The following is a 144,179-nucleotide window of genomic DNA, read 5'->3' as shown; positions in this document are numbered from 1 at the left end:
CAATAGGGGTAATGCAGGAGTACGTTTAATAATGAATAAAAATTAGGAGTGCGTGTAAGCTACTACAAACAGCATAGTGAACGCATTATTGTGGCCAAGATAGACACGGAGCCCACGCCTACCACAGTAGTACAAGTTTATATGCCAACTAGATCTGCAGATGACGAAGGAATTGAAGAAATGTATGATGAAATCAAAGAAATTATTCAGATAGTGAAGGGAGACGAAAATTTAATAGTCATGCGTGACTGGAATTCGGTAGTAGGAAAGGGGAGAGAAGGCAACGTAGTAGGTGAATATGGATTGGGGCTAAGAAATGAAAGAGGAAGCCGCCTGGTAGAATTTTGCACAGAACACAACTTAATCATAGCTAACACTTGGTTCAAGAATCATCAAAGAAGGCTGTATAAGTGGAAGAAGCATGGAGATACTGACAGGTTTCAGATAATTGTATAATGGTAAGACAGAGATTTAGGAACCAGGTTTTAAATTGTAAGACATTTCCAGGGGCAGATGTGGACTCTGACCACAATCTATTGGTTATGAAATGTTGATTAAAACTGAAGAAATTGCAAAAAGTTGGTAATGTAAGGAGATGGGACCAGGATAAACTGACTAAACCAGACGTTGTACAGAGTTTCAGGGAGAGCATAAGGGAACAATTAACAGGAATGGGGGAATGAAATACAGTAGATGAAGAATGGGTATCTTTGTGGGATGAAGTAGTGAAGGCAGCAGACGATCATGTCGGTAAAAAGATGAGGGCTAGTAGAACTCCATGGCTAACATAAGAAATATTGATTTTAATTGATGAAAGGCGAAAATATAAAAATGCAGTAAATGAAGCAGGCAAAAAGGAATACAAACGTCTCGAAAATGAGTTCGACAGGAAGTGCAAAATGCCTAAGCAGGGATTGCTAGAGGACAAATGTAAGGATGTAGCGGCTTATCTCACGAGGGATAAGATAGATACAGCCTACAGGAAAATTGAAGAGTCCTTTGGAGAAAAGAGATCCACTTGTATGAATATCAAGAGCTCAGATGGAAACCCAGTTCTAAGCAAAGAAGGGAAAGCAGAAAGGTGGAAGGAGTATATAGAGGGTCTATACAAGGGCGATGTACTTGAGGACAATATTATGGAAATGGAAGAGGATGTAGATGAAGATGAAATGGGAGATATGATACTGCGTGAAGAGTCTGACAGAGCACTGAAAGACCTGAGTCGAAACAAGGACCCAGGAGTAGACAACATTCCATTAGAACTACTGACAGCCTTAGGAGAGCCAGTCCTGACGAAATTCTACCATCTGGTGAGTAAGATGTATGAGACAGGCGAAATACCCTCATACTTCAAGAGGAATGCAATGATTCTAATCCCAAAGAAAGCAGGTGTTGGCAGATTGTAAAGCCGGAAATGCTTATCCTCCTCTTTCCATCTATTGTACTATAATTTTTTTCCTTGTTTTGTTACCTCAAGATATGACATTTCTGTCTCTTTATATATTGTAATTGTTTTACTGTTTGTATATATATATATATATATATATATATATATATATATATATATTTATGCATTTATGTCGATGTATAATTGGTTGTTTTGTAATTATTATTTGTATTTTTACGTTGGGTCTTGCCTAGAGAAAACTATGCTATCGAACGAATACGTCGATAGGTCGTGTGGAGAGCCAGAGTGTTTGGGATCTTTAGTAGTTTTAACTCTGTCGCCTGGAGCGCGGGGAGAGAGGGAGTCTAGCTGGGGTAGTGCAGTGGAGCAGGTGTGTTGTGTGGTGCTCCCGCGAGTTGCCGCGCTCTCGGGGTTGGGCAGCATGTAATTGCGCTCGACTTGCTATGATAGCTTCTGACACGGTGTCGCGGACGGGAAGCGTTACCTGGCGCACATCAAGAGCCCGTTTCGTCTGGTGACCGTGTCGAGAAGAAGGCGCGCCAACATCCAGCTTATGCAACAGCGACAGCCGACAATGAGTGACTGTCGCCACCTCCTCGATCGACGGCTTCAAACCTTCAATCAACCGACAAGGAAGACTGGAAGCACCTAAAGTTTTAGAACTGTATGGCAGACCTCAGCTTTTCAAACTTTTAAAATTGTTGCATCGCATAATTACAGCAACTTAGCATGAACATTTGTTGCTCATTGTCCCAATTGCATTACGAAGCAGGGTCCCTTCCTTTTCCGGAATGAACCGGAGTGTCGTTGAAATTTAAACACCAGCATTAAAGTAATATTATAGCATTTCACTACTTTAATTTCAAAGTACAGTTAAAGTATTCATAGCTGGCTACAATATTTAGATTACACAAGCACGAATTAAGAGTGCGACTTTTGTTACCGTATTTTAGCTTACCTGTGACTGCAGCTCAGCTTGGCACGTACTAAATTTTACTATTGTTAATTGTTCAGAATCATTTAATTCAAGTTCAAAGTTAAATCTCTTATTTCAAAATTGCGTACATTCAAGTAGCTTTTGAAATGATTGTTGAGGTAGTCCAAGACTAACCGTATTTTACTGAATTTCGATGTGCTTCAGAAAGAAAGCTCACTATTAACTTCAGTCACTAAATTAACTTTCGATTTTCCGGTTTTATTAATTCTTTTGTTGAATTAAGTCAGAGTGTAGCGAAATTTATTACTTCTGACAAACTTTCAGTTTTCACACTACACGTGTCAACCTTCAGTTGCCACGCTTCTAGTGCTAATTATATGTGTAATAACCTTTCTTTTTCTGTTAATATAGTAATTGTCCTTCGGACTGGCGACCGTAATTTCCCCCAAATCTCAAATATCTAATTACCGCTAGTTAATTGTTAACGTAACGGCCGCACATTTACTTTCTTTATTATCTTTACCCCTTTTCGAAATTAATTTCCACCAGTTTCATTAGCATTTTTCCTTTCATTTAGATGTAACCCTTTCCTCCCTCTTTACCGACAAATTAACTTCGGTGACGATTGCGTTTCCCAAATTTCCATTAGGTACACGCGGTTTAATTTTTCACTGTCATTAAGGTCGATAAGTGAGGTGGAGGTTACAAGATGAGAAAATTACCGAACAATCAGTTTAATAAACCACTACTGCAAAATACTAACGCGAATGCTTTACAGACGAATGGAAAAACTGGTAGAAGCCGACCTCGGGGAAGATCAGTTTGGATTCCGTAGAAATGTTGGAATACTTGGGGCAATACTGGCAATACGACTTATCCTAGAAAATAGATTAAGGAAAGGCAAACCTACGTTTCTAGCATTTGTAGACTTGGAGAAAGCTTTGACAATGTTGACTGGAATACTCTCTTTCAAATTATGAAGATGGCAGGGGTAAAATACAGGGAGCGACAGGCTATTTACAATTTGTACAGAAACGAGATGGCAGGTGTAAGAGTCGAGGCACATGAAAGGGAAGCAGTGGTTGGGAAGGAAATGAAACAGGGTTGTAGCCTACCTCCGATGTTATTCAATGTGTATATTGAGCAAGCAGTGAAGGAAACAAAAGAAAAATTCGGAGTAGGTATTAAAATCCATGGAGAAGATATACAAACTTTGAGGTTTGCAGATGACATTGTAATTCTGTCAGAGACAGACTGGGAAGAGCAGTTGAAAGGAATGGATAGTGTCTTGCAAGGAGGATATAAGATGAACATCAACTAAAGCAAAACGAGGAATTAGATTAGGAAAAGAGACACTTAAAGTAGTAAAGGAGTTTTGCTATTTGGGGAGCAAAATAACTGATGATGGTCGAAGTGGAGAGGGTATAAAATGTAGACTGACATTGGCAAAGAAAGCGTTTCTGAAGAAGAGAAATTTGTTAACATCAAGTATAGATTTAAGTGTCAGGAAGTCGTTTCTGAAAGTATTTGTATAGAGTGTAGCCATGTATGGAAGTGAAACATGGACGATAAATACTTTGGACAAGAAGAGAGTAGAAGCTTTCGAAATGTGGTGTTACAGAAGAATGCTGAAGATCAGATGGGTAGATCATATAACTAATGAGGAGGTATTGAATAGTATTGGGGAGAAGAGAAGTTTGTGGCACAACTTGACTAGAAGAAGAGATCGGTTGGTAGGACATATTTTGAGGCATCAAGGGATGACCAATTTAGTATTGGAGGGCAGCGTGGAGGGTAAAAATCGTAGAGGGAGACCAAGAGATGAATACACCTAGCAGATTCAAAAGGATGTAGGTTGCAGTAGGTACTGGGAGATGAAGAAGCTTGCACAGGATAGAGTAGCATGGATAGCTGCATCAATCCAGTCTCAGGACCGAAGACCACAACAACAACATAGTCCTCAATTGAGTACCCCAGGTGAGCACTGAATTCTGACGACACATACCATCATACTACCAGATACGAGTTTGCACGGCCATATTTATGACGGCCAGCCAGGAATGTTTTCCGGATGGTCAATTATTATCCGAGTGCTTAGAGCTTTTTGTCACACTACTTTCACCGCAGAATGTGTTTCCTCTACCGACGCCTGTGACTTACGCCGCGGCGCTCACGATGTGTCAGCCTGTCCAAACTCCTGTCCACTCCGATGTTGACGTACCAGAATAACACTCCGCAGACAGAGCCTGGCTGGCCAGACGTCCTGTCCTGTGGCAGCAATCAAAGGTTTTGTGGCAGCGAGGTGTGGGTCAGTTTCATCATCCGGCACAGAAGGCTACGCACGAAAACGGCATTCACAGAATCGCCGAAAGCGACACAGCAGGACCGTCCTGGAAAATGGCAGCTCCCTCTAGCCGATAAAAGAAGCATTGATCCCAAAGATGTCGAGCACGAGGCTGACACCGTTGCTACCGACTCTACCACTGCAAAACGGACGGCGGGGCCGTCCATGTGAGTCCGCCTGTCTTCTAAGGTGAATAGTCAACAGCAGGAAGCGTTCAGTGCAGGATACGAAGTCATTCGTTCCCCTACTATCAATCAAGACGACTGCTGCACACATGTCAAGGGCCAAGGACGACGAGACCAGGCAAGACCCTCACCTCGAGCCCGCGGAGGTACCTCTGGGCCATCTAGTCTGAACAACACTGAGAGGGCCGCAGTGACTATGAATAACCCTGCCCCTCCACCACTCCAATAGGTTTACAACTTCGTGGCCATGATTATCGTCATGGATAATTCTTCTGCGAGGCTCCAGTTCCTGAGAGGAACAGTAAAAGCAGCAGTTGTCCACTTGTCTTCGTTCAAGAAGTGTGAAAGATACCACTCCCGGGCTTTTATGGTTAAACAACAAAATGCCCGGTGGCCCTGAAAGCACCAGCGTCGTGATTTGGTGCATAACTGTATGAACACCTGCGACATCACATATCTCCCCTCTGCTCAAGTTTTAGCAGTAATGGCACTCGATATTCAATTCATTAATGTCTGTGCTTCGTCGGGCACCACCAAACGCTATGACTGGCCTAGTTTCTACTCAATGGACGTCGCCTACCTCATCCTAGGATACTATGAATACAGGTTCTTTGCTGGAAATTTTAACTGTGCCTTTCATCCCGCAATACACGCCTTGTCTGGAACTGGGTATGATGATTCACGATCATCACTTGTGTGACACTTGGTAGAAGGTACATGGCGACAGCTCTGGACACACGCATATCACCAATACTTTTGACACACAATGTGTCACAAGATCTTAGTCAGGGAGTGGTGGCTGCCTAACCATTGTCTCTGTCCTTCTCTCACATGAGCGCTTATGTCTGTTCTACGCATCTGCGTCCCAAACAACTCTGTCATTGTACCGGCTTTTGGAAGGTGAATGTAACTCACCTCCTGGACCTGGACTGCCCTTGGCAAGTTGCCAACTGCGAAGAATGTCGCTCCGGATACCAATCGACTTTAGCGTTGTGGCCACTCAGTGCCAAACTGGAGCTCTGCGACACACTTACTCCGTTTGGCAAGGACACGGCACTGTGTTCCTGGTAGGCCCTGCATTTTGTCTAAACAGCACTTAGCGTTCTCCACACATTACCCTCATCACCAGCCAGACAGTGAGAACGACACACATTGAGAGAGCGCTGCTTACTAGACCCTGTCATCTTCCCTTAACTACACGACCGAATGCCCACAGAGGGACCCGCCATGCACCACATTGTGGCCAACAGGACCCAACATCACCGATGGTTACTAACGCGCCTTACAATGCGATATGGTTGTTCATGAATGACTCAAGCAACCATAGGGATTACTGTTGATGATGCGGCCACTGTGTAAACATTACAGCAGGTGATGTGCACTATCGGGCCGACAACAACATTGGCATTAACGGAGGAAGTTTTGTCTTTAGAGGTGGGAACACCTTCAAGATGTATGCATATGTTTAAAACAGGGAAATCATTCAAGTTGGAAAGAAAAGCATAGATACAGGGAAGGTAACCGCGAAAGAACTTCTGTTGATAGACGAAAGAAGGAAGTAAGTCATGTTCAGGGAAATTTAAGAATACAGATATATAGGTCATTAACAATGTGAACACACCGTAAGGGAAATGACTGTCAAAAAGACTCACTCAGCATAATAAAAGTCAAAGCATCCTGATGCGAAACTGTAAGCAAGGCTGACATCATTAAAGTGCTCAATGGCAGATGCGCTGTTAAAAGCACACAAGAGGGCGCATAGGTGGAAAGAGTGCTCAGGTGGCTCCTTCCAGGGGGAACACTTCTATGATGGGGTGATAGAAGCAGAAACAGAAGTCGATAGGGACGAGAAGCTTTACAAGAGATAAGATGGAATAAACAGAAGTAACAGACCATAATACTTCGGAATTTCTACAATAATTGGAGAAATTGGCAACAAAACGACTATTCACGATGTGTAGAATGTTTGAGACTGGCGAGATAGGTCGCATGAGGTAGCCGCGCGATCTGGGGCGCCTTGTCAAAAAAAGTTTTTGATCGTCATAATAAGAAACAGTTTAACACATCCGAAGCAAATTAAAAGGAAACAGGACCGATAAGCTAAAGGGTCTTAACTAAATAGAAGGCTTTGTTATTCAGCCACAATTGTGCAAGAATTCCTATTTTAAAAGAAACATAAGGAAAAAACTCCGTCCGAATAGGCTTCGGAAGACCCAATGGTACCGACCGCACGTCGTGTCATCCTCAGGTGACAGGCGTCACTGGAGGCTCATGTGGTTAGCAAAGCACTCTGCCGGGTGTTGTCAATTTTCGTGACCAGAGCCGCTACTCGTCAATCAAGTAGCTCGTTAATTGCCTCACAAGGGCTGAGTGCATCCCACTTGTCGATAGCGCTCGGCACACTCGGACGGTGACCCAACCAAGTGCTAGTCAAGTTCGACAGGGCTTAACATTACTGATCTGACGCGAACCGGTATTACCACTGCGGCAAAGCCATTGGCTTGAAAAGAAATATACATACAGGCAATTCCGCTGAAATCTAAAATTAGTCGAATTGTACAGAAGCCAACACATAGCATTAAGAAAGTATAACATATTCATAAGGAATAAAACAGAAATACGAAGGCTGGAGAAAGCGCAGAGATTGTTACATGTTCTACTCAAAATTAATTTAGTTTCAACTGCAAGGGCGTTGAAAATGCAGTCACCAATGATTATTTATGCTTACTGGTGCCACTTAAAATATTCAGTGAACTACATGGCCGCCAGCCAGCTGTCTTTAACTCCTTGTCCAATCCAGTAACATCAGTTTAACTTTTGCTGAATAAGCAGACGAGTATAACCCTGAAAACTGTAGCTACAGGCCAGACAACAGCGACCATTATATGGAGTCTTCTGTCGCTGACAACCCGTCCACCTTCCCTACACAAGCTGACCAACATTTGTAAGTCCAGGCTGACTTCTTCTCAGAGAAACAATCCGTATAAATGGCGTCACTAGAAAATCAGCAGCATTGTAGATTCAAGTCAACCAGGAAGCCTGACTCCTGGTATTGTGAACATCCAGCACGAGGGACTGTCTATCTTCACTACAGTTGGCAACTACCTTCTCCTCGTCGCGGGATCAGCTTAAATCGCCTTCGTCGGCAATGGTCTCTCTCGGCTGGCCAGGGATGTCACAGAATTCTCAGAGCCAAAATAGGCGAGCGTAATAGCTAGCGGTATCTGTGTAACTGATATAGCTACAAAAATAAATCACGCGTAATTTCGTGATTACTTTCTCGCAATTTATTTGGGTGAAAATTTAATTACGGTACCTTCTACGGTTCAGAAATATCTAAGGTGAGTGAGGAAGCTGTATCACCAAATGTGGCAGAAGTGTGGACCAATTTAAGTGTAACACAGTGTAGCGAATTAGGGTTTTGAGACACTAGATATTGAGCGTAAGTGCCCGTGGGGGGGGGGGGGGGCGGGGGAACAAAGGTCATTATTTTGTCTGGGATGACGGGAGGGGGGAAAGCGACACTGTGGGTCCTTTCCTGGGTTCAGTTGGTGAAGTGTGAGTGGTGGTTCCACAATCAGTCATTTATTTACACAAAAGACCCTTTAAATAAACAAAGTAATGTACTGTGTATTAACTCGAAGTTGTAGCGTGCAGATTCCCGTGACCGCCGATGCGGCGACGACTCGTGTTGCAGTGGTGCGCCAGGCGGCGTATTCTTAATTTCAGTACCTTACCTCTGACCCACCTCAGCCGCGGCACGGTCTTCTTCTTGCGAATTCACTCGTTGCGCTATTACCAAGCGGCTATGGCGTGGCATTGATTGCCCTGTCCCGGAATCGAAGCAACGACCCTCAGTGTCGGCATCTTCTGGCGGAGTTCGGTACTTTCTAGGTTCACAGGTGACTCATTTGGTGAGGCCGCAGTCCCTTCGTCCTCACCAGCAACCTTGGTAAGTACCACACGAACTTATTTCTGGTAACATCTGGGCTGGCATCTTCTGCGTTGCCGGCCGCGGTGGTCTAGCGGTTCTAGGCGCTCAGTCCGGAACCGCGAGACTACGGTCGCAGGTTCGAATCCTGCCTCGGGCATGGATGTGTGTGATGTCCTTAGGTTAGTTAGGTTTAACTAGTTCTAAGTTCTAGGTGACTAATGACCTCAGAAGTGGAGTCCCATAGTGCTCAGAGCCATTTGAACCATTTTTTCTTCTGCGTTGACCTATTGGCGCAGTACCGACATCTGCTTCAGTCGAGGTGCGTATAGCGGTTAAGTCGTTGCAGCGAAGTACGACATACGCTGACTAACCGTCGGTCCCTCCATCCAGGCGACATTTCTTGTCTCTTCTTTCTCTCCTCAAAGGACCCTCTCACGCTCGTTCGTTGGAGGTTTTTATTCGGTGTTTTCACCAACGTCGCGAAGTTTCTAGGGCGGCGACTGACTCTTCGGTCGTTGATCTATATTTCTTACGTTGGGCAGAAACGCGACCAACGTCGACACACTTTCCAGCTTTCCTTGTTTCACCTCTATGGTGGCGTGTTCAGCCATTGCCGTGTCGTCCTCATCCGAATCGCTAGATACGTCGCGCTCGTGAGTTCAGTATACTGACAGTTCCTGGAGCATTGACCGCTGGTGTCCGAACTGCGCTGGTCTTTGTTCACCTTGGCAGCATTGCGCATCCGCTCAGTCGCTTGTAACACTCCAACTCTGTTAATGATCATACATTTTCTACGTGTATTGCAAAGTTCGTTTTATTGAGTGTTCTGAATATTGTTCTTGTAAATGTTCTTGCAAATGCTATTTGTTATTTTAGAAAGAGAATACGCATGAAATGTTGACATTTTGTAAGCAGACACGCTGGCCTAGTCATAGAGAAAACATTGTCGAAGAGTGTAATAAATAGTAAATGCATTATCGCTGGGCGTGCGAGGGCGCCCAAAAAGCAGTAGCAGTTCCGAGCCGCGGGGAGGCGACGGATCTCGCTGGTTGTGTGTACTCACCGGTGTGGCTATGCAAAAGTGCACAGACAAAAAGTCTGTTCCAGAAGCGTGGAGCAGCGAAAACCGAAATGGTTGGTTTGGCGGATGAAGCTATGGCATTCATTGGAAACAGTACAAGAGTAATTCACATGACATCAAGAGTACTGTGGGCCCTTGCTATTGGCTATGGTACGGCAAGATCACCCTGCGCCCTATTTTACCGCTAAATGAAGCCACTCGACAAACCAACGGCATCAGGGAGTGATGTAATATCTAGAGCTTTTATAGCTAGAAGTGTAATAGACTGACCAGCGTAGTTGGAATGTTATTGCTTAAATAACATTGTTTTCGTGCATATTGTCACGTAAATAATTTTTCTAAGTCATCATCCGAGTAGTATCCATCCTATCCCTTTGTACGATCCGAGATAATCAAATAATGAACTGAAAATGAAGTGAACATTAATTTATTAGATTAACTAAACATACTTTTCGACAATTACGTAATAATGAAATCTTTGGCTGTAGTATGTTTTGTGTTAGCAGAAGAGCCAACACCGTGTTACGAGTGGAGGCCGAAATGCACGCGTTTTAGCTCACGCAGGCTGGCGTGAGAAGGGAAGAACCATACTGACGTGAGGTCTGGACCATGACAAGGAATGAGAATTCAGAAAGCGGACGTAATTAGTTTCATACTTAACTTTAATCCATTAATGATGAACGTCGCTCTTGACGGTACATGATTCACAATATTACCTGTTTAGAATTCATTCTTGAAGTAATTATAGTAACTGATTATTGCGCCTTGCTAGGTCGTAGCAAATGACGTAGCTGAAGGCTACGCTAAACTGTCGTCACTGCAAATGAGAGACTATGTAGACAGTGAACCATCGCTAGCAAAGTCGACTGTACAACTGGGGCGAATGCTAGGGAGTCTCTCTAGACTAGACCTGCCGTGTGGCGGTGCTCGGTCTGCAATCACTGATAGTGGCGACACGCGGGTCCGACGTATACTACCGGACCGCGGCCGATTTAAAGGCTACCACCTAGCAACTGTGGTGTCTGGCAATGACACCACAGTATGAATAATGTCAGAAATAGACTGATGCAGAAGCCAGTATTAATTCATTTGATAAAAGCAGAGTAGCTTTCATAATAAAAAATTGATAGTAAAACTATACGTAACTTGGACACTGCATTTCTTTGTCAATTCATAGCTTGTGGCATAATTCATAACTTTATTACAAAGAAATATTATATAAACTGCTACGTAGGTCACAGTTCTTACCAATGAGTAAATTCAAACAATCTTTCTGCTTGCTACAATTACGACATCCGTATTACGCTGAGTAACGTATAAAAAACTTTCTGCCCACAGCCAGTAAACCATATTACTTTATTTGATCGCTGAAAATTAATACAATATGTTGTACGTGTTTGCTATTTGATTATTGTTTGACTACTGTAACATGTCTGGTATGAAGTACTTGAAAGTGAGCGTTAGGTACTGTTCCAACGCTATCACGCCAATAGATATTCTTACGTAAGACTCTACCAGTATAAAGTTCAGTAGCAATTTAATTATTCTTGTTCCGGTGAGAAACTGGCGATCGTTGGTTGGTTCCATTAATGACATACTTTGAAACACTTTTTCCAAATTTTCCGCCAACTACCGTTAGTTAAAAACTAATTTACGTATAAAAATGTGTAAAGTTTGTTTCTGATCGTCATAGCTAAAGTACTGAGCAGTGGCGATTCAGTTATAACATCATCTACTTCTCTCGGTTTTGCATTATTCTTCTGAGTAGATGCCTTTTCTCCACAGTTTATGGACTTCAGGTACACAGACATGTAGAGAAGCCTAAATTAGCCGGAAGGTTAATAGGGCTATTAGCTGACTTCTGCTGCGCAAACTCCGCAGGTCGTCGGCGTTCTTGTTCGACTGCTGCCGCTCCCGAATATTGCGGCTTAACGTGTCAAAACCTCTAAAGTGTTCACTTAACGTGTAATACGTATTTTTCTGCCGGATCTCCGCTTTGAACAACCGTAAATAAATTTAATTACTATAAATAATTTTTACAGAGCCTACAACTGTGCCTTGCGTGTGTTTCGATTGAAATAAATGTGAAAAATGATATTGAAGCGATCCTTCTATTGAGCCATCGCCCTGTCAAGTCCTCTCTGGGCCTCAGATGTTAGACTTTTAGCCCCCTACCCCCACATATCATCATTCGTTCGCTCGTTCTAAGCGTGACTCCGCTGCTTTCACTTCCCCGGAAAATAATAGCTCACCTGGCAGCCTCATAACGCCATGAGTGCGTTAAACATTCGTTACGGTTCGCAGCGCGCGTTCTCCGTCGGCCGCCGAGAGGGCCGCAGGTGAATCTTAATCAGCGGCAGGCGGCAGGAGACGCCCCCCTGCTGCTGGGCTGGCAGCCCGGGCTGGCGCGCGCCGGGGCCGCGCCCGCACGCTGCCGCCTTTGCCGACCACGCCGCCTCGCAGCCTCGGCGCGTACCACCTCGTGTCGCCGGTTAATTAGCCGTTCTTTGCTCCCAGGGACGACTCGCACAATAAAACGTAATTAGTTTTATACAATTAGCACGGCATCGTATCACAAGCCTCTTTCTTTCCACCCCATTTTTTTTGTTTTGTTTTAGAAAAAAAAGAGAAAGTACAAAGGACATTCTTTGACGTAAAACGGCTCTTTTGCACAAAGCCAGTTCCCGCAGTACCAATTGTGCTGCTGGCGTTGCGTGGGGTGAGCGTTACGAATGCTCTCTCTGCTCTTTTAGCAGCTATAAGGGACGGTAAAAAAGTTTCCCTTTCTGGGTGTTGCTGCAACGTATCTGCAACGTAGCTTGACTTCGATGTGGGTTTGTAAGTACCGACATGTGGTCGAGGGTTTAGTGTGGCATTCAAGCGGAAACGTGCTCTGTGGCGACGTTATTACCAAATGCGTCCAAACAGGAGCAACGAGCTGTTATTCCTTTCTTGACTGACGGAGGAACAACACCGATAAGCAGATAGACATCCACCAGAGAGAGAGGATTTGTATGAGACAGCTGGAGAAACTATGGCACCAATGAAGGAGAAACTTCGAGGAAAACTGCGCCGGGGTGAGCTACATGTCTGTGATAGAGCGCCACTCTTACGCCTAAACAGAAACGTAACGCAAAAGTTACGTCATCTCAGATCGGAAATCCCCCGAGCACGCGCCTTATTCTCTTGACCTCTCCCTATGTGTCTCTCTTAAGAGAGGCCGTGAAAGGTAGACGTTCCCTGTCGGGCGAGGATAATGTGCAGGCAGTTACAGACTTCCTCACGAAGCAGGAAGCGCTGTTTAACTGAAGTGGTATCTTCAACCAGGTACGTTGATGGGCTGATTGCCTCAGCGCTCATAGCGATTTTGCCTGATTTACATATCGATTCTGTACTTTACGGACACATTCAAATCACTCCTTATAAAATATGATATCAGCTCTCCTATAATAACCACAACGGAAAAATTTGCCGTTTAAGTTATGTCCCGAGGTAGCAATGTTTTACCTGTGTTACATTACCTCCTTGTAGGTTGTATTCCTTAATATAAGGATCAGTATTAATACGAAAGATGAATGTCTGTATATCCATACCAACAACTTAAAGTATGAGATTATAACATCGCCAACATGTAAATGTAGATTAACACGGCAGCCCACCGCCCACATATGATAGTACTATCGTGATCAATGAGTGTTAAGACCGGACGTGTTAGTGTCTGACGCATCATTAACAATAAGGTTGGTCCCAAACGCTCACAAGCAAAGTAAAAATTGTTCAAATGGCTCTGAGCACTATGGGACTTAACTGCTGAGTTCATCAGTCCCCTAGAACTTAGAACTACTTAAACCTAACTAACCTACGGACATCACACACATCCAATCCCGAGGCAGGATTCGAACCTGCGACCGTAGCGATCGCGCGGCTCCAGACTGTAGCGCCTAGAACCGTCGGCCACACCGTAAAATCTGTCTTCTTCTTCAGCCCATCTTTAATAACTTTCAGTATGATGCACTTTTATTCAGGATAAGGCTTTTTAATTTTTTAACTTGGTGTCGAAACGCCCTTTCCGAGGCCCCAGTTGTCAACGTAACTAAAGGAGAGAAGTCGTGTACGCCCGAAGTGTGCGTGTAATCTTTCTTCTGTACGTTATTGTATTTTAACTCTTAATTTATCTCATTTGGTTCTGTGGAATTTGCGGACAAGCCCAGCATTCCCATAAACGAGCGTGAGAAACCGCTGAAGAACCCCTCTCAGGCTGGCCCATGAATCAGCTCACAGTGGTCCATCAGTGTTGCTTATCGTTTCTCAGTGTTACTCACATCCATGTATCGCAAGATAAGTTAATGAGTGTTCGCTGTATGAACAAGTCAATCTAGCTAAATGACGTAACATTCAAATATCAGTTGCGGGGGGGGGGGGGGGGAAGTGCGTCGTACATAACATATCGACAAAAATGGCTCTGAGTACTATGCGACTTAACTTCTGAGGTCATCAGTCGCCCAGAACTTAGAACTAATTAAACCTAACTAATCTAAGGACATCACACACATCAATGCCCGAGGCAGGATTCGAACCTGCTACCGTAGCGGTCACGCGGCTCCAGACTGAAGCGCCTTTAACCGCACGGCCACACCGGCCGACAGCATATCTACATTGAAAGAAAGAGACTAATAATAATTCTTAAAGGAAGGATAAAAAACACACACACACACACACTTCAAAATTCTCTTTGGCCGTGTAGTGCACAGATATCTGTTCATCCGAATTCATAAGTCACTTGCTAATGTTCTACTGTACTATACTGCATTGTTAGATCAAAATTTTTTTTAAATTTGTAATTCAAGGCCGCTACTATACAATGCTACAGTACAAAGAACTATATTACATAGCACTACACTACATTATGCTACTGTACGAACTTGATGTCTGAACAAAGTTAGATTTCTCACTTATCTAGGTAATTATCCCCCAGCACGCTGAGCACAACTCAGGATTCACAGGGGCAGTGCTGCGGTGTCATTCAAGGTATAGAGCCTGTTAGATGGCTGGAAGGTCTCAGGAAATCCTTCTTGGTCTTCCGCAATAATCGCTTCCTCGCTGTTCGCGTTATGGATGTAAAGGGGTGTTTGAGTTTACATAACTGAACCTTTAACTGTCATTGTGGTGGTGATTTGCCGGACAATTACACTGTTCCTATCAAGCACGCAGCACGTGTGCGCAACTGCTGATTATGGTGAAACACTACTTGGGTACGGGTTATGTCATGGGATATTTGCTGCTACTTGTCGACAGCTTTGTATGCGAGTACCTGGATAACTGTTTTCACCTCAGCTGTGGAAGATCCATGCAATGCCCAGTAATCACATGTCATCTTACTGAATAGACTGTAGATGAAGTAGAAGATATTATTTTATTGGTAGAATGTACTTCTTCAACAAAAGCAAGCAGAATTTTTGTAAGTAGAGGTGTTCAAGGAACAAGCATATTTTGGACACCATTTATGCACCACCTATATCCCCATCATTTACAACGGATTCAGTACCTCCGAGGAAGGGATACATTTACACGACTGGAGCTTCATTGTTGTATAGTTACTAATAACAATTTAACACCGTTATCGCTCTTTCCCTTGTGAGAACAGCATTGAAATTCGTAAGAAACGTCGCTGCTCTTACAGAAATTCACAAGCCGTTGAGGAGACATACTTTCCAGGAAGCTGCTCTGCAAATGTATGGTGTGCTATGACCGACTTTGAGTTAACAGGGCCTGGTGCGTTTACGGAGAACAGCACTGAAATTCGTAAGAAACGTCGCTGCTCTTATAGAAATTCACACGCCGTTGAGGAGACACAATTTCCAGGAAGCCGCTCTGCAAATGTATGGTGTGCTATGACCGACTTTGAGTTAACAGGGCCTGGTGCGTTTACGTAGCTTCCTATAGGACCTGAAAAAGATCTTGAACCGTTATTCGAAAAGGTTCTTTTGGCGACAACAATGACTATCTTCACTTAAAACTTCCGGGCTGATAGGCCGTGGTCTAAGTATAAAACACTCTCCTGACGTTTCGTCTCCGACTGCGGGAGACATCCTCGGAGGTAAAGCGGCAGTTCGCCGCTTTACCTCCGAGGATGTCTCCCGCAGTCGGAGACGAAACGTCAGGAGAGTGTTTCATACTTCGACCACGGACTATCAGCCCGGAAGTTTTAAGTGAAAACAATACCGGCCGTGAAAGCTTACATTGTATGAACAATGACTATGTTTTTAAAGTTTGGCGGAGCACCAGCGAATTGTAGCCGTCCGGTGACATACTACTTAAACCTAGTATTTCCCAAAATATGGATTGGCAAAAGTCGCATTTCTTAGCTACTGTAGTTTGTGGATTATTCTCTTTTATATTGTAAGAAAATGAAATGCCTACAGCCGTCCTAATGATTTTGTTCATTTTGTAGCTAACAGCTTCGGCTCTTCAATGTGCCGTCTTCAGGCCGTAGATGATGCTGAAGGGGTTGACACGATCCCTACATATACCTAATCAGCGGCCAACAAAACTGGATACGTGACTGTCTGTAAAGTTTGGTGTCAGCACTCCAACTATCATCTGGTAACTGGTAACTACAAAATAAACAAAATCATAAGGACATCTGTAGGCATTTTTATTTTACTATAGCGAATGGTCGTGGCCCCAAAAACCTCCTGACAAAAGAATGGACATACAAAAACTGTCCACTTTTAGTTTTTCACCTTCGCCTGTGTAGTGGCTGAAAGGAGAAGTCTACGAAGCAAAAGTAAACACAAGACATGAAATGGTCGGAAACTTAAAAGTTCTGCCCCCATTTAACGACGCCAAGGCGGCCGCAGAAGAGCTACACGTCGTTTCATGAAGAACATCTGAAAGCGAACTCAAGAGGGAATTGCTGTTTATGAAAATCAAATTTCAACTTACACACGTTTACTAGGCACAACACAGGGATGCACAGTTGTCGACAGTAGCGTTGCTGAGGCAGTATCTATGCCAGGCGTCTGGTACACCGCAGGTGCGTATGTAGAACAGCTGTCGGCTCCTACTTGGAAGGATTAGTATGCCACGTGCAGTCGCACGAGCCACGAACCCACGACCGCTTGTGGACACCCAGACGCCAGATTAAATATCCCTAGAAGTCACCTCCTCTCGACGGCTCTAGCTGGAAGTCTGGAAGCTCCATGTCTAGCAGTGGTTCGTATACCATGAGTAAGCAGATTCGGTTTGTTGTGACAGATGCCACATTCGGGCACTTAGGCGACCAACGAAGTGAGCGCTGGGTTTTGGCGTGAGATAATTCTGGTCACCACAGCGATGGACTGCGCACTTCCTCTACTTTGCCAACAATATTCCAGCGCTGGCGGCAGGAGTCCTTAGTCGCAGTGTCTCGTGTATTGAAGTCGGTACGGAGGGGTGTTGGTGCAGGGAATGGAATATTTTATTCGAATTATTCTCTACTACCACCTCCTAAAATACACTCCTGGAAATTGAAATAAGAACACCGTGAATTCATTGTCCCAGGAAGGGGAAACTTTATTGACACATTCCTGGGGTCAGATACATCACATTATCACACTGACAGAACCACAGGCACATAGATACAGGCAACAGAGCATGCACAATGTCGGCACTAGTACAGTGTATATCCACCTTTCGCAGCAATGCCGGCTGCTATTCTCCCATGGAGACGATCGTAGAGATGCTGGATGTAGTCCTGTGGAACGGCTTGCCATGCCATTTCCACCTGGCGCCTCAGTTGGACCAGCGTTCGTGCTGAACGTGCAGACCGCGTGAGACGACGCTTCATCCAGTCCCAAACATGCTCAATGGGGGACAGATCCGGAGATCTTGCTGGCCAGGGTAGTTGACTTACACCTTCTAGAGCACGTTGGGTGGCACGGGATACATGCGGACGTACATTGTCCTGTTGGAACAGCAAGTTCCCTTGCCGGTCTAGGAATGGTAGAACGATGGGTTCGATGACGGTTTGGATGTACCGTGCACTATTCAGTGTCCCCTCGACGATCACCAGTGGTGTACGGCCAGTGTAGGAGATCGCTCCCCACACCATGATGCCGGGCGTTGGCCCTGTGTGCCTCGGTCGTATGCAGTCCTGATTGTGGCGCTCACCTGCACGGCGCCAAACACGCATACGACCATCATTGGCACCAAGGCAGAAGCGACTCTCATCGCTGAAGACGACACGTCTCCATTCGTCCCTCCATTCACGCCTGTCGCGACACCACTGGAGGCGGGCTGCACGATGTTGGGGCGTGAGCGGAAGACGGCCTAACGGTGTGCGGGACCGTAGCCCAGCTTCATGGAGACGGTTGCGAATGGTCCTCGCCGATACCCCAGGAGCAACAGTGTCCCTAATTTGCTGGGAAGTGGCGGTGCGGTCCCCTACGGCACTGCGTGGGATCCTACGGTCTTGGCGTGCATCCGTGCGTCGCTGCGGTCCGGTCCCAGGTCGACGGGCACGTGCACCTTCCGCCGACCACTGGCGACAACATCGATGTACTGTGGATACCTCACGCCCCACGTGTTGAGCAATTCGGCGGTACGTCCACCCGGCCTCCCGCATGCCCACTATACGCCCTCGCTCAAAGTCCGTCAACTGCACATACGGTTCACGTCCACGCTGTCGCGGCATGCTACCAGTGTTAAAGACTGCGATGGAGCACCGTATGCCACGGCAAACTGGCTGACACTGACGGCGGCGGTGCACAAATGCTGCGCAGCTAGCGCCATTCGACGGCCAACACCGCGGTTCCTGGTGTGTCCGCTGTGCCGTGCGTGTGATCATTGCTTGTACAGCCCTCTCGCAGTGTCCGGAGCAAGGGTCTGACACACCGGTGTCAATGTGTTCTTTTTTCCATTTCCAGGAGTGAATTTGCTATTGCTCCTAAAATGCCCTGTTTAAATACTGTTGATTTTCAAATGTGCATGTCATTTTGTGTAAGATTTACAATCAACCATGTTCGGACGGTTTCAAGAGACATGAGGACGCACACGCTTCAATGTCTGCATTATTCATCGACACATACAGGTAGGATACAAGGAACCGGATGTGGAAAGCTGAATGAAATAACTCTCAACCACTTTATTCAGTAACAACAATTCCATATACAAGACACATTCATCACATTCGTACTTGGAGCACACAAGCAAATAATGTCAACTGTTACTGTATGATTAAAATATTAAAGGCAGCGATGGCCACTGGCCTTCAAACTTCGCGGTAATGTGATAGTTTTTCTCCATCTAACGTGAATGAATATCAACTTTTTGTTTCAGAGGTTACCGGTGTCGCGAGGACATGCCTATTCTCAAACCATAAACCAAAAAATTACAAAGTACATGCATTTAGCAGTGTTTACATGCAGTATGCATGTTCATATTACAAGTGCTTCTAATACGGACCCGCATGTTGCATCTACATCTACATCTACATCTACATCTACATCCATACTCCGCAAGCCACCTGACGGTGTGTGGCGGAGGGTACCTTGATTACCTCTATCGGTTCTCCCTTCTATTCCAGTCTCGTATTGTTCGTGGAAAGAAGGATTGTCGGTATGCCTCTGTGTGGGCTCTAATCTCTCTGATTTTATCCTCATGGTCTCTTCGCGAGATATACGTAGGAGGGAGCAATATACTGCTTGACTCTTCGGTGAAGGTATGTTCTCGAAACTTTGACAAAAGCCCGTACCGAGCTACTGAGCGTCTCTCCTGCAGAGTCTTCCACTGGAGTTTATCTATCATCTCCGATTACTAAATGATCCTGTAACGAAGCGCGCTGCTCTCCGTTGGATCTTCTCTATATCTTCTATCAACCCTATCTGGTACGGATCCCACACTGCTGGGCAGTATTCAAGCAGTGGGCGAACAAGCGTACTGTAACCTTCTTCCTTTGTTTTCGGATTGCATTTCCTTAGGATTCTTCCAATGAATCTCAGTCTGGCATCTGCTTTACCGACGATCAACTTTATATGATCATTCCATTTTAAATCACTCCTAATGCGTACTCCCAGATAATTTATGGTATTAACTGCTTCCAGTTGTTGACCTGCTATTTTGTAGCTAAATGATAAAGGATCTATCTTTCTGTGTAATTCGCAGCACATTACACTTGTCTACATTGAGATTCTATTGCCATTCCCAGCACCATGCGTCAATTCGCTGCAGATCCTCCTGCATTTTGGTAAAATTTTCCATTGTCACAACCTCTCGATACACCACAGCATCATCTGCAAAAAGCCTCAGTGAACTTCCGATGTCATCCACAAGGTCATTTATGTATATTGTGCATAGCAACGGTCATATGACACTCCCCTGCGGCACACCTGAAATCACTCTTACTTCGGAAGACTCCTCTCGATTGAGAATGACATGCTGCGTCCTGTTATCTAGGAACTCCTCAATCCAATCACACAATTGGTCTGATAGTCCATATGATCTTACTTTGTTCATTAAACGACTATGGGGAACTGTATCGAACGCCTCGCGGAAGTCAAGAAACACGGCATCTACCTGTGAACCCGTGTCTATGGCCCTCTGAGTCTCGTAGACGAATAGCGCGAGCTGGGTTTCACATGACCGTCTTTTTCGAAACCCATGCTGATTCCTACAGAATAGATTTCTAGTCTCGAGAAAAGTCATTATACTCGAACACAATACGTGTTCCAAAATTCTACAACCGATCGACGTTAGAGATACAGGTCTATAGTTCTGCACATCTGTTCGACGTCCCTTCTTGAAAACAGGGATGACCTGTGCCTTTTTCCAATCCTTTGGAACGCTACGCTCTTCTAGAGACCTACGGTACACCGCTGCAAGAAGGGGGGCAAGTTCCTTCGCGTGCTCTGTGTAAAATTGAACTGGTATCCCATCAGGTCCAGAGGCCTTTCCTCTTTTGAGCGATTTTAATTGTTTCTCTATCCCTCTGTCGTCTATTTCGATATCTACCATTTTGTCATCTGTGCGACAATCTAGAGAAGGAACTACAGTGCAATCTTCCTCTGTGAAACAACTTTGGAAAAAGACATTTAGTATTTCGGCCTTTAGTCTGTCATCCTCTGTTTCAGTACCATTTTGGTCACAGAGTGTCTGGACATTTTGTTTTGATCCACCTACCGCTTTGACATAAGACCAAAATATCTTAGGATTTTCTGCCAAGTCAGTACATAGAACTTTACTTTAGAATTCATTGAACGCCTCTCTCATAGCCCTCCTCACACTACATTTCGCTTCGCGTAATATTTGTTTGTCTGCAAGGCTTTGACTATGTTTATGTTTGCTGTGAAGTTCCGTTTGCTTCCGCAGCAGTTTTCTAACTCGGTTGTTGTACCACGGTGGCTCTTTTCCATCTCTTACGAACTTGCTTGGCACATACTCATCTAACGCATTATATACGACGGTTTTGAACTTTGTCCACTGATCCTCAACACTATCTGTACTTGAGACAATACTTTTGTGTTGAGCCAACAGGTACTCTGAAATCTGCTTTTTGTCACTTTTTCTAAACAGAAAAATCTTCCTAGCCTTTTTAATATTCCTATTTACGGCTGAAATCATCGATGCCGTAATCGCTTTATGATCGCTGATTCCCTGTTCTGCGTTAACTTTTTCAAATTGTTCGGGTCTGTTTGTCACCAGAAGGGCTAATATGTTATCGCCACGAGTCGGTTCTCTGTTTAACTGCTCAAGGTGGTTTTCAGATAAAGCACTTAAAAAAATTTCACTGGATTCTTTGTCCCTGCCACGCATTATGAACGTTTGAGTCTCCCAGTCTATATCCGGCAAATTAAAATCTCCACCCAGAACTATAACATGGTGGGGAAATCTACTCGAAATATTTTCCAAATTATCCTTCAGGTGCTCAGCCACAACAGCTGCTGAGCCAGGGGGCCTATAGAGACATCCAATTACCATGTCTGAGGCTGCTTTGACCGTGAACTTCACCCAAATCATTTCACATTTCGGATCTCCGTCAATTTCCTTCGATACTATAGCACTTCTTATCGCTATAAACACGCCTCCCCCTTCACTGTCCAGCCTGTCTCTGCGGTATACATTCCAATCTGAGTTTAGGATTTCATTACTGTTTACGTCTGGTTTCAGCCAACTATTTGTCCCTAGTACCATATGGGCGTTGTGACCGTTTATTAATGAGAGCAGTTCTGGGACCTTTCTGTAGACGCTCCTGCAGTTTACCTTTAGCACACTAATACTGTTATTCCCTGTTGCATTTTGCCTACTCCTACCTTGCCGCGTCTCAGGAGGCGTCTTGTCGGGCCTAGGGAGGGGATTCTCAAACCTACAAAAACCCCATGTGCACTCCACACGTACTCCGCTACCCTTGTAGCCGCTTCCGGCGTGTAGTGCACGCCTGACCTATTCAGGGGGACCCTACAATTCTCCACCCGATAGCGGAGGTCGAGAAATTTGCACCCCAGATCTCCGCACAATCGTCTGAGCCTCTGGTTTAAGCCTTCCACTCGGCTCCAAACCAGAGGACCGCGATCGGTTCTGGGAACGATACTACAAATAGTACTGATTCCACCCCGCGAGCGAGGCTTTCCGCCTTCACCAATTCCGCCAACCGCCTGTACGGACTGAGGATGACCTCTGAACCCAGACAGCAGGAGTCATTGGTGCCGACATGAGCAACAATTTGCAGTCGGGTGCACCCAGTGCTCTCCATCGCCGCCGGTAGGGCCTCCTCCACATCTCGGATTAGACCCCCCGGCAAGCAGACAGAGTGAACACTGGCCTTCTTCCCCGACCTTCCCGCTATTTCCCTAAGGGGCTCCATCACCCCCCTAACGTTGCATGTAGACATTGTTGAACGATATATGGTTTGAGAATCGGCGTGTCAGCCCGACAACGGTAACCATTGCCGCAAGAAATGTATAATGGAACGCAGATGGACCAAATTAAAAAAAAATTATCATATTTCCTAATTACTATACAGTTTCAAACCTACAATCCCGAAGCAGCATGCCTCGAGTCAGCAAGCTTTAAAATTTCACCACAAATATAAGCCCCATGATAAAGGGTCAATTTAAACTACGACTGATGGCTTTTACACATTCACTAATTTACAAAACAAAGCGTTTCGATCAACAGCCAAAGACTCTTATGTTCATATATATACATAAGGAACAAAAATAGTAGTCACTTGAGTAATCTGAATCGGGGTGGCACCCAAAGCTATTTGCAAGGAGAGATAGTTCATGTAATTAAACACGGGAAGTCGCAGTAAACAAAAGATATCGTCAATGAATTATCTGAATTTACTTGAGCAACGGTTAACGTGCCACCGTACACAATATTGAAGAACAGTATCGCACGTCCTGTGGACAATGTCCTACGTTATTTCAGTTAAAAGCGACCAGGTTTCACTGAACTCTACAACACTTGACCTTTTAAGTACGGCAGTAAGGCAGAAAAAAAAGAGGAAAATTCACCGGAGTGTGTTATTGGAACATCACAATCAGAACATGTCCTGAACATAAAAATTACGTTTAATATCATGTATTATACTAGAAAACTTTAGCAAACTTTTACCAATTGTCAAAGGGAAATGGTTCATCGCCGAGTCGTTTACAATATCAGCGCCTAACAGTGGAGCATGAGGGATACAACACATTCAGCAACAGCAGATGGTTCAGAATCCACTGGTCTACAGAGGTCCCTTGCCGGCTTAAGTTAGTACACACAAATAACAGCTCAGCACTCTACAAGAAAGAAATATAAATACACATGCCATCTCATGGCAAAGGAATCATGAAGGTGTCAAAAACTGAGTCCTTATGACAATTTACTGCACACGAACTTGGGAGTAACTGACTCATTAATATACTACACACAAATGACTGCGGAACGATGAGCTGTTAACAGAAAACAAAGCCGTATTCGCCTGCTCACACGGAAGCCCGAACGTGGCTGGTCTTATGCCTGCAGTTCAGTATTCACAGTACCTGTATATAAACCTACACACTGGAACATTAGCGGGGCACACATTAACATGTAATTCCACAAGGGAATACCAAGGCTCAAACAGTGCAATTCGGTACATCAGTTAAAGTATAGGTTTCAGCGAACAGCCGTTGTTGAGCTGCGGCAGGATCAACGAGACCACTTTGAACTCAGTGTGGCATATCTACGTTTAATAGAGCTAGATACGGAAGCTCGCCATGTGTCCGAACAGACTGAGAGGGTTGCGGTCTAGGGGTCTTGTCGGCACGGTAGCTCAGCGTATCGTTCAGAGGGCTGGATGCTCTTTGTTATAAAAATCTGAGTGAAAGGATCTACGATTAACTTCAGCGGGTGTCATGTGACGTCCGACACGACCAAATGCTACGAGAAATAGTCAACAACATGAACGAAAAAAAGAGGGGATAACATCTTACATTAGTAACCAAGACGTTCTCGGTCCCAGGTTCGAACCCTAAAGCCGATTAAATGGCTCAAATGGCTCTGAGCACTATGGGACTCAACATCTTAGGTCATAAGTCCCCTAGAACTTAGAACTACTTAAACCTAACTAACCTAAGGACATCACACACACCCATGCCCGAGGCAGGATTCGAACCTGCGACCGTAGCAGTCCCGCGGTTCCGGACTGCAGCGCCAGAACCGCTAGATCACCGCGGCCGGCTGCCGATTAAATTTTCAGTAATCATCAGCATTGTCGACTGAAGACTTCCGGCATTAGTCACCCTCATGCTGCCAACGTCCTTGTCAAACAGGGCCCTTAGGGTGGGAAACGGTCCCTAAATGCGGAAGAATCAGTAATGATCAACGGCCTGCGGAAGGAAACAGGAAACCGCTGCATTAAACAGACATAATTTGTATCCACAGGACATGTGTCCGGTAAATGAAAATGCGTCATGACATTATCTCCATTGGCAAGATATTCCGGAATAGTCCCCCCCCTTCCCCGCCGCACATCACTCCCCGCCTTGCGCCCCCCCCCCCCCTCCGCCTCCCACCACCCGCCCCTCACGGATCTCCGGGAGTGGACTGGAAAGGGGCAGGTGACCATGAGAAAAAGACTGAATAACCAATGAAAAGATAACGCTCTATGAATCGGGTTGCTGAATATCAGAAGCTTGAACGTGGTAGGGAAGCTATAAAAATGAAAATGTTAGGTTAATATCAACTGTAACAGAAAATGATGTAACAGGAGTAGAATTCCCTGTGTTTAGGAAGATAGGTTAAAGAGTGTGTTACAGTTAACAGTACTGTGGTCGGGTTGTTCACATCAGAACCAGCAAGAAAGCAACAAAGACAACAATAGACCATGTACACATGACAACTAGCAAGGTGAAGATGAAGGAAAAGAGAATGTATATGAGGATATTGGACGGTTAACGCAGTACGTAAAAGGAGATTAAAATCTAATATTCACGGAGGCCTGGGATGCTGTTGTAGGGAGGAGTAAAGGAAAGGACTACGTGAGAGTATGGGATTGGTATAGGAATTAAATTTCAACTAGTATTAGTGAATACTCTGTTCAAGAATCACAAGAGGAGGAGGTTTTCTTGGAAAAAGCCGGGAGATACCGGAAGGTTTCAGTTAGATTACGTCATGGTCAGACAGAGATTACAGAACCAGATACTGGATTGTAAGGCTAAATGGGAGCAGATATAGACTCAGATCACAATGTATTAGTGATGAAGAGTAGGCTGAAATTTAAGAGGTTAGTCAGGAAGAATCAATATTCAAAGAAGTGGGACACTTAAGTACTAAGGAGTGAAGAGACATGTTTGATATTCTCTAAGGCTATAGATACTGCAATAAGAAGTAGTTCAGTAGGCAGAAGACTTCAGTTGGTCTGTGAAAGAAGGAAGAACACAAATGTTCAGAGAATTTCAGGAATACAGACATACAAGTTGCTGAGAAATGAAAAAAATAGGAAGCGCAGGAGAGTTAAGACGAAATGGCTGCATGAAAAATATGAAGAAATCTAAAAGGAGGTGACTGTCGGAAAGAATGACTCGACATAAGAAAAGTCAAAGCAAGAGAGATAATACTAAGAGTGCAACGCGTGTTCCATTGCTAAGTGTCGAAGAGAGCGCATATAGGGGAAACAGTACGTAGAAGGCTTCCATGAGGGGGAAGATTTGTTTGATACGATAAAACAAGAAACAGGAGTCGATTTAGAAGAGACAGAGTATCGAGTATTACAATCAGAATTTATAAGAGCCTTGGAAGACTTAAGATCAAACAAGGCAGCAGGGATAGATAAGATCAGAATTTCTAAATTTATTGGGGGAGGTGGCAACAAAGCGAGTATTCACGTTGGTGGGCAGAATGTGTGGGTCTGGCAGTATACCATCTGACTTTCGGAGAAATATCATCCACACAATTAGGAAGACTAAAAGAACCGACAAATGCTACAATCAGCTTAAAAGTTCATGCATCCAAGTTGCTGGCAAGCATAATATACAGAAGAATAGAAAAGAAAATTGAGGATGTGTTAGATGACAATCAGTTCCTGTTCAGGCAAGATAATTGCACCAGAGAGACAATTCTGACGGTACTGTTGATAATGAAAGCAATACTAAAGAAAAATCAAGATATTTTGATTAGTTTTATCGCCCTACAAAAGCGTTCGAGAACATAAAGTGGCGCTACAGGGAACGACGGATGGTATACAGTGTGTACAACAACCAAAGGAGAAAGCTTTGAGTGGAAGAACAATAGCGAATAGCTTGGATTAAAAGGGGGCTAGTCAGGGACGTACTATTTCGCAGGTGATGACTGAAGTGATCACTGCCTCAAAAATCTATGGATACCAGTAACTGAATGCTGGCCCCTCTTTTGACTGGACCAGAGTTGGGAATCTTCCTACACATTGGTTCGGGTCCCTGAAGAAGGCGTAGTATATTGCTGAAACCGGTTCCTCAATAAAATACAACGCGCCGGATAGCCGCCTGGTCTGGGCGCCTTGCCACCGTTCGCGCGGCTCCCCCGTTGGAGTTTCGAGTCCTCCCTCGGGCATAATTGTGTGTGCTTTCCTTAGTGTAAGTTAGTTTAAGTTAGATTAACTGGTGCGTAAGTCTAGCGACCGATGATCTCAGCAGTTTGGTCCCATTGGAACTTACACAGATTTTCAAAATTTGAAATAAAATAACAAGTTGGAAATTTAGACAGCTGAAAGTTGTTTTAATTTGACATTCTATACTAAACAGCCGAGGTCCCGCAGCTGTCCCGTAAAGGTAGACGTACAGAGTGTTGGGATCGGTTGATTCTGCTGATCACATGGGAGTCGACAATGCACCCTCGTGTTCACAAAATCAGCCCTCGACAATGCGACCAGTTAGTAAAGTACCCTGCGTCCTAGGAACAAAGCGTAGCTATTACGGAGAAACGTTTTACGAAGGGATAGACCTAGTCAACTAAAATGGCGACTTAATCCTCGTCAGTAATCTGATAGTGCGGAGTAACTATGGGACCCATGTAATACGACGATGTGGCTACCCAAATCACCCCGAACCCCCATCATATTTAACTCCTAGAATGATAACTCGGCTAAAAGCTGCAAACAGTGTGCAACAAGACTCATCCGACCATACAACTTTCTATATTTTATCCACAGCCTACATTTTACGGCTTCGGCACCAAGTTTGTTACAGGCATTTGCATCACTGTTGAGTAGTTCTCGAATACGAAATCTCAGTGCAATTTCCTGCTTATAGTACTCCCTTCGTGTTGTTTCGGTGCTGACAAGGTTTACGAGTGCGACATTCATTTCTGCAATGACTTTTGCAGTTGTCGCTCTTCGTGACAGTCATCTTCGTTGACCGTCCGTCACGATCACTCTAAAAATATTTTCGTCCGTGTTGTAACTTAGCGGAGATGGATTTCCACTATCCCTGTATCACAACGGCTGGCTTAGCTACGGAAGTTCCCACCATACGAGCACTAACCATTTTCCCACATTCGAATTCATTTAGCTCCTAGATAATTCCTGTATCACAACGGCTGGCTTAGCTACGGAAGTTCCCACCATACGAGCACTAACCATTTTCCCACATTCGAATTCATTTAGCTCCTAGATAATGGAGTTACATCTACACTAACAAGTTCATGCCCACGACCGACACCTGCACAGGTGCCATTAGTGATCAGATACAACAGCACAACCTCGTTATCATCTTAGTTTACGTTCTACCAGCATTTCTGGCGATGTTTCCGTATTTGTCCAACCCCTGTGAGCTCCCCACTTCAGGCAGGTAGTATCAGTGTGCCCCACCAGCCAACTATGAGGGGACGCCAACACCTGTTTACTATTAGAAATGGTGTACGAGCAGGCTGCTGTCCACAAAAAGTCGGAATGGTGTCCCAACCAGCAGGCCATCATCCATACACTGCTGGCCGCCTACGCTGGGGTTCCATAGTTTGTGACTTGTCCACATGACTGCCCCACAGTCATCGTCTGTATGGGTTTTCCCACAATGAAAACTGTGATGCTGTTCGCTATCATCTGTGCAGGCACCTTTCACCGATGTGACGCGCCGCCTCTGTGCTGGGATCCACAGACAGATTTTGCGCCCCATGCACAGAGATGTGAAGCGGCATCAGTCATCGCGGCTGGCAACTGCAACTGCCGCATACTGCCTCTTTTGGCCCTGAGTCAGCATCGCCTACCCAGCAGCTACCGGCTGTCCATGACAAAAGACGCTCGCTGAACCCAACACGCGTCAGTGACTGACTCCTGCCTGTGACTTGGGGGCCTATACGCTGTCTAGCTCTTTCTTCGATATATTTCAGCATGGATTAAATGCTTGTATATAAAAGCTGTTTTCATGGCATCTATACACCTCATCGCTGAAACTACATCTAGAGTAGCGACCACCAGCTGCCCATCTCCACCAACCACCGTGGAGGTTATTCAACGTCAACCACTTCTCATTAATGTCTCACAATTAATAGCGCAAATCTGACACAGGTAGAGTACCTATCTACGAAAAAAAAAATGTTCCAGTGAAAACAGGTCTACAGATGAGTTATAAAGTGGGGTTGTGAGCCGCTATTGACTTCATATGAAATACTGATCTAGTTACTGTAGGTTTATGGTAAATGTAAACTTATTCATTAATTTCACACGGAACTGGGCACGAAATACACTCTTGACCTACTTCGACGTTTCTTCTTCACCCAAGCCAATATACAACCAGGTAAAAAAAAGTCATGGAATGTTGAAGATGCAGGATTTTGTGCACCAACTGACGTCTCAATTATATGTGATAATTATTCGCTGGGTGGTCAAATCGTTCGCTCGAATTGTCCGTAATGTTCTTTAAACTAACCAGGAACAATTATGGCTTGGTGACATGACACGTTATCATCCATATAAATTCCGTCGTCGTTAGGCTACGTAAAGTCCATGAAAGACCGCAAACCGTCTCCAAGTAGCCGAAAGTAACCATTCCCAGGTGATTATTGGTTCAGTCGGACCAGAGGACCAAGCCGATTTCATGTAAAGAAAGTCCACACCATTATAGAGCCATCAACAGCTTCCACAGTGCCCTGACAACTGCTTAGCTTCGTGAGTTCCGCGCCATACCTAAACGCTACCACCAACAACTTTTTTTTTTGGGGTGGGGGGGGACGTGTCATCAGTCTTTTGACAGGTTTGATGGGGCCCGCCACGAATTCCTTTTCTGTGCCGACTTCTTAGTAGTAGTAGTAGTAGTAGTAGTAATAGCTTTATTTATCCGCAGATCTCTTTTTACAAGGATATAGAACACTTCGAAGTATTTACAAGTTTAGACCAATTTAAAATAAACTAATTCGTTCAAAAATGGTTCAAATGGCTCTGAGCACTATGGGACTTAACATCAATCACCTAAAACTTAGAACTAGTTAAACCTAAGTAACCCAAGGACATCACACACATCCATGCCCGAGGCAGGATTCGAACCTGCGACTGTAGCGGTCGCGTGGTTCCAGACTGAAGTTCCTAGAACCGCTCGGTCACACAGGTCGGCAGCTAATTCGTATACACATACATTTACAGACTTCTAGTTAGAGACAATCATTAGATTTACTCCTGGTATACAATAATTTTTTCACAAATAACTTATTGAATAATGTAATGCCACATTGTTCACCCATATCCCACTATTGTCACTGCACATACTACACACACATTGTTTCATAACACTTCACTCACTACACACACAAACACACACAGACACACGGGTGATCTCTGGGACATTTTCTGTACCGCAACTTCCAATTTTCAGTCCTACAAATCTGAGTCAGCATCGCTCTATAGTGACTGAAATGTTGAGCAAATGTTGAGCTCAGAGAGAGGAAGAGGTGTTAGTATTCGGCTATGTATAGCTTGGGTGTAGGTATTTCTAGGTAAGGAAAAGGGAAGGAAAGAAACATAGTGTGAAGTTTATGTAGAATGTAGGATGTTTTATAATCATTATTATTATTTATTTGTATAAAATTTTTTTACCAGGCTCCTACTCTGTTTTATCTAAGCAATCCTTCAATGTATAAAATGTATTACATAACAGGTTCTATTTGGCTACGTTTTTAAATAAGTATATTTATGCAATTTCTTTAATCTCTTTTCGTAATTTATTGTAGAGTTTTATTCCTTGGTAGAAAATGTTGTTTTAAGTTCTATGTTTATTTTTTCTTCGTAAATATAAGTTGAGTCTAGCTCTTGTTCCATGGTCTTGGACAGAGCTGTTTGTGCAGTAAGCATCAACGTTATTTTTGATGTGTAAAACTGACTAGTAAATGTATTCATATGAATAAGTTAAAATCCCCAGTGATTTGAACAGATCTTTACAATGACCTCGACTACTTCATCTCACAGTAGCAATTGCAACCTACGAACTCAGTTATATGCTGGATACATTCAAATCTCTGTCTAACTCTACAGTTTTTTCCCTCTACTGCTCCCTTTAGTCCTATGGAAGTCATTTCCTGATGTCTCAACAGATTTCCTATCATCGTGTCCCTTCTCCTTGTAAGTGTTTTCCACATATTCCTTTCCTCTCCGATTTTACACATAATTTTCTCATTCCTCACCTTATTTCAATGTCAACATTCGGCTGTAGCGTCACATATCAAATGCTTCAATTCTTATCTGTTCCGGTTTTCCCACAGTCCGTGCTTCACTACCATACAACGCTGTGCTCCAGATGTCCGTTCTTAGATATTTCTTCCTCACGTAAAGACCTGTTTCTAATAGTCGTACATTTGAATCTACACCTACATCTACACGAATACACTGCAAATCACATTTAAGTGCCTGTCAGAGGGTTCATCGAACTACCTCCGCAATTGTCTATTTTTCCAATCTCGTATAGCGAGCGGAAAGAAGAAACACCTATACCTTTCTTACGAGTTATGATTTCCCTTATTTTACCATGGGGATTGTATCTCCCTATGTAGGTCGGTGTCAACAAAATAATTTCTCATCCGGGGTAGAAAGCTGGTGACTGGAATTCCGTGAGAAGATTCCGCCACAACATAAAACGCCTTTCTTGTAATGATGTCGCCCCCAAATCCTGTATCATTTCAGTGACACTCTCACCTATTTTACGATAACACAAAACGTGCTTTCCTTCTTTGAACTTTTTCGATGTACTCTGTCAAACGTATCTGGTAATGATCCCACACTGAGTAGCTGTATTCTAAAAGAGGACGGACAAGCGTAGTGTAGGCAGTCTTGTAGGCAGTCTCCTTAGTAGTACTGTAAGATTTTCTAAGTGTCCTGCCAATAAAACTCAGTCTTTGCTTAGCCTTCCCCAAAAAATTTTCTGCGTTTTCATTGCAATTTAAGTTGTTCGTAATTGTATTTCCTAGGTATTTGGATGAATTTATGGCCTTCACATTTGACTGATTTGTCGTGTAACCGAAGTTTAACGGATTCCTTTTAGCACTCATGTGGGTGACCTCACTCTAAACGTTATTTAGGGTCTACTGCCAATTATCGCACCATATAGATATCTTTTCTAAATCGTTTTGAAATCTTTTTTGACCTTCTGATGACTTTATTAGTCGATACACGACAGCATCATCTGCAAAAACCCTAAGACGGCTGCTCAGATTGGCTCCCAAATCGATTATATAGATAAGGAACAGAAAAGGGCCTATAACACTACCTTAGGGAACGCCAGAAATCACTTCTGTTTTACTCAGCGACTTTTCCACAAGCACGCAATTTCACTACAAGCCGCTTGTGTGGTACAGTGTCAAAATCCTTCTGGTAATCCAGAAATACGGAATCAATCTGAAACTTCTCTTAGCCAGGAAAGCCCTTTTTGCCACCACTAATCTACTTTTGATGTCCTACTTGCTCCGTCCGTCATTGGTTATTTTGCTGCTTAGATCGAACAGGAAGGAAATGAACATCGAGATTGATGGTCACGAAGTATACCATCAGTTCTGATGTTAATTAACTAGACCATCAATCCTGATGGTAATACTCTCCCTGTTCTCATTTGTGCTACTTCTGACTACTTTCCTCTTTCTTCGATTTACTATCAATGCATATTCTACACTCATTAGACTTTCCTCTCCACGTAGCATATCATGTAATTCGTATTCACTTTCACTCAGGATAGCGATGTCATCAGCGAATCATATCATTGATATTCTTTCACAATGAATTTGAATTCCACTCCCGAACTGTTTTTTTTTACACCCATCATTGCTTCTCAGATGTACAGATTGAACAGTAGAAGCGAAAGACTACATCCATGTCTTAAACCCTTTTTAATTCGAGCGCTTCGTTCTTGGTCGTCCACTTTTGTTATTCCCTCTTGGCTCTTATACATATTGTATTTTACCAATCACTCGTTACAGCTTACGTCTATTTTTCTCTCTTTAGTCTTGCTACCATTATCAATCGCAACATCAGAATTGCTTCTCCATTACCTTTACCTTTTCTAAAACCAAACTGATCGTCATCTATCACATCCTTAATTTTCATTTCCATTCTTCCATTCTCGTAAGAGCTGAAACCCGGACTCATCTGGTCAGACACGCTTTCCCAGTTGACTAGGGTCCAACCAATATGGTCAGCAGCACAAGACAGGCGCTGTAGGCGATATCGTAAAGGCCCTGCTGTCAGTCGTCTGCTACCATATCCAATTAATACCAAATTTCGTCGCATTGTTCTAAAGGATAAGTTCCTATTAAATCCTACATTTATTTCTGTGCTAATTCATGCAGTATTGTTTATCTGTGAGCACTGGCAACTCTATGTAAACTTCGTTGGTCTCGGTCGTTAAGTGAAGGTCGTCATCCACTCCATTGTCCATTGTCAGAGGCAATCTCTTAACACCGTATATATCAAAGTATTGAATTCCCTAATGATTTCCTAACGAGATGTCCTATGCGTCTAGCTCGAAGTACCATTCTTCGTTCAAAATCTCTTAATTGCCGTCGTGTGGCCACAGTCACGTCGAAAATCTTTTCATATGAATCACCTAACTACAAACGACAGTTCCGTTAAGGTACTGCCGATACTTCGTGTACGCGATGCTACTCCCATCTGCGTATGTGCATGTTGCTATCCCATGACTTTTGTCACCTGAGTATACAATTGATTTGCCTACTTTTTAATGTGGATACTGCACTCGTGTCTGCAATTAGTTGCAAATTCAATCAAACATCCCCATGTATAATCAATTTGAATGATAGATACTTATTTTGTGAGCTGAATCCAACTACGAAAATGTAGAAGTCTGACAATATGCCTGTTCGTCCTATCCATCTTGAACCACACTGACGCGTTAGATGTCGTCTTAGATCAGCAGTAAATTGTACCAATGTCCCACCATGCATGCTCCACGTTTCCTAACCAAGGGCCGTGTCTTAAATTTCAATCAACTTGGATGGTGTCTAAACTCAAAACTTAACATTACAAAACCACTTGAACTAAACACACACTTGGAACAACCTTACGGACGGCTGCGTATCATAACCACATTTACTGGACAGGGTTTTCTTCGAATAGCACGTATTTTTATTTGTTTCAAGCTTCACTGTTAATTATGATACAAATTGTATACTATAATTATCTGCTCTATTGAAGTTTTTGCTAGTCTTCTAACTTCTTTCGCTGATTCACCTGGCGACTGGTATTTTCAGTCCTTGAAAACGACCTGACGAGAATGAATTAGGGATTGACTGTGTTCTAATTTCAGTTTATTCGAAATACAAATGTATCTCAATTACGACCTTACTACTAACTGTATATACATCCCTTTTGTCGCTACTTTACCCATTTATAGTCTGATCTCCTCCCAAATCTGTTCTCGTCGCATTACAGTGCGAGTACTTACAGATAAGATAGTTAAGTTTTTCACGAAAATTGTCTTGGGTTTCTAGTACATATGAGATCTTAATTGGCGATTACATCTTCTAACAGGACTGTGCGGAGAGAGAAACGTGCATTGCACACGCCTGTCAAATTGTTCTTTCTTAGTCCTATTTTGACTGTGAAAAGAATCTTGTATGATAGGTGAGTACAGTCCTTTAGGTTTCATAAGCAGTGATAGTCAAAATATTAAATATTACCTCCGGTTTAAAGACAGCACTTACTTCACATGAAGTTTCCGCAGGTTTGATGTCCCCTCGTCTCAGTAAGCTCAACCAATCACTGGAAAGAGCGTTGTATCATATTGTCAAGTACAATGGATGGTGCAATACACACTACACTGGCGCACTTTCGGGAAAAGCCGTGTTCGGGTTCTCGTCCAGCCGTTCAAATGAAGGTCTTCCGTGACTTCCCAAGAGCATTATGTCCAATAAGAAAACAAGCAGCATATATGTGGTGTCTTTTCTTTCGGACATGTCGGAAAAAACAGAACACACATATAATTACGGTTATGGAGTCCCGTAAAGTACAGTGACGCACAGGGATCTCTAACTCTTACGGGAATCGGCGAGATCTGCGAGCAGTGAGGCTTATGAGCAGGGACATTATGTGAAAGTGTGTGGTATAAATTCAGATTTTGGGTGTGACGGGAGATGTGTTAGAGTAGTCTCTGCAGTTGTGTTAACAACTGTGGTGACGCAGTGGTCATCGCATTTCACGAATAAGCAGGTGACCCCGGTTCGTAACCACTGTGTGGCCAAAGTTTTCAAGTTGCCCCATTGATACAGATCGTTGCTCACTACCAGACAATGTCATTAATTACTTTGTGTGTTAACAACAAGAAATACCCCTCGAAAACTCCACGATCCTAGTTTGGTCTGTCTCAAATGCACAACATCGCCAATATCTCCCTTGGCGAATAATTTTACAATCACGTACCCTTCCGTTCATTTTAATCCACTAGCCGTATACAGATTACGTTTAACGTTATTGATCTTTCCGAACTCATTCAAAGAGTACTCAGCGCACATATACTATATGAACCGTGAATTTACTTTCAAAACTTTTTCTTAAGAATTTACTTTATTTACTAGCGATTCATCAAGAACATTAACACATTTAACCACACTATGTGAGCGTGGAAGTAGTTGCCAGGGAGTAACTGAAGAAATCAAAATCAAATTGATTTTAACAAATGGGAATTTTATTTCTAAATTTATAAGCAGAAAGAACCCTCTAAATATCAAGTTAAAATTTATTTAGAAGCATAAATAAACAAATTTTTGAGTGTATGAGCTTTCAGGCTGAGACCCCTGCCGCTCCCTTTTGACACTGCCGTAGTCACGACCGCTCACAACAACCTCTGAAAGACTACACTGGTGCAAATCTGCAACACACCAGATTACCTTAAAGTAAAAGTTTTAACAATTCACACAAGCACACAAACTATGCACCCCGTAGCAGGGATGCAAATGGTACAAAACGCTAAAATTAAAAAAAAAAATAACTACGCCACCGAAAGTGCAACATCAGTTTAACTTCTAAGAAATTTCTCACTGAACTCTGACAACGCAAGCTATTAAACATAAATAAATTGCTGTACACGGAAAATTTACACTAGGAAGCCGCCCTACACAACGATATTCACAAGACTTACGCAAAAACAAAAAGCAGTGATTAATTTTCTAACACTAGTCTACACAGTAAAATACAGCACGTGAACAAAACACAAAGACTAAATTAACCTACAGTTGATCACCCAAGCGCTGCTGCTGCTGCTCTGCTGCGAGTCCTCGCGGCTAAGCGGCTGCCGCTACACATTTCGTCTTAGCTTCACTGCGCTTCCTGTTTATTTCACTCCTCAGCCACTTGTATTTCTGTGTTAATGAATTTTCCTGAACATTTTTGTACTACCTTCTTTCATACATCAACTGAAGTATTCCTTCTATTACCCATGGGTTTTTCACTGTTACTTTCTTTGTATCTATGTTCTCCTTTCCAACATCTGTGATGGCCCTTTTTACAGATGTCCATTTCTCTTCAACTGTACTGCCTAATGAGCTATTTTTATCGCAGCAGCCTCATAGAACTTCAAGTGTATTTCTTCATTCCACACTGCTTTCGTTTCACATTTCTTTGCTCTTTGACTCTCCATGACTAATCTCTTAAAATCCAGCTTACTTTCCATCGCTACTATTTGCTGTCTGAGTCCTGGGTACGCCTTCCTATCTAGAGTCTGATTTCGGAAACTCTGTCTCAACGTATTGTAATCTCACTGGAATCTTCCTATATCTGCCGAACTTTTCCAAGTATACCTCTTCTTCTTGTGATTCTTGAACAGAGTTCTCCTTATTCTTAGCTGATATTTATTGCAGAACTCAGTTAGTCTTTCTTCTCTCTTACATATCCTACTGTAACCCTTTCTTCTATTCCTTCCCCTACAGCCACATTCGAGTCACCCCTGTCAAACAGATTTTCGTTTCCATTTACGTACGGGATTACCCGTTCAATACCCACATATACTTTCTCTACCTCTTCCTCTTCAGCTTGCGTCTTTGGCATGCAAACCTGAGGTATCATTGTTGATGGTTTGCTGCCCGCTCTGACATCAAAAACGCCATCACTGTACTGTTCACGGTAACACGCCCCCTGCCTTTCCTTCCTGTTCATAACGAATTTCACTCCCGTTGTACATTTTCTGTTGCTGTTGATATTGCCCTTTACTCATCTGACCCGAAGCCATTGTCTTCATTCCACTTCACTTCACTGACCGCCAATATATGTAGATTGAATCTTTGCATTTCCCTTTTCATATTTTCTTGCTTCCCTACCACGCTCAAACTTCTGGCATTCTACGCCACGATGCGTATAACGTTATCCGTTCGTTGTTTATTCACTCTTTTTCTCTGCTCTCTGGCTGACGCTCCCCCCCCCCCCCCCCCGACCGAAGTTCCACAACACTAATCCGGATTCTTTTGGCAAAGGTTATCACTATACTCCTTCAATTATAGGCCACATGCTCTGTGGATATACGTGTCTTTAATGCAGTGGTTTCCATTGTCTTCTGCATCCTCATGCCGTTGATCATTGCTGATTCTTCCGGTAGTTAGAGCAGTTTTTTCCCACCCATAGGGTAAAAGAGTGCCCTGAAATTGTATACGCTCCTCCACCCTCTTTGACAATGCCGTCGGCCGATTGGGGGTTATTTGTTATGTCGGAAGTGTCCGGCCGGAAATGCTGTTTAGGCGGTGGCGGGATTCGAACCACGGTCCGAGGACATCTTCATTAAGAATCAAAGACACTACCCATTGATCAATCATTACAGCACTCTATTTCCAAATGTGTATTCCATTTTCGGTTCGTAGTTAAAAATGCAAATGTCTGGAGAGCTCTATGGAGTTTGCATCGTTGGACGAAGTACTTCTATCAGCAGCTGCGGAAGGATTCGAGATACAGACGATCGTACTCATCCCAAATTCTGTCCCCAATTACGAAATTAATACCGATAAAACCAGCTACCAGAAAGAATCGTTGTACAACAGATTCCTTGTAGAACATGGAGCGAAAACCGTCCCTGTGCACAAAACAATTTGGACAATATTAGTTCTACCTTCACACCGCAGTGTTGTATAACGGCGTCATGAAGGATATTACCTTACATTTTATTATTTATGCAAGAACCATACATGACGTTTGATACTGTTGTTCAAAAACGAGCTGAAGATTTGAGTCTTTAGTTATAAAATGTGTGACTTGGACGAAACACAGGTAGTTTAAGAAAGTGCTATGCGAAGAGCTCTTAAAATCTATCATTCTTCCATAACTGTCACGACACAAATTTCTTTACGTTGTCGATTCATGGAGAAGGCAGACCAATTGGATACCTAACGATTAAATAATTGTAAATGAAATAAAAGCATGCATCTACACCGTAGAAGTTATGTCACGCAAATACACTTTTTACCAACACGGTAGTGTTTATTTTTACTGATAGGCTAAAATTATCACGAAAAACATTCAAAATGCTCCCAACTAGGTAAGGACTAGTAGAGAAATCGCTTCGAGTGAAGATAATAATACGTTCTTTACTTCTTCATCCAATTAATTCGCCTGCTTTCTTAGGAAAGTTCAGAAACGTGGTTCGCTTCGAAGTTGATCAAGGAAAGAAATCTTTTTGAATTCGAACGAATCGTGTTTCCGGGTATCGCTTTTGAAATATTCGTGTCACTGTAAGACAAGTTTTGATTACATGTGCGTGGTGCTCTCCAAATTTGTGTCTTGGTTGCTGCGAGAACGAATTTCATCCGTACAGCTAGTGATGCAAACGGTAGCGCTTAAAACGATCGTCTAGCAAACAAAATTCACATTTGAAGGTAGTTTCCTATAATTGATTTATTAACGAAACGACTACTTTTGTATAATTCTGAATGACATATACTAAGCAGTGATAATCTGTACGACGAAACAACTTTAGCCGCAGCATTACGCTCAGTTGATCGATACAGTAATAAAATTAAAGTATAGAAAGTAAGCACGGAACTTCAACCTCGATTTCCTCGGAAACTGGGAATCGTCGTATGAAAAGCCGCTTGCCGGGTACTCTGGAGAAGTCCCTCTACAACGTGCCTAAGACTTTTCAAAATCCATGATTAACAGTTGTGATGGTCGCCTTGTTAGCTCCACTCATCGATTTAAAAACTGCAATCAGCGCAAAACTGCTGACAACATGTAACTACGCTACAATATAAATCAACTCAGAAAAACAAACAATCCTTCACTAAACTAAATGCATAACACACAGTTGATTAAAAAAAATCACAACACGTAAAAGTAATTAATAAAGAGTTATAAAATGTCGGGAGTGCATTTATCTGAGTAACATACTTCAGATCACAGGTTGACTTAAGCCCGAAATAATAATCCGTTGCAAGCTTGAACTGCTGGTACATTAATAACAGGCCAAACAGCCAAAATATTGCGCGGAAGCATACAAACTAGCGTGTATTGTGTTGTACAGTGCCCGGATGCCAGTGGTCGGACTAGGTCGGTCAATACAGGGATATACAGGGATGGTGAGTATTGCTTGTCGATGTGTAACATACCTGCAACAAATAAAGACTGAGGTCGTCTGTGAGAGTGGACTCGATAAGCAACATGATCTGTCGGTAAACGCAATCTAAGCTGCATAACACTGTGTGCGTGTTGTATGAAGGTCAGTTCCACTGTCATTTAAGCCCTCAACAGATCGTTACATGGAAAACTTAAAGTTAACATTTGGATAAGCTATCTGACTGCGTATTTGAATATGAAAAACTACAGGAATAACTGAATCTGTAACAATGAATACCTAAGCTATCTGACTGCGAATTTGAATAAGAATTTATAAGTGATACAATCTGTCTTGTGCAATGGAATTTACTGGATTAAAGCACATAACATGTGGTGTGTCAGTGTCTCTGTTTTGGCCCTACGTTTTGCACTCACCTCCTTAGATGACTGCCTTTTCCCAAGTGGTTCAGCAACTCACTGCAGCATGCAGCAGCAGCAGCTAAAGCTTATTGTTACTAAGTATCAAGGGTGCTGTTAAATACTAAATAACTTGTAAGATGGGATTTCCTAGATTAAGTCTATTTGTAAACTTCAGAGATCATCATGAACAATAACAGTTTGACAAGTATTAATAATGGCGAAATGTCTCACAATGACCTTATATGTATCAATAATGGCTAAATGCCAGATTAACAAATTATTTCAATTTCAAAGTTAAATGAACATTTAATAACCGCAGCAAGTTTATGAATTAGATGTGGAGAAAAATTATAATTGTTTGGAGGATAAGGAGGCTTCTTTAATTGACAAGCTAAACATAGGATTATTGCCAACTCGGATTAACAATCACGAGCCTAATCTAGCAATTGCGCTTTACGCTATGCTTGCGAATTTCAGCTTGAATTCCATCTTCAAGCTTAGTTAAGCCATCTAAATTTCTCCTGGCCATATAAAGGAAATTAGGCCTTGAGTGTGGTAAGATCTGCCATCGCTGACGAGAGGACAGCATAAGTCTTCCGTCTGCGAGCTCTCGACCTACGCGATTCCTATTTTACTGCCGCAGGCAGACCTCATCTCACAACAATAGTTATAATCACGCTCCCATGTGTCCCTCTCACATTCTTCCTATCCTTATCTGCGTGGTTATTTATTTCCATAGAGAACTACAGAATCTTACACATTGCAAAGAATAGCATTAGGTTGTCTATACGGTTTTCGATATTCAGTGTAATATTGAATCAATGTAATGGAGAGTTCTTTAACCCCTTACAGGCGATGCTGGAGTTGTCATCCGATGATGTCCTATATGTCCTCGACTGGACACAGATCTGGTGATAGAGCAGGCCAGTGCAACTTGTCGACACTTTGTGGAGCGTGTTGGGTTACGACAGGAGTATGTGGTCGAGCGCTATCCTGTTGGAAAACACTAGTGGAATGACGATCATGAATGACAGCACAACAGATCGAATCACTAGATAGACGTACAAATTTGCTGTCAGGGGTGCGTGGGAAAACCACATGAGTGTTCCTACTGTCATACGAAATCACACTCCAGACCATAACTCCAGGTATAGATTCAGCGTCTCTAGTACGCCTACAGGCTGGCTGCGGACCCTCAACTGGCCAAATTCCAACCAACACACAGCCATTATTGGCACCGAGGCAGAACCAGCTTTCATCAGAATACACAATAGATCTCCATTCTGTCGTCCAATGAGCTCTCGCCTACCACCACTAAAGCCGCAATTGGTGTGTAGTTTGGGGACGCTACAGGGCGTCCGGCTCGGAGTTGTCCTTGAAGCAACCGACTCGTAACAGTTCGTTGTGTCACTGTTGTGTCAAGTGCTGCTGAAATTTCCGAACACGACGGTCTTCCAACTCGATAGCGCCACGTTTCTGTCCGGAGCCGGCCTCCTTGCGACTACATTTTCGTGACTACGGCTGCCAGAAATCATGTACAGATGATTCATTCCTGCCAAACCTTTCTGCAGTATCGCAGAAGTAACATCCAACTTCTCGTAGTCCTATTACGCGACCTCGTTCAAATTCAGCGAGATTCCGACAATCTGACAATGGCGTCTTTGTCGCCCTAAAGGCAGTCTTGACTAACATCGACTTTTCACGTCCAATCTGAAACTAATGCTCACCGCCGTTACAGCATGTATATCAAGGAAACCTGACTCGCAGCATCCTCGCCCAAGACTGGAAACCGTCTAACATTAACTCACAACTACACACTGCACTCAGAGCGGCAGAGCCTTGGTCGGTGAAATGGCGTGTTAGAGTAAACGTCGACAAGTGCGAAGCCGTTCTGTTCACTAGAAGACGGAAACTACTGCGCAAACATCAACACTGCAACCCAGTAAGACTACAAGCACGCTCAATACGTTTCCGTGAGAACGTCAGATACCTCGGTGTCTGGCTGGACCGGAAACTACTCTGGGGTGACCATATTCAACATGTGACCAACAAAGCAAACGCGAGGCTCAAACAAAAAAAATGGTTCAAATGGCTCTAAGTGCTATGGGACTTAACATCTGAGGTCATCAGTCCCCTAGACTAAGAACTAATTAAATCTAACTGACCTAAAGACATCACATACATCCATGCCCGAGGCAGGTTTCGAACATGCGACCGTAGCAGCAGCGCGGTTCTGGATTGAAGCGCCTAGAACCGCTCGGCCTCAAGGCTGGCAGGCTCAAACAACTCTATGCTTAACAGGCGTAGCACGTAGGAGAGTGTCCAGGTCCATGTACACCACAGTTATTAGACCTCTGATGACGTATACTGCTACCGTCTGGGGACATGCGCCCACACGCCTGCACCGTCTGCAGCTCATACAGAACAAAGTGTTCAGAATCATAAGCAACGCTCTGCATTACACACGCACCTCGGATCTTCACAGGGAATATCGGCTAGATACCCTCTTGCAGGTATTCTTAAAACTCTCCACATGACTGCACAGAAACACAAGACACTCGCATAACCCATTTATTCTTTCTCTGGGGAACTACGACCACAACCATAGATGGAAACATAATAGACCAAAGACACTAATAGCAAGGAACTAAACATTCATGGTCCATAGCAGGCTAACACAACAGTACTGGCGAGCCCCTACAACACAGCTACTGCTGGCCACCCCAGGTGCTCGACCCGCCGAAAAACGGGCAATCCCAGGGGAACCGTACTGTACACAACACGCAGACCAGCCACACACACACCCACTGTGAGCTGATCTATATCCGATCGCCCACTAATGTATGATGACCTTGGACTGTTACAGGGACGCAGGCGCTGCAGGCCTAGGAGAATTCACAAGAGCCCAGCTGCAGCGCCTGGACTGACCCATCTACAACGAGCACCTGCAGCGACAAAGGTAAAGATGCACGATATCTTGCTCTAACGTTACCTCACATTGCATGCATTGTCGCAGCTAGTAAGCCGCCAGCACCCTTACTACCCGTTCTACTGTCGCCGAGGTTTTTTTTTCCCTTTGCGCTTGACTTGGCAATTTTTTCCCTCTGCCGTTACAAACCGCTACCCTTCCATCGCTTTCGTCCACTTTCTGTCTTCTGATGGACCATGTCAATGAGTAATCCTACCCAGACGCATGGACTACATCACCGCCCGCACCCTGTGACTCCTGATTCGAAAACTAACCTGTTATACGGAGTTGACAGACTTTTGGTTTGGTCACCAAATCAGTGTGTGATTGGAGTGGCCCATCCTATCTATAAAAAGGCAGCCTCCTAGTGGAGCTACCAACGCCACTCTTTTGCGAATGGTGTGAAATCTGAACAGACGTCATCTCTGAGATGTAGAAACACACCTACCAACTTTTGTTTATATAGCACAACTCCTTCTTAGTGCTGCGAATTTTTCCCACCGTCTTCGACGTCTTCATCGCATTTGCATTTCCCGAGCACTGAATTTCCCGGAAACCAAAGCTGTCTGACAGCTTGGACGTCCTTGGCAGTGAACCTGACTTGAAGTCAGTGGTGCACGTACTTTCGAGTAAAACAGAAAAGTCTATCCAGACACCGGAAAATTTGTGTTTTCCAGATCTTCAGTTAGACAACCTACAAACTGAATGTCATAACCAACTCCGTAACCAGTCAGAGATTTATTATGACTTTTGCAGAATTATAAGAAAAGTATTTGTCTCGCTTGTGCACCAAACCTCTTTGTTATTAAAATACGATGTAAAAAAGTAGACACGTAATTTAATAAACATTTATTAGCACTGTATAGGTTACTGCAGATTATGAGGCGTGGAGAATTTTTAAAAAATAACACCCCAATAAAACTCAAACGTGTGGAAGGTTAATAACAAGTTCATTTTTATTCTCCGTCTGATGATCTGCACACAGATTCTGTAAAAGTTGTGTCATAGACCACCTTACCTCGAAATTCAGTGTATGATGCTCACCCGTACTTCTGGGCAAGCTTCATGTCATCTTTATATTTCTCAATTTTAACTGGAAGAAACGCTTTATAAATATTTTCTCTAATAAAGCTCAATGTAACTGAGGCTTCCTCGATGACAAAATTATGATAGGTAAGTTGTGATAATGATGCACTGCAGCGAACTAATGCTTCGGTGCAGTGCAATACATAAGGAACCTTTAAGTTGAAACATCAACCTCTCATGATCAGCACTTAAGTTTAGGCCGAAACAGTTTCTCTGGATGGAACAAGATATCTAAAAACAGATCTTGTCTAGTATCAACCAAAGTCAGCTTCTTCCATTACATTCTCTTAGAAAGCTTTGGAAGGATATCCACTGAGCGTTTTGACGCCAGTTGGAAAGTTTCTTTAACGTTTAAGTGCCGACATTAACGCACAAGTCGCCGAAGTAGCGTTCACTGAAAAAGCTTGCACCGAACTAGGTGATACGGCGACGTGTACTTGTGAATAGTGAAAGTAACAGACAGGGAGAGGCGTACCGTAATACGACTGCGGATTAATTATACTTTGCACGGTTCTAGCCACTTTCTATAGAATTTAGGTCAAGTAGCAAGGAGGCAATAAGAAAATTAGTATTTCCCTGAAAATTTTTTTCAAACGAATGAAGAAGAGAGAGCTTGTGCTCCTTAATTAATGTCAAAAGCTTTCCTTGTCTCCATGTATTTTTAATTCTTTTTTTTTTTCATTTGTATAATATAGTCCAAAATTTCCTGGTCTTATACAAGAGAGAAGTGAGCACGGAACGACTCCATGCAATCACGTTGATGTTATGCTGCGTGGCACCGTTGTCTGATTGATACTCTTTACACACTGTCACTCTGCAACATTTATTCACTGCCAATTTACAATCTAAGTGTGGGATGTTAGATCCCTTAATCGGGTAGGTACGCTTGAATATAATTCGAATATAGTTCGATATAGTGGGAAGTACGATGGCAAGAAGGCGTTAAGTTCAGGTTAATACTGGGTTATCAACATACAATCAAATAGGTGCAATGAAGGAGTATAGTGAATATGGAAACAGGGATGTTATCAACAGCATGGTAATCGGAATTTCGTACTCTTGATACACAAGAAATGAAAGCCCACCACAGTAGAACAGTCTAATGTGCCAACTAGTTGTGCAGACGATGAGGAGATAAAACCAATTATTCCGAAAGTTAATCAGATAGATATGGGAGAGGAAAATTTAGTTGTTATGGGAGGACTGGAGTTCGATAGTGGAAAAGGAAGAAAAGAACAAATTGCGGGAAAATATGAGCTCGCGAAAGGAATAAAGGAGAAAAACTCCAGGTAGAAGTTTGCATACGGCACAATTTAGTTCAAATGGTTCAAATGGTTCTGAGCACTATGGGACTTAACTTCTGAGGTCATCAGTCCCCTAGATCTTAGAACTACTTAAACCTAACTAACCTAAGGACGTCACACACATCCATGCCCGAGGCAGGATTCGAACCTGCGACCGTAGCAGTCGCGCGGTTCCAGACTGTAGCGCCTAGAATCGCTCGGCCACTCCGGCCGGCTGCACAATTTAGTCATCGTTGCCACTGTGTGCAGTTAGTGCTCTAGTGGCTGGACTCGCTGCTTTCATATAGCAGGATCCAGAGTTCCATTCCCGGTCTGGTCGCAGATCTCTCAGGGACTTGCTGTTTCGTTTGCCCTAGTCATTTCACGTCATCTTCATCAAGGGCTAGTCGCCAAAGTAGTGTCAAATGTAAAGACTTTCAACCAGACGTCCGAAAAACAAGATACAGGGTTTCCTAAACATTAATGTCGTACATCATTCCCTTTTTCCTCGCTAGGTGAGACTACGGTTTAGCATTTGGCACATCCGTGAGATGTTCTGAGCCAGATGACATACACAGTGAACAGACAACTCTCCATAAGATCATTTAACAGGTTTTCGTTAGAGTTTTCTTCGGATAACTTTAGTTCTAATTGTTCTCTCAGATGAAGTTTTCTACGTTTATTTATTTATTACATTTTTGTAGTCCGTAACTATTAGGTATCTGTGCATTTTCAACTTCTTGCGGCATGATAATTCATTAAATAATAATACAATATTAATTTTCGGGCGTGCAGCCACGGAAATAGGCCACTGATATTTCGGCCGCGTATCGTCCGGCCATCCTCAGAGTGAGGATGATGTTTGGTATGTGGGGCGCTCAACTGCGTGGTTATCAGCGCCCGTACAATTACCCAATCTTTGCTCAGTCCAATTTCGCCACTTTCCTGGATGATGATGAAATGATGAGGACAACACAAACACCCAGTCATCTCGAGGCAGGTGAAAATCCCTGACACCGCCGGGAATCGAACCCGGGACCCCGTGCTCGGGAAGCGAGCGGCGGACCATCCTCAGAGTGAGTGGCAAGACTGACGACGACCTGATATGCTCCAAGACGGCGGTACTGCGCATACGGGTCCATACGCTGGTCGCTGGCAAAGAGATACGCTTACACAGCCGTCGCCTGTGGTGAAGGCATACGGACATTCGATTCACTTATCGATGTACATCCGGCGGCGGTGACACCACGACGACTTCTCTGCAGTTTAATTACCCCAAAAGCCGGATTCCATGCTTTGTCCAAATTAAAACTATTATCTCCATTTCTTAAATTATTAGCTGTTTCTACAGCTTCGTTGAAGACAGAATCCCAAAAGGAAGAGGTGGATGTGAAAATCTTGATATCACTATAGTTCATGGAATGCCCTGTACCAACACAATGTTCGGCCACAGCTGTGTGATAAGCGTGTCTATCTTTGATGTTACACACATCATGAACGGCGCGTGTTGTTTGGCCTATGTATGACTTCTCCCAATTTCCGCAAGGAATATGATACACAACATCCTTACGAAGCAATAAATCGTCTTTTACAGAGCCGAGTAAAGCTGCAATCTTCGTGGGAGGCAGGAAGATCACCGTAACACAATGTTTCTCGAGAATACGGCCTATCTTTGAGGAAAGAGCGCTCACATAGGGTAAAAATGCACTTGATCTGAACGAATTACTATCTTCTTCTTCATCGCATACCTGCCTTTTAGGTTTTACACTGAATGCTCTACGAATCTGTTGCTTAGAAAATCCATTCGCTTTAAAAATGCTCTTGAGGTCTGTGAGCACTTCTTGCAAATTATCTCTATCGGATATACAGGTCTTAAGGACGTCTATGGTCTGTGAAGGTTGATAGCAGCTACTGGCATTTAGATTTGTATTTGTTGGTTTACAATATACAGCATCTTTGCGGATAACGCCAACACCCAAAAAGGGGAGGCGCCTGTTTTTTCCTATTTCCATGGTAAATTTAATACTAACATTGATAGAATTCAAATGCTGAATAAATCGATATAATTCATCTTTACCGTGCTCCATATTACACATGTGTCGTCCACGTACCTCCAGAATACCGTTGGTTTAAAACTTGCTGAGTCCATTGCCATGTCGTTGAAGTCTTCCATGAATAAATTAGCTACCAGAAGGGACAGCGGACCGAAATTTCAGTGGATGAAATTTTGTTTGGACGGCTGCATGACCGAAATTTAATGGACAAAGGTAAATGTGGTTAACTGTTGAGGATTTCTCAAATAATTTAAGATGAAATTATTAGTGTGTTCTGTGCTATTACTGTCCTTCCAGGCATTGTGATAAGTGGCTAGCCGTGTAGGATTTACCAGATACTCAGCTAGTTACAATTTTAATTACATGTGCTTGGTTTAACAGTTACTAATAGGTTTAACGGTTACTTGGAAACTTCCAGTTACCATTATTCTATGTTAAGATTTCGTGCTGAATTCTGGAAATAGTATTTGCTTGCTCGACGCAACGAAACATGCTACCAATTCTCTGCAGATTCATTTCCTAGAACCCATCCACGAACAGAAAAACGAATATGCGCCACAAGCGCGAGCACGCACAAACGTACATTCACGGACGCACATGCACACGCAATCGCAGGCGCACATGCACTGTCGCAGGCGTTGTGCGCGCGTGGGTTTTCACGGTGGCAGATGAATTGCATCGACGACCTCTCCCCGCGAAGCGCTCTTGCGCTCGGGCAGTTGTAAATATCGGTTATCACGCTAATAACGGCTGTCATTAACTTCAGAGCGCGCGTAAACAGATTGGGCCGGCGATTAACGGGGGTTGCGCGGGGCGATACATCAAACGGCCCGCGGCTCGCTCGTGCGCGTAATAACGGGCGCGCTCGTTCACAGGGCCCTCCAGTCACAGCGCGGATACCGGTCACGTTTTAAAGAGACAGCAGCGTCTCGGAACGTTTAATATTTCATTTAAATTGTGACGAGCATTTGCTGTGACAGGTCAAGACGGAAGGCATATACACTCCTGGAAATTGAAATAAGAACACCGTGAATTCATTGTCCCAGGAAGAGGAAACTTTATTGACACATTCCTGGGGTCAGATACATCACATGATCACACTGACAGAACCACAGGCACATAGACACAGGCAACAGAGCATGCACAATGTCGGCACTAGTACAGTGTATATCCACCTTTCGCAGCAATGCAGGCTGCTATTCTCCCATGGAGACGATCGTAGAGATGCTGGATGTAGTCCTGTGGAACGGCTTGCCATGCCATTTCCACCTGGCGCCTCAGTTGGACCAGCGTTCGTGCTGGACGTGCAGACCGCGTGAGACGACGCTTCATCCAGTCCCAAACATGATCAATGGGGAACAGATCCGGAGATCTTGCTGGCCAGGGTAGTTGACTTACACCTTCTAGAGCACGTTGGGTGGCACGGGATACATGCGGACGTGCATTGTCCTGTTGGAACAGCAAGTTCCCTTGCCGGTCTAGGAATGGTAGAACGATGGGTTCGATGACGGTTTGGATGTACCGTGCACTATTCAGTGTCCCCTCGACGATCACCAGTGGTGTACGGCCAGTGTAGGAGATCGCTCCCCACACCATGATGCCGGGTGTTGGCCCTGTGTGCCTCGGTCGTATGCAGTCCTGATTGTGGCGCTCACCTGCACGGCGCCAAACACGCATACGACCATCATTGGCACCAAGGCAGAAGCGACTCTCATCGCTGAAGACGACACGTCTCCATTCGTCCCTCCATTCACGCCTGTCGCGACACCACTGGAGGCGGGCCGCACGACGTTGGGGCGTGAGCGGAAGACGGCCTAACGGTGTGCGGGACCGTAGCCCAGCTTCATGGAGACGGTTGCGAATGGTCCTCGCCGATACCCCAGGAGCAACAGTGTCCCTAATTTGCTGGGAAGTGGCGGTGCGGTCCCCCACGGCACTGCGTAGGATCCTACGGTCCGTGCGTCGCTGCGGTCCGGTCCCAGGTCGACGGGCACGTGCACCTTCCGCCGACCACTGGCGACAACATCGATGTACTGTGGAGACCTCACGCCCCACGTGTTGAGCAATTCGGCGGTACGTCCACCCGCCCTCCCGCATGCCCACTATACGCCCTCGCTCAAAGTCCGTCAACTGCACATACGGTTCACGTCCACGCTGTCGCGGCATGCTACCAGTGTTAAAGACTGCGATGGAGCTCCGTATGCCACGGCAAACTGGCTGACACTGACGGCGGTGGTGCACAAATGCTGCGCAGCTAGCGCCATTCGACGGCCAACACCGCGGTTCCTGGTGTGTCCGCTGTGCCGTGCGTGTGATCATTGCTTGTACAGCCCTCTCGCAGTGTCCGGAGCAAGTATGGTGGGTCTGACACACCGGTGTCAATGTGTTCTTTTTTCCATTTCCAGGAGTGTACATTTCAATCAACTCCAGCACAACATTGGCCTTTCCAACATATTCTGCCCGGTAGAGGCTGAAAATACGGCTTCACTTTTGTAAGGTTCTTTTCATTTAAAAGACGACTGGTGATACACCGCGTCCTGTGCTCGTCCACCGCGACGCTCGGGGTCACAGTTCGAAGTTGTAACACCTGATGATGGGCATATAAGAGCCCAAAACCGATCATGTTTGAAATACAAAGAACCTTACAACTGAATCGCTATTTTGAAGCTCTGCCATAATGCTCAGCTGCGGATGGTCCTCCGACAGGAGTGTTTATATTATGCCCGATTAAGGACTTAGGCGTCCAGAGCAGAGCTATACCGACACGATCCTTTCTTCCTTTACCCGGCAATCTCTCATCCCCCCCTCACACAAACCCCCCCCCCCCCACTCCAGTAAAACTACCATCTCATAACTTATAAAAATGAAGAACATTGGAAAACAATAGTTAAATGAAGTACGTTGTTGAAAATTTTGCAAAAAATATTGCACGCTGTAACATTTCATTTCATAGCAGGTACCCAGACTGAACACGACTCTTCGAAATTATATATAAGATTGCATCTCAGAAAGTCATCTTAACGTTTCTGTAAGGGGAGATCAAAAAGTTTCCATTCGATGGGAATACTAAAGACTTGCCTACATGTCGATGCTTATATACTGGCATCGAGGCGCTCTGGGTAGCATATATGACGCAGTAACGCTCTCAAACGGAAACTTTTTGATCGTCTCTTATATATAAATTCTGTGTAAAGGAAATTACCCATCCTTTCTTTTAAAGCTAATAGGACAAATATTCTTTCTTCTACTTCTTCTCCTTCGAGTGATGGTGTTACAAGATTGCATCATTCCTGTAACTTACAATCTCTGTTTATTTATAATGTTGTTTCAATTATTTCTTCCGTTTTTTGGTGGCATAGTACGAAACGATGCGTTTCCGTAATTATGAAGTTTATTTAGTATAAATTTAGGCCCGTAAATTTGTTGGAGGCAGTCAGTTCCATGATGCGACGTTCGTGCGTGATAAGCGCGCTACGTTTGTCCTATTTCAACATTTTTAAGTCGAACCTGCAGTTCATGTTATAAACGAAACCAACTGTAATTATTACTATTATTCAAAACTAATTCTTTGCATTAACGATTAACCATAACGTGGTTAAACGTCATCAAGCTCTGTACTTTACTAGGGCGAGTGCTTGGCTTGAAGCTAGTTCTTGGATGAGAACGAAGTAAATTCATACGAGTAAAAATCATTGTATTCCGCAAGAAAAAACTAATAAAGATAGTATCCAATTGACAAATTTATAATTACATCTATAGTGGATATTCACAAAAAAATTACTCATTGGGATGAAAGCACTCCGTCTTCAGGCCACGAGTGGCCTACCGGACTATCCGACCGCCGTGTCATCCTCAGTGGAGGATGCGGATAGGAGGGGAGTGGGGTCAGCACACCGCTCTCCTGGTCGTTATGATGGTATTCTTGATCGAAGCCACTACTATTCGGCTGAGTAGCTCCTCAATTGGCATCACGAGGTTGAGTGCACCCAGAAAAATGGCAACAGCGCATGGCGGCCTATATGGTCACCTATCCAAATGACGCCCACACCCGACAGCGCTTAACTTCGGTGATCTCACGGGAACCGGTGTATCCACTGCAGCAAGACCGTTGGCAATTGGGATGAAATACGGAATAGATATAATCTTTTTTGTAACACTAAACATGTATTCACAGATGCTGTGGTTCTGGACACAACACAAAATATTTGACAGCGTAATACGAGACAACTAACAGCCATCGTGGAGCAACAGATTGAATCACAGCGTGCGGCAGTATACACTCGTGTATCATCGCGCCTTTATTAATAACGCTGAGCTCGGCTGCATGTTGGTGACAGTGTTATCCTCCATTATAGAGCCTGCGGAAATTCGAGGAAGTTGCAGAAACTGTGATATGTCATTGCATCGTCAAGCAAATGCCCCAGAAAAAAATTGCGCGGAACTTTCCAACGCAGACCAGAAAGTTTATACACAGATGTGTCAGAGTAGCTCTTCGTAACATTCGAATGTCATACAGGACAACAACATTAACATAACTTATCAATAGCACAGTACCTAATAACGCTTCATTTTCTATAAAAAAAAGCCAGTGCTAATCAGTGAAATTTTAGATGCTTTTGTGTCATCTGTTAATCGTACCATGGAACCAACGTATTATTAATGTTAGTTTTTTATTACAGGTCACAGAATACATATTTGAGAAATGAAGTTACTTAGTTTCGGGGATTAAAAAGGTAACATTGCTTTTCTACGAATGTGTGGAAACCCAGGACCAAGGCATCCCAGTAACACAACTCACACTGAAAGTTAAATTTCTTACCTCCAGCACGTAATTTTTTCCGACTGTATTTTCTGCACTCACATTTCTGATTTCCAGACCCATTTCCAATCAGAATCAGAATAGATTTCTAGAGCTAGAAGCTTAAATAACATTTATCAATACATTTATAATTTTTATTATATTTAAATATAAAAAGTTTTGTAGCACACTTGCATGATGTTCTGCTATTAAGATCGTGATCTAAATTTCAAACCCGTTTTGCAGTGAAGTCCTTCGAGCACTTTTCTTGCAATATACAGTCTCCTTTATTCCAGTACAGGTACAAAACTGGACATTTAAGAAAGATGTTTGATTTCATGCCATCTCTTATTTCCGCAAAGTATGAATAGTTATTATGACACATCTTATACAGGGTGTTACAAAAAGGTACGGCCAAACTTTCAGGAAACATTCCTCATACACAAAGAAAGAAAATATGTTATGTGGACATGTTTCCGAAAACGCTTACTTTCCATGTTATAGCTCATTTTATCACTTCTGTTCTAATCACATTAATCATGGAATGGAAACACACAGCAATAGAACGTACCAGCGTGACTTCAAACACTTTGTTACAGGAAATGTTCAAAATGTCCTCCGTTAGCGAGGATACATGCATCCACCCTCCGTCGCGTGGAATCTCTGATGCGCTGATGCAACCCTAGTACTAAATGTAGAGACTCTTCGTGCTCGTCTTGTGGACGGCTGCGATACAATACGCTAATGGCGTATTGTATCGCAGCCGTCCACAAGACGAGCACGAAGAGTCTCTACATTTAGTACTAGGGTTGCGTAGACAAGAGCTTTCAAATACCCCCATAAATGAAAATCAAGAGGGTTGAGGTCAGGAGAGCGTGGAGGCCATGGAATTGGTCCGCCTCTACCAATCCATCGGACACCGAATCTGTTGTTGAGAAGCGTACGAACACTTCGACTAAAATGTGCAGGAGCTCCATCGTGCATGAACCACATGTTGTGTCGTACTTGTAAAGGCACTTATTCTAGCAGCACAGGTAGAGTATCCCGTATGATATCATGATAACGTGCTCCATTGACCGTAGGTGGAAGAACATGGGGCCCAAGCAAGACATCACCAACAATGCCTGTCCAAACGTTCACAGAAAATCTGTGTTGATGACGTGATTGCACAATTGCGTGCGGATTCTCGTCAGCCCACACATGTTGATTGTGAAAATTTACAATTTGATCACGTTAGAATGAAGCCTCATCCGTAAAGAGAACATTTGCACTGAAGTGAGGAGTGACACTTTGTTGGATGAACCATTCGCAGAAGTGTACCCGTGGAGGCCAGTCAGCTGCTGATAGTGCCTGCACACGCTGTACATGGGACGGAAACAACTGGTTCTCCCGTAGCACTCTCCATACAGTGACGTGGTCAACGTTACCCAGTACAGCAGTAACTTCTCTGACGCTGACGTTAGGGTTATCGTCAACTGCACGAAGAATTTCCTCGTCCATTGCTGCTGTCCTCGCCGTTCTAGGTCTTCCCCAGTCACGAGTCGTAGGTTGGAATGTTCCGTGCTCCCTAAGACGTTGATCAATTGCTTCGAACGTCTTCCTGTAGGGACACCTTCGTTCTGGAAATCTGTCTCGATACAAACGTACTGCGCCACGGATATTGCCCCGTGCTAATCCATACATCAAACGGGCATCTGCCAACTCCGCATTTGTAAACATTGCCCTGACTGCAAAACTAACCTGTTGATGCTACGTACTGATGTGCTTGATGCTAGTACTGTAGAGCAATGAGTCGCATGTCAACACAAGCACCGAAGTCAACATTACCTTTCTTCAGTTGGGCCAACTGGCGATGAATCGGGGAAGTACAGTACATACTGACGAAACTAAAATGAGCTCTAACATGGAAAGTAAGCGTTTCCGGACACATGTCAACACAACATCTTTTCTTTATTTCTGCGTGAGGAATGTTTCCTGAGAGTTTGGCCGTATCCTTTTGTAACACCCTGTATAACGTTCTGTTACAATGCAAATCATTTGAATCGTAGTATAACAAAGAAGTCGTGGCCCTGTCTTCAATTTCCCACTGCGGCTTTGAAGGAACTAATACACCAATTGAATGAATCCTGAATAAGTGAGCAATGGTTACATAATTCGAGGAAGAGTACCAGCGCCATGAATCTTTCACGGAGTAGAAGGCTGAAAGTATGTTAATAAATACTGATTTTAAATACAGTGATGAAGACAGTTATCAAGAAACCAAAACCACCACAGCTAGGAAACTGGATGATAGATCGACCAAGACCTATAACGCCACGAGGGATACTGATAAGACGATTTCGATTTCAAATGCATTCAGTAATTAATTATGTACACTGTTTGTACTCGCCATTTAATTTTATTTCCTAAACTGGTTCAATTTACTTTCAGTTCACTTTAAAATAAAATCCAAGCAACATGTCTGTGCCAGTAACTCTGCGATATGGAGTGTTCTGTCCCTGCTCCTTCTCTTGCTTGCCCACACGTATCAGCAAACACACGCATGTAAACCGCAATGAGTAGAGAAACTGAAAGCGGATTACAATCTAATTGCCTATAACACTGTCAATGGCGCTTTACTAGCCTTTCGTTCAGCAAATGTTTCAATCACATCATCAGAGTCTAGTTGCTGCCAAATTATATTAAGTTGCCAAGGTAGCCCAGTCTGTGAAATGTTGTTTACAGTTGATCTCTGACAAGTTTAAGACAAGCCGGAGTGCTGAAGGATCTTTCTGCTTCAGCTAGAATCACTGGAAGTGTGTAATAGATACTCATAGCTATACATACATATGGAGATAAGTTTGAAATTTAATGTGTGTCTCTTATTCTGAGAGTTCTATAGATTGCGAAGAAATATATCCAAAAATATGAAGAATGAATTACTTTCAGTTATTTTATTTCCTCCTCACATATGTTGTGACGTCATTATCGTATTCATTGATAAATATTTTGCGTATCTCAGCGATATGATTGTCAGTCACCTTTGCATATGTACACAAAAACCAAACACTACGACTAAAATCTTCAATGTATCATATGATGTTTTCAGGTTAGACACTAGGTTTCTAATAATGGCAACGAAACATTTATCTTGAATAAATCTTCTAAATTCATAAGAGTCGCTTCATTCCTGATTTCATCAAAGACTCCTTCTTCTTAGCGCCCACCTCAGGATGTTCTACATTAACTGCTCTGGCAACAACATTATATTAAGGGAGAATGATGTCCCAGTGTTTGGGAAGATATTTTAAGGTATTTTATAAACTCCAAATCTCTTACCTCAGCATCAATGGCAGTAGTTTGGGCTTGTGGTAATTCGCTTCTTTAGGAAGCTTGTACCGACCACTTCATAAGAATTAATGGCATGATAAAACACCTGAAAGATCTCACACAATCCAAAACACCAGGGCAACAGAAAGTGTTTCAGCAGACAAATTTAAATTACTGTTAGCTGGAATTGATGTTATAGTGTCAATATGAGTACTGCACATCACAGCAACTAACCAGTTCATAAAGAAGTTGAATCATTTCGAAAAAGTATCAGCTTCATGACAATTCTCAGCTGCATGTTCTCCACAAAAGTCTATGGCAAGCACACAAAGAAAATTTTCCAAGAGGATTCCACTTAAGAAAATGTGTCTGAGCTACTTTATAAGACCCTCTTATAAAAATTCCCGTTATCGTAACCTTATATGTGGCATTCACTGATAAGAACTGAATGTTTCACTAGTATTGATGGAATTAAGTGGGCAATAGGAACTCCTGTTTCCTCATTAAAATCTACAGGTTCCCAAAACAACTCATTTCTTTCACTCTTTACGGCGGGGCGGGTTGGTCTCTCAGTACCTGTCCAACTATTTATCCACATAACTGGATAGGTTTCAGGTTGTCTGCCCCTTCACCCTGCGTTGGTAGATACTGGTTTAGCCGACAAAAGCAGCGCGGACAAAATAGCAGAAAATTAGTTAAATTATCCGGTATTCTGGATTCTTGCAAAATTCGTTTGAAAAAATGTCTAAAATTTCCAGTAAGCTAATTTTTGTCTCATAAACACAGAAAATGGCTATCAAGTGCTTAATTAATATCCCGACGTCAATTATGAAATGTTACTGATTGTGTCTGTTTCAGGTTCACACCCGATAGCAGCCAGGTGATATTTAGTCCGAGCCCACGTTTCAAATGTCCTAAATAGTCACTGACCCATTTCTTGTACGGAAGTGCTCGCCGTAATGACTCGTAATTTGCAGGAAACAGGCCTTGTGGAGTTTACATACGACTTTAAATTTTCACATACGAAATCTCCTGAAATAGATCACTCAAAATGCTCAAACTTTCATAAAATATTCGACACTGTAGTCGCTTTTCATCAACTACTCGAGAATCGACCAAACGTACGGATTTCTTCATTTTGGTACAAATTTGATCAGCGCGATTTAACGTAGGTGTCAACGAGAAGACAGCTCCCGAGCGACTATATCGGACTCATATTCTGAGCCACAAGCCCTATTGAAACTTGCGAGAAACGCTAAATTCCTATTGACTAGTATCTTAAGGAGTCAGATCATCTCGAGCATTTCTATACTCGCGGTAATTCTCATGTCAGCCAGTCAGGTTACGACACGTAATTTATACGAGAACTCTTGTAATTCGGAAACTACATAATATTTAATGAAAACAAAATACGATTCCCTTCCACAAAATTAATTACCAATAATTTAATAGCCAATGCCCTTTCCGCGGTCTTTTACAAAATCAAGCTCGCTCTGAGATATGTCACAAATTCCCCTATTGTACAACTACTTTCTCGCGATTACATTTAGATAGTTTTAGTAAAATATCATACTCTCACTTTACGTATGTCCAACATCCACTGTCTCAGTTTCTCTAAAACACTCACACAACCAAAACACAATGAAATAATAATTTTCCAATGTATTATCAATTACGACAGAAAATATATGGTAATTTCAGAAAATTATGTTACATGAACCAATCCTCTTAGTTCTAGTTTCAATTTACACTATTTACGAATACATTACAATCCCCAATTGAGTTGGATAATGACAGCAGGTTATTATGTGTTTTAGGTAAAAATTTGTATCTTTGGAGGTAAGGACACAATGAAATAATAATTTTCCAATGTATTATCAATTACGACAGAAAATATATGGTAATTTCAGAAAATTATGTTACATGAACCAATCCTCTTAGTTCTAGTTTCAATTTACACTATTTACGAATACATTACAATCCCCAATTGAGTTGGATAATGACAGCAGGTTATTATGTGTTTTAGGTAAAAATTTGTATCTTTGGAGGTAAGGAAGTTATTGATTTGAAAGTTTAATAATGTGATTTTGTTATCGCTAGAATTTGTTATAAAAAGTATGGAAAAGATCGATTAATATTTAATAATACTTCTTCATATTCATGAAGAGTATGTGTAACGTACTCCACGCAGCGTTAAGCATGTGTGCGGCCCTTCCGCCGGAGTTCGAGTTCTCCCTCGGGCATGGGGGTGAGTGTTGTCCTTAGCCTTAAGTTAGTTTAAGTAGTGTGTAAGTAGTGTGTAAGTCTAGGGACCGATGACCCCAGCACTTTGGTCCCTTAGGAATTTACACAAATTTGAACATTTGTTAAGCAAGTACAACGGTTCACTCGCCCTATTACCCGGCGTCAGCTCTCCTCTCGGTTCTGCAGGAAGCTACGCTTTCAATGCAAGATGACAACTCTTAATAATTTGCTACGTTACAACTTATCGATTTCCTTATTGAAGTGAAAGTTACACCGGATGAATGTTGTTCGTTTAACATGATTTGAATCATCAGTTCGCGTGACCGCTACGGTCGCAGGTTCGAATCCTGCCTCGGGCATGGATGTGTGTGATGTCCTTAGGTTAGTTAGGTTTAAGTAGTTCTAAGTTCTAGGGGACTGATGACCTCAGCAGTTAAGTTTCATAGTGTTCAGAGCCATTTGAACCATTTGAACCAATCATCACTTGAATCAAAAATAAATGAATAATACGTTCCTTATTCTCTCTGTTCCAAGCTGGCACTCCTGAAATAATGGGCAGAACTAGAAATAAACTCGGTCTGAGTGTGATTTAGCAGACAGTGTACTTGTAAACGCTTTACAGCTTCTTCTGCGCCTAAACTTGCTAGTGTAATTTGGAAAAACGAGGTCGTAGTGACTCAAGAGCTCTAATATTCCGAGGTAATTTCCATAATTTGGTTCTCCATTTCCTGAGACGAATCTCTGAATACCAAACCTCTTTGACCACGAAATAATGTCGTATCAGATAACATGACACTTCTCACGTAAATTGTCTGTTTTACGGACAAAGAAATGCAAACATTATTCTTTTTTTCCGTACACGAGTATCGAAGATGTACCACTTTCAAGTCACTTCATTTCTTCACTTTTACGAGGGTGAGTCAAATGAAAACCTGAAATTTGTAATAACAATTCGAAATTTCGCGCCGTTGTCCTGTATGTTGGTAAGCGTGCTACAAACAGCGTGCAGAATGGCCTGTAGGTTGCAGCATAGTGCAAGTGCACACATACCGTCGCAGTATCAGTATAAAGGTGGTCACCCCACCCGCTGCTTCCACCAGGGAAGAACAACGTTCTGCTATTCGGTTTTTTCGTACTGAAGGTGTGAAACCTATTGAAATTCGTCGACGAATGATGGTTCAGTACGGTGATGCATGTTTGTCGCAGCAGCAAGTCTACGAATGGAGTAGGAAGTTCGCAAATGGTGTGGCTTCAGTGGAAGATGCTCCTCGTCCAGGTCAGACACAAGGAGTTGTGATTCCTCGGAAAATTGCAGCAGCTGAAGCCATAGTGAAGTAAAACCGCAGAGTGACACTGAATGACATTGCAGCATGTTTATAGATTAGTCATGGGTCAGCACACTACATTGAGAATTATGTGCTCCAGTTTCACAAATTGTCTACAAGATGGGTGCCACGGCAGCTGACTCCTGAAATGAGAGAACGATTTGTTGATGCTTCTGAAGAACTTCTTCGGCTCTTTGAACGAGAACGTGATGGCTTCCTTGTAAGGATCGTTAATGGGGACGAAACCTGGGTTCACTTCCACCAACCGGAAACGAAGATAGCGAACAAGGAATGGCGCCATTCCCCATTACCAAAACCAAAGAAGTTTCGAACAGAACCATAAGCAGGGAAGGTTATGCTGACTCTCTTTTGGGACGAAAAAGGCGTCATTTTGGTGCATTACTTGACTAGAGGGATCACTGTCACCAGTGCATCATGCACAGATCTCCTAAAAATCATCTACGACCTGCAATCAAATAAAAGCGATGTGGATTGCTGTCAGCAGGTGTCCTTTTGCAACATGACAATCCAAGGACTCACACTGCCCGTACAACAGTTGCAACAACCACAGTCCTGCATTTCGAGTATCTTCCTCACCCTCCATACTCACCAGACCTTGCCCCAATGATTTCCATATGGAGGAGGAGGAGATTAGTGTTTAACGTCCCGTCGTCAACGAGGTCATTAGAGACGGAGCGCAAGCTCGGGTGAGGGAAGGATGGGGAAAGAAATCGGCCGTGCCCTTTCAAAGGAACCATCCCGGCATTTTTTCCTGAAGCGATTTAGGGAAATCACGGAAAACCGAAATCAGGATGGCCGGAGACGGGATTGAACCGTCGTCCTCCCGAATGCGAGTCCAGTGTGCTAACCACTGCGCCACCTCGCTCGGTAATGATTTCCATATGTTTGGACCACTGAAAGATGCAATGCGAGGAAAGAAGTTCCGTTCTGTTAAAGAGGTACGCCAAGCGGTGCATGAGTGGTTGCGAGGACTCCCAAAAGAAAAATTTTTCTAAAGGAATTTGTAAGCGCCGGAGGACTTGCATTGAGCGTGGGGGAGATTATATTGAAAAGTGACACAGCTTTGTACCACTTCCGCGCAGTAAATAATATTTAAAAAAATATTTAAGGCTTTCGTTTGACTCAACCTCGTATCATTCTTCAATGACAACTGTATCCAAACAGACAAATTTTATCTCGTCTTTACTCTTGAATGAAAAATTATTTCTGTGCATTTCGTGTAAAATCACGTTATGATGGAATCAGAAGTTCCTTTTCTTTGAATGTTGTTGGCAATCCCATCAAATTATAACGACATTTCACAGTTGTTGCTGTGCACATATGTTGGGGAAATCTTTCTGTACGAGTTCCAACAACATTTAAAGTTCATTTTCGAGTCTATCACGCACGATGTCTAAAGAAAACATTGTGCATTCACTATCAAACAGGAAATAGAATAATTATTTGCTGCTAGCCTGTAATAACCAAAAAGGTAAAAAATTGTAGCGGAAAGCAAGGACTAGTTTATCTGTGTTCGTGTATCTACATCTACATCTACATCTACGTCCATACTCCGCAAGCCACCTGACGGTGTTTGGCGGAGGGTACCTTCAGTACCTCTATCGGTTCTCCCTTCTATTCCAGTCTCGTATTGTTCGTGGAAAGAAGGATTGTCGGTATGCCTCTGTGTGGGCTCTAATATCTCTGATTTTATCCCCATGGTCTCTTCGCGAGATATACGTAGGAGGGAGCAATATACTGCTTGACACTTCGGTGAAGGTATGTTCTCGAAACTTCAATAAAAGCCCGTACCGAGCTACTGAGCGTCTCTCCAGCATAGTCTTCCACTGGAGTTTATCTATCATCTCCGTAACGCTTTCGCGATTACTAAATGATCCTGTAACGAAGCGCGCTGCTCTCCGTTGGATCTTCTCTATGTCCTGTATCAACCCTATCTGGTACGGATCCCACACTGCTGAGCAGTATTCAAGCAGTGGGCGAACAAGCGTACTGTAACCTACTTCCTTTGTTTTCGGATTGCATTTCCTTAAGATTCTTCCAATGAATCTCAGTCTGGCATCTGCTTTACCGACGATCAACATTATATGATCATTCCATTTTAAATCACTCCTAATGCGTACTCCCAGATTATTTATGGTATTAACTGCTTCCAGTTGCTGACCTGCTATTTTGTAGCTAAATGATAAAGGATCTATCTTTCTGTATATTCGCAGCACATTACACTTGTCTACATTGAGATTCAATTGCCATTCCCTGCACCATGCGTCAATTCGCTGCAGATCCTCCTGCATTTCAGTACAATTTTCCAGTGTTACAACCTCTCGGTACACCACAGTATCATCTGCAAAAAGCCTCAGTGAACTTCCGATGTCATCCACCAGGTCATTTATGTGTATTGCGAATAGCAACGGTCCTATGACACTCCCCTGCGGCACACCTGAAATCACTCTTACTTCGGAAGACTTCTCTCCATTGAGAATAACATGCTGCGTCCTGTTATCTAGGAACTCCTCAATACAATCACACAATTGGTCTGATAGTCCATATGCTCTTACTTTGTTCATTAAACGACTGTGGGGAACTGTATCGAACGCCTTGTGGAAGTCAAGAAACACGGCATCTACCTGTGAACCCGTGTCTATGGCCCTCTGAGTCTCGTGGACGAATAGCGAGAGTTGGGTTTCACATGACCGTCTTTTTCGAAACCCATGCTGATTCCTACAGAGTAGATTTCTAGTCTCCAGAAAAGTCATTATACTCGAACACAATACGTGTTCCAAAATTCTGCAACTGATCGACGTTAGAGATATAGGTCTATAGTTCTGCACATCTGTTCGACGTCCCTTCTTGAAAACGGGGATGACCTGTGCCCTTTTCCAATCCTTTGGAACGCTACGCTCTTCTAGAGACCTACGGTACACCGCTGCAAGAAGGGGGGCAAGTTCCTTCGAGTACTCTGTGTAAAATTGAACTGGTATCCCATCAGGTCCAGAGGCCTTTCCTCTTTTGAGCGATTTTAATTGTTTCTTTATCCCTCTGTCGTCTATTTCGATTCTACCATTTTGTCATCTGTACGACAATCTAGAGAAGGAACTACAGTGCAATCTTCCTCTGTGAAACAAGTTTGGAAAAAGACATTTAGTATTTCGGCCTTTTGTCTGTCATCCTCTGTTTCAGTGCCATTTTGGTCACAAAGTGTCTGGGCATTTTGTTTTGATCCACATACCGCTTTGACATAAGACCAAAATTTCTTAGGATTTTCTGCCAAGTCAGTACATAGAACTTTACTTTCGAATTCAGTGAACGCCTCTCGCATAGCCCTCCTCACACTACATTTCGCTTCGCGTAATTTTTGTTTGTCTGCAAGGCTTTGGCTATTTTTATGTTTGCTGTGAAGTTCCCTTTGCTTCCGCAGCAGTTTTCTAACTCGGTTGTTGTACCACGGTGGCTCTTTTCCATCTCTTACGATCTTGCTTGGCACATACTCATCTAACGCATAATGTACGACGGTTTTGAACTTTGTCCACTGATCCTCAACACTATCTGTACTTGAGACAAAACTTTTGTGTTGAGCCAACAGGTACTCTGAAATCTGCTTTTTGTCACTTTTTCTGAACAGAAAAATCTTCCTACCCTTTTTAATATTCCTATTTACGGCTGAAATCATCGATGCCGTAACCGCTTTATGATCGCTGATTCCCTGTTCTGCGTTAACTTTTTCAAATAGTTCGGGTCTGTTTGTCACCAGAAGGTCTAATATGTTATCCCCACGAGTCGGTTCTCTGTTTAACTGCTCAAGGTAGTTTTCAGATAAAGCACTTAAAAAAATTTCACAGGATTCTTTGTCCCTGCCACCCGTTATGAACGTTTGAGTCTCCCAGTCTATATCTGGCAAATTAAAATCTCCACCCAGAACTATAACATGGTGGGGAAATCTACTCGAAATATTTTCCAAATTATCCTTCAGGTGCTCAACCACAACAGTTGTTGAGCCAGGGGGCCTATAGAGACATCCAATTACCATGTCTGAGCCTGCTTTAACCGTGACCTTCACCCAAATCATTTCACATTTCGGATCTCCGTCAATTTCCTTCGATACTATTGCACTTCTTATCGCTATAAACACGCCTCCCCCTTCACTGTTCAGCCTGTCTCTACGGTATACATTCCAATCTGAGTTTAGGATTTCATTACTGTTTACGTCTGGTTTCAGCCAACTTTCTGTCCCTAGTACTATATGGGCATTGTGACCATTTATTAATGAGAGCAGTTCTGGGACCTTTCTATAGACACTCCTGCAGTTTACTATTAGCAGATTAACATTGTTATTCCCTGTTGCATTTTGCCTACTCCTACCTTGCCGCGTCTCAGGAGGCGTCTTGTCGGGCCTAGGGAGGGGATTCTCTAACCTAAAAAACCCCCATGTGCACTCCACACGTACTCCGCTACCCTTGTAGCCGCTTCCGACGTGTAGTGCACGCCTGACCTATTCAGGGGGACCCTACATCTCTCCACCCAATAGCGGAGGTCGAGAAATTTGCACCCCAGATCTCCGCAGAATCGTCTGAGCCTCTGGTTTAAGCCTTCCACTCGGCTCCAAACCAGAGGACCGCGATCGGTTCTGGGAACGATACTACAAATTGTTAGCTCTGATTCCACCCCGCGAGCGAGGCTTTCCGCCTTCACCAATTCCGCCAACCGCCTGTACGAACTGAGGATGACCTCTGAACCCAGACGGCAGGAGTCATTGGTGCCGACATGAGCAACAATTTGCAGTCGGGTGCACCCAGTGCTCTCTATCGCCGCCGGTAGGGCCTCCTCCACATCTCGGATGAGGTCCCCCGGCAAGCTGACAGAGTGGAACACTGGCCTTCTTCCCCGACCTTCCCGCTATTTCCCTAAGGGGATCCATCACCCGCCTAATGTTGGAGCTCCCAATAACTAATAAACCCCTCACCCCGTGTGCTTGCTCGGACCTTGCTTAAGGAGCAGCCACATGTCCACTCACAGACAGAGCGGGCGATGCCACACGGCCAGCCTCCACATTGACCCTCCGCCTCGTGCGCCGCGAACGCCGCTGAACCCGCCACTCCCCTTGGGGAGAGGGTGGCCGAACCGCGCCCGGTACCCGCGAAGATGTCTCGACAGCAGGGACAGTGTGTGAAGCATGTAACTCCTGGGGTGTACCCTGTGACGCACCAGACTCCCCACTGCCGCTACACTCCGAGGCAGCAGCCTGAAGACGGCTGACTGCGGCCATCAACACGCTCAGCTGTTCGCGAACAGTGGCCAGCTCCTCCTGCGTCTGTACACAACAGTCACACATCCTATCCATCCTAAGGATCAATTTACTGAAGAGAGTTGTTCAACCTTTAACTAGACTGCTAATTCACTAAAGGCGGCTGTTTATTCACTAAACTGGGGTTGCTAGCCACTTCTTGTAGAAAACAATGAAAATTGCACTACCTGTCTCTGGACTGTATTGAAAACAAACACTAGCACTACTGGCACTATGGTTGACTAAAGGGACTCTCTCTGACTATATTCAAAACAAACACGAAATCTATTGAACACTATTAATAGCACCAGACAATTAAAGCTTCCTAAAAGCAAAAACACACGGAAGAAGAAGTGACAAGTAAGAAAAATACAGTTAATACTTAAATTAAGGTAGCTCGCTGCACAGCAGACGTGAAGCAGGCGGCAGTTACGACGACACTGACACTGACTATGGCTGACTAAAGGGACTCTCTCTGACTGTATTCAAAACAAACACGAAATCTATGGAACACTATTAATAGCACCCGACAATTAAAGCTTCCTAAAAGCAAAAACACACGGAAGAAGAAGTGACAAGTAAGAAAAATACAGTTAATACTTAAATTAAGGTAGCTCGCTGCACAGCAGACGTGAAGCAGACGGCAGTTACGACGACACTGACACTGACTATGGCTGTATAATTATTTTAAAGAACATAAATAAATATGGCACGAATTTATTCTATAATAGCAGTCTGATATTTGTGAACGGAGCACCGTAGGGTATCCCAACCCTTCAGAACTTCTGAGACTTGCGCCTGAGCCGCTGGGATTCCCCCCCCCCTCCCCCCCCCTCCTTCTTCACCTTGTAATCAGGGATGGGCATGAGAATTGTTTATCAAAAAACTGTCGTTCTCTTTACTGATTTTCCTGAACATTCACTTTTTAATTAACAGATGAAGTTTGTTAGCCCTCTGCATTTCCTCGCGGTTCATCAGTTTCTTACTGAAGCAACATATCACACTTATTTATCCCATTTACCACAAAGGCGTCAGATGAAGTTCTCAACCTGGTTCTTCTGTTGCCCGTTACCAGATCGTGCCTCCGTTCACTCCTTCCCCTCCTTAACCTGTCCAGATGTCTCCTACATGTGTCTAATTTAGCCTGAAGAGAAGCCATTTTCCCATGCTGTCCCACTATTTTCCTATCTCTACTACATATCTTACAAAACCATTGAAGAACCTCATTTACATCCCTCATTTCAACACCAATACAGTCAACATAATGCAAAAGATACAGACCTCATCACCACCTCGAACAAAAAGTTCTAAGGCAGGCCGGCCGGAGTGGCCGAGCGGTTCGATGCGCTACAGTCTGGAACCGCGCGACCGCTGCGCTCGCAGGTTCGAATCCTGCCTCGGGCATGGATGTTTGTGATGTCCTTACGTTAGTTTGGTTTAAGTAGTTCTAAGTTCTAGGGGACTGAAGACCTCAGCAGTTACGTTTCACAGTTTTCAGAGCCATTTTTTTCTAAGGCAAGAGAAGCACTGTCCACTCAAAACACACAATATATTACGTACATACGTAATGTTTCGCATCTGTAGCATTGTTTTGGGCTGAGAAAAAAAAATTTGGTTTATTACTTTCTGGGCACCCCTGGTAAAAAGAATAACGCCTTTAAATTACCGATAAACATGAAAATACCCTTTACCAAAAGTTGGTATGTGTGCAAATGCATGTAAACAACCTACTAGTGCAAAGATTCTGAATCAAGCAGCTTCATATTTGTGCTACGTTCCGAAAATATTAACTAAGTAATGAAGGTATATGCTCGACTTAAGCTGGTAGAAGGAAAACAGAAGAATTAGACCAGAGTATCTAAGTTTTGCATCAGCGACTTTTCCATACTTTTGCTTTATTTGGAATGATATGCAAACAAAAGTGTGTAAGTAGGCTGTTTATGTTTTCTTTATGTAAGTAGGCTGTTTATGTTTTCTTATTGGCAAACGTTACGTAGCGCTCTATATGAAAATCACTGGCTGTGCTGTGTGCAGTCTGTGTCCAGTTTGCATTGTTGTCAGCCATTGTAGTGTTGGGCAGCTGGATGTGAACAGCGCGTAGCGTTGCGCAGTTGGAGGTGAGCCGCCAGCAGTGGTGGATGTGGGGAGAGAGATGGCGGAGTTTTGAAATTTGTCATGAACTGCTATATATATTATGATTATTGAGGTAAATACATTGTTTGTTCTCTATTAAAATCTTTCATTTGCTAATTATCCCTATCAGTAGTTAGTGCCTTCCGTAGTTTGAATCTTTTATTTAGCTGGCAGTAGTGGCGCTCGCTGTATTGCAGTAGTTCGAGTAATGAAGATTTTTGTGAGGTAAGTGATTTGTGAAAGGTATAGATTAGTGTTAGTCAGGGCCATTCTTTTGTAGGGAATTTTGAAAGTCAGATTGCGTTGCGCTAAAAATATTGTGTGTCAGTTTAAACACAGTCATGTATCTTTTTTCTAAGGGGACGTTTCAAGTGAAAATAGTGAGATTAGAGAACACGCTGTTTAGCAACTGATTTTCTCTGAATTAACTGTTATTACTATCAAGAGCAAAGCTACAGCGGTATGATATCAAAAGGATCACAACTGCGGTAATATGTTCGTCAGCTCCCACCGTGGAAATACGAGACGCCATTTCTCTCAGCTAATTTTCTTTCATCGATTAACATTTCATCCTAAGTGATGCCCGACATTTTCAGAGAGGAGTCAGTGGTCTTAATGCAGTTTATGAAATTATTTATTTAATTTATAATTTTTTAATACTTACATCGCTTTATTTCTTTATACTACTAATGCACGAGAACTAGTTCCGATTGTTTTCCACCGAAACCGCGAAAGAGCGGTGAACACGCAGTAAAAATTGTCATCATTATCTGTAGTCACGCTGTTACATTCATCCTCATTGTGGACCAACAAGAGTATGACAGCACGTAATTACAAATTTCATCGTGAGCGAGCCAAGTTGTAAATCATAACCTCTCAAGACGACTATCATAAAGAAGAAGAATGGCCTGTTGCATAACTAAAAATTATATAAAAAGTATATTATTTGCAGTTGCACAGCAAGTATTATGGCAACGACACGTGCCTGGTTGGTCTTCTGGCATTTCACATTTATTCTTCAATTGGTGCAATTTTTATAATGATGACTGTTTTATGATTCAAGCTGGGACATTTCTTTGTAAGGCACGTAACCGTTTCATACTCTGTTCTTACTTTAATACATGTCGTGCAATTGCGGTTAATGGGCTTTTGGTGCACATTTTACCAGTGCAGGTGGCTACTAGAATTACTAATTACCTCATATTGCGAGATTATTGTTTACAACCTTGCTCACTTACGATGAAGGTTGTAACTGCGTAATGTCACGGTCTTGCTGATCACACTGCGAATGCGTGTAATCACATGACTACCGTTGTTGATGATAAGTCTTACTGCATACACATGCTTTTTTACGGTCTGAACAATCTGAAGTCGACTGCAGAAAGAAATCGGAACTGGTTCTCGAGCTTTGTGTAAATAATAATGTTATCTATGCATTAAAACTTATAAAATTAAAAAAAATTATAAACAGTTTAAATCTGTTGGTTTACGCATGAACAGGGTCATTACCAGCAGAAACATTAAAGGAGGATCCTATTTCCTTATACCTAATGTGTGTGTATGTGTGTGTGTGTGTGTGTGTGTGTGTGTGTGTGTGTAAGCTTGGGGTTACTCCTGATTCCATATTTGGTCTCTCGAAGCTGAATGTAAACGTTGTCCAGATCTTCCTGCCTCAGACAGATCTGAATTGGTCCTGGGAATCTGCCCCAGGTCTTTCTGCTCAAAAGGCAGTCGATAACGGTGGTGGTATATAATATTGTGTATCTATGTGAAACATCTAAAACGCGTTAAAAGATTAAATTTGATAATGACGGATTTCATTGTGTATGTGAAAAAATAATACAAACATGATGACTAATTTTATTGTGTAAGTGCGAAGAATGTAGGTTGTAAAAACATTGTACATTTTAAACTCTGAATATGATTCATCATAGCTACAGTATATCTAAATGTGGCCAGTCAACAAAGAGCGTATCTAACTTCTCTTCGGATTATTATCTTTTTATAATAAATTTTATATCTGTCCTGTGCCAACCTCTTCCTCTCAGAATAGGACTTACAACCTATATCCTCTATTATTTGCTGGATGTAATCCAATCTCTGTCTTCCTCTACAGTTTCAGCCCTCTTCAGCTATCTCTAATTCCACTAAAGTCATTCCCTTATGCCTTAACAGAAGTCCTAACGTTATGTCCCTTCTCCTTATCAGTGTCTTCCACATATTCCTTTTCACTCCGATTCTGGGCAGAACTTCCTCATTTCCTACCTTATCAATCCACCTATTTTTCAACATTCGTCTCTAGCATCACTTCCCAAATGCTTCGATTCTCTTCTGTTCCGGTTTTCTCACAGTCCATGTTTCACAGCCATACGATGCTATATTCCTGACGTACATCCTCAGAAATTCCTCTCTGAAATGAAGGCATATGATACTAGGCTTGGCCAGGAATGCCCTTTTTGCCATTGCTAGTCTGCATTTGATGTCCTCCTTGCTCCGTCCGTCATTGGTTATTTTACTGCCTAAACTGCAGTATTCCTTAACTTCATCTATTTGGTGATCAACAATCCTTATGCTAAATTTGTCGCTATTCTCATTCTTGCTACTTCTCATTAGTTCCGTGTTTCTTTGATTTACTCTCAATCCGTATTCTGTACTCATTAGACTGTTCATTCCGTTCAACGGGGGAATGATGTAATTATTCTTCATTTTCACTCTGGATAGCAATGTCATCAGCGAGTCGTATCTTTAATATCCTTTCACCATGAATTTTAATTCCACTCCTGAACCTTTCTTTTAATTACATCATTGCCTCTTCGATGTACAGATTGTACAGTGGGAGTGAAAGACAACATCCCTGTCTTACCCCTATTTCTATCTGAGCACTTCGTTCCTGGTCGTCCATTCTTATTATTCCGTCTTGGCTCTTTAACATTTTATATATTACCAGTCTTTCCCTACAGCTTATTCCAACTTTTCTCAGAATTTCGAACATCTTGCACCATTTTACGTAGTTGAACTCTTTTCCCAGGTCGACAAATTGTATGAACGTGACTTGGTTTTCCTAAGTCTTGCTTCCATTACCAACCGCCAATTCAGACTTGCCTCTCTGGTGCCTTTACCTTTTCTAAAGCCAAACTGATCATCATCTAGCACATCCTCAGTGTTCTTTTCCGTTCTTCTGTATATCATTCTTATCAGCAATTGGATGCATCAGCTGTTAAGCTGACTGTCCATAATTCTCGCACTTGTCAGCTCTTGCAGTCTTCCAAATTTTTTCTTTGTGGTATTCATTTCTTAGTGCGACAGAGGTGCTGTAGGTATTCTGTTATCGACCAGCGGAGTATATTAGTATTACTCCTGTTGATTGCCATTATTAGGTCTTGTAGGGCACATAAGGGATGTGAGCAGTTTAAGAAAAATCACAGTTCTGCACTACTCTGGCAGGGCAGTCATGTAGTGTTAGCCATTAGGAACGAGTTCAGGCCATAGCTGGTAGTGACTGAGGGAATTCCGACGGGCACTATGGCGTTTCCGAGACATCCTGCGTACTTATGTGTTACCTTCCCCGTTGCAGTATCGTGGTGTCATTTTCCAAAAGGACAATGCCTTCCACGCGCGGCATCTATCTCTATAGATTGTATGCTTGAGGTTGAGGTACACAAATCAGAAAGGCCCGCATATTTGTCCCAGGTAAAACGTGGTCGTGACCACCTCAGATAGCAACTGCGTACAAGTTCCAGTGCCAGTACAGGCCAGCTTGCCTGACGAGACGGTACAACATCACTACGACATCCTTCTTAGCCGAACAAGTGCCGGCATCCAGGCCAGGACCGGTAAAACTTCATATTCATGGTCTGCCTCATACTGCCAAGTTCTTTGGAAATTAAACTCGATATTTTAATCGCTAAAATAACTCCAAATACCCTCTCATCCAGTGGACTTTCATTTGGTTCCCTTCTCCGCTGCTGGATCATTCAGTTTTCTTATCAGGATGTGTACTTGCTCCTGCACTTGTTCACTGAGCACTGAAAGTCTACAAAAAAAAAATTGCTCTGAGCACTATGGGACTTGATATCTATGGTCATCAGTCCCCTAGAACTTAGAACTACTTAAACCTAACTAACCTAAGGACATCACACAACATCCGCTCATCACCAGGCAGAGAAAATCCCTGATCCTACCGGGAATCGAACCCGGAAACCCGGGCGCGGAAAGCGAGAATGCTACCGCACGACCACGAGCTGCGGACTGAAAGTCTACAGAACTGTAACTAAGTAGCAGGAAGAACTACACTGTAGAACATGAGCGAGGTGTGTGGTGTGTGGTATGTGGTGTGTGATGCGAGCTCACTGTTCCCATACAAACTATTTTAGTGATAGACGTCAATTCGGTATCAGTCGGCTCTTTTTGAAGCAGCTTGGATGGTTCAAATGGCTCTGAGCACTATGGGACTTAACTACTGAGGTCATCAGTCCCCTAGAACTTAGAACTACTTAAACCTAACTAACCTAAGGACATCACACACATCCATGCCCGAGGCAGGATTCGAACCTGCGACCGTAGCGGTCACGTGGTTCCAAACTGACGCGCTTAGAACCACACGGCCACACCGGCCGGCGAAGCAGCTTGGATGAAACGCCATTGTAGAAAGGAAATTTTGAGCACAGCTTTCGTATAACTCAAATACAGTACTTCTGTCCGCTAATGCTTAAATAATATTGAGGTGTGGTAAAAATTGCTGTTTTGAAAAGAGCGCCGCAGCGCGTTCTGTGAAGCAGTCGCCCTCCGTTTCTGGCAGTGGCGCCACTGTGGCAGCTTTGGTGTCTCCCTCTGGTGGGAAAGGGGAAAGGTTGCCTGTTCACGTGCATTTAAGGGGCGCTATGAGCTCTCCAGTTGGTCAGCCTGGGTAAGTCTGGAGTCAGTCTGGGGTCAGTCTCTCGTCCCCAGCTTGGTAGTCTGTCTCTAGTCCAAATTTGTGGCGCAGTGAGAGACCTCAACGAGTGGTCGTGCGGTCGGCGGATTAGTTCCTGCATCTGAGTCTGCGCGTTAGGCCGCCAGTCTGCTCGAGTTGCTCAGGCAACGCTCATTGGCGGTTCGATCGATCGGTTAGTCGGTCGCGCACTGAGACACAAGATGACTTGTCCGCCTTGAGCGTCGGCGCATGTGAGGTCGCCACGTGAGTCCAGTGGGCCGCGCCGTGTAGCGAGGGGTAGTGACTTCGCGGCCGACACGAGAGCAACAGGAGTCAACCCCCAAATCGGTCAGGCCGGTGCGAGCTGCGACGCCTTGAGACGGGAGATCGGCGCGCCTTCCTGCGCCCGTTGAAGCGGCTGGCAGCGGACGATTCGGGAGACCATTTTGGGAGTTCAGCGCCAGGTCTTCGCCAGAAATCGTAGTTTATTAGAAGTTAAGTGACTGGTGATATGTTCTTTCATTTACTTGTTAAATTCTACTTGTTTTCTTAGTGAGGTCACCAGCCGCTTTGTTTTGGGGTCGTCCTACCATTCTTCTCCGTTTGCCCACCCACGGGAGGTGGTTATTTATGGATTGGGTGGTCCGTTTTTCCCTTGTGGAGTAGGGGCGGGTTAGAGCTACCTGCGGTTTGGGCTGTTCGGTAATCTCCCTATCAATCTGTCGTACGTTAATAGCTGCCTCTGTTATGTTTGTCGGATTCGGTGTGTTAACGAATTTATTGCTTGAAGTGTAACGGTCTCATTCCTGAAATATGTTTTTGTCTTGCCTATCATCTTGAGAGGCCGTGTATGTGTACTGTACAGCATGTTTGGCCAACCTTGTACAATTTTTTGTAAGATTGCATTTCATGGGCTTTTATTTAAATGGTCATTTTAGCATATAAAGTTGCCACCCATCCACTTTTCTTAGAATTAAAATCAAGTTGCATCTTTGGTGGCCAGTTAATCTTTTAATTTTAGAGTTTCGTACCATTTCCATCCCTCCTACGGGGTGCATAGTTTGTATGCTTGGAATTGTTAAAACCTTTACTTTAAGGTAATCTGGTGTGTTGCAGATTTGCATCTGTGTAGTCTTTCAGAGATTGTTGTGAGCGGTCGTGACTAAGGTGGTGTCAAAAGGGAGCGGCAAGGTTCTCAGCCCGAAAGCTCATACATTCAAAAATTTGTTTCTTTCTACCTTTGGAAATTTTAACTTCATATTTAGAGGGTGCTTTCTGCTTATAATATCATATCTGTTTCTTAAAAAAAAACTTTTAGGAATAAAATCCGTATTTTTTAAAAGCAACGTCATTTTCATTTCATCAGTTACCCCCTGGCAACTACTTCCACGCTCACATAGTGTGATTAAATGCGTTAATGTTCTTGATGAATTGGTAGTAAATAAAGTAAATTCTTAAGAAAAAGTTTTGAAAGTAAATTCACGGTTCAAGTATTTCTTTTCTGTTTTTATTTCAGCCAGTTTTTGTGTCCCCTCTGTACTTGCCAAAGTAGCGGGGTGCAAGTCGACAAAGTCTCGGTGCGCCACTGGACTTGGGAACAAATGTAGCAGGGAAGTGGGGGTGGTGCAGAGGGCGCTGAGGAGCAGCTAGCATAGCGGAAACCAATCTGGAGGCAAGTGCTTGCTCAGATGCAAAATCAGTTCCGCCTGCTCGCCTCCCTTACTGAGAAATTGTGGTCGTTAGTGGGACGCGACAAAGTCCTCGTTTGACTCTCAGATGCGGCACCGCTAAACGTTAATCACGTCGCAGCGTACAGACTCCTCAAGTGCGGCGGGGAAGTCGCGCGTCGGCGCTCGCTACCTTTGTCTGGTAACGAGAGATGCTGAAGGGAGCAATCTCGGAATATTGCACCCTCGTCGTAGCAGTGGTTCAATAACATCCTACCCTGGAATCGCACATAGCATTCCAGATGCTCAGTCAGTAGAGAATTGTGAAATGAGAAGCATTTTCATTCTGCAACCACTTACGAACGAATCCTGACGTAATATGAAGAAAAGTGGGAATAAGCATACTTGCAAACCAGTATGTCTGATAGTCTTGTAGGCGTATGTGGAATAAGTGTGGCAAAAATTCTTAGAGCAGAAAATTTCTTACAGTTTCTCAGCAGAGTAAAATGAATGAAAGAGAACAATCGTAAATTAGGGTAGAAGGTACAGGCGATCTACCAGTAATGAACTCATTGATTAACTACCGATCCAGAGAAACACTGCAGTCTCCTGTCTAAAAAATTATTATAGAGCCATAACAACATACAAAACAGTAAAACAGATATGACACATGTGCCTACGTCACCTTAAACAGAGTATAATTTCGCCCTTATTTTATTTCGTCCGACATGTTAGAATGCAGAACCAAGACGTGGTTTTGTTTCGGAATTGCTGCCGATCGTAGTTCGCTGAAACATACGATATTTCATCTGGGCGCCTGCTTTATATAATTTGGTAGTTTTAAGAAGATGCTGTCCCTCAGCTAGCAAATAATTGAACAACGTCACGATTTACCGGCAAGAGCTGCTGTGCAGTCGGCAGTGTGTAGAATGCCTCCGTTCGTAATGTCAATTGTGACTTTTGAGTTAATGTGAACGATGCACTGTTTTGCATAATTTTATAGTTGACGATTTTATTTTTTACTGTTGAGCCGAGTTCATGGATTTGATCATCTGACGCCATTGATTTTATCACCTTGTGTGGTGTAAATCTTTTTATGAACTTAGTGTGTCGACCGAAACTGGTAGTTCAATAAAGAAATTTTATCGGCAGCTGTTCACAGTACATCTTGTTGTTCTTCGAATCTTCAGGTGAGCCGTTGGCAACCGACATCAACTCCCTACGCCGCTCAATTTACTAGTGCACACTGTTGTGAGACCTACTACACTGCCAAGGAGATGGAAATGCGGAAGTAAGCGATTCGGGATGATGCCGATCACTATTGGCCTCGGTATACTATCGTCTTTACTGGGAGAAAATCACGAATGTAATGGGATTTCTTGCGTTAGCCACTTGACTGCCCTCTCCCGATAGGGTTTTCCTTCAAGAGTGTCTTCGAGGACCCTTTGCCAAGAGAATATAAAAATACTTACCATTAGCAAAAATGATTTTATCACGGTCCACTAAATTTACGGTGAATACACAATCCTCAAGAATAGCCGAGTTCATAGTTTAAACATTGGGCCGTCGCATCTCGTGGTCGTGCGGTAGCGTTCTCGCTTCCCACGCCCGGGTTCCCGGGTTCGATTCCCGGCGGGGTCAGGTTTTTTCTCTGCCTCGTGATGGCTGGGTGTTGTGTGCTGTCCTTAGGTTAGTTAGGTTTAAGTAGTTCTAAGTTCTAGGGGACTGATGACCATAGATGTTAAGTCCCATAGTGCTCAGAGCCATTTGAACCATAGGGCCGTCTTCAGAATTTTTCCTCGGTGCATGTGGTCTTATTCGTACAAACCAAACACTAAGGACTTGATATGTTGTAGATAAGAGCCTTTTACAGTGACAAATGACCATTCGCCGATCCATGATAGTCTCCAAATTTAGACGACTATCGTCAAATGATTGGAAAGATCCGAGGGGTCCTGTCTAACTTGAACAAGACGTTTACCAACGTAGCAAAAAATAGCTGTGACTATTCGTATAGTCGTCATCAACCGTGTATTTAGTTCGGTACTGCTGTCCTTATACACCGGACGGAACACCCGTTTTCCCTGGGCGCCACACCTACAGAAAGTCTCGGCATCGGAGTAGTGTATTCTAGGCTTACAAATGTCTTAACCACACCCATGGATTGCGATGGCCGATGACAATTTTCTCAGTGCAGATACAAATACGTGTTAAACTCGCTTGCGCTAAATTGAATACTCCAGAGAGCCATCATTCTACCATTTAACAGGATACCTGAAAAATGCTGACAACAGCTTTCCTTTTGGCGTGACAATCTGTATGTTCTTATGAATGAAATTAAGATGCTACAAAAGTTCCGTTAGAAAGTCCTCTCTGCAGAACAATAGAATACGTGCGTGACCAATATATCTCCATAAAACATATTGATTAAGGGCTTCGTCTTGAAGGGAATAAGGGGCTTCCCGTGGAGATTGCAATACATTATTAAAAAGTTCCTCTTTAAAAGGAAACCTACATCAGAAATGCACATCACTGTGAAAATCTCTACGAGAGGGACCCCTGTCAACATTCATGCCACATCAAAACTAAATAAACTATCAATGTGCTTAGACATAGTCCTTTGATAACATCAGCCGAGTTCCCGTTTGTTACGGCGACATTTTCCCATAAATGACCGAAGAAAGGTATTTAACTCAACCATTTATAGGAGCACCAACATCGCTTGCTATTGGACGTACAATTAGAAGCTCTTGATAGCTTTAGGAAGGCCATACGTTCTGAGGGGAACTAAGCCCTATGATAGTCTCTTGATGATTTCTTAAGCTATCGAGGCAGACAGCTTTTCAGTACCGTTACCTCGTAACCTTTTGGTTGGTAACAAGTGTTAAGTGATTTTACCTAAAGGAAGATGTACTGTGACATATTGGATGAGTGCAATGGATAACTTTAGCACTCGTGATTTCTTCCCTCGCAATCCGCAAAACCATCGACAGCTGCGTCGTTCTCGTCTGCATCAGGCAGGTGTTGGGGAGGCGACATGCAGTACGTCCACATGCACCATCAACCATCCAGCACTTAGCCGCGCTGGTAGAGGAACTGGAAGTCCTACCACAGCAACTCCTATCCAGTCTTGTGGCCAGGTAGGAAGCGCATTACAGACCCGTCTTCTGTAATGTCCAGAGGTCCTTCACAAAACGCGGTGACCTCAGTGTGATTATTGCCTTCCAATAAAACTGTATTAAACTGTAGCACTTCTTTTCATGTACGGTCCAAATTTCACGTGTTACTTAGCAGTGACAAGATTACGTTCTTCGTCATCAAGATGAATATAACGATTCACTTCAAATGCTAACTACTGTAGGCACTCTATTTTACTTATTTTATTTTTGCCGTTAGCTAGACTTTTAGTTTTTTGTCAAAAGAAACCCAAAACCACGTTCTGGAATAGGGTTTGTTTCTCCACTAGACAGTGCCACAAGTTTCTCCAAAAAATCTTAACACAAAACACACACACACAACCAGATGACATACTAACAAATGTAAATCCACATGGTGAAGGAGGTTTAAACCTCTAAAACGCGTCGTGGAGTTAAATAAACAGTGACTGGTAACAGTAAACTTGTTCTTTCATTTAATAGCGATTCACGTGCACAATATTATATATTAATAAACGATGATTAATTGAAACCCTCAGCTGCCGACAGGTGTTGTTGACATAACTTGATGGGGACAGATGAAAATGTGTGCCCCGACCGGGACTCAAACCCGGGATCTCCTGCTTACATGGCAGACGTTCTATCCATCTTTTTTTTTCTTTTTCTTTCATTTTTTTCGTTGTTGATCGTTGTGTTGGGTAGTTGCGGACGTCACATGACATGCGTTCAAGTTCATTTGTTGGTCCTTCCACTCTGTTTTTTTTCTTTTTTTTATTACAAAGGCCAACCGCCTCTCTGACCGAACACGCTGAACAACCGTGCCGGCGGCACCTGGGATTGATCTCAGATCGTCTGTTTCGTAAACTATACGCTTTTCTTCGGTATTGTTCGTTGCGTTTGGTCTGAGCGGACGTCACAAGACATACGTTCAAGTTGGTCGTTGATTCCTTTACTCAGTTCTTTATTACAGAGGGCAAGCAGCCCTCTGACCAAACACGCTGAGCTACCGTGCCGGCAATCTTATGTTTGCTTTCGTTCGTTGCATGTGCTCGTAGCGGACGTCGTAAGACACCCGTAAGTTCGTTGTTGATCGATTAACTCAGTTTTTTTAATTACAGAGAGCAGTTAACCCTCTGACAGAACACGCTGAGCTACCGTGCCGGCATCCATCTGAGCCACCGACGGCTCAGATGAGTAGCGCGAATGCAGGGATTATCCTTTGCACGCTTCCCGTGAGACCCACATTCTCAACTGTCCACAATCTACATACTTATTGTTCCTAATAGATACTTTACCCATCCACTCGTTACTGGTGCCCACTTAAGTTGACGATTCCCGTAAGAGTTCGGGCAACCTGTGCGCACTCGCACAGACGAAGGTCAAGGGCCGGGTAGCCATTTAACTATTTATGAACATAGTAAATGTTCTCGAAAGAACACAATCCATTGATGACCGTGCAGCTTGGTTTTTGAAAATTGTGACTGTGGAGCTCTTCTTTTGTTGGCCGTTTCATCACTCTCCCTAACAAGACCCCAGCCGTAGTCACCCATCATCGATGGGTTCCAATGGCCTTGGTATCGGTGTTCTATGGTAATAATGTATTTTTGAAAGCGTTCACCATGCTCTTCGCTTACGGCTCCCAAATTTTCTGGGAAGAAGTCAAGGTGAGAGTGTGAAAAGTGAATTTTAAGCGACATTCTACACCCTATCTTCTTATAGTTGTCAAACAGATCATTCACAATGGTAACATAGTTTTCGACTTTTCCGTTACCCATAAAGCCCTTTACAATTGCTGTAAAAGAAGACCAAGCAGCTAATTGGATATCTTTGAGTTTGGTATCAAAGGTGGGATCCTTCAGCAATTTTCTTATTTGTGGTCCAACAAATAAACCCTGTTTCAGCTTCCCCTCACTCAATTTTGGAAACTTTTCTTTTAAGTGACTGAAGGCCTTACCTTCTTTATCCAGAGCTTCTACAAAGTTCTTGATAAGGCCCAGCTTGATATGAAGGGGAGGCAAAGTGATTTTATCGGGCTTAACTAATGGGGTATTGTTAACATTTACGTTTCCAGGAGCATATGACTTCTTTATAGGCCATTCCTTGACTGTATAGTGGTTCTTGATTTCACGGCTATCCAAAAGGCACAAAAAGCATCAGTATTTCGTGAATCCAGCCTGTAATCTCTTAAATCATAGCGAAGTTGCCATTCCTAATCCTTGTACTACTTCATTGCCTCTAGCAGCAAACCCATGGTTTCATAAGTTTCATACATGTCTACTGCGTAAGTCAAAGGTACCGCTGGAAATGCATTGCCGTTATGCAGTTTTACTGCTTTCAAGCTGGAGTCAATAAATAGTCGCCACTCTTGTGGATTATGTAGTACACCTGGCTGCATCATTAGACCATTGACATCTCTACATACACTCATTGAATTCTGCATATCAAAATATTAAGCGAAGGAATAACCTCCTGATCTGAAAGAGGAAATTTATGTCACTGGAGCTAGAAGGTTCTGTTGTTGCAGTCTCGTCCCCATGAGTTCAGCTTGCTGTTTCGAAAGTTTTAAATCGTGAACTAAATCTCTCAATTCCTTTTGATTAAAGAGCTTATGATATTGACGGCAGTACACTCATATATGTTCAATACTTTCTGATTCACTGGATATGGTGTCAGATTCCATGGCTTTCAATTTACAGACAGAAACAGGCAACCCTTCGTCATGGGGCACTGGCAAATGCACTGAAGATAAATTTGGATACCTTATTTTATACCTGGTTTTGCTTGAATGTCCCGAAATGTAAGACAGAAGTAGCGCTCTGAATAATGGTCATGAGGCTCACACCACACAATCGGAACAGCAAATGGCATAGCTCTGCGTTCTCCTTTCAGACACTGGTTAATGTTGTAGAACAGGTTACGCAGGCAATATGAGGTGAACTAATTCGGACCTTTTATTAGCATCATGCTCATACATAAATACAAAGTAGTATTGATCGCAAACGATCTGAATGTATATTTTTGTTTGACTTAATTGTGTCAATTTTCGTTCTTACCCCTTTTTATTCTGCTCTGTATGTAGGAAATGTGACGTCATAGAAAAAAATTGATTTTACCAGTGTATTAAGCATCCCAAAATTAGGTAAATCCACCCATTTACACACCAGATGCAGAAAAATGTTTTAATTTGTTAAGTATTGTAACTGGTTTGCTTTGTATTTGGCAAAACGAGTGATGTACAATGCCCACTGTGAAATGTCAATTGCCTGCAGAAAAGTGATTATGTAATATTAGCTTCATGTATCACCAGCAAAGCTTTCTTATACTTATTTTCAGATTTTAAATCTGCTCATTCTATTAAAGATTGATAACGTAGGTTTATATTGGACAAATGGGTGTGTAATGATGGAAATTAATGCTGTTAAGGAAGAATTACACATGACACTCTCCTTTTGACTAAGACATTGATTTTAGAAGACTGTGTGAAAGTTAAGATTGTGGCAACAAAAGTAGAAATGATAGATGAAAGATTGGCTCAAGCAGTAACGTGTTTAAAATCACACACCGATACACGAAATTTAAAGAATGCTTCCTTGTGTAGTATTACTGTGAAGATAGATTTAATGATTTCCGTAATATAATCGAGCCAAATTACCACGAAGTGTAATCAGAGCTCTCATAACTACAGTCGAATTTAGAGGCTCATTGAATCTGTCAGTAATTGTACAAAGGTTGAAACTCGTGATGTACTTTATAAAGTTGATTACATGTGAGAGGCTGTGGTGAAGAACGGAAAGAAATTCAACTGAGCAGAATCTGGCACCAATCAGTAAATGGCAAATGTTTAGATTAAACCGAGGTATCCTTAGGAAGATGGCCACCAAGTATATATTATAAGATGGACTAAAGTGCAAATATGTGTGTCCATACCCACTTTCAGCATGAAAAAATTAAAGATTATTATAATGTTGTTCCATGACACAGTCTCAAAGTTTCTGGAGCCCAGTAATGTCATACATATTTCACAGACTGGAATAACAGAAAGGACGAAAGGACATAATATCCTTGGTCGAACAAGGCCAACTGCTGCTCCCCTGGAACGTTAGCTATCTCCCATTGTGGGTTGGCAGGCATCGTCTGTCCTCAGTGCTCCGCCTCGTGCTAATCTCGCCAGTGGTGCCAACAACTTTCCGCCGTTTCGGATGGTCGCTATTCAAAGAAACTTGCCTAATTATCGGCCGGCAACGACGAGGCAACTGCTGTAACAAGCACGCCCCTGGGCTCTCCTGGACACGAGCCTCGTCGCAGTGTGTGTGTATGTGTGTGTGTGCGTTTGTGTGTGTGTGTGTGTGTGCGCGTTTGTGTGTGTTTCTGGTTGTGTGTATGCGCTTGCAGGAGAGCGGTGGGGCCTCTGCCCTGCATATTAATATCTCGGCGGGCTCCGGCCCGGAGTTTAGAATAAAAATTAAAAAAAGGGCAGCCTGCTGCAGGAGCAATGGAAGCAGCGCTGCCTGCCCTGAGGTACGCGCTCAAGCGCGTGTGTGAGTGCGCGTGTGTGTACGTGAGTATTGTGCGTTTTACTGTCCTTAATACGAACGTTGACAAAAAGTTGTGAAAGAAAGTTAAGAGTGTGGTCGCTATTCTTTACATGAGAAAAGTTTTTGTGTTGGTGTGTATCACGTTCATGGCTCATTTACATTTGGTTGCTTATTTTGAGACCCATTTTGGTTGAACTCGTTTATCAGTGGAGATAAAAACATTGCAACTAGCGAAGGCATTTCAATTTCAAGAATTAAGTGACGAAATTTTTGTTGTAAAATTATCATTTTTATTTCAGATCTTTTGATGATCCTACATCGCACGTTTCAGAACATAATAATTGCTAAGGGAATGACTAACGATATGATTCACTAAGACACAACTTCATCATCACTATAGCCAGAGACGACAGTAAGTTACTTATATAACATTCACAACCATATTCAATTGACATGATTGTTTAATGGATATGGCAGTGCGTCATATTGTAATTAACTATTACTAATGAAGCAGTACTTCGGCTAAATCATTACTTTATCAGCAATAGCTTTTTTCCATTATGATGTGGAACCATCCCGATAAAACTTTCATGTCAACGAGTTACAAGCATGCTACGCATGGAGGAACAAGATGTACAGTAATCTCCGAGACAGACTTGCCGAAAATGACTGCGTTTGTGGAAAGGGAGTGCTGAGTATTGCACCCTGCTCGAGTTCAAACATGTCGCCCGCCACACTGGCAGGTTGGTGCAGGACAAGACGTTGCGATCAGCTGCATTCTTCTCACAAAAGAAGTATATTTCCGTCAAAAGAGAAGTATATTTCCGCTCGCCGACTTTGCCATACTCGTATCTTCGACAGGTTTGGAGACATGACAAGGAAGAACATCAAACCTCTATTCAGTCGCAGTGTTTATGCTTTCTTTTTAGGTTCATGTTTAACCACACACTATGAAATCGAGACATATTCGTAAATTAATTTTATTGTTGTTCGTTTCTCTCGCAGCAGTTTAAACTCAGATGTTAAATTCCTCCCTAACGACACAGACGGAAAAGCCATATATTCGAAAATAATCAACGAAATACTGCAAAAATTGTTCCAAAAACGAAAAAGAGGCTCTGTGGCTAGTATTTTTTTGCTAATGATGCGATTTGTGCATCTTTAGACCATCTTCAACAGCGGAAACCACATTAGTCATAAATTCCAAATGGTGTGGGGTTAATATGTGAGTACTGGAGTAGAGCAGATACGAGGACATTCCTGATATCAAATTTATATCATTGATTAAATAATTACAGGCGCCGCACCCGTCCCTTCAACCCTGCTGTCTCCTCCTGCTAAATCGACACTCCCCACCCGTTCCACCCCTCCCCACTTCACTCTCCTCCCCTCACTCTTTACCTCCCCACCTGGGAATTGGTGAGAAAAGCTTAGTCTCTGATAAGCTGCCACTGTCGAAGGACAGAGTTTCTTCTTTTGGATGTGCTGCACCCCACCATCACTTTTTCCTAATTGTGTGTCCTTGCCTTGTCGTGAGGGGGACGACTGGCCTACTTCACAATACCATCACTAACGGGCACATGGCTGTCTGCCTATTTATATTACAGTGAGGAATTTTGGCTGAGTGGATGTCGACCAGCCTAGTTCACAATACCAACTCCATTCCCACTTTCTCTGCCCCCACACGGAAATTTGTGGGAGACGTTAGACAGAGTTCGGGAAGATGCTAGTGTTATCCTTTTGGAAGAAGGAGTGGCAATACTGCCCCCAAACCCATTTTCCTCAGCACCCAACCCCCACTTTATTCTGATTTCTCGCACGTTCATATGTGGAATACCTACCTTTCACAATACTACCATCTGGGGGCACTCCAAATTGTGACATCATAGGTTTCCCCTCGAAAATTGGCGAGAAAAGCTGAACAGTTTCTGTGAGAGTTACAAGTATTATCCTGTTTCGGATGCCCTAATTATGTACATATCACTAAAAGTCATAGACATCTATATGCCCAGCAACCGATTTAAAAACATTGTACATATCGTGAAGAGCCTCCTCTAAACTTCACCTATAGATCATGTTAAGGGCCAAGACACACCTCAAAGGCCGTGAGAAACGGGACCCAAACATATGTTTAATACCTATATCTACAGACCGTCAACATGCACCCTATGTACTACAAATGGCATGCTAAATGGCGTCTTGCTCAGCTCTGTGGCTGAAGTAACCGATCGGTAACAGTTCATGGTGTCAGCTACTTACATGATTGCTGCCGATGGAGGGTGTTCCATAAACTTGGAGGATTTTGCAGACACCACTTACTACCAGTTCTAAGCTGAAACACCGTTACTACTCTACGCTGCGACTGCTGACAGGTTAACGCAGATCTGCTCCCTAGCTGCGGTAACTGCCAGGGATCTGGAGGTGCAAGAGCCTGTTGCGATCCATCTTGCAAGTAGGTAATATTAGCCTTGGGTGCTACGGTACACTGTGTGATGGACAGCACTCCGACAGTGGTAATATGTTGAACTAATAATGATTCTCCTTGCAGCGAAACAAATGGGTTTTCAGTAACTCGTCCTCTTCCACAACACCAGATCAACTAACCTAGTCCACAATACCCATACCAGAAAGCGCTCGTAATTGTGATTATACTGGGTTTTCCCACCGCCAACCGCCCTCCACGGGAGTCCTAGGGGAATAAAAAATATTGGAGGGAAAAACCGCTCTGTATCCGCTGAGCTGAAAGAATTCATAGACCTCACTACATGAAATTGGCGGAAATTCAAATCAATGTTGAATATATTGCAGAAGACATACTAATTACATGTCTTTATTTATAAGAAAATGTTCAGTCTCCACATTCATTGTTTAATCAATTTACAGGACACTTGAAAACAATGTTATGGAAAGGGAAGTGGACGGAGATGAAGATGAGATGGGAGATATGGCACTGCAAGAAGAATTTGACAGAGCAATGAAAGACCTAAGTCGAAACAAGGCTACACAAGTAGACGACAATCCGTCAGAACTACTGATAGTCTTGGGAGAACCAACCATGACAAAACTCTTCCGTCTGTTGTGCAAGATATATAAGGCAGCCGAAATACTCTCAAACTTCAAGAAGAACATGGTGATTCCAAAACTAACGAACTGTCATTTTAATAAGTCATAGTTGAAAAATACAAACACGAATTCCTTACAGAAGAATGGGAAAATTGGTGGAAGCAGAACTCAGGGAGCATCAGTTTGGATTCCAGAGATATAGACGAACATGGAAGGCAATATTGACCCTTCAACTTATCTTACAAGATGGATTAAGGAAACCCAAACCTACGATTACTGCATCCGTACACTAGGGGAAGCTTTTGAAAAAGTTGACCGGAATACTCTTTTCCAAATTCTAAAAGTAGCAGGGAAAAAACACAGGGAGAGAGAGGCTGTTCACAATCAGTACAGAAACCAGACTGCAGAAATAAGAATCGAGAAACATGAGAGGGAGGCAGTGATTGAGAAACGAGTGAGATAGTGTTGTCGTCTGTCACCGATGATATTCAATCTGTACATTGAGCAAGCAGTAAAGGAAACCAAAGAAAAAATTGGAGTAGGAAAAAAAATTCAGGGAGAAGAAGGAAAAACCTTCAGGTTTGCCGATGACATTGTAATCCTGTTAGAGACAGTAAAGGACTTGGAAGAGCAGTTGAACGCCAATGGACAGTGTTTCGAAAGGAGGATATAAGATGAACATCGACAAAAGTAAAACAAGGATAATGGAATGTAGTCGAATAAAATCAGGTGATTCTCTGGGAATTCGGTTAGGAAATGAGATAGTTTTGCTATTTGGGCAGCAAAATGGCTGATGATGACCAATCTATTAATATCGAATTTAGATTTAAGTGTTAGGAAGTATTTTCTGCAGTGAACCCATGTACGGAAATGAAACATGGACGACAAACAGTTTAGATAAAAAGAGAATAGAAGCTTTCGAAATGTAGTGTTACAGGAGAATGCTGAAGATTAGATATGTCGATCGTGTAACTAATGAGGAAGTACTTAACAGAATTAGAGACACAAGAAATTTATGGCACAATCTGACAAAAAGAACGGATTGGTTGATCGGATACATTCTGAGACATTAAGTCATCACCAGTTAGGGAATTGTGGGGCGTAAAAATCGTAGGGGGAGACCAAGAGGTGAATACAATAATCAGATTCAGAAACATGTAGGTTGCATTAGTTATTCAGAGATAAGACGCTTGCAGAGGATAGAGTAAAATGAAGAGCGGCATCAAACTAGTACCTGGATTGAATACCACAGCAACAGCAACAACAACAACAGGAGACAAAGCAGAGGTTTGAATGGAAGGCTGTTTTTAATGTATAATTGTTTCTTTATCTTTTAACTCTGGAAAATTTCGCGTGGACGTACGGTATTACCGCAAGAAGCTGAGTCTGTAATTACGCTGCCACATATCAGCCACATAAACATCTGTTGTGAAGTGGTGCATTTTATGAAATACGAAAACATGTTTATATTTGCCCAGTTTTTCCTTCACACTGCAAACGGATTGCCACCGATTAGCCCAAATCTACTACCTTGTTTACACCAGTGGTAGGATCAAGGTACGTTTCGAAGGTGAATCCACCTGAGATATGACTGCGATGGCATCCGAAGGTGGTGGTAGGTCTGAAGTAGGTTTCGAAGGAGAATCCAACCGCAATACGATCAGGGTGCCATCTAAGGGAGTATTCACCGGTGGTAGGTCCAGGATAGGGTCTGGGGGCCCCCTACGAGAAATCGATACACACACATACAGAAAACTAATAACTCATGATTGAATATGGTGTGTGGTTTTCCAAGTGCTTGTTTGTGCTTTTTGCGATGGGTAAGTATTTTGTGGGTAATATATGTCGGAACAGAAATGCAAAAATTACAGCAAAGGTTCCAGCTAATATTAAACCTCCATTAAATCTTTCGAAAGCAACATCGGATCACCATGTGACTGTGAGAGCTTCTGACAATGCTCTCGTGGGTAAAATCTGCTTCCTGAAAGGAGTATTTTTCTTTACTTCCAGACGTATTGCTACTTGCGTTAAATGTGGACTAAACCTTTCCTCGTGTGATGTGTGTCAGTGACCCGTTTTAGCTACTGTAAGAGTATATTTGACGAAGGTAACGATGTTGTAAAAGATTCTATTATTTAATACTGCATTTTTTATACTTCGCTAATACATATTGTGAAGAACAAAGCTTATCGTTAAAATGATTCTTTTCTTGTTGCTTCCTACATCAGTCACACTTAGGTCTGCCCTTAATATGATAGCTATGATTGTGATCTGTGTTGAAGAATCTGATTTTTTTTACTTGGGGGCACGGAATTGACATATAACACTACCGTTCTGTTATGGTACACTATGTGATCAAAAGCATCCAAACCCCTGGCTGAAAATGACTTACAAGTTCGTGGCATTCTCCATCGATAACTCTGGGATTCAATATTGTGTTGGCCCAGTCATAGGTTTGATAACAGCTTCCACTCTCGCAGGCATACGTTTAGTCAGGTGCTGGAAGGTTCCTTGGGGAATGGAAGCCCATTCTTCACGGAGGGCTGCACTGAGGAGAGGTATCGATATCGATCGGTGAGGCCTGGCTCGAAGTCAGCGTTCCAAAATATCCCAAAGGTGTTCTATAGGATTCAGATCAGGAACTTTGTGCAGGCCAGCCCATTAGAGGGATGTTACTGTCGTTTAACCATTCCGCCACAGGCCGTGCACTATGAACAGGTGCTCGATCGTGTTGAAAGATTCAATCGCCATTCCAAAATTGCTCTTCAACAGCGGGAAGCAAGAAAGTGCTTAAAACATCAATGTAGGCCTGTGCTGTGATACTGCCACGCAAAACAACAAGGGGTGCAAACCCCCGCCATAGAAAACACGACCACAACGTAACACCACCACCTCCGAATTTTATTGTTGACACTACACACAAGCAGGTGACCTTCACCGGGCTTTCGCCATTCTCACGCCCTGCCATCGGATCGCCACATTAAATACTGTGATTCGTCACTCCACACAACGTTTTTCCACTGTTCAATCGTCCAATGTTTACGCTCCTTACACCAAGCGAGGCGTCATTTGGCATTTACTGGCGTGATGTGTGGCTTACGAGCTGCCGCTCGACCACGAAATCCACATTTTCTCACCTCCCGCCTAATTGTCATAGTACTTGCAATGGATCCTGACGCAGTTTGAAATTCCTGTGTAATGGTCTGGATAGATGTCTGCCTATTACACGTTACGAACGTCTTCAACTCTCGGTGGTGTCTGTCAGTCAACAGAAAAGGTCTGCCTGTACGCTTTTGTGCTGTACGTGTCCCTTGACGTTTCCACTTCACTATCAGATCGGTAACAGTGGACCTACGGATGTTTAGGAGTGTATAAGTCTCGATTAAAGACGTATGGCACAAGTGACACTCAATCACCTGGCCACCTTCCAATTCCTTGAGTTCTGCTATCTCACGATGTATAATGACTACTGAGGTCGCTGATATGAGCACCTGGCAGTAGGTGGCAGCACAATGCACCTAATATGAGGTTTCCGGATACTTTTGATCACACGTTGTATGTAGTCTTCCATGGTGTCAAAGAACATCTTCTCGTCTCCCATTAGAGTACTTTGTTCAGATCTGCGATATACAGTTCCATTTGATATGGTAACAAATGTTTGGGACATGCACACCCCGCTAAGCTAGTAGCGACTAGATTCTGTGTTGGGGTGTATTGCTGGGAGAAAAAGAAAATTTGAGTGCTGTCTTCGGCTATGCACCATATTACGTAAGTATAAAGCATGTCCGCCCACGGTGGCTAAGTGGTCAGCGTGACAGAATGTCAATTATAAGGGCCCGGGTTCGATTCCCGTCTGGGTCGGAAATTATCTCCGCTCAGGGACTGAGTGTTGTGTTCTCCTAATCATCATCATCTCATCCCCATCGACGCGTAAGTCGCCGAAGTGGTGTCAAATCGAAAGACTTGCACCAGGTGAGCGGTCTACCCGGCGGTAGGCCATAGTCACACGACATTTTAGTATAAAGCATTACAGAACATATGTAATCATAATTGGCGGTTGAAGGTATTTGGTTTCTTAAAGCATGAGCTATATGTTGGCTGGAAGGCTGATGTCATGTACCTGTACTGTAATAGGGGTAAATCTATGCACTCTACCATTTACCACAGTCAGGACAGGGTGTATATTAAAATAAATGGGTTTGAATGCAGCAGTAATATAAAAACTATATCTAAAGCCGAACCGATTGGCGTTGAAATGAACCATCAGCCTGTACTATTGCAAATGTCTTGTATAGATGATTACAAGCTTGTGGATTCGGATAATATGCTAGATTTTTTTATCACAATGGATACGTGCGACTACATAAAGTTTCGGAGAAACGTTTACATCTTTCTCTGCTAAAAACAACTTTGTTTTTTAGCCGCGATTTGTAGCTATAGAGAGGGAATGTTTGAATCTGATCCCGTCTAAATGCTACCGATACAGGGTGTAGAATTCAGAACTATGTATGGGATGTATATGTTGAGGAAGACTTGTAATTTTAATGGAAATTTTTTTAGTGCAGGGAGTACCATGCAGAGCATAACTGTACTTAAATAGCTCTGACTGAAGTTTGGATATGAAGTTGGTTGCATCTCATTCCTCTGCACCGCTGGATTAATTGATACTTGTTTCTTCCCAAGCAAATTACATTTCAAAACCATGAGGGGTTCTATATGGATGTATACAGCACGAAAGACTGTAGTTTTAATGGAACATTTGAGGGAGTAGCATACACAGTACTGTTGTACTTATACAGGGTGTTACAAAAAGGTACGGCCAAACTTTCAGGAAACATTCCTCATACACAAAGAAAGAAAATACGTAATGTGGACATGTGTCCGGAAACGCTTACTTTCCATGTTAGAGCTCATTTTATCACTTCTCTTCTAATCACGTTAATCATGGAATGGAAACACACAGCAATAGAACGTACCAGCGTGACTTCAAACACTTTGCTACAGGAAATGTTCAAAATGTCCTCCGTTAGCGAGAATACTTGCATCCATCCTCTGTCGCATGGAATCCCTGAGAATGGCGTATTGTATCACAGCCGTCCATAAGACGAGCACAAGGAGTCTCTACATTTGGTACCGGGGTTGCGTAGATAAGAGCTTTCAAATGCCCCCATAAATGAAAGGCAAGAGGGTTGAGGTCAGGAGAGCGTGGAGGCCATGGAATTGGTCCGCCTCTACCAATCCATCGGTCACCGAATCTGTTGTTGAGAAGCGTACGAACACTTCGGCTGAAATGTGCAGGAGGCTCCATCGTGCATGAACCACATGTTGTGTCGTACTTGTAAAGGCACATATTCTAGGAGAGCAGGTAGAGCATCCCGTATGAAATCATGATAACGTGCTCCATTGAGCGTAGGTGGAAGAACGAAACTAAAATGAGATCTAACATGGAAATTAAGCGTTTCCGGACACATGTCCACATAACATCTTTTCTTTATTTGTGTGTGAGGAATGTTTCCTGAAAGTTTGGCCGTACCTTTTTGTAACACCCTGTATAGGCTTCACTTACGTTTTCGTTTGGTTTGAATTCTACTTTTATCGTATCCAATAACTGCTGGAGTATGTGCACTGAACTTTCGTTGATCTCAGAATGATCGTCTCACTGTAATCGCAAACAAAACATCGCCACATCAATGCTCCCACTACCTTAAGCAAGAGAATACCACAGAGCTACTCTCGCTCCACTGCAGCACATACTACATCCAGCAGATCATGTATGTGCATGGCAATTTAATGCTTTAAGAATACAATCTGCAATCACTATCGAGCTGTTAATTTTAAAACACAAACACAAAGTGCAAAGAGTAATGATGCATTAACACTGCTGCTACGGGAGACAGGAACACCGAGACAGGGTACGTCGTACTTAGCCGTAAACTGCCCCTCGATGTACCTGTCAGTTAACGCACAGCTTCTCCCACTTTATTTAAACGACCTTCACCTTTGTACCTCACCACACATTCTCAACTTCCACTATAATTTTGAAGTCATTGTCAGCTGCCATCGCCGGCCGCGGTGGCCGTGCGGTTCTGGCTCTGCAGTCCGGAACCGCGAGACTGCTACGGTCGCAGGTTCGAATCCTGCCTCGGGCATGGGTGTGTGTGATGTCCTTAGGTTAGTTAGGTTTAAGTAGTTCTAAGTTCTAGGGGACTTATGACCTAAGATGTTGAGTCCCATAGTGCTCAGAGCCATTTGAACCATTTTGAATGGTAATCGATAATACTGGTGTGATGTACCCTCCACCATGCACTGTGCAGCATCTTACGGAGTATTTATTTTATATGTTGTATGTACGTATGTGATGTTGTTTTCAGCAAGCAGGCGGGAAGACGTATGGTGGGGATGGTATTTGACTTTAATGTAACTAAATCTGTTGCATATTAATAGGACCGGAACTCCCATACACTGTCATCGGAAGCATCCTACCACAGTGAAGTACCCACCGGTAGGCAACCGCAGTGAGCGGAAGAAGAATGCAAATTTAAGGGTAGATTCACTAACTGGAAGCAACTAAAACACCAACAACTGACAGCTTGTTGAACTAAGACAGAAGAGTACTTGTAGACATGCTTGAGATCCACAAAGCGACTCCACCTAGTTGGTGCGGTGCAGCTACGGGCTAGAGATGTCGTAGATCCTGTCAGGCAACTCATATAAATTGCAGCACTTCCTGATGGGTGGCTGCGGTCTCGCAATTTACGCACCCTCTTCTGGCTTACGTTTCGCAGGTAGCTCTCCAGGGCATACAGTCGAGCACAAGTGTTCCTTGTGGACTCTAAAGTCCTGTGGCAACGGTGTGCATCGAAAAGTTGAGTGATATTTGGCGGGAATGTTACTGCAGCTCACGCGACGGGACTGGCAGCCGCGGCCAGAGCACGAGAGAAGTACGAGGAAAAGAAATACAAGATTGCGGATTTACGCTTATCATATTACAAACCGTCTGCTGCGATATTTGTTTTGATGCTCTGTAGCAGTGTAATTACACTTGAGAATTCCGTGATGTATTTTCATTGCATGTTTGCAATTAGTTTTAGGATTCAGATGTTTATGTTGATATTGCACACGCAAGCAAAATTTTCAAGAATTAAATAGTAAAGATACAATTGTACAACACCCACAACTTGCAAACCAACACCAGCCTTGTCTCCTGTGAACTGATTAAATAAAGAACATGTAAAAATTAATTTTGTACATAAATAAAGAATGTATGTTATGATGTCCTCTGGAATGTAATGAATATTGACTGGAATTTCCATCATTTTCATATTGTGAGGCACTTCAACTCCTCAGCAAACACAATGAGCAGATTTTCCTGATTTTTTTTTGGTGCGGTTTGAGGAAGAAGGAGTGGAGGTGGGACAAACCACTAGGTAAATTGAAATGGGGTTATGGAAGAGGACAGGTTACTGCAATCCCCTTTGTTTGGTTTCACGGACGGATCGGTGGCATTCACCTCTAGCGCCGCCAGACCCTTGGCGGTAACCTCAGACTGTAGACTGTGGGTAGCTATGAGGTGGCCTTTAAGCGGTCCTGGCGCATTGCGGTTACGGCTTCTGCCCGGAGGTATTAGCAGGCGGTGTCTGCACAGCCCTTGCGATAGTGGAATAGCCTCCAGCGGAAATTCAGTTGATATAGCAGCCGTGTAATACCTGAGACGATTAACCGTTACAGACTTGTTACTTCAACAACTCTGAACCTGGTGCTCAGTGATGAGCACCTTGCACTACGTTGGGTGCGTGTTTATAATCTGCAGCTGCAGGTTTTTCTTATGTACTGGGATACCGCTATTCATAAATTTTGCTTTGAAATTTAGATGAGGTTTTTCACGATGTTTGAGGGATGTTTGGAGCTGTAGCTGTGCATATAGATGTTTATAATTATTTTAGTCATCTGTACGTAGTTCGGTAACACCCAACAGGATATCTCTTGCGCTTTCCACACCAAAAACCCAGCTTTTCCCGCCAATATACCCATGACTTGACATTTTTGTGCGCTATGTGGTTGCGGCATTGTGAAGGAGAAATTGTTGTACTGATATGCACACAAGCAATCAGAAAAAAGTGCTGACAGGGCGAGGTGTTGTGTCTCAAGTACAGATAGTGTTGAGGATCAGTGGACAAAGTTCAAAACCATCGTACAATATGCGTTAGATGAGTATGTGCCAAGCAAGATCGTAACAGATGGAAAAGAGCCACCGTGGTACAACAACCGATTTAGAAAACTGCTGCGAAAGCAAAGGGAACTTCACAGCAAACATAAACATAGCAAAGCCTTGCAGGCAAACAAAAATTACGTGAAGCGAAATGTAGTGTGAGGAGGGCTATGCGAGAGGCGTTCAATGAATTCGAAAGTAAAGTTCTATGTACTGACTTGGAAGAAAATCCTAAGAAATTTTGGTCTTATGTCATAGCGATAGGTGGATCAAAACAAAATGTCCAGACACTCTGTGACCAAAATGGTGCTGAAACAGAGGATGACAGACTAAAGGCCGAAATACTAAATGTCTTTTTCCAAAGCTGATTCACAGAGGAAGACTGCACTGTAGTTCCTTCTCTAGATTGTCGCACAGATGACAAAATGGTAGATATCGAAATAGACGACAGAGGGATAGAGAAACAATTAAAATCGCTCAAAAGAGAAAAGGCCTCTGGACCTGATGGGATACCAGTTCAATTTTACACAGAGTACGCGAAGGAACTTGCCCCCCCAGCTTGAAGCGGTGTACCGTAGGTCTCTAGAAGAGCGTAGCGTTGCAAAGGATTGGAAAAGGACACAGGCCATCCCCGTTTTCAAGAAGGGACGTCGAACAGATGTGCAGAACTATAGACTTATATCTCTAACGTCGATCAGTTGTAGAATTTTGGAACACGTATTATGTTCGAGTATAATGACTTTTCTGGAGACTAGAAATCTACTCTGTAGAAATAAGCATGGGTTTCGAAAAAGACGATCGCGTGAAACCCAGCTCGCGCTATTCGTCCACGAGACTCAGAGGGCCATAGACACGGGTTCACAGGTAGATTCCGTGTTTCTTGACTTCCGCAAGGCGTTCGATACAGTTCCCCACAGTCGTTTAATGAACAAAGTAAGAGCATATGGACTATCAGACCAATTGTGTGATTGGATTGAGGAGTTCCTAGATAACAGGACGCAGCATGTTATTCTCAATGGAGAGAAGTCTTCCGAAGTAAGAGTGATTTCAGGTGTGCCGCAGGGGAGTGTCATAGGACCGTTGCTATTCACAATATACATAAATGATCTGGTGGATGACATCGGAAGTTCACTGAGGCTTTTTGCAGATGATGCTGTGGTGTATCGAGAGGTTGTAACAATGGAAAATTGTACTGAAATGCAGGAGGATCTGCAGCGAATTGACGCATGGTGCAGGGAATGGCAATTGAATCTCAATGTACACAAGTGTAATGTGCTGCGAATACATAGAAAGAAAGATCCCTTATCATTTAGCTACAAAATAGCAGGTCAGCAACTGGAAGCAGTTAATTCCATAAATTATCTGGGAGTATGCATTAGGAGTGATTTAAATTGGAATCATCATATCAAATTGATCGTCGGTAAAGCAGATGGCAGACTGAGATTCATTGGAAGAATCCCAAGGAAATGCAATCAGAAAATAACGGAAATAGGATACAGTAAGCTTGTTCGACCACTGCCTGAATACTGCTCAGCAGTGTGAGATCCGTACCAGATAGGATTGATAGAAGAGATAGAGAAGATCCAACGGAGAGCAGCGCGCTTGGCTACAGGATCATTTAGTAATCGCGAAAGCGTTACGGAGATAATAGATAAACTGCAGTGGAAGACTCTGCAGGAGAGACGCTCAGTAGCTCTGTACGAGCTTTTGTTGAAGTTTCGAGAACATACCTTCACCGAGGAGTCAAGCAGTATATTGCTCCCTCCTACGTATATCTCGCGAAGAGACCATGAGGATAAAATCAGAGAGATTACAGCCCACACAGAGGCATACCGACAGTCCTTCTTTCCACAAACAATACGAGACTGGTACAGAAGGGAGAACCGATAGAGGTACCCTAGGTACCCTCCACCACACAGCGTCAGCTGGCTTGCGGAGTATGTATGTAAATGTAGATGTAGGTGGAATGTCAGGGTGGGGGAGGGGGGTGTTGTGAATTCTTCTTCCAACAGGATAACACTGGTACCTTCCGCAAATAAGAAGGAAAGACAACCCTACGTCCTGCCTCAGAACAGATTGGAAGTATCCCATAAGTTTCCAAGTGGGACTGTGAAAAGTGGGGGTGGTTAGTGATATTGTGAACTAGGCCAGCCGGCTGCCAGTCATGTCGCAGCCAGAACTCCATACTCTTGTATAAATAGCCAGAGAGGTTTGAACTGGCAACAGGCCTGTTTCAGGCGGGGGATGCGGAAAACCTTGTGACGTCACAGTTTTGAATGCCCTCTCGAAGTAGTATTGTGAACTATGATAGTTCGGCTCCAGGAATGTCGAGGAGAGCACACATGATCGACAAAAGTGGTGGCAGAGGGTGGCGGAACGTGGTGGCAAGTGGTGGTATTGGGAATCTTTCTTCCAACAGAATAATACCAGCACATCCCCAAAAACGATGAAATTCCACTTTATATCCTTCCACACCGGCAGCTCAGCACAGACTGAGCTTTTCTCAACACCCATTTGCTGGAGGGAGCGGTGGAGGTGAGTGAAGTGAGGTGAAATGGGGAGGGGTGGTCAGGGTTGAGGATTTCCACCAAGAAGGAGTGGCCGGAGAACTTCGGGAGGAGTGGGGGAGCGGTTGAGTGAAATTAATTGTTCAATTTAATTAATTAGTCTATTAATTTAATATCGACAACGGCATTGCCCCAGTAGTTACACCGGTTCCCGTGAGATCATCGAAGTTAAGCGCTTTCGGGCGTGGTCGGCACTTGGATGGGTGACCATCCAGGAAGCCATGCTCTGTTGCCATTTTTCGGGGTACACTCAGCCTCGTGGTGCCAATTGAGGAGCCACTCGACCGAATAGTAGCGGCTTCGGTCAAGAATGCCATCATAACGACCGGGAGAGAAGTATATTTACCCCGCCCGCATCTCGTAGTCGTGCGGTAGCGTTCTCGCTTCCCACGCCCGGGTTCCCGGGTTCGATTCCCGGCGTGGTCAGGACTTTTCTCTGCCTCGTGATGGCTGGGTGTTGTGTGCTGTCCTTAGGTTAGTTAGGTTTAAGTAGTTCTAAGTTCTACAGGACTGATGACCATAGATGTTAAGTCCCATAGTGCTCAGAGCCATTTGAACCATTTGAACCAGTATACTTACCCCACGCCCCTCCTATCCGCATCCTCCACTGAGGATGACACGGCGGTCGGATGGTCCCGGTAGGCCACTGGGGGCTGACGACGGAGTGTTTTATTAATTCGATGTCAATTTGATGTAAAAAGTCCCCTCGTAGTGACGTGCTCCTCTGCTAGAGTGTAGCCAAATATTTATTTCGTATTCGTTTACTAACCATACAGAAATTAGAATAACACCGAATACTGCAAAATATTCTTGCATTATATTCGTTGAAGGAATTGGTAAGAAGCTGCACAAAAACAATTTCTGTTACTGGGTCCAGACACACAGTGTTCTTTCTCATAAGATTATAATTTTCGCACTATAAGCGAGTGTCACAATAAGCAGTTGTATGCAGCATGCCACTGCATGCATCTCCTTGTTTTCGATACTCAATAGTAATGCCATGATTAAAATCTCCTTAACAAGAGCACTATATGTCTGAAACCGGTAAAGCAATAACATTTCTTTTGTGCAGCTAGTTGCTGAATATTTCAACAAACAGAAATATAGTTGCTGAACACAGGTAACAGACTGTACCCGCCCTTCCCCCCCCCGCCATCCATCAACCATGGACCTAGCCGTTGGTGGGGAGGCTTGTGTTCCCAGCGATACAGATAGCCGTACTGTAGGTGCAACCACAATTGAGAGGTATCTGGTTTAGAGGCCAGACAAATGTGTGGTTCCTGAAGAGGGGCAGCAGGTTTTCAGTAGCTGCAGAGGCTACAGTCTGGATGATTGACTGATCGGGCCTTGTAACATTAACCAAAACGGCCTTGTTGTGTTAGCACTGCGAAAAGCTGAAAGCAAGGGGAAACTACAGCCGTAATTTTTCCCAAGGGCATGCAGCTTTACTGTACGGTTAAATGATGATGACGACCTCTTGGGTAAAATATTCCGGATGTAAAATAGTTCCCCATTCGGATATCAGGGTGGGGACTACTCAAGAGGACGTCTTTATCAGGAGAAACAAAACTCGCGTTCTGCGGATCGGAGCGTGGAATGTCAGATCCCTTAATCGGGTGGGTAGGTTAAAACATTTAAAAAGGAAAATGGACAGATCAAAGTTAGATATAGTGGGAATTAGTGAAGTTCGGTGGCGGGAGGAGCAAGATTCCTGAACAGGTGACTGCAGTGTTATAAAAACAAAATCAAATAGGGGTAATGCAGGAGTAGGTTTATTAATGAAAAAAGAATGTGAGCGCGAATAAGCTACTACGAACAGCATAGTGAATGCATTATGGTAGCCAAAATAGACACGAAGCACACCCCTACCACGGTAGTACAAGTATAAATGCCAACTATATCAGCAGACGACGAAGAGATTGAAGAAATGTATGAAGACATAAAAGAAATTATTCCGATAGTGAAGGGAGACGAAAATTTAATATTCATGGGGGACTGGAATTCGATAGTAGGAAAAGGAAGAGAAGGAAAAGAAGTAGCGCAATATGGAATAAGGAATGAAAGAGGAAGCTACCTGATAGAATTTTGCATAACTTTATCATAGCTAACACTTGGTTTAAGATTCATGAAAGAAGGTTTCACACGTGGAAGACGCCTGGAGACACTGAAAGGTTTCAGATAGGTTATGTAATGGTAAGACAGAGATCTACGAACCAGGTTTTAAATTGTGAAACATTTCCATGGGCAGACGTGGACTCTGATCGCAATTTATTGGTTATGAACTGTAGACTAAAACTGAAAAATGTGCAAAGAGGTAGGATTTGAAGTAGATGGGACCTGGAGAAACTGACAGAACCAGACGTTGTAGGGATTTCAGGGAGAGCATTAGGGAACGATTGACAAGAATGGGGGAAAGAAATGCAGTAGAAGAAGAAAGGGTAGATTTCAGAGATGAAATAGTGAAGGCAGCAGAGGATCACGTAGGTAAAAACACGAGGGCTGGTAGAAATCCTTGGGTAACAGAACAAAATGGCTAAGCAGGGATGGCTAGAGGACAAATGTAAGGATGTAGAGGCATATATCACTAGGGGTAAGATTGATACTGCCTACAGGAAAATTAAAGTGACCTTAGGAGAAAAGAGAATCACTTGTATGAATATCAAGAGCTCAGATGGAAACCCAGTGTTACGCAAAGAAGGGTCAAACAGAATGGTGGAAGGAGCATATAAAAAAAGGGGGTCCATACAAGGGCGATGTGCTTGAGGCGAATATTATGGAAATGGAAAATGATGTAGATAAAGATGAAACAGGAAATATGATACTGCATGAAGTGTTTGATAGAGCACTGACAGACCTAAGCCGAAACAAGGCCCGCCCCGGAAGTAGACAACATTCCATTAGAACTACTGATAGCCTTGGGAGAGCCAGCCCTGACATAACTCTACCATCTGGTTCACAAGATGTATGAGACCAGTGAAATACCCTCAGACTTCAAGTAGAATATAATAATTCCAATCCAAAAGAAAGCAGGTGTTGACATATGTGAAAATCACAGATCTATCAGTTTAATAAGTCACGGCTGCAAAATACTATTACGAATTCTTTACAGACGAATGAAAAACTGGTAGAAACTGATCTCGGGGAAGATCAGTTTGGATCCCGTAGAAATGTTTGAAAACGTGAGGCAATACTGACCCTACGACTTATCCTAGAAGACAGATTAAGGAAAGGCAAACCTATGTTTCAAGCATTTGTAGACTTAAAGAAAGCTTTTGGCAATGTTGACTGGAATACTGGCTTTCAAATACTTAAGGTGGAAGGGGTAAAATACAGGTAGCGAAAGACTATTTACAATTTATACAGAAACTAGATGACAGTTATAAGAGTCGAAGGTCATGAAAGGGAAGCAGTGACTGGGAAGGGAGTGAGGCAGGGTAACATCCCAGATGTTATTCAATCTCTATATTAAACAAGCACTAAAGGAAACAAAAGAAAAATTCGGAGTAGGGATTAAATTCCACGGAGAACAAATAAAAACTTTGAGGTTCGCCGATGATATTGTAATTCTGTCAGAGACAGCAAAGGACCTGGAAGAGCAGTTGAACGGAGTGGACAGTGTCTTGAAATGAGGATACAAGATTAACATCAACAAAAGCTAAATGAAGATAATGGAATGTAGTCGAATTAAGTCGGGTGATGCTGAGGGAATTAGATTAGGAAATAATACACTTAAAGTAGTAAATGAGTTTTGCTGTTTAGGGAGGAAAGTAACTAATGATGGTCGAAGTAGAGAGCATATAAAATGTAGACTGGCAACGGCAAGGAAAGCGTTGCTCAAGAAGAAAGGATTGTTAACATCGAGTATAGATTTAAGTCTCAGGAAGTCGTTTCTGAAAGTATTTGTATGGAGTGTAGCCATGTATGGATGTGAAACGTGGACGATAAATAGTATAGACAAGAAGAGAATAGAAGCTTTAGAAATGTGGTACTACAGAAGAATGCCGAAGATTAGATGGGTAGATCAGATAACTAATGAGGAGGTATTGAATAGTATTGGGGAGAAGAGAAGTTTGTGGCACAACTTGACTAGAAGAAGAGATCGGTTGGTAGGACATATTTTGAGGCATCAAGGGATGACCAATTTAGTATTGGAGGGCAGCGTGGAGGGTAAAAATCGTAGAGGGAGACCAAGAGATGAATACACTAAGCAGATTCAGAAGGATGTAGGTTGCAGTAGGTACCGGGAGCTGAAGAAGCTTGCACAGGATAGAGTAGCATGGAGAGCTGCATCAAACCTTTCTCTGGACTGAAGACCACAATAACAACATATATAGTTCCTAATGCAAGTGATATAATACAATTCCTAATTCGCTGCTAAACAAGTGCCTATTCTTGATGCCGCTGTGGAAGTGGTAAAACGGCTAGTCTTCAACTGGGCCGCGGCCATGAGTCGCGGAGCTTCTGTTCGCCAGAGGACGGTGCTCTCTCGTTGTCGCCCTAGCCAGGGACCGGTCAGCGTACTATTGGCTGACGTCTCCTTCACAGCCCTCCCTGCTCTAACGTACCTGCCCGGCGTTCCGGCGCTTGACTTTACGCCGGCACAAAATCGATATTAAGGGTTGTTAGTGTAGCTTCTCAATATAGCTGACCAGCACATAGATACATTTAAACTGAAGTTATTTACTTTGTTTCTAAATGTATACGGGAACTGCACAGAAAGTAATGTCCCACCTTTTTTCCACAATATATTCCACACAATGAAAACGACACTACATACCCTATTTTTCCATATAATATCCTTCCAGATCTGTGATCTCCCTCCAGCGAAACACAAGGGCGTTTATGCTCTGCTGCTACCAGTCCATGTTCTGGTCACGAAGTCCTTTCTTAAATGCGCGAATCACCTCCTCGTCATCCTCAAAATGTCTTCCACTAATGGCATCTTTTAATGGTCCAAATAAGTGGAAGTCTGAGGGAATCAGTTAGGACTAGAAGGGTGGATTAGGCAGCTGCGTCCAAGCGTGATTCCTGATGTGTTCAGAGTGAGGACGAGCGTTATCGTGATGAAGCAAAACATCCCCTGAATTGTTATGACAGCGATGTCGCTCGTAACGCTTCTAAAGTGTGGTTAATGTGTTAAAGTATGCCTCCAAATCAGCCCGCCCGGTTAGCCGATCGATCTAACGTACGACTTTCCGGAGTGAGAAGGAGCGACTGGTCCCCGGCACGAATCTGATCGGCGGACTTGTGGCCAGGTCTGGCGAGCCGGCCAGTCTGTGGATGGTTTTTAGGCGGTTCTCCATCTGCCTTGGCGAATGCGAGCTGGTTCCCCTTATTCCGCCTCAGCTACTCTATCACTCAAACATAGGGGTTACACCCGTCTGGTGTGAGACGTTCCCCAGAGGAGTCCACCGGGGGCCAATACACACAATAATCCTGGGTTCGGTCTGGGGAGGCGGAGGGGTGAGGTGGACTGAGGCAACCGCGCCGTCTGTGGTGTCTTGTCACGGTCCTCTTGGCTGCCGCCGTCGGAGGTTCGAGTCCTCCCTCGAGCATGGGTGTGTGTGTCGTCCTTAGCGTAAGTTGGTTTAAGTTAGTTTAAATAGTGTGGAAGCTTAGGCACCTACGACCTCAGCAGTTTGGTCCCATAAGACCGTACCACAAATTTCCATTTTCCATAAATAATACTACTCCCTCTGTTGTAGATTGGCAAGACAGCCTGTTGTAGATTGGCAAGACAGCCAACCAACAATGACGGGAAGCCGAAAGGCACGCGTTTAAGCTCACGCAGGCTGGCGTGAGGTCTGGAACAGGACACGGATTTTAGACTTCAGAAAAAAGGAGGTAACTGGTAGAATGCTTAACTTTAATCCATAATAGGTGAACATCGCTCTTGACGGTACATGTTTTACAGCATCAATAGTAACTGGTAACTGCGCCTTGGTAGTTCGTAGCAAACGACGTAGCTGAAGGCTATGATAACTATCGTCTCGGCAAATGAGAGCGTAATTTGTCAGTGAACCATCGCTAGCTAAGTCGGCTGTACAACTGGGGCGAGTGCTAGGAAGACTCTCTAGACCTGCCGTGTGGCGGCGCTCGGTCTGCAATCACTGATAGTGGCGACACGTGGGTCCGACGTATACTAACGGACCGCGGTCGATTTAAAGGCTACCACCTAGCAAGTGTGGTGTCTGGCGGTGACACTACACCCTCTATGCCTTCTTTTTCTGCTGTTGATACTACCCCGTCTCGTATGGCTATAAATCCTTGTCTTCTTCCAATTTCACTACACTGACACCTACTAAACCTAGACCAAATTTCTCTTACCAAATTTCCTAGCTTCCCTACCACGTTCAAGCTTGTGACACACCACGCCACGACTCACATAACGTTATCCTTTCGTTGATTATTCACTCTGTTTCCCGTGGGCACCTCTTCCTTAGCAGTCCTCATCCGGAGTACCGAAGAACGGGTTGTCGAGAATCTTCTGCCAATGGAGACATCATCGTGACACTTGCTCTCGTACAATTCTGTGGACACAGCTTGAGTCTTTAACATTGCGTTTTCCATAGCCTCTAGCACCCTCATGCCATTTGTCATTGCTGATTCTTTCACCTTTTAGGGTCAGTTCCTTACGCCAAGAGAGCGTCCAGAACTCTTGTCCGACCCTCCGCCGGTGTCATAATTAGGGTGGCTTCTAATGCCGGAAGCCTTCAGCTGCCATTGCTGATAATTTGTATTCAAAATTTAGCAGTGGTTATGCTGGAGTCCGGCACCCATGACGTATTAGTTAGTAGTCGAAGACGCTACCCGTAGAGCATGGGCCAATATTCACTTAGTACCTAGCAGGAACAGGTCCGTCTTGAGCTCCTAGGTGCACTTGTAGGAGCACGGTTACTAATATATTTGTGCACAGCTGAAGAGTACGACTTTACCAATGCAGTGTAGTCGACGGATGCTGCATTGACCGTAGTTTGCATATGCATTGATGCTAATTGGTAGAACACTTTAATTCGTAACAGAGTCACGGAAATTCATTCACACACGTCTACTAATGGAGACATTGTCCTGGACGTGATATTCCAGTGGACCGCATAGCCTGGGGACTTCTAGACTATGAAATACAATTTGTGCGAGGACCTTCACCGCTTGTGCACAAGGAATATGCTTAGCCATCCAGTATTCCACATATGCGCCATGGCATCCCAGAAGAGAAGTATTGGCGCTTACCTTTCCAGCCAGCCTCATAAACAGTTCCAGATTCAGTTCTTATAGGAGACTAATTAACTGGCTGGATACTTCACCTCACATGTAACATTCGTTTGAAAGACAAACCTGGTGATAAGTTAACAGCAGCCGATCTCGCAAACGCACGTAGTTACTGAATCAGAACAGACCAATGACAGTGGTTTGGGCGGGATATTCACAGACTCCAGGACCGTAAACCGATAACGCAAGACTCTAAAACTGAACACTTTATACATTCACTGAAGACGAACACCTTGGTGTATCAGGTAGATTACAGTTTCCAGGCCTCACCTGTAAGCAGCTACATCCAGCACTACTTGATGTGTCACTTCTTTCGAATATCCAGATCTTCGTCTACATGGATACTCTGCAAATTACATTTACGTGCCTGACATACGGTTCATCGAACCACTTTAACAATAATTGTCTGTTATTCCAATCTCGAACAGAGCGCGGAGAAAACGAGCAGCCATATATACCAGTGCGAGCTCTGATTTTCCTTACTTTTTTACAATGATCTTTTCTCCCTATGTAGGTCGGCGTCAACAAAATAGTTTCAAATTCAGGGGGAGAATATTGATGATCGAAATTCCGTGAGAAAATTCCGCCGCAAAGAAAAATGCCTTTGTTTTAATGATGTCCAACCCAAATCCCGTATCATGTCAGTGACAGTCTCTGCCCGATTTCTCGATAGTGCAAAACGTGCTGCTCTTCTCTGAACTTTCTTGATGTACTCCGTTAGTCCTATCAGGTTAGTATCCCATACCACGCAGCAGTACTCCAAATGACGACGGACAAGTGCGGTGTAGGCAGTCCTTTAAGTGGATCTGTTTCATCTTCTATGTGTTCCACCGATACAAAGAGTCCGAGGTTCGCCTACCCTAAAAAATTTTCTATGTCTTCTTTCCAGTTTAAGTTGTTCGCAGTTGAAATTTCTAGGTATTTAGATGAATTAACGACCTTTAGATTTGACTGATTTATCGTGTAACCGAAGTTTATTGGATTCCTTTTAGCACTCACGTGGTTGACCTCACATTTTTCATACTTTAGGGCGAATTGCCATTTTTCGCACCATACATACATCTTTTCTAAATGGTTTGCAGCCTATAACGGTTGCTTAGAATGTCTCCTAAATCATTTATATAATTAAGGAGCAGCAGAGGGCTTGTAACACTTCTTTGGGAAATGCCAAAAATCACTTCTGTTTTAATTTTCCGTCAGTTACTACGAACTGTAAACTCTGACAGGAAATCATTAACCCAGTAGCGTAACGGAGGGAATATCCCATAAGCACGCAATTTGACTGCAAGCCGATTCTGAGGAGCAGTGTCAAAGGTTTGCTGGATATCAAGAAATACATAATCAATTTGAAGTCCCTTGTCAATTGCACTCAACACTTCTCTTGTTTAAAGAGCTAGTTGATTTCACAAGAAAGATGTTTTCTCAATCCGTGTTTACTGTGTATCAATAGACGGTTCACTTCGAGGTAATTCATGAATCAATAGACCGTTCTCTTCGAGGTAATTAATTATATTCGAACACAGTATATGTTCCAAAATCCTGCTGCATATCGACGTTAACCATATGGGCCTGTAATTTTGTGGACTACTCCTACTACCTTTCTTGAATATTGGTGACATGTGCAACTTCCCAGTCTTTCGGTACGGATCTTTCGTCGAGCGAGCGGTTGTATATGATTGTTAAGTACGGAGCTATTGCAGCACCATACTCTGAAAGGAAAATAATTGATATACAGTCTGGACTGGAAGACTTGCTTTTATTAAGTTATTTAAATTGTTTCACCACTCCGAGACGGGATACCTACGTCTAAGTTATTCATGTTGGCAGCTGTTCTTGATTCGAATTCTGAAATATTTACTTCGTCTTCCCTGATGAAGGAATTGCGATTTCAGAAAGCTGCATCTATTAACTCTGCTTAGGCAGCACTGTTATCGCTAGTATTTCCACTGTTGTCGCACAGAGGAAGCAGTGACTGTGTCATATCCTTGGATATTTTACATACGACCTCAAACTCTTTGTATTTTCTGCTATGTTTAGAGACAAAGTTTCGTTGCAAAAACTATTATAAGCATCTCGCATTGAAATCCGCGTTAAATTTCGGGTTTCTTTAAAAGATCGCCAAACTCAGAGGTTTTGCGTTCGTTCACATTTGGCATGCAGTTTTCGCTGTTTTTGGAACAGTTTTCTGACCCGTTTTATGTACTATGGGGGATCGGCTCCGTCGTTTGTTAATTAATTTGGTATAAATCTCTCAGTTGCTGTCGATACTATTTCTTTGAATTCATGCCACATCTGGTCTGCACGTACTTTGTTAACTTGGAAGGAATGGAGACTGTTTCTCAGGACGGCATGAAGTGAATTTTTATCCGCTTTTTGAGGAGATATATTATTCATTTATTGTTCAAGATTTTGGAGCTACAATATTGAGCTTCGCTACAACAAACCTGTGTTCACAAATTCTTATATCCGTTTTCATGCTCGTTATTACCTAAGGCTTATTTTTGCCAAGTGGTCAAGTTTACAATTCGAGATGGTTCATGAACTAACTCCTCGATATAATTTCCAGAGAATGCGTTTAGCACAATTTCAGACGACGTTTTATGCTCACCTCCGGATTTAAACATGTGTTTTTGCCTACATATTGAGGGTAAATTGATGTCACCAGCAACTATAACTGTATGAGCCGGGTGTGAAGTGCACAGTACTACGTTCGTTTATTGTCTATTCTCACCATACACCCTTCAATTTTCTTATATGTTGAACCTCACCATCCTGGTGTCCTAGTTGAGTTACCTGAACTTCGGAAACAACTTTAGGTACTTAAAGATCTTCAAAATTCCCGGCATGTATATTTACTATCCAACATCACGAAAACTCCAAGGGAGCAACAAACTGAAGCTCCCCTATCTGCGGGTCGAATGAGACGGTCAGACAGAGATTCCGAAATCGGATACTGGATTGTAAGGCCTATCAACGAGCAAATATAGACTCAGATCACAATATACTAGTGATGAAGAGTAGGCTGAAGTTTAAGACATTAGTCGGGAAGAATCAACATGCGAAGAAGTGGGATACGGAAGTACTAGGAAATGACGAGATACGTTGTAGTTCTCTGAGGCTATAGATCCAGCAATAAGAATAGCTCAGTAGGCAGTACAGTTGAAGGGAAATGGATGTCTCTAAAAAGGAACATCACAGAAGTTGGAAAGGAAAACATAGGTCCAAAGAAGGTAACTGCGAAGAGACCGTGGGTAACAGAAGAAATACTTCAATTGACCGATGAAAGGAGGAACTACAAAAATGCTAATGGAAACTGAGGAATAGAGAAATACAAGTCGCTGAGGAATGAGATAAATAGGAAGTGCAGGGAAGCTAAGACGAAATGGCTGCAGGAAAAATGTAAAGACATCGAAAAAGAAATGATTGTCGGAAGGACAGACTCAGCACACAGGAAAGTCAGAACAACCTTCGGGGGCATTGAAAGCAAGGGTGATAACATTGTGAACGCAACGGGAATCACACTGTTAAATGCAGAGGACAGAACGGATAGGAGGAAAGAATACATTGAAAGCCTCAATGAGGGGGAAGATTTGTCTGGTGTGATAGAAGAAGCAACGGGAGTCGATTTAGAATAGATAGGGGATCCAGTATTAGAATCAGAATTTTAAAGAGCTTTGGAGGACTTAAGATCAAATAAGGCAGATAGGATGGATAACATTCCACAAAAATTTCTAAAATCATTTGGGGAAATGGCAACAATACGACTATTCACGTTGATGTGTAGAATGTATGAGTCGACACATTATCTCACTTTCGGAAAAGTATCATTCACACAATTCCGAAGACGGCAAGAGCTGATAAGTGCGAGAATTATCGCACTATCAGCTTAACAGCTCATGCATCTAAGTTGCTTAAAAGATGGTTCAAATGACTCTGAGCACTATGGGACTTAAATTCTAAGGTCATCAGTCCCCTAGAACTTATAACTACTTAAACTTAACTAACCTAGGGACGTCACACACATCCATACCCGAGGCAGGATTCGAACCTGCGACCGTAGCGGTCACGCGGTTCCAGACTGCAGTGCCTAGTACCGTTCGGCCAACCCGGACGGCTGCTTAGAAGAATAATATACAGAAGAATGGAAAAGAAAATTGAGAATGCGCTAGATGACGATCAGTTGGACTTTAGGAAAGGTAAAGGCGCCAGAAAGACAATTCTGTTGTTGCGGTTGATGATGGAAGCAAGACAAGAGAAAAATCAAGACTCGTTCATAGGTCTTGTCGACCAGGAAAAATCGTTCGCCAATGTAAAATGGTGCAAGGCGTAAAAAATTCGGAAAACAGTAGGGGTAAGCTACAGGGAGAGACGGTTCATATACAATACGTACAACAGCCAAGAGGGAATAGTAAGAGTGGATGACCAACAGAGAAATGCTAGTATTGAAGGGAGTGTAAGATAAGAATGTAGCCTTTCACCTCTACTGTTCTATCTGTACATCGAGGAAGCAATGATGGAAATAAAAGAAAGGATCATGAGTGGAATTAATATTCAAGGTTGCATGGGGGCTTATTTAAATAAAATGCAAATATTTTTAGTAGCTGTAAATCCGATTACGCAAGTCTCGTAAACGGTTGGCCCTGACTAGTTTTAGTACGCAATCTGACTGCATAGAACAACAACAAAGAATGAAATGAAAATTTTCGTTAACACAATTAATTAATTAAGCCCCCAGCAACTATAAAACCAACGCCAAAACAAGCACAAGAGTAACTGTTCTGTGTGTGGAAGTGTGACTCAACGTACACATCTTGCACGGTTCTTCTCCAATAAGACAAGAAATTTCAAGTACCATTTATATTGAAGTAATTAAAAAAATTAGAAATACTATAATTGCGCAAGAAAATCAGAATTACACTCTAATACAAGAACACAAGCCAGATGCTTTGTTTACTGAACCTGTAATGATGCATTATTTGAGACACAGAAATAATAAAAAGAAAAAAAAAACAGGGAATTTGTTACCTTCATATATATTGATGAAAAGCACTCTGATCATTACAATATCTCCATTAGAACAGCATTTGCTATCTCTCCCCTCAAACAACTGCATAAAACATGGAACAAATACTCACTACTACTACATCTGAACAAGAACCGCCTACCACAACTTCTCAAGAATCACTGCCAGTGGAGGCGGCGGAACAAAACTCTCTGCAGCGATCTCTGGCGCTGTGGCTCAGTGTAGCCACCTTTCATATGCCCCTCCTCCACGGGCTAGAATTTGATGGTATTTTTGCCAGCATTGGTGGTGAAAATACCACCAAATTCGTCAAAAAAATACATACAAAAATAAAAGATAATATTAATATGTAAATATCATATAACTAGATAAAATTTTGGCTTTGCACTGACCTTACAATAGCCTAATATATAAAATACAGTAAGGAATACAAATTCTTTCATACATATGACTTTACATAATAATTTACACAAATATCATGTGGTTAAACAATTCAATCGATAGCGTCAGCAATGACGAATATGTGCAGGTAAGAGTCTCATAACTTTTCACAAACAGTAATACACAAAAAATCAGTTTATACAAATATTCACATAAAATGCTTTCACAACAAGTAGTTGACAGTTCCAGCAGTAGCACCCAGCAATGTTGAATAGGTGCTACAGCAACAAGTGACATCATCTCGGTAGAAGCAGTCCATCAGTGGCACCCAGCAATGTTGAGTAGGTGCAGACACCATCAGGTGACATCATTTCAGTAGAAGCAGTCCATCAATGGCACCCAGCAATGTTGAGTAGGTGCAGACACCATCAGGTGACATCATTTCAGTAGAAGCAGTCCATCATTGGCACCCAGCAATGTTGAGTAGGTGCAGACACCATCAGGTGACATCATTTCAGTAGAAGCAGTCCATCAGTGGCACCCAGCAATGTTGAGTAGGTGCAGACACCATCAGGTGACATCATTTCAGTAGAAGCAGTCCATCAGTGGCACCCAGCATTGTGGAACAGGTGCAGACAGTAACAGGTGACATCATTTCAGTGGAAGCAGTCCATCAGTGGCACCCAGCAATGTTGAGTAGGTGCAGACACCATCAGGTGACATCATTTCAGCAGAAGCAGTCCATCAGTGGCACCCAGCATTGTGGAACAGGTGCAGACTCCAACAGGTGACATCATTTCAGTAGAAGCAGTCCATCAGTGGCACCCAGCAATGTTGAGTAGGTGCAGACACCATCAGGTGACATCATTTCAGTAGAAGCAGTCCATCAGTGGCACCCAGCAATGTTGAGTAGGTGCAGACACCATCAGGTGACATCATTTCAGTAGAAGCAGTCCATCAGTGGCACCCAGCATTGTGGAACAGGTGCAGACAGTAACAGGTGACATCATTTCAGTAGAAGCAGTCCATCAGTGGCACCCAGCAATGTTGAGTAGGTGCAGACACCATCAGGTGACATCATTTCAGCAGAAGCAGTCCATCAGTGGCACCCAGCATTGTGGAACATGTGCAGACTCCAACAGGTGACATCATTTCAGTAGAAGCAGTCCATCAGTGGCACCCAGCAATGTTGAGTAGGTGCAGACACCATCAGGTGACATCATTTCAGTAGAAGCAGTTCCATCAGTGGCACCCAGCAATGTTGAGCAGGTGCAGACAGCAAGAAGTAACATCATTTCAGTAAAAGCAGTTCCATCTGTGGCACCCAGCAATGTTGAAGAGGTACACACAACAACAAGTCACATTTCTCAGTAGAAGCAGTTCATCAGTGTCACCCAGTAGTGTTGAGCAGGTGCAGAAAGCAGTCCATAATATTCACTATCAGCGATCACACTGTTCATCAGAGTTTATAAGCAGAAATTAAACATGTCCTAGTGGCACCAATCATGTAGAAAAAGTACAAGTAACAGTCCATAATATTCACTATCACTGATCACACTGCTCATCAGAGTTTATAAGCAGAAAGTAAACATGTCCTATTGGCACCAATCATGTAGAAAAAGTACAAGTAACAGTCCATAATATTCACTATCACTGATCACACTGCTCATCAGATTTTATAAGCAGAAAGTAAACATGTCCTATTGGCACCAATCATGTAGAAAAAGTACAAGTAACAGTCCATAATATTCACTATCACTAATCATACAGTTCATCAGCAGAAATTAATCATTTCTAACTGTCACACATCACTGTTGAACAAGTGCAGGTAACAGTTCATAATATTCACCATCACTAATCAGACAGTTCAGGCATGAACAATAGTTTGAATACACATACAAATGCTTTTACACTAAACATACAAATTCTAATAAACACACAAATGATATCAGATAATTGTCATATTAACTATTACAAATACACAAACATCAGTAAACCTATAATATTTATGGGTGTCAGTGCAAGCCACTACAAACAAATAAAATAATATTTAGGAGATAGGTGGGTAGGATTAGGAAAGGAAAACACACAAAACACACTCACTCATCTTTCATCCACATTAAGTACTACTGTGTCATTGAATAGTGTTACTGTGTAAATGCAATTCTGTCAAAATTTGATGTTCATCATGTGTATCAAGTGGTAGTGGCAGCAATGTATAACAGTCAATAATAGTTAAGTCAACGTCATAGTCATCATGTCAAGACCAATGTTTGCCAAGCCAGATCAAAATGTACGGTTGCTGAACAACTGTCAGTGTGCCAAGATATGCAAATACTTCATCTCTTCAAAAAAAATATGTACTGCTTAGTGATTTAACAAAGTGTGTGCAGGCAATCTTCCTTCTACTTAAGTGATCTAGTCTGCCATCTTCATCTTCCTTGTTCCATATAAACCAACAAAAAAAAATATGCACCTCACTTACTTTACCTCTTATCCACCAAAACTACAATAATCATCAGCATCACATATCTCAATACTTCAATAATACCTCTTACGTCGATACATATAAACCTTATCGTCAATATAATTTACCTTACCTCTTGTCCATAAAAACTCCAATAATCATCAACTTCATATAATCTCAATACCTCAATAATATCTCTTCAATACGTCGACACATATAAACCTTATCGCCAATATCATTTCACTTCCATAACAACTCTTTCCTCTAGTCAGTCTCCTCGAACAAGTACAGATAAAATCCTAATGCAAATCTCATCATCCCATACAATCCGAAGACACATTGTCAACACACAACCTCTGTGTAATCCGTCTGACCCAAATCTTCTACTCATTATGAATTATAAACAAAAGAAATGCATACATGACCTCTAACTGACTTAGTTCGAATAACTCTCAGTAATTAAGTACGATTACGGAGTGTGAATGATCCTAATATTTCACAGTGTGTACACCACTTCAAGAATTATGGCAAACAGAAGCAAACATGTGGAGTATTTCTCGTGTCAAGTGTCACTTCCTATTTCAGTTGCTCACGAAAAATGCAGTGTAATAACTGTGTTGGTATGTCATGTCGTTAGCTTCCTTCCTACTGGCATACATTTATACAGCTTTCATAAAACCTCCAGCTCATGTGACTTCTGTGACGTTTCTTGTACTAATGTCGTTTATGTCGAATTATAGCAGTTCATTTTCCTATCTTAAAAATATAAGGCACTGAGCATAAGCAAAACATGCAATAGTGAGTAAATATACCAGTAGAGAACAGAATGTCAACAAGTGGATGCAGCACAAATCTTACAACGAGGCTCTGCCAAGCGAACAATCTATAATAAATACCATAGTGTGACCTAAACTCCATGTTCGTACACAGTATATCAGCATTTCTATACACCAAATTAAAGAGTAATTATGACAACAAACAGAAATGTATAAATATGCAATCCATACGCATAGCAGTAAACATATATCTTACATAATAAACTGGTCATTAGCATCATATCAGCATAAGCAAATAAATGTTCATATGTAATCTTAATAAGTAAACATGAAGGCGCAAGCAGATAAATCACAAAGTATAACTTACATACCTAACCACATCAGCACAATTAATCAGGTGACAATTATAATTTAAATAAATAAGCACAGCAGGCACATAATAAAGAAATATGACATCAGTGAAAAAGCAGTGCAGCCAAGCGATGCATAATATACACAAGTTACAACCCAGTTCATTAATAATCATTGTCAAAATCAGTTAACGTACGCAAGCACGTCGCTTCACAAGTAAATTCACAGAACATGAAATTAGCACAAAGTATGAATCACGTAATCGCGAGCAGCAATTTACGTCTAAAGTACGTACCTAAGTGGAAATATGTTACCTGAAAAATGAACTCAATTAACAGTTACCTTTTTTTTAGTTTATTAGTTTCTTCTTCGAGATTACATTCTTCCTGAAAATTTCTCGATAGCAAGTCGTCTTAACGTCGAACACGCACAGAATTTACCTGAAGTTCTTATTTTATAGTATTTTATAGAACCGTATCCTGAAAAATACTGAATGTTAATAACATAATTCATCAAGTCACTATAGCTTTTAACTGAATTTAATCGTAGAAATTAGACTGTGTATTTGTATACGGCTGTCAGTGCATTCGCACTGAGCGCTCGATCAGCTGTAGGCGCGTGACGTAGGAAGCAATTGTTTGCGGTAAACGACTGCCTTGTGCGGCGCGCAGACTTCACTGTTGCTTTGAGTGTGTGCCGCCGCCAAAACACAGCACAGTATCCTTGTACTCTCCGCATGTTTACATCTAGCTGTTAGTTTCTCACAAGTATGTCACTCCACAAAAATTTTTACGTTAGATATATGATGTATTCCCTTAGAGCGTCGTGATTTAAGAGTTTCTACTTCAACAGTGTTATCATGAATAATTTTGCGAATTCTATATGGACCATTATAAAGCAGAAAAAATTTGCGACACAAGCCTTTTCCTTTGTGAGACAAACGGTGAGACTTAACACCTTTTGACCAACTGACAAGATTTTTAAACGACCAGGATGCTTAGCTGATTTCTCTCTTCTAGCAGCCGCAGATGCAATATTTTGTAGAGCCAGGTTGACAACTTCAGAATGCCGCAGTTTCCGTGAAGGCGGAAAAGGAACGATTTCAGATATGCGATTTGTCGGTGCTTTGTTTTTTAATATCAGTAAAGGCGGTAAAGAAGTTGAGTCATTAGGAAGTTCATTCAGAATGTTTTGAAAAATATGAAGATACTGATCCCACGTTCTGTGATTCTGATGACAATAAAGACGACACAATTTATTGATTTCCTTCATCCATCTCTCTGAAGCGTTAGATTGAGGGTGAAAAAGTGAAAAGAAAATTGGTTTAATTTTACGACGCCGTAGAGTATGAAGCCAAATTTTAGAACGAAACTGTGATCCATTATCTGATATAACCTTATCAACATGACCCACTTCTTTAAGAAAATGTTTGATGAAAGCGTTAGATACTGAACGAGCTGTTGCTTTGCGTAAAGGTGTAAAACACACATATTTTGATGTCAATTCCACTGCTACGAAAATGTACGCAAAACCATTAGTAGATCGAACCACTGGACTGAACAAATCGACTGCAGCCATGTCCTTTAATTTCGCTGAAATGATAGGGAACAACGGTGCTCTGTGAGAAACTGTTGGTGGCTTAGCCTTTTGACATAATTTGCATTTGGCCAGAACAGATCGAATACGTTTTTCCATATTACTGAAGTAGCAATTTTCTCTTAATTTATAAAAGCATTTTCTGGGACCAAAGTGTGCATAACTCAAATGCGTATACCAAATCAGCTTATTAACCCACTCAACAGGAATACAAACTAACCAAACAGAGTTGTCGACCGATTTTCGTTTAAAAAGAATGTCGTTGCGAACTAAATAATGCTGTCTAATCGCTACGCTTTCCTTTCTCCTCCACTTCTCCTTAATGTCCTTCCAGATTGGATCCTTATTTTGCTCCATAGCGATGTCCTGGAGCGAAGACGAAATAAAGTTCTCAAATGCAACACCTTGAATATACATCAAACAATAATTGTTTTCCTTGTAGTCCTCTTCAGCACTTTGTTTCAAACCCATAGGTGCACGTGATAAAGCATCAGCAACAATACTTGAAGAACCCTGTATGTAAACAATACTAAAATCAAATTCCTGTAGGTACAACGCCCATCGTGACAATCTGTCATGAGTTAATTTTGTTGACATAAGAAATTCCAGAGCTCGATGATCGGTGTAAACCTTAGTATGTCTGCCAAACAAAAATGTCCGAAATTTTGTAAAAGCCCAAACAACAGCCAAAGCCTCAAGTTCTGTAATCGAATAATTCTTTTCTGATTTAGAGAGAACACGACTTCCAAATGCAACAGTTTTCTGTACTACAACGCCTTTCTTCTATCTCTTGAAATAAATGTGCACCTAGGCCTTTGTATGATGAATCCGTCGCCAAACAAAAATCTTTAGATAAATCCGGATGTGAAAGAAGTGGAGCAGCAACTAAAGCATCACGAAGCTGTTCAAATTCTGACTGAGCTTCCTCATCCCAACACCAATTAGATTTATTTCCAGATAGTTCACATAAACGAGGTGTGGCCAAATCGTCCAATTTAACAAAGCGTCTAAGAAAATTACAGACACCAAGGAAACTACGAACATCACGTTTTGTAGTAGGAACAGCATAATTACGAATAGCGTCTAGTTTCTCTGGATGAGGAAGAATACCTTCAGTAGAAATAATGTGACCGAGAAATTTCACCTGTGAACGACCAAATTCAGATTTCTCCAAGTTCACAGTAATGCCAACTCTTGCAAAGATACGTAATAATGAATCCAAAATTTTGTTGTGCTCAATCCAAGAATGTTTAGCAATAAGAATGTCGTCAACATATGAAGTAATATTGTCACGAAGATAAACAGGTAAAATTTCATTTAAGCTACGAATGAATGCTGCTGAAGATACAGTAAGTCCAAACGGTAATTTCCGAAACTGGTAACAGTTGCCAAAGGCTAAAAAGGCAGTGTACTTTCTACAATCAGGGTGGAGTTCTATTTGCCAAAAACTTGCGCGCATATCAATCGTGGATAAAACTTTAATTCCATGGAAATGTTGAAGAAGTTCATCTAAATTTTGTGGGCGATCAGTTTCTGGAATGATGATATTATTTATCTGTCTGGAATCCAGAACCAAACGAATTGACCCATCCTTTTAAAGAACAACGTGTAATGGGCTAGTATAAGGACTGACTGCAGACTCAATAATGCCCTGATCTAACATGTACTGAAGTTCATTCTTAACCTTGTCTCTGTAAGCCATAGGAATAGCGTACGTTTTCCCGCGAAATGGTGTGTGTTCTTTTACTTTAAATAAATATTGTAAGCCTTGTGTAGTTCCTGTGTGATGGCTAAATACTGTAGCATCTGAAGTCAAAATGTGGTGCAGCTCTTCTCTTGCAACGTCATCTGGCACTTCAGCTTTCTTAACCTTTTCATTAATTAATTCTTCGCTATTAATTATATCGTCCATCGCGTCGCTGTATCTATTGTCATTGTCATGAATAAAAACACCGTCGTCATAATGCTCAACGAAAACATCAGAAGTAAGAAACGTTAAACATTTTGTATCTGACTCAGATCTTGTTAAACACTCGAAAAATTTCAAACATTTCGGCATTCCGGCAACAGTCAAATTTACACTTCCTTCTTTAAAGTTCAAAATTGCCTTATGTGCGTTAAGAAACTCCATACATAATATAATTTGTGTACTGAGTAATGGAACAATAATAAAATTAGCAGAAAATTCGTATCCTTGACAAATGAAATTTAAGTTGGTCTGTTGTTTGACTTCCACACTTTTTCCAGAAATAGCGCCTCGAATTGTAGTTTTAGAAATAGGTAACACAGGACAGGCAATAGTTCTTTCACATATACGAAAAACTGATTCACTAATGACATTCAACGGGCTCCCAGAATCTAAAACTGCAGTGAACTAATTCTTACCCACACATACTTCAATAACAGGATGTAAAAATGCGTCTACATTATTTTCCTTTTCGTCTAACAAAATGTCTCTCATGTTTTCCAGGCGTACGTAGTGTAAAGCCATAGTGTCATTACTTTCTGAACCGTCTATATTGCTGCCAGAAGCCGACGCTGCAAGTCATTGTCGATTGTTTGCGTCACGTCTTTGATTGTTCCCGTCATTTCGTGGATCAATTTCTACGATTTGCACTTGTCTCTCTGAAGTTCTGTCACGTGGAGGATGCCAAACAGGTCCTTCCTGTCTGTTAGATGCAAATTCTTGGTTGTGTCTGTTATTAAAATTTCTGTTTTCCTGTCTGTCTGCATAACTACTTCTTGTGTAATTTCGGCTGTCACTTCTGAAATTATTGTTGTATCTACTACCCTGGTTATTTCTGTAGTAAGAATTTCTATTACTGTATGAATAATTTCTGTCCTGATGATACCGATTACTGTTTCCATATGATTGATCATCCCGGTACGAATTACCGCTATTATAATTGTCTGTGTAATTTCTGTTAGAACGTCTGTTATTGTCATAGGGCTGGTATCTATTGTCCTGTCTGTTACGTCTGTCATTCTCAACATTACCCATATAACGACCGTTCCGATCACTATCTCTTTTCTCTGAAAATCTATTGTAAATACTGTTACTGAAAAAGTTACAAGAAGTCCCGTCGTCGTTGTCATACTCAAGTTCTTGCAACAAAGTCTTAAAAGTCTCAATGTCGTCTTTACATCTTCCGGCTAAAGCAATTTGTCTTATGGATTGTGGCAGCTTAGTTAAACAAATGCGAATTAATTCATTCGGGCTGTAAGGTTTGAAAGGAACTGATTCTTTCGAATCATGTCTTCAAAATATTCTGCTGGCGTGCGGAACTCAGACTGTTTGAAATTACGCTGCGTAATAAGACTGTGTTTGACTCTGTCTTGCGTGTTTTCGGACCAATATGCCGATAGAAATGCATGATAAAAATCATTGAGATTATTACAATCTCTAATGAGTGCGCGCATCCGCGTCGTCGGTTCGTTTTCTAAATATACACACATAAATTCCAGTTTGTGACTTAGTGGCCAATTTGGTGGAAGTGCGTACATAAATTGATCTAGCCATGAACATGGATGTATGTCATTCTTAGAATTGCGGAAGATCTTAAATTTCCGAACAGTCAAAAAGTGTTTATAGTCAAAGTTTTCGCCTCGTGCCGACAAAGACCTACCGCGTCTGTCCCAGTCCCAAAGTCGATTATTGTCAAGTTAGCGCGCCTGGCGCTCTCTTGTTGCATCCCGTAAATGAAACAAATTACTTTCTTCAAACCCCTCTGCTATCTGTGATTCTAAATTTCTTTTGCCGTCTTTTCCTACGATTTCGCCTTCAATTTGTTTGACTTGCTTTCGTAATGCCTCCACTTCCCTTTTAACGCGTTCATTAAATTTTCCCTGATTTTCAACATGTTTATTTATGCTCTGGTACTCTTCGGTTTCTGCAAATGGTAATGGAGCTGTATCATCCGAATCTCTGTCCCCATTTAAACTAAGACTTGTCAATGTATCTGAAATCTCCTCAACTCTTTCCGATAAGTCACCTATTTTTTCTTTCTGTTTATTTACGTCTTCCGTAAGTGTCGCGACTCGGGTTTCAGTATTGACACATTTGGTAGTTAACTGTTCATATTGTTGTGTTAGGTTATTTAATCTGTCATTTGGCACGGATTCCCCGATTCTCTCAAATATTTCCTCCATATCGTGTGCACGTTGTAAATTTAACTCTGAAAATTTCTGTACTATCACGCGATCTCTTTCTTCCTGTTCTCTATCCTGTTCCCTTTGTCTAATCTCTACTGCAATTAATCTATTATTGTGAGAATTCAAAATCGGTTGTACTTCTTCTCTGATTTCTTTCCTTAGTTCATCTTTCATGTTTTTGAAACATGTCCCTATTCGTGAGTCTAACCGTGTTTCCATTGTTTCCATCTCTGTTTCTAAACGTGTTGCCACTGTTTTTAATTCAGATCCTAACCGTGTTTCCATCGTTCCCATCTCAGTTTTAATTGTTCCTATTTGTGATCCCTGTGAGTCTAACCGTCTTTCCATACGTGCTCCCAAATTTAATATAACACTCATCAACTGCTCCATATTAAATGGTTCAGAAATCTTTTCGCCCCTAACATTTCCGCAAAACTAACTTCCTTCAGCATAGCCATAAGGCTATCTCTGTTCGATACTATTCCAGAATCTTCTGTCGTTAATCTCGGATTCTGTGAATTTTCTGATTGAGAAAAATTTTGAAATGGTTCCGGACTATTTTCCCGACTTATTACATTGTTTTCCACTTCATTATCCATCATACTGTTTTCCTCTGTTGGCGAGTTCGCCATGTTAACAATTTTGTCATTCTCACTATCCATCATTTTTGCCTTTTTCATCGATCGCGTAAGCATTTACAAAATATACAAAACTCGTCACTATATGAAAATTGCACACAATGACACTTTATCTCCAACAATACCATTCACACGAAATGTTTCCCTCAAACACGATTAACGAACAATTGAAATAATTGCACTAAATTGTCAAACGCGTATACAAGACAACAAATCAAATTTTGAGAAAAAAATACCATTAGAAGAATGCCGATTACCAAATCTACACATGCAAAATAGACTACAATTACTAAACTACAAATTACTACAACAATACTACTGTCTACTATTTTTGCAATCAGAAGAATTCCAAGGGACGATCCGAAGCAGCGGTCGCCACGTGCATGGGGCCTTATTTAAGTAAAATGCAAATTTTTTAGTAGCTGTAAATCCGATTACGCAAGTCTCGTAAACGGTTGGCCCTGACTAGTTTTAGTACGCAATCTGACTGCATAGAACAACAACAAAGAATGAAATGAAAATTTTCGTTAACACAATTAATTAATTAAGTCCCCAGCAACTATAAAACCAACGCCACAACAAGCACAAGAGTAACTGTTCTGTGTGTGGAAGTGTGACTCAACGTACACATCTGGCACGGTTCTTCTCCAATAAGAGAAGAAATTTCAAGTACCATTTATATTGAAGTAATTAAAAAAATTAGAAATACTATAATTGCCCAAGAAAATCAGAATTACACTCTAATACAAGAACACAAGCCAGATGCTTTGTTGACTGAACCTGTAATGATGCATTACTTGAGACACAGAAATAATAAAAAGAAAAAAAACAGGGAATTTGTTACCTTCATATATATTGATGAAAAGCACTCTGATCATTACAATATCTCCATTAGAACAACATTTGCTATCTCTCCCCTCAAACAACTGCATAAAACATGGAACAAATACTCACTACTACCACATCTCAACAACTCTCCACTACATCTGAACAAGAACCGCCTACCACAACTTCTCAAGAATCACTGCCAGTGGAGGCGGCGGAACAAAACTCTCTGGCGCGATCTCTGGCGCTGTGGCTCGGTGTATTCACCTTTCAAGGTGAAAGGATATCAGTGATACCATTCGCTGATGACATTGCTATCTTGAGTGATAGTGAAAAAGCATTATATGAACTGCCGAATGGAAAGAACAGTCTAATGAGTACAGAGTATGGACTGAGAGTAAATCTAAGAAAGATGAAGGTAATGAGAAGTAGCAGAAATGATAACAGCGAGCAACTTAACATCAGGATTGGTGGTCGCGAAGTAGATGAAGTTAAAGAATTCTGCATCCTAGGCAGTAAAATAATCAATGACGGACGGAGCACGGAGGACATCAAAAGCAGACTAGCAATGGCAAAAAGGGCATTCGTGACCAAGAGAAGTCTACTACTATCAAATATCGGCCTTAATTTGAGGAAGAAGTTTCTGAGAATGTACGTCTGTAGTAGAGCATTGTATGGTTGTGAAATATGGATTGTGGGAAGACCGGAATAAAAGAGAATCGAAGCTTTTGAGATGTAGTGCTACAGACGAATGTTGAAAATTAGGTGGAGTGATAAGGTAGGAATGAGGAGGTCCTGCACAGAATCGGAGAGGAATGGTATATGCGGTAATTAGTGATGAGGAGAAGGGACAGGATGATAGGACATTACTTCCTTGGTACTAGAGGAAACTGTAGGGGCAAAAACTGTAGAAGAAGACAGAGGTTAGAATACATCCAACAAATAACTGAGGACGTAAGTTGCAAGTGCTACTCTGAGATGAAGAGGTCAACACAGGAGAGGAATTCGTGGCGGCATCTAACATGTCAGAAGACTGACGAAAAAAAAAAAAAGAAAAAAAGAAAAAAAAGCTGTTAGGGAATATTGGGAATATTTTGCAAGGTCTGTAACCGATACGCGACCGTCTGCTTTGGCCGTCGCTGCAAGTCTCCACCTGTCGTAACAATGCCATCCCTTGCCTAAAAACTGTTCAGCCAATAAGGGTCTTGGTTCTTCTTACGCCAATTTTTGTTTCGATTGCTGTCTGCCAATAGCCTAGCCAGCACGTTTTTCCCAGTTGGGTGACGCTGCGCCACGACAGTAAGTGCTGCGCTGGAACCTACACGTCATGCCTGTTTGGAGGCTCCACGTCACCCTAACATCGTTTGTGCGTCTACGGTACCTAAAGGTCTGGTCCATTTAACATAAATGTGAGAACTATTCATGAAAAAATATTTCTAAAATAACGAAATTTCTTAATGACTGGTCTCCAGGTGATATGCTGTTGAAAACGGAAAGAAGTGCAAAAAAGCCCACCTGTAAACTACACATTTCACAATGAATGTTGTTCCAGCTGAGCAACCGAAACAAATTGAACAAAATGCACATGCTACAGGTTTTAGGCTTAAAAAAGAAAAACGGCCATTAAATTTGCAGGTTATTTTACAGAACTAAATCGTGCCCCTCAGAAGAAGACACATAGGTGTTGAAACATGCCTGGGTAACAAAAAATAAAAACATTAGTTTTGCATAATACGGAGTTTAATAAACAGAAACAAACAGGAACTAGTACATGAGAGTAATAGGTAAAATAAACATTAATAAAGCGAAAATAGAATGAACGCTGCAAAAAATATTTGAAATAATATGAATATGAAGAAATGACTCAGAAAAACACCTTGTCCACAATGAGTTAGTGCCAGATGTGGTGTACAAGTAAGGTGTACCAATGTATGCAAAACTCTAACTTGCGTGCGTCGAATCGGTGTGGTGAACGGCAACTGCGAGAATCGGACATTCCGTGCGTGCTACGAACGCATCACTGTGTCTTACCGAGCCAAAGAATTGTTCTAAGGACTCTCTTTGTGAAGGAAATGGAGAGATCGGACGTGTGAGAGGGGGAGAGAAATTGTATTGTTGTGAGACGCCATTATCGTACGGAGTAAATATTGAAATAGTTTTTTGGACAAAATAGAATCCAGTAACTAACATCAAGTATTCAAGGCATGTATACCTCCATATCGAAATTAGTTGATTGTCACGGTACAGATATTACGGGACGTAGATCTGTCGGAGGTGAAGTTTGGAAAGATAGTGTGAACCCGCATTTTCCATGTTCGGAATTCGTCGACAGATTATCACCGAATTAATAAACTAACTTGCTAAATTGTTGGACCTATCATCCAGACTCAACAAACAACATAGCACAGAGCAGTTGTGCCGAACGACCTGCGTAGCGAGCAAAGGTTTTAGACTGCAAAAAAAAAAAAAAAAAAAAAAAAAAAATGGTTCACTTGGTTCTGAGCACTATGGGACTTAACATCTGAGTTCATCGGTCCCCTAGAACTTAAAACTACTTTAACTTAACTAAGCTAAGAACATCACACACATCCATGCCCGAGGCAGACTGTAGCGCCTAGAACCGCTCTGCCACACCGGACGGCTTAGACATTGCAGATGGAGCAGATATTGACAACTACTTTAACTTAACTAACCTAAGAACATCACACACATCCGTGCCCGAGGCAGACTGTAGCGCCTAGAACCGCTCTGCCACATCGGACGGCTTAGACATTGCAGATGGAGCAGAAAACGACAAGGATTTTCCGCGATATCGCCACTGCGGAATACATCTCTTGCTCATCTGTGGTGATATATTTATATATTTCATGTTTTCAGGAGAGTAAAGACAAAACAAAATAAGGAACCAAGCTGAACCAACTAAAACCAACAATTAAAATAAAAGCACATATAGAGAATATTTATATGTAATAATAAATAAATAAAGAATATTTTAATTAACTAAATAAAAATAATACGAGTATATTAAACAAGCCACTTGAGAAATCAAGAAAGGAAATGTGGTTGGGGAATATTTCATCTCGACGGAAATGGTTGAAGCTGGAGGGAAAATAACAGAGCACGAACTGCCTAAACTGATTACGGAATGCCTGTGGAGGATGACAGTTCCTAAAATGGGAACCATGAAGAAAGAAAGGGGACTTAACACCGAACAGTTCGACTGAAAACTAACTTCGATTTATTCCACTCACATTAATTATTTTGGTTTGGCCACTCAGCTATCTTCAGTGTCTTCCTTTTTATATATTATTGATATGAACCCAGAAAGATTGCAAATCAATGTGCGATGGGAAACAAAACATTCCATCTGATAAAAGCACGAGGCAATTGCTTATTCGTTTATGTGTCAGTAGCAAAGAATATAACTCAGATGAGCATTTAACCCAGCAGTGTGTGATCAGTAGCTAATGATAAAGACCGTAAATTTTACAATTACAGATCAACTGTTGCTCTGCCGGAACTATCTAATATTTGAAATTTTCTATCAATTTACAGTTGTTTTTCTGGAACGGGCCGGAACGCCTCTCTCGTAGCGTCTAACACTGGAGTTTGCTGAACATCTCTGTAATGGTCTCGTCCCGACTAAACGAGCCCGTGAGGAAAGGCGCAGCTCTTCGTTGGATCTTCTCTACCTCCTCGATCAGTCCTACCTGGTAGGGGTCCGAGATGGATGAATCGGTAGTACAAGCGCCTTGAAAGCCACTTCTGTAGCGGATAAATTATATTTCCCTATAATTATGTTGATTAATCTCAGCCTCTTATCTCCTATTCCTACCATTTGTTTCATGTGGTCATTCCACTGCAGGTCCCTCCGGGTAGATACTAATAGATTTTTACGGTAGTTGCTGATTCAAGAATTTTGTCATCAATAGCGTAATTGAACACCAGCTGATTTCTATTCCTATGTATGCGCCCTATGTTACAATTATTTATGTTCAGGATGAATTGCAAGTCCCTGCGCCACTCATCAGTCCTTTGTAGGTCCTTCTGCAAATGGTTTCTGTCCTCTGTCATTTCTTACAGTCAACCGCACCGTCTGCGAACAGGCTTAAAGAGCTTCCGACGCGTTTTGCTGGACCATTTAGGTACACTGTAGACAGTAACGGTCCTATTACACATTCTTGGAGTACCCCCTATATTACCTTCACATCTGTAGACTTTGTTCCGTTAAGAGCGATGTGTTGAGCTTTCTCTGCAAGGAAATCTTCAGTACAGTTGAAAATGTGGTCCGATAATAAGTTGGCTCTGTATTTTTCATTAACGGCCCAGCAGGACAGTATTAAATACCTTCCTGACGTCGAGGAGCACGGTATCAACCTTTGTGCTGATACGTACAGTGCTGTGGATCTCACGGAGTAACAGAGTAACCTGAGTTTCGCAAGACCTCTCCTTGGGGAATGTACGTTGATTTTTACGGAAGAAATGTTCGTTCTCCAGAAAAGTCGTAATGTATGAGCATAAACATGTTCCCTAATACCATAAAATTTGACGTTAACAATACAGGTATGCTTATAATAGTACACTCCTGGAAATTGAAATAAGAACACCGTGAATTCATTGTCCCAGGAAGGGGAAACTTTATTGACACATTCCTGGGGTCAGATACATCACATGATCACACTGACAGAACCACAGGCACATAGACACAGGCAACAGAGCATGCACAATGTCGGCACTAGTACAGTGTATATCCACCTTTCGTAGCAATGCAGGCTGCTATTCTCCCATGGAGACGATCGTAGAGATGCTGGATGTAGTCCTGTGGAACGGCTTGCCATGCCATTTCCACCTGGCGCCTCAGTTGGACCAGCGTTCGTGCTGGACGTGCAGACCGCGTGAGACGACGCTTCATCCAGTCCCAAACATGCTCAATGGGGGACAGATCCGGAGATCTTGCTGGCCAGGGTAGTTGACTTACACCTTCTAGAGCACGTTGGGTGGCACGGGATACATGCGGACGTGCATTGTCCTGTTGGAACAGCAAGTTCCCTTGCCGGTCTAGGAATGGTAGAACGATGGGTTCGATGACGGTTTGGATGTACCGTGCACTATTCAGTGTCCCCTCGACGATCACCAGTGGTGTACGGCCAGTGTAGGAGATCGCTCCCCACACCATGATGCCGGGTGTTGGCCCTGTGTGCCTCGGTCGTATGCAGTCCTGATTGTGGCGCTCACCTGCACGGCGCCAAACACGCATACGACCATCATTGGCACCAAGGCAGAAGCGACTCTCATCGCTGAAGACGACACATCTCCATTCGTCCCTCCATTCACGCCTGTCGCGACACCACTGGAGGCGGGCTGCACGATGTTGGGGCGTGAGCGGAAGACGGCCTAACGGTGTGCGGGACCGTAGCCCAGCTTCATGGAGACGGTTGCGAATGGTCCTCGCCGATACCCCAGGAGCAACAGTGTCCCTAATTTGCTGGGAAGTGGCGGTGCGGTCCCCTACGGCACTGCGTAGGATCCTACGGTCTTGGCGTGCATCCGTGCGTCGCTGCGGTCCGGTCCCAGGTCGACGGGCACGTGCACCTTCCGCCGACCACTGGCGACAACATCGATGTACTGTGGAGACCTCACGCCCCACGTGTTGAGCAATTCGGCGGTACGTCCACCCGGCCTCCCGCATGCCCACTATACGGCCTCGCTCAAAGTCCGTCAACAGCACATACGGTTCACGTCCACGCTGTCGCGGCATGCTACCAGTGTTAAAGACTGCGATGGAGCTCCGTATGCCACGGCAAACTGGCTGACACTGACGGCGGCGGTGCACAAATGCTGCGCAGCTAGCGCCATTCGACGGCCAACACCGCGGTTCCTGGTGTGTCCGCTGTGCCGTGCGTGTGATCATTGCTTGTACAGCCCTCTCGCAGTGTCCGGAGCAAGTATGGTGGCTCTGACACACCGGTGTCAATGTGTTCTTTTTTCCATTTCCAGGAGTGTATATGTCTGTCCTACGACTCCTTGTAGATACGGGAATGAGCGGCGCTTTTATCCAGTCACTAGTACACTTCGTTGCCTCAGGGAACTACGGTAAACCGCTGCTGGAAGTGGAGCAAGCCCTTTCGCTTAATCTCTGTAGAATATCACACGTATCTCATTTGGCCCTCATCTCTTTCCACTTCTCAGCGTTTGCATTTGTTTTTCTATTAGTTATCCCAATATCTGCCATTTAGAAGTTCGTACGACTATTAAACTGAGGGACAGCGTTACGAGCTTTCGCTGTGTAACCGTTTCGGAAACACGAATTCAGTAATTCGGTCTTCTCTCTGTGACATTCCATTTCAGTGCCATTACGCTCACTCAGTGACTGAATACGTGACTTCGAAAAGCTTGCTGACCTTACGTATGACCAAAACCATTTAGGGTGCTTACTCAGATCGGTTGACAAATGTTTGCTTTCAGAGTCACTGAACACTTCTCTCATTGCTGTCCTTACGCTGACTTTCGCTTCGTTCGGCATTTGTTTGTTCGTTAGATTCTGAATTTCTTTGAATCTGTGTCGAAGCTCTCCCTGTTTACAAGACGAAAATTATTGAACTACATGAAATAACATCGTTATAACTACTGAAGATTTTGAGCTAGGACGTTGAAACTGCACGGTTGACCTCGGGGCATGATGGGAATTAGTATGCGCTGTATGGTGTGGTTTAGCGACGAAGTCCACTTTAATTTCATTGGGTTCGTCAATAAGCAAAATTGACACATTTGGGAGACTGAAAATCCGCATTTCGCGATCGAGAAATCTCTTCACACTCAATGGGTGACCGTATGGTGTGCAATGCCCCGTCAAGCAATATTCGGTGAGATATTTGTCTTGATGGCACGGCCACTACAGAAAGGTACGCGAAGATTTTGGAAGATGATTTTATCCCATTATCCCAAGTGACCCTGGTTTCGACAAGACGGAAATCGACTCCATCGAAGCAGGAGAGTGATGTCCTGGAGGACCGCTTCGGGGACAGCATTCTGGCTCTGGGGTACCCCGCGTCGCATGGGCCTCGATTCCCGCCATATTTTCTCGATTTGAACACATGTGACTCCTTTTTGTGCGGCTATATTAAATAGAAGGTGTACAGAAACAACCCCAAACCATTGCTGAGCTGAAAAAAGGCATTCAGGACGTCGCGATAGCATCTACATCCCGACACTTCAGCGGGTCATGCGGAATTTCGCTATCCGACTGCGCCACATCATCTCCAATAATGGCAGGTATATAGAACATGTCGCAATCTAAATCCGAATATCTGTAGCGACGATAACATCTTGAATAAAGTGTGTGCACGCTGTAGTTTGTAACAGATTTACGTTTTTCATATAGTTCAATGATTGTCACTTCGTTCGTAGCAGTTTTTCTTATGTGGCTATTAAACCACAACGAGACGTTCCCACACCTTAAGACTTGTTTAAGGCACACTAAGAGATGCTTTAGCTTTTCTTTCTGTTTATGCTTCGCATATTCGTCCTCGGCACTGAATATTTCATGTTGACTATTTAGATACTTACCAGATTGTATCCTGCCAGTCTTGACATTCATAGATGCTTACAGTCATAGATGCTATCTCAACCTCATGAGCGCTGATACACTCCTCTGCATAAAATGATTCGAGTAGTTCGGTCTGTTTGTTGCTAGGATCTTAGATGTGACCTCTACCGGTCGTTTCCCTACCTGCTCGAAGTAATTTTCGGACGAGACATTCAGATTAATCCAACAAGAATCTCAGCCCCTGTCTCTAGCTGTGATATCATGACTCTCCCAATATATAAATGACAATTTCAAGTCACACTGTATTACAGCAGCATAATCAGGAAACTTAAGCACGATATTCTTCAAGTTCCCTCTGAAGCGCTCTACCACTACAGCTCCTGCTGCAGGAAGCATTCGATTACAATTTTTCTCCTACATTTGATGCTTCACTTCACCCATATTGATTCTCATTCGATATCGTTGACTAGAGCGCTAGATATTATATAATTCTTATTGGAATATACACGCCGCCACCAATGCGACTGTCGTGCCATTACGATAAATATTCCAACCTGAATTTAGAATTTCGTTGCTATTCACTTTTTATTCGTAGCACTATCCGGGCGTTGCAACATTTACTAAGCGATATTAATTGTAGCAGTTTACTAATTTTGTATCCCGCCTGGCTAGGCGGCATGTGGGTCTGCTCCTGTGCACTACTTCTGTAATATGGACCGAGAGTGAAGGAATCTTAAAAATGGTTCAAATGGCTCTGAGCACTATGGAACTTAACATCTGAGGTCATCAGTCCCCTAGAACTTAGAACTACTTAAACCTAACTAACCTATGGATATAACACACATCTATGTCTGAGGCAGGATTCGAGCCTGCGACCGTAGCAGGCGCGTGGTTCCAGATTGAAGCGCCTGGAACCGCTCGACTACAGCGGCCGGCAGTGAAGGAAGGAAGGAGGAGTAGGAGAGGTGAAGCACTTCGAAACTACATGTAACTTTAACACTTTTAATAGAATCAAAAACACAAGTAAATATCAAATGCATACATAACTTTGGCTAGGATGAGCACATAGGTGTGAAGCCGTAGTCAATGTCTAATCCTGTGAAGTTAGAAGGACTGTTCTCTATAATCTCAAAGCTAACAAATACTCGTTGCTGTCCAAACTTCAACTGAACGTAACTTATACAATGTCTCAATAGCAAACTAGCACAGTCGGTAGTAGAAGCGGTATTTCCAGGACGTCTGCTCTTGATGAAATGGGCCGAAATCCATACGGCATTCCCTGAGCTCCACAGCGTCGGCCAGAGGGCGCTGTGGTTGGCGTAGTTAGTCTTCTCTCGTAGTGCCAACTTACGAGAGCGTGCACCTACGTTGTGGCATCGTAACTATCGACGGCACAACTAATATCATTTTCCGATCTGTGAGGATGAGCATTGTTTGCGAATAAGGTGGCTTATATACTTTCGATTTCGAAAGGCAATTCATGTATGATGCCAAGGGGTGTTGCTTTTATCCAAAACACCACCATGGGCATGACGTACTCCGCTACCTTAGTAGACACGTCCCTCGTGGAGCGCACGACTTTCCTATCAAGGGAAACCCTAGAACTCCTTGCTCGATAGCGGATCGAGCCGTTAGCATCCGATACCATCGCAAAATTTTCTGAGCCTCTGGTATAGACCTTCCACTTGGCTCCTAACCAGAAAGCTGCCATCTAACGTGAGTACAATGCAAAAAATAGTCAGCTTAGGTGATCACCGCGTGCAGTGGCAATTGTCTTCACCAAATTAGCCATCAACCTATAGGAACTGAGGACGACCTCAGATCCCAAGATCATTCGTGACGACACGCGCCACCATTTGCAGCTAGTTGCTCCCAGTGTGCTCCGTAGCCATGAGCAGAGCGTCATCCACGTCTCTGCCCAGAGAACTCGGCACACATAACGAGTGTACGTTGGCATCCTTTCCCTCCCTGTCTGCTATTTCCCTTGTAATGCTGGAACTCCCAATGAGTAACATACACACAGCCTCTCCACTTGTCCGTAATAGGTAGGAAAATCTGCCAATGGCCCAACAGGAGATTGCATGCTGTCTCAGATGCGTTATCAATGCTGGATAGCACATCGTTTCTGTTGCTAAGGCGTGAGCAGCCAGTCGCGTGACCAAATTCCACATTCACCTTCCATCCAGACACACAGGAACCCAATTCTGTTTTCCAGTTACTCTTGAGTGAACACAGGCAGGTAATATGTTGACTGTCGGAAGTGGCAGCGATAACCGGGTCACAGTGGAACCCACCGGCACCAATAGGTTCGCAGGTCTCGTCTCCAGTGCTCAGATATCACTGCAGCTTTGAGCAGTAGCCAGAATCCTGTTGACTGTGGTCAACCCAGCTTCTAGCTTTTAACAGACAATGGCCAATCCCCCTTGCGACCGCACACAATAATCACAGTTCCTATCCACAGTGTGAAAAACGGCACGAGTTCTCAAAAAATACAAACAAAGCAGTATAGACTAACTGAGAAAGAAACAAGCAAACACCTGCAGGATAGAAAAGTACCCGACTGTCGCACTACTGAATTTGCGGTGTACACGAAATGTAAATGCGAAGAATAAACAAATGCTAAAATCAGCTGAGCCGTGGCCGGCTCGCGTTGATGCCGTTTCTTCTTTGGCACTTTGTCACACCCGAGTGGCGTCTTATTGCTCCCTTAGTTACTACCGTAATGAGTTGCTGACTTGCCTCCGTCAGTGGCAGCAGCAGAGCTTATCGTTACTAGTTTTGCTGTACCATCTTTGGTGTGACCTCTATATTTCCGTGTGGTGGTGTGTGTTGAGGCAGTCAACCGTTTGCAACAGAGCAATGAGGAAGTCTCTGCGGTGCAAGGTCAGACCGGGGCCACTGGCAGCGTGCATGCGTATTTGTGAGGCACTAGCTGCAAGAACTGCAAAGTTCGTCTCCCACCGAACCTGGATACGGGAGTTGAGTGATCAGTTAACCCGTCATGAAACCTCAAAGTCAGAGACATCTCTTCGTTCATTGCCAGCTGTTGCGTCCTGGGCTGTTCCCGTGAGCAGCAACATACGTGTGCTGGAATCGACAAAATTTTGCAGCTGTCTTCCTGTATGGTGTCTAACTATTTAATTGATTGTAACTTATTAGTGAAGTGCACCATCGGTCTCTTCTGCCTTGTGGCCGTTAACATTTCGGTTACCTGCCCTGGTCGTTTGTGTAGTTTTCCAACAGTGTGTTTTCCTCGCCATGTAGATGCCGTCCGGCCCGGCGTGTAGCTCGACAGCCTTGGTGTTGTTAATTTTTTCGAGTGGTTATTGTGCCTTGACTGTATTTACACGCCAATTGTCAAGACGTAGTGCTGCTGGTATCTTCGTCCTGGCTGATATTTTCGGTTGTCGTGCCGCTGGCCGGGTGGAAGCGAATTGATTAGGTTCTTGGTGAGTTCTTCAGCTGTCCCTAGGTCGTGTTGCCATCCGATTATTTAGTATTAAGCTTGGCTGCCTGCCTCACTTAAACTTATGTTACAGAGTTTCCTCCCCAGGCCGATCCTTGGAACACTTCTGAGCACCATTGTTCTGCTGTTTCGGATTGTGATATTGTTTTGTCTCAAGTCCTGTTGAGGCCTTCTGCCGTGTGTTAATTTAGTTTGTTTTAATGTTCAGTATGTCGCATTCAGCCGAACTTCTACGTGAAATATTTTAAGATAAGTCCTTCAGCCATCTTAAATTTAAACTTTAAAAATCATTTGAAAATTTGAGAATTTTCCTTTCTATCTTAATTTTACTATCCGGGCCTTAAGCTTTGAGTTGTTCTGTGTTCGCCGGCCGGTGTGGCCAAGCGGTTCTAGGCGCGTCAGTTTGGAACCGCGAGACCGCTACGGTCACAGGTTCGAATCCTGCCTCGGGCATGGATGTGTGTGATGTCCTTAGGTTAGTTAGGTTTAAGTAGTTCTAAGTTCTAGGGGACTGATGACCTCAGATGTTAAGTCCCATAGTGCTCAGAACCATTTGATCCATTTTTTTGTTCTGTGTTCAGTATATGCCCTTCAGCCGAACCTTACGTGAAATATTTTAAGATAAGCCCTTCAGCCGTCTTAAATTCAAATTTTAAAAATCATTTGAAAATTTGAGAATTTTCCTTTCTATCTTAATTTCATTATCCAGGCCTTAAGCTTTGAGTTGTTCGGTGTTCAGTATATAGCCTTCAGCCGAACATCATATGAAGTAATTTAAGACAAGTCCTTCAGCTGTCTTAATTTAAAGTTTGAAATGTCGTTTGTTTAAAACTTTTTATATACTGAAATTCTTGTTATCCAGTCCTTAGGCCCTCAGTTCTCCTATTTTGTCACTAAGACCTTCAGCTGTGTGTATTCCTTAAGGCAATTTTAATAACTTGTGTTCTGGCCCTCAGCCGTATTGTTTCTGAATTCTTTTAAGTGTATGTGTGATTAAGTGTCTTAGCTAAATAATGTTTGTATATTTGTGCAACTAACAACAACTGATTTGGGCCCCTTTCCACAACCTGATCCGATCTGTCCTGCGAACCCAGATTTCATCTGCTTTGAGGAAACTTGGGTATTTAAATTAAAATACACACAGTAAATTATAATAAGTCGCTTCTTCTCAGAAGCTTGTTACAGCTCACAAACCAAATGCTCTACTCTAATACCCTCTTGCAGAGACAGAAAGAGACTCCGGACTGATGAACTGTACAAATAACTGCCTCTGCACACGGAAAGAAACGACCGTCGCGATACAAACTGCGGAAATGTGCACAGCACTGTAATTAAAACGCGGATCTGAGGCTACTAGATACACAAACACGCAAGAACTTTAAGAACGGAAACTACGATACAAACAATAAGTGAAAATAATTCGACCTTGTCGGAAACTCGTTACAGCTTAGTAACTAGGCGCTCTACTGTGATTTTCTGCTGCACAGGCACAATACTGTTGTAAACTCTCACAAAAAACAACAGTAAACTATAACAATAAAACAGTAACACACCCTTCAAGGAAGCTATTGGTGACAAGAGCGGAAAACCAAGAAACTGACAACAGCAACCACTAACGCCCATAGTTCAATAATGGTCATAATAAAGTAGGAAAGGATAAATTACATTCATAGTGCTAAGACTACTAAATAGGACAGACAGATAGAGACTTCGACACTTTCTTTTTTCTTTTTTGGTCATCAGTCTACTGACTGGTTTGATGCGGCCCGCCATGAATTCCTTTCCTGTGCTAACCTCTTCATCTCAGAGTATCACTTGCAACCTACGTCCTCAATTATTTGCTTGACGTATTCCAAACTCGGTCTTCCTCTACAGTTGTTGCCCTCTACAGCTCCCTCTAGTACCATAGAAGTCATTCCCTCATGTCTTAGCAGATGTCCTATCATCCTGTCCCTTCTCCTTATCAGTGTTTCCCACATATTCCTTTCCTCTCCGATTCTGCGTAGAACCTCCTCATTCCTTACCTTATCAGTCCACCTAATTTTCAACATTCGTCTACAGCACCACATCTCAAATGCTTCGATTCTCTTCTGTTCCGGTTTTCCCACAGACCATGTTTCACTACCATACAATGCTGTACTCCAGACGTACATCCTCTGAAATTTCTTCCTCAAATTAAGGCCGGTATTTGATATTAGTAGACTTCTCTTGGCCAGAAATGTCCTTTTTGCCATAGCGAGTCTGCTTTTGATGTCCTCCTTGCTCCGTCCGTCATTGGTTATTTTACTGCATAGGTAGCAGAATTCCTTAACTTCATTGACTTTGTGACCATCAATCCTGATGTTAAGTTTCTCGCTGTTATCATTTCTACTACTTCTCATTACCTTCGTCTTTCTCCGATTTACTCTCAAACCATAGTGTGTACTCATTAGACTGCTCATTCCGTTCGGCATATCATTTAATTCTACGTCACTTTCACTCAGGATAGCAATGTCATCAACGAATCGTATCATTGATATCCTTTCACGCGGTATTTTAATTCCACTCCTGAACCTTTCTTTTATTGCCATCATTGCTTCCTCGATGTACAGATTGAAGAGTAGGGGCGAAAGGCTACAGCCTAGTCTTACACCCTTCTTAATACGAGCACTTCGTTCTTGATAGTCCACTCTTATTATTCCCTCTTGGTTGTTGTACATATTGCATATGACCCGTCTCTCCCTATAGCTTACCCCTACTTTTATCAGAATCTCGAACAGCTTGCACCATTTTATATTGTCGAACGCTTTTTCCAGGTCGACAAATCCTATGAAAGTTTCTTGATTTTTCTTTACCCTTGCTTCCATTATTAGCCGTAACGTCAGAATTGCCTCTCTCGTCCCTTTACTTTTCCTAAAGCCAAACTGATCGTCACCTAGCGCATTCTCAATTTTCTTTACCATTCTTCTGTATATTATTCTTGTAAGCAGCTTCGATGCATGAGCTGTTAAGCTGATACTGCGATAATTCTCGCACTTGTCACCTCTTGCCGTCTTCGGAATTGTATGGATGATGCTTTTCCGAAAGTCAGATGGTATATCGCCAGACTCATATATTCTACACACCAACGTGAATAGTCGTTTTGTTGCCACTTCCCCCAATGATTTTAGAAATTCTGATGGAATGTTATCTATCCCTTCTGCCTTATTTAACCGTAAGTCCTCCAAAGCTCTTTTAAATTCCGATTCTAATACTGGATCCCCTATCTCTTCTAAATCGACTCCTGTTTCTTCTTCTATCACATCAGACAAATCTTCACCCTCATAGAGGCTTTCAATGTATTCTTTCCACCTATCTGCTCTCTCCTCTGCATTTAACAGTGGAATTCCCGTTGCACTCTTAATGTTACCACCGTTGCTTTTAATGTCACCAAAGGTTGTTTTGACTTTCCTGTATGCCGAGTCTGTGCTTCCGACAATCATAACTTTTTCGATGTCTTCACATTTTTCCTGCAGCCATTTCGTCTTAGCTTCCGTGCACTTCCTATTTATTTCATTCCTCAGCGACTTGTATTTCTTTATTCCTGATTTTCCCGGAACATGTTTGTACTTCCTCCTTTCATCAATCAACTGAAGTATTTCTTCTGTTACCCATTGTTTCTTCGCAGCTACCTTCTTTGGACCTATGTTTTCCTTCCCAACTTCTGTGATGGCCCTTTTTAGAGATGTCCATTCCCCTTCAACCTTACTACCTACTGCGCTATTCCTTATTGCTGTATCTATAGCGTTAGAGAACTTCAAACGTATCTCGCCATTCCTTAGTACTTCCGTATCCCACTTCTTTGCGTATTTATTCTTCCTGTCTAATTTCTTGAACTTCAGCGTACTCTTCATCACTACTATTTTGTGATCTGAGTCTATATCCGCTCCTGGGTACGCCTTACAGTCCAGTATCTGATTTCGGAATCTCTGTCTGACCATGATGTAATCTAATTGAAATCTTCCCGTATCTCCCGGCCTTTTCCAAGTATACCTCCTCCTCTTGTGATTCTTGAACAGGGTATTCGCTATTACTAGCTGAAACTTGTTGCAGAATCCAATTAGTCTTTCTCCTCTTTCATTCCTTGTCCCAAGCCCATTGCCAAATTTTTGACCCCCCCCCTCCAGTGGAGGGTTATGAAACGCGTATGTATTCAGTGTATTCATTGACAGCGATGGCGAGGCGTGACAGAATCTCTGACCAGAGAGTTATTTATCGTTGCTAGTCTGCTCTTAACCTCGCGAGTGTGCAGTTCAGTTGCGTGTAGCGAGCCGACACTAGCATTTGCGAGTTAGCAGTTGCGAGATGTACTCGGTCGGAGTCGGCGGGCGACGACATGGTTCTCTGGTCACGATTCAGGACGAGGTATATTGTTAAATAAGGTAATGAAGCAGCATTGCGCTCAGCTAATAATGTATGGTAATTGTAATTAATTTGTTCAAGTAATGCCCCAATAATATTTCTGTTTTCAAAGCAATCGTTATTAAAAAAAATCATTGCAACTGAATGTTCATTCCTCAATTTTTGTGTCGAGTTTACATTGGGTCATTATTTTTCAATATTTTTGTAGCGAAGGTGCAGTCGCTTTTATTTCAATTTAACGATGTTTTGTGGGAGCTCAACAACATTTGGGTCATTATTATTCAGTAATCTTGTGGGGAAATAACTTTTGGCACGTTCTGACTATCATAGACTTTTCTTTTATTTCTGCTGGGAGGTTGCGTTGAGCACGATGTCCATTTACATTTAATTAATTATTTTCTTTCATTTTTGTGGGGAGGTTACACTTGGCGACATCCGGACCAGGATCGTATTTCTTTGAGAATCTTCTGAAAAGTAGTCAGATATCTGCTCTCATTTACTTAATATGATTAACATTTGGCGCAACGCTTTTACTAATTTTGTGATTTTCTTCTACAGATCATCGGCATTTCGTTGCTCTCTGTTGTATTTTTGTTTGTTGCTTTTTGCATTCTGCTTATTTCATTTGTGAATAATTGTGATTAGTGTGAAAATGCCGCGAAAGACTATTAATAGTGTATCGCGAGGTATAAGGAATGAAATTACCGACTTAAACAACTTCACCGATAGTACTTGTGACACGCAGTGTAATGATGACAATCCTGCGTTCACTAACTATCAGTGCGTTCCAACCACTAATGATGACTTTTATCTTAATGATGAACAAACGAACTCAATTGTCTCCTCTGTTAATTTGACGATTGTAATGAGCGCTGCCCAGCTTAACACACCCGGTTTGGAAAATTCAAGTAACGTAGAGACAGATTTTTCCATCGAAATTGGACAGTGTACTGAAAGTACGACGGATTCATTTAATTCCGAAATAGTGACTGACAGTGTACATTTGACTGGCAAACCTTTTTGTAAATTACAGAATATCCAAATGGATACACAAAACGTGACAATTGCAGATACGCCATCAAACAGCACAGAAAATAGAGTAGGTAATATTGGGTTGGATCAAATTATGGCACTATTGCTACAACGAGTTAACGAAATTAATGAAAAACAAGACAACAATCTCAAACAACAGAGTGAAGATAACAAACAATTTAGGGAAAATTTCAAACAACTTAATGAAAATAGTGAAAATTTCAAACAACAATTTAATGAAATTAACGAAAATCTCAAACAACACCTTAATGAAAAAATTAGACAACAATTCCAGACAGTTAAATGAAAAATTAGACAACAATTCCAGACAGTTAAATGAAAAATTAGACAACAATTCCAGACAGCTTAGTGAACAAATTAGAGACGTTGCCGCGTAGCGTCATGATACTAAGGAACAGTTACGCGAGGAAATTGAGGCTTGTTCAAGAAAAAGTAGCGAAGAAATTAGATCTGTTGCGCAAGAATTAAGGGACATGCAAACAGCTGCAACAGAATCACTCAGAGACGAAATTAGTACAGTCGGTAAACAATGCTCTGAAAAGGCTACACAATTACGCGACGAGTTTAAACTAATGACAGCAGAACTTGCGCGCACAATGGATGCAAAGATAGACGCGAAATTCGACCAGCAGAACACTCAGATTGACGAACGTTTTAATCACCACATACAAACAGTGATACGCGTTTCCGTAAATTTATACAGGATCAAAATAAAGTAAAACGACAAGTAATGGAATCAATCACAGCACAGAGACAAGAAGACAAACGTAAATTGTTTGCGAAGGCAAAAACATACATAGACAACAATATTGCTACACTGTCTGACAAAATTAATACCATCGAACAGTTGAACGCCGAATTACGTGATGAAATTTCTGATCTTAAATCAAAAACAGATACACACACAGCAGATCTTCAGACAGTGACAGACAGATTCGAACAATTAGAACTAACACAGGATTTCGATGTCGTCAAAGCTGACGTTAAAAGATTGAACGAAACAACACGTAAATTACAAAAACGGATTAATGCTTCTGACAGTAAGAACGATGATCAGGTAAAAATAGTGACTGAAAAATGTGATGAATTGGCCAGTCGTATTGATGTTATTGAAGGTAATAATGACAGCAAATCAGACGATACCTCACCGGTTTCATTTAACCAAACACCTGAATTCCAAAATTTACAGCAGACAATTAATGAGATCGATTCGTCTAACAATACATTGCGTAGAAGATTGTCAAGTTTACAGCAAGAGGTAACAGAGATAAAAAATATTTCAGTCAATAACACATCACAGCAGACGCCACTTTACGAACATTTTTCAGACTCACGCAGCGCATATAATTTGGGTAATCTACAGAGAGTACGGGACTTAGAATCAGAACAGCCACAGTCAAACAGATTCGCATACAATCCTGAACCTGTTCCGTCATACAGAGATGATAATTTTGATTACAAACATTTTCTATCAGTGAGAAAATTTAAAGTGTTTAGAAATGACAGAACACAGATTCACCCACTAGATTGGATACAACAATTTAGCTTTGCTTTTCCACCGACTTGGCCCGTAACGCATAAACTTGAATTTATTTGCAGTTTTTTGGAAGGCGAACCGGCAACTCGTATGAGACCGATCGCGAGACAATGCTATTCGGTAGAAGAGTTTTAGAATGCTTTTCTATCAGCTTATTGGTCGAAGACGACACAGCGCGGAATTAAAGATCAACTAATCAGTTTACCAAATTATGATAATACAAATTTTCCCAGTGTCACGCAATTTTTTGATCATATGGTCCAACAAAACCAGTACTTAAGTGAGCCATATAGTGAATCTGCACTCATTCAATTATGTCTTTCTAAATTGCCACGATCATTAAGAGTGTCACTTTTGATGGGTCAGCAAAAAGAAAATATTTCGGCATTCAGGGATCTGCTGCAGCTTTTAGAAGTGCAGCAATCAGATTATTCTTTCGTAAACAAAAATCATTCATATAACAACCAAGGCCAACAAACTTACAGTAATTACGGTCAACCACGTAATTTCAATAGCAAAGGTAACAGACGCTTTAGGAACGACAACCACCAGAACTTTAATAACAGACAAAATTTTGATTATCAGTATCGAGAAAATTATCAGCAAGAAGAACCACATTTTAGTAACAATAGAGGTTTTTCACAACAACTGCAACAAAACCAGCCGGTTAGAATATCTAACCAACAATGTAATGCACAAGGTCAACCAAGCTTTAATGTTTCGCCGCGTGCACGTATAGTCCAGGGTACAACAAATGGTAACGCACGGCAGCAAAGAAACAACTACGTAGAGAAAACACAGTAATTCAATTCCTATCGCAATGCACCGTATAGGAATGACTATCACGACAGACGTAAAAATAATGAGGACAATTTTCAGCGTACATCTAACAACAGTCGGTCTTACCAACAGCAAAATTATCCACAGGAACATATTCTCATGAATGAACCTGACAGTAGGTATCATCCAGCGCGTAATACGTCTGGAAGAAATAACAGAACGGTTCAAATAGTCGAAATGCCACAACATCCTCCAGAAAATACACTCTTGGAAATGGAAAAAAGAACACACTGACACCGGTGTGTCAGACCCACCATACTTGCTCCGGACACTGCGAGAGGGCTGTACAAGCAATGATCACACGCACGGCACAGCGGACACACCAGGAACCGCGGTGTTGGCCGTCGAATGGCGCTAGCTGCGCAGCATTTGTGCACCGCCGCCGTCAGTGTCAGCCAGTTTGCCGTGGCATACGGAGCTCCATCGCAGCCTTTAACACTGGTAGCATGCCGCGACAGCGTGGACGTGAACCGTATGTGTAGTTGACGGACTTTGAGCGAGGGCGTATAGTGGGCATGCGGGAGGCCGGGTGGACGTACTGCCGAATTGCTCAACACGTGGGGCGTGAGGTCTCCACAGTACATCGATGTTGTCGCCAGTGGTCGGCGGAAGGTGCACGTGCCCGTCGACCTGGGACCGGACCGCAGCGACGCACGGATGCACGCCAAGACCGTAGGATCCTACGCAGTGCCGTAGGGGACCGCACCGCCACTTCCAGCAAATTAGGGACACTGTTGCTCCTGGGGTATCGGCGAGGACCATTCGCAACCGTCTCCATGAAGCTGGGCTACGGTCCCGCACACCGTTAGGCCGTCTTCCGCTCACGCCCCAACATCGTGCAGCCCGCCTCCAGTGGTGTCGCGACAGGCGTGAATGGAGGGACGAATAGAGACGTGTCGTCTTCAGCGATGAGAGTCACTTCTGCCTTGGTGCCAATGATGGTCGTATGCGTGCAGGTGAGCGCCACAATCAGGACTGCATACGACCGAGGCACACAGGGCCAACACCCGGCATCATGGTGTGGGGAGCGATCTCCTACACTGGCCGTACACCACTGGTGATCGTCGAGGGGACACTGAATAGTGCACGGTACATCCAAACCGTCATCGAACCCATCGTTCTACAATTCCTAGACCGGCATGGGAACTTGCTGTTCCAACAGGACAATGCACGTCCGCATGTATCCCGTGCCACCCAACGTGCTCTAGAAGGTGTAAGTCAACTACCCTGGCCAGCAAGATCTCGGGATCTGTCCCCCATTGATCATGTTTGGGACTGGATGAAGCGCCGTCTCACGCTGTCTGCACGTCCAGCACGAACGCTGGTCCAACTGAGGCGCCAGGTGGAAATGGCATGGCAAGCCGTTCCACAGGACTATATCCAGCATCACTACGATCGTCTCCATGGGAGAATAGCAGCCTGCATTGCTGCGAAAGGTGGATATACACTGTACTAGTGCCGACATTGTGCATGCTCTGTTGCCTGTGTCTATGTGCCTGTGGTTCTGTCAGTGTGATCATGTGATGTATCTGACCACAGGAATGTGTCAATAAAGTTTCCCCTTCCTGGGACAATGAATTCACGGTGTTCTTATTTCAATTTCCAGGAGTGTAATAACACGTCAGATAGAATCTGACTAGATACTTTACAGGTCGCATCTTCCTGTAACACAAGCACTAGTTTTGACACGCAGAATGTTGTTCACGAAAATGTTATTACTTTTGACGACATCCGAGACACTCTTTTACAGGAAAGACCAGTTGTTCAGAAAACTATTTCACACCCTGTCATCGAAATTAAAATTGGTTCATCGAAATTTTCAGCAGTGATCGATTCCGGATCACCTATGTCTGTAATAAATGAAGAAACTTTTAACGAGTGTAACAAAGAGAATACCTATCCTACATTTCCATTAGGCAAAACGAAAGTGAAAGGAGCAGTATCGAGTAAAGGAGTAGACGTTAAATTACAGACACATTTATCATTTTGCATTGCAGGTCACACATTTCACTCAAATTTTTGGATTATTCCTTCTTTGACGACAGACATTATTTTAGGTACTAATTTTCTGGTACAACACGACGCAGTTATTGACTTTCAAAATTCCTATTTAATGTTGAAGGACGAGAATGTACAATTGGCTTTGGAATTCCAGCACTCTTTATCTGCAGAAGAACAAACAATTAATCGGACAGAGGTCATTTCCGTATCACGTAGCATAGACTGTAATTCCACATTGTTCACGGATACGTACGTACATAACTATAATAGTCCAAACGAAGCTGACTACGACGTAATGCAGATGATTTCTGATAAAGTTAAACAGAGTAGTGCAAATACAGACGACGAACGCACGCAACTACACAAAATTCTTTTACAGCAAGCTCCAGTTTTTGACAACATTCCTGGTACGATGTCCGGTTTTATGTGTGAATTTCAAGTCAAACAGCACGACACATTTAAAGCAAAGCATTATCCCATTCCATATATCCATAGAGAACAAGTTAAGAAAGAATTGCAAGCTATGCTTGACCAAGGTATTATTGAACCGGCAGTTAGTCCGTACATAAACCCGCTCCATATTTTTAAGAAAATGGATGACTCACTTCGTCTTGTACTTGATTCACGTCACATCAATGGCTACGCACATTACGGAGCAAGAAAATGTTTTCTTATACTGAGACAGAACTGTTATTTTGCCAACATGGAGAAACGTATTCGACGAGTTTTAGCGTCACGTAAAATCTGCCAGAAAGCTAAGTCAGATACTATTTCACATATTCCTCCATTATATCCGATTGTACCTGTTAAATTAAGACACATGGCCGCTGTAGACATTTTTGGTCCGATTCCGAGACCTAATAGAGGTTTTTGCTAGATCTTTGTCGCTGTTGAACTTACTTCAAAATTTGTTACCTTCACTCCGTTACGCAAAGCTACTGCTAAAACTGTTTCGAAAGCATTTGTAAAACATTTTCTAATTCATGTAGGGCATGTGATGAAAGTAATTTCCGACAATGGATCATAATTTCGATCTGCTATATGGACACGAATGTTACGAGCTAGAAACATTTCTCCGATATATATATTCAGGTACCATGCTTCTTCGATCCCTTGTGAACGATTAATGAAAGAAATTGGTAAACTGTGTAGAATATACTGCCACAAAAGACATATTGATTGGGGGACACACATACACGCATTCCAAGATGTAATTAATTCCATACCAAATGAATCCACTATGCTATCTCCGTCTGTTATACTGAAAAATGTTGAACCACCTAACAAAATTAAAGAATTAATAATCTTTCCTACATCTCGTCGACTACGACACCACGAAATAATTGACATTGCGCTGAACAACATCAAACGTGCCGCAGAGCGCCGGAGAAGACAGCAAAAACAGGTTTGTACACGCCGAGACTTTCACATTGGACAGAAAATATTAGTACGTACACACTATTTATCCAACAAAATAAAAGGCAGGTGCAGTAAATTTGAACTTTTATACGCAGGTCCATATCGGATTCGCAGCATTCCTCACCCCAATGTTGTACACGTCGAAACTTTGAGAACGAGAAACAGTAAAGGCAATCACCATGTCTCAAACATTAAACCTTTTATTGAGTGAACATACTTTATGATTTGACATGCTGTAATGCCATTTGCTAATTTTTATGATCACGTATGCAATTATACTTACATGAACACTTACTGATGGTTATCGTATTTTTTCTTGGCAAGTGCCCGGCAAGGTAAGTTTAGCAGGTCGCTCTTCTTGTCGATTACACATCAGACTGTGCATATTTTTCTAGACGAACTTACACATTTTATGACCACTTACGCAATTATATTTATGTGACTACTTACTGATAATTGTATTTTTTCTTGGCAAGTGCTCGGCAAGATAAGATTAGCAGGTCGCTCTTCTTGTCGTTACACATCAGACTGTGCATATTTTCCATTTTTTTGTATGTATGATTGTTTTCCTGTTTTGTTTGAATGTATTATGAAATAGTTAAAATATAGCCAACACCAGTTGACTTTGACATTTTGCCTGATGATATCTCAACATCGTGACTGTTTTACAGTTTTTTGCTGCTGCATTATGATATTCTGTGTACATTATGCTTTTGAACACTGTCTACGTTTCTGACATATTACGTTTTCTGTCATATTATGCTGTATGCTTAATTATGTTACTATAAATCAGTTTTTATCTAATGGGTATATGATTTAAATGCAAGACATTAATCTTTGTTCATCATTTTCAGAAAGAAATAACGTGTAAAGAAATAAATTAAACAGAAATGGGAATTTCACCTACGGAATAAACGAAAGAGAATGCAATACCTTGTGATGAAGAGTAAATGGATCAGGATTGACAAACATTAACAGGAATATACTGTACACATCGTAGAATAGCAGTCTTAACCAATTTTTTCTTTTAGAATACGAGGCGATTGATGCAGGCTGTCAGACAGAACTACACATCTTAGTTTTAGTGATGGAATCTACTAGAGATAAGTAATAGTTGTGTAATGAGTAATGAAGTGATTTTTTTGCAGATGATAATGAGTGGTGATGATTAATGATGAAGAATATGCTACTATGAATAATGAAGTTTTTTCTTTACACGTGATGATAATAATGAAGTTATGATAATGAAGTGATGAATAATGAAGTCTTTCTCTTTACAGATGAGGATAATGTTGAAGTTATGTATTTATGCTATGTAGTTGTTTAAGTATTTGTTGCAGTTTGCTTTGACAGCAGGTGTTATATTGCATAGTAGGATGACGGAAGGTTTTGGAAAGGACAGCAATGGAACACATTTTTATACACATTTCACTACCTGTTAATTCGAAGTTCACTACTTTTCAGCATAGTATGCGTTTCTTCTTTCAGCTCAATAATCCATTTTGTATTTTTTTTCCAGGAGAAGCTTTTCATGATACTTACTGAACGTGTTACTTATTAAACCTGTACTAGTACTTACATTTTGTTTTACCCAGTTGTGTCTATCATTTATAAATGTGATCACATGTACTGCCTTGTTTCATAACCTTGCTACAGCTGACTCATGACGAATGACGTTACACATCTGCATTTGCAGCAATAACTTAAAAGCAAACAAAGTAATTACCAGTCCTAAATAATGCTACTAGTTTAAGAGAATTCTGAATAATACTGATCAGCCCTGAATAGTATGTCACTTCAGTAATGACTTCTTAATGAAAAAAAATGATGCTTTGTAACTGGCCAATAAATGCCACTGTTTATTGTAATAAGACTACTTATAATGCCCATGTTTATTAATGCTATGACAGTAATTAACTCATTTTCAATAATGACTTCTTAATGATACACAAAAAAATAATGCTTTGTAACTGGCCAATAAATGCCACTGTTTATTGTAATGAGACTAATTATAATGCCCATGGTTATTAATGCTATGACTGTAATTAACTGATTTTCAATAATGACTTCTTAGTAATACAAAAAAAATGATGCTTTGTAACTGGCCAACGAATGCCACTGTTTCTTATATTTTAAATTTGTATTATGTCACTTTTATGCTATATATATGAATACTAGTAGCTTGATGTTACACTCATTAGCTCTTGTTTTGGATAATGACTTCTGTTGGTTTGTAACTGGCCATTGATTACCACTATTCACTGTAATCAGATGATTTATGAACATTATTCTGTAAAACTTCATACATGGTACAGAAATGTTCAGTAACTGTGCGATGAGTGCCACTAATTACTTAAATCAGTTGTTAGACTAGTGTAATTCTCATTGAAGACTAATATGTGACTTAATGTCCTTCACCTTCTGACCTGACTACCCTGAATTACTGCAATATTCATTTGTCCTGTATAACCTCTTGATCATGGAGCACTATATTTGGTTTTGCACTAATTCTACGTTGGTGTGCCTTGTAAAATCGTGGTGTTGACACGACATGCTGTGCACCACCGTGAGCAATGGAGACGTTATTATGGTCCCACTGCTTGGTGTACCTGATGTACTGCCAAAATGAAAACATGGAATATTACTACGACATTTCAGTGTCTTGGCTACGCTGATAAACACTTATGGAAAAATAACTTCAGATTGTCTCACTTGGTGTTGTACTTCTGTGGAAAGATATGGACTTTCAGTGCAGCTGTGTGCAACCTAAAGTGCTATAACCATGATGCAATCCTTCCTTTTCCTATCCTAATTCTTGTAACATAATGAAAATCATTTTTTGCTAACATGATTTGTATTCATGGCGTATACTTTTTTTTTTGATTTGCTGATATATTCTGCATTTCAGTGCGTGTGCACTTTTGTCATTTTTCCAACATGATTTCTACTTATTGTATATACATTTGTAATTTGCTGATTTTTCTAACATGATTTCTACTCATTGTATGTACATACTTTTTTTTTATTTGCTGATATGTTCTAAACTACAGTACATGTGCACCTATGTCATTTGTCAATGAGATTTGTTGTGAAAACTTTGAAGAATGTTTCAGTGCATGTGCACTTATGTCTTGTGTTAATATGTTTTCTACTGAACTTCAGTGCCTGTGAACTTTTCTCATTTTTCAATATGATTTGTACCCGTTGTCAATACATTTGAGATTTCCTGGTGTTCAATACTTCAGTGCGTATGCGCTTATGTCATTTGTTACTCATTGTATATACATTTCGTCATTTGCTGATATATTCTGTACTCCTGTGGGTGTGCATCTTTGCGATTTGTGAATATGTTTTGCACTCATTATGTATACATTTGTCTTTGTCTGATATATTTTGTACTTGGTGCATGTGCACCATATTTACTTCATGTTCTACATCTGCATATTTACTGTAATTGTAAAGTTAATTAATAATGAAAAAATTTGTTGCTCATGGCAAGTCCAAATGACTCACCATCGCTGCCAAATTTTTGCCCCCCCCCCCCCCCCCAGTGGAGGGTTATGAAACACGTATGTATTCAGAACAGCGATGGCGAGGCATGACAGAATCTCTGACCAGAGAGTTATTTATCGTTGCTAGTGTGCGCTTAACCGCGCGATTGTGCAGTTCCGAGTTGGACGCAGTGGTGGTACGTAGCGAGTCGCGAGAGCATGTAGTTCAGTTGCGAGTTAGCAGTTGCGAGATGTACTCGGTCGAGTCGGCGGGCGTCGACATGGGTCTCTGGTCAAGATTCAGGACGAGGTATATTGTTAAATAAGGTAATGAAGCAGCATTGCGCTCAGCTAATAATGTATTGTAATTGTAATTAATTTATTCAAGAAATGCCCCAATAATAAGTTTTTTTTACATAAAGTAAATCTTCTAAAGAAAGACAATCATTCCCATTTAAAGAATTTTTCCTATGCATTTCCTTCAAGAATCAGAATTAAATATACGCCAGCATTGCACTGAGCTGTGCCGCGAAACAAGAGCAGATATTGAGGGAGTTTACTGATGTAAGAATTTTGGTTTTTTGTTCACCTTTTTTGATCACACAGGGTCGA

Source organism: Schistocerca cancellata, chromosome 8 (genome assembly GCF_023864275.1).
Source record: "Schistocerca cancellata isolate TAMUIC-IGC-003103 chromosome 8, iqSchCanc2.1, whole genome shotgun sequence".
NCBI classification, from domain to species: domain Eukaryota; kingdom Metazoa; phylum Arthropoda; class Insecta; order Orthoptera; family Acrididae; genus Schistocerca; species Schistocerca cancellata.
This window is presented reverse-complemented; position numbering follows the sequence as displayed.